The sequence below is a fragment of the Pelophylax lessonae genome (genome assembly GCF_965119305.1).
Source record: "Pelophylax lessonae genome assembly, chromosome: 1".
Classification (NCBI taxonomy): Eukaryota; Metazoa; Chordata; class Amphibia; order Anura; family Ranidae; genus Pelophylax; species Pelophylax lessonae.
This window is the reverse complement of record NC_138768.1, coordinates 636,425,997-636,570,175: the sequence shown is the minus strand read 5'-3', so window position 1 is coordinate 636,570,175 and position 144,179 is coordinate 636,425,997. Positions and strand designations below refer to the sequence as shown.

Sequence of the window (144,179 nt, the reverse complement as noted above, 5' to 3'; positions counted from 1 at the left end):
CTGTAAGTTTTGCTGGGAGCTAGCCATGGCCTGTGGGTCCTGCTGGCCGCTGGCCTGTAAGTTCTGCTGGGAGCTAGCCATGGCCTGTGGGTCCTGCTGGCTGCTGGCCTGTAGGTTCTGCTGGAAACTGGCCATGGCCTATGGGTCCTGCTGGCCATGGCCAGCCCCCAGCTTGGGGTGCAACACCAAAACAATGGCCAGCTCCCAGCAGTACCTACAGGCCAGCAGGACTCAGTGGCCAGCAGGACCCATAGGCAATGGCCAGCTCCCAGCAGGAACCCATAGGCAATGGCCAGCTCCCAGCAGGATCCACAGGCCATGGCCAGCTCCCAGCAGGATCCACAGGCCATGGCCAGCTCCCAGCAGGATCCACAGGCCATGGCCAGCTCCCAGCAGGATCCACAGGCCATAGCCAGCACAGGACCTGACAGCAAGACAGTGTTGGGGGCTATTTCCTGTTTTGAGGTTACTGGGTGGGCAGGGCACTGGGGCAGGGTAAATGGTATGTGGGGGGGTGAGATGGGATGTGGGGGTCAGCTGGGGGTGTCAGGGTTAGGGTTGCCACCTCATCCCTTTAAAACAGAACACATTAATCACACAGGTTCTGAGGCTGATATAATATAGATAAGGCACCAAGTGAGTTTAATTACCACATTAATCAGCCACAGAACCTGTGTAATTAATATGTGTTCTGTTTTAAAGGGATGAGGTGGCAACCCTAGTCAGGGTGCCTCACCTCAGCGATGCCGATGACAGCTCAGCAGGTCCTTGCTCGGCCTCCTGGGGGTGATGACCACTTCAAGCTGCAGCCAGTGCCCAGCCCGAGCCAGTAACATGCGTCCCCTGGCAGGCTCCAGTCCACAGACTCTCGGTCCAAAGAAGGCTGCTCTCACTCTTCTAAAAACATCATGCTGCACTGTTGCAGCCATCCAGCGGAGAGCCTGAGCGGGTCATGTGATCTGCGTAACATGTTCCCTATTGGGCCGTGTGCCCCGCCTGCCTTCAAAGTCTCTGGGAGTTGTAGTTTCCTGCTGCGCGCCCCTGCTCAGTTCTCCACACCCACCGCCTCAAGGAACTTGAATGCGGTCAGGACTACAACTCCCAGAATGCAGCGCGGCAGTAACACAGCCAATTGGTGGCCGCCGCAGACGGTTTCCTGCATACAGAGCAAAAAAAGTAATGTCAGCAGACAGCGGTTCTGCAATTGCTGGTGGGCCGGGTTCAGGACCCTGGCGGGCCGGATGCGGCCCGCGGGCCGTAGTTTGAGGACCCCTGGCTTAGGGTGTCTACTTTCTGAAAAGGGGGGGGGGGTTTGTGCTGTCTTGGCATTTCATGGCCTCCGTAAACTGTGATAGGTAGTCAGGAGTGAAAGCCTGAAAGTGGGGATTGGTTTTCGGGGTCCTATACTCGGCTAGACTGCAAAAAAGTCTCACACATGGGGTATCCCTGTACTCAAGAAGCAGCAGAACGTATTTTGGGGTGTCATTTCACATATACCCATGGCATGTGTGAGCAATATATCATTTATTGACAACTTTGTGTAAAAGAAAAAAAAAAAAAAAATATATATATATATATATATATACACATATTTCCCGGAACTTGTGGCAAAATATAAAATATTCCATGGACTCACCATGCCACTCAGCAAATAGCTTGGGGTGTCTACTTTCCAAAATGGGGTCATTTGGGGGGGTTTTGTGCTATCTTGGAATTTTAGGGCCTCCGAAACTGTGACAGGTAGTGCAGAGGTGAAATGCACAATTTACGCCATTAGAAAACCTGAGAGTGTTGATTGGTTTTCGTGGTCCTGTACACAGCTAGGCTCCCAAAAAAGTCTCACACATGTGGTATCCCTGTACTCAGAAGAAGCAGTAGAATGTATTTTGGTGTGTCATTCCACATATACCCATGGCATGTGTGAGCAATTTATCATTTAAGGCCCGTACACACGTACCGATCGTCGGCATACAAACGTCGGTGGACGAAGGATCTGCCGATTGTACGCGTGTTAGTATGGTGCCTCCGACAGATGTCTGCGCACAATCCGCGGACAAAAGTCTTTCTTGCAAACATGAAAATTTTTGTATGCCGACACCAGAACGGACGATTGTTCGCCTGTCAGTACACAATTCGGCCGACACACAGCTACAAATCCCAACACGCATGATCAAACCAAATGAGTTCCCGGAAGAATTTTCTCTAGTAAACTCAACATTTTATTCAGAAAGAACTTTCGGCTCGCGGAAGTCCAAGAAATATGTGAAATGCGGAGCACATGCTCATCTTGATAAATGTGAGAAGAAGGAAGATGCTGCTCATAATGCCATACTTTTCTAATAAAAAGGCATGTGTTCTGTTATGATGAAGATAATGTTTGTCTATTCTATCTGTTCTATCAAATTTTAGAATTAAATAATTTGAACTCTTCACCATTATTTTTGTATTTTCACACCAAAGATCTAACTATTGATATGACCCTTTATTCTTGTATGAATTAATGTCTAAAACATATTTTTCAGGTTATGCACAATATTAAACATGTTAACAAATTCAGATAGGCCATTTTTTATTTTCATTTTCTTTATTTTTTGGATCTCAGCAAAAAAAAAACAAAGCAAACATCAATACTTTCCGTATAATAAACTAAACATAAAAAAGGTCCATTTGGACAAAATTAAACTAGAAACTGGCAAACAGGGGTAAAATAAATAATAGGGGGTTGCAAAAATTAAAGTTGCTGGTAACTGAAATCAGGTTGCCATGAGGGCAGGTTTGGATCCTGCTGGCCATATTGCCACTGGCCATGTGGCATTTGGCGAGGTGGTGGGTGTTGTGGAGGTGGAGGTGGAGGTGGAGGTGGAGGGCACGGGTGCTCCTGGCATGCATGGCTGTGCTCAGTAAGTATGCCGTTTTCAGCCTTTTGCAGCACATCGAGGATGATTTTTCTGGCATACTGACACTGCCTGAGGTCCACCTTATCCAAAATTTTTGCCGTCATGTTGCCGAAGGACTCATTGGCCTCCGGTTTCCGACGTAGGGCTATGGTGGCCTCCTGGATAAACTCGTCGGTGATGTCATCCACGTGCTTCCTCTTTTGCCTCCGTTTGGCAGGAGGAGGTGGTGGTGGAAAGAGTTCCACAGGCTCCTCAGGCTCCGCAGGCTCCCCAGGCTCCTGGCTGCAACCTGGCTCCTCCTCAGTGACACTTCCCTGTTGATGAAATGAACAATTGATTAGAATGTTATAGTGTATATCAAAATGCATGTTTGTTATATTATTGTGAACAAATAGCAGACTTTACATACAGTGGCGTATCTAGGGTCTCCAGTGCCCTTGTTGAGGAGCTGTATTTGGCAACAACCCCCCCCCCCCCCCAAGATCAATGTAAAACTGTAACCCACCCCCCCCAAAAAAAATTTAAGGGCATTAAAAGTTTCTAATTTGCCCCTTGTTTGCCCAGTGTAGAGCTCTCTAGTGGGCAATCATTGTCTCAGGTGTGAAAAAGAAAGAGAGGGTTGAGAGATAGAGAGAGGGAGAGAAAGAGGGGGTGTGAGAGAGAGAGGAGGGGGTTGCAGAGAGAGAGGGGCCTGAACTTGCAGAGGGCTTGATGTAGGGCATTGAGGGTGAAGCAGTGCAGGGAAACAGGAATAAGGAAGCCACCTGCCTTGCTGACCCAGAGTGAGAGACCAGAGACATGGAAGCAAGGATGGATGTATCATTTGCAGGAGCTGTTAGTTTTGTATTAAAAAAGGTTGAGCCAGAGGAATGCTGAGGCTACAGCAGTGTTTGTTAGGACCAGAGGTGTGCTGGGGATGCAGCAGTGTTTGTAAGACCGGAGGGGTGCTGGGGATGCAGTGAGAGGCAGTCTCAGTCTCCTGGTCTTTTGGCTCAGCTGCTCTCAATGTTTTACACCTGCATGAAGCAGCTCTCAATGTTTTACACCTGCATGAAGCAGCTCTCAATGTTTTACACCTGCATGAATCCGCCTGCAAACTGGGGGTTCTGGGGTGTGCAGGCTGAGTGGATTGTTAAAATAAACAATAAAACAATGCCAATGTTTTTGTGACCCACCCCCCTTGGCCTGCGCCCCTGGTGGTTGCCTGTCATGCCAACCCCTTGCTATGCCCGTTTACATAAAGGGTCAATTATGGTTTAGCTTATAATTTTGTTACATGATTACATTTTAGCAGACAATATATTGTGAAATGCCATACCCGAGTAAAACTCTCCTCCAGGAAATCCTCATCCTGGCTTGGATCAACCGACACTGAGCCCTCTGCCGATGTAGAAGGCAGTGTTGAAATTGACGGCCTGGATTCCATGGTGTCTGCCAGGAATCGCATGTTATCATAGTACCACAGCCGTGGTACATATACATTCCGTGCCCCTGCTCCAGACTGGGTGGAATCTTCAATTTTTTTTAACTCCCGCCTGTAGGCAGTGCGAATACTGTTTATTTTTTTGCGTATATACTCAAAATTTGCCCCAGGACAGACGGGCTTGTAGAAGGCCACCAAATGTTCCATGGCCTGTTTTCTGAGTTTTCTATTTTTATAATCTGCGGACTTGACTTGCCACAAACACGGCAGTTGCCTGAATTCATCAATGAAACTGATGAGAAAGTTGTGGGTGGTGAAATTGTCCACCATATTGCAGGACAGTATATGCCTGCAAGACACAAAACAACACAAAACATATTAAAATAGCATGTATTTTGGCACATAATAAAGATATTCCTAATAAAAGCTGTATAGGGCCCAAAACACACACTTTCTATTAAAAGAGTCGTACCTTTGTTTGTGGGGAAAAGTCGTGATTCGCCGCTCGATCGTGCTCCAACTCTCGATATGTCCGCTAGCGAATCGTCGGCCGAACGATCTGGCGTCCTTTAAATACAGCGCAGGCGTCAACTCCTCCTCCAGTGGCGGGCTTGTGCAGGGGTGTGTACGTGCCGCACTCACACCTGAGGCAGTGGAATAATCATTGTTTAATTACGAACCATGTCTCAACAATCTGGGAGCTCAATTAGTGGGGGCCGAAGTGATTGGGCCACCCGAAAATCAAGGGCTACACCCATGTCAAAGCCAGAAATGGTGGAGATGGTCTCCATTTTAGAAAAAATGGATTACGATGGAAAGTTGGCAAATTACGATCGGCCCAATGCCAGGAAAGATGGCATCATGGACAAGGTGGTGGCCTGTTTGGTCAAAAAATTCGGTGTCGAGCGATCGAAAGATCAGATTCGGAAACGGTGGTCTGACCTCAAACACCGTGAGCAGGATCAGCTTTCCCAAATCCATCGGATTTTGAAAAAAAGTAAGTTTTTTTTTTTTTTTTTAATCATGCAATATGTTTTTTATAATTTTGTGTATGTTGTATTAACATGTCTAGATTATAATGTCTATGTAAAAAGTTAGATTACTCATTTTAGTTGTCATGTCGTGATTTGATCGATCTATTGTTGATGTTTTAGTATATGACATTAAAAGTCAGGAAGCCATAGTTAAAAATATATGTATTGTGTTGCAACGAACGTTCTTTCCTGCACGAATCTTCTCAGCAAACATTCCTATTAATCACAGATTATTATTCAAACCTTTAAATAGGAGAAAAACGTAAACTCCGTGCCAAACTATGGGAAAGGAGGAGGAGAGGTTTGGCAGCTCCATCGGCAGTTGTGGAAGAAGAGGAGGACATGGGCCCAGATGGTGGCACAGATTCCACTAAAGGTAATTGGTTCCTATGCACTGTCAAACATTAATGTACCATATTTTTCGTAGATAACCATGTACATGTCTTCATATTTGTTACTAAAAGAGCTATCAAGCAGGGCACCATGTCCTAACAAATGTACCTCTTGTGACTTTTATGATATGGCCAATGTTTTGTATTATGTAGATGAAGACATTATGCCTGAGGTGATTCTGGTGGAGCCTACAAGTGACCAGACACCAGAGCAACAAGAAGGTTGGTAGTCACAGATTTTTGTGTAGTGGGATCATAGAAATATGTGTATTTGCAATGATTGTTTAACCTTATATTCTTGTATTCCCTTACAAATTTACATTGCAGATGTTGCGTCATGCCAGGATGTGGCATCCCCAGCCAGGTCTGAACCAATATCTCCTGGCAACTTGCCAAGCAGCATGGAAGCCACTTCCGAAACTGTGGAGGAACCAGGACCAAGTGTCCAAGAGCCAATTGTGTGCCCACGTAGGTTTTTTCAGAATGATTTTTATCAGTGTTATTTTTAGCCTCCAATTTACAACACTAGTTCCCTATGGGAGCCTCTTTATTTGAATGGAAGTCGCACCGTAAGTCGGATCAGGATGCTCTGACTTGCGGGGCCACTTGCGTTGTGAAGATTTTTGAGGGGGAACTACACCAAAAAATTGAAGAACCCACCGTGGGTGTCCCCCCAAGTTCACAACCAGGCCTTTTGTGTGTGGTATTGAGTTTGAGGGTATGCCCACAACAAAAAGACAGCGTGGGTTACCCCCAAAACCCCTACCAGACCCTTATACAAGCATGCAGCTTGTCAGGCCAGGAAAGAGAACGAGCAAGCGGACCAAACACCCCCTGGACCACAGCAGGACACATGCCCTCAACATGGGGGGGGTTTGTTGCTTTGGGCCAGGGGGCCTCTGCACCGCACACCCAAAAGCACCTTACTCCCATGTAGAGGAGGACAAGAGCCTCATCCCCACAACCCTGTCTGGTGGTTTTGGGGGGTCATGCGGCCAGGGGGTTCCTAGGACTTTGGAAGCAACCTTTAACAAAGGGTGGCCCCCAGATCCCAGACCCCAATCACTATGTGAATGGGTATGGGGTACATAGTACCCCTACACATTAACCACATAAATGGAAGTGTATGTGAATAACGACAGGAGACGTTTATGAAATGTTCTTAAAGATCTTCGTCCGGTCTTCTCCACTCTGCTCTTTGGATCTTCTCCTCTCCAGTCTTCTGCTGTCCAATCTTCTGCTCTTATGTTGTCTGCTCTTTTGCCCTAGGCTCTTCTTCTTCCTCCTGTCCTCCTCCAATGCTGTTGCCGTGCATTCTGCCCGTCTCTGGTCTCTGCATCTTAATATATATACATTACAACCATGCCCTCACAATGACGTCATCATGCGTTCACACCCCTAATGAATATATAGTAAGCTCAGGAGACCGGCAGAATCATCAGCAACAGCATTGGAGGAGGTCAGGAGGAAGATGAAGAGCCTAGGGCAAAAGAGCATAAGAACAGGGTAGGTATTAACTCGAGAGGAATTTAAAGATTACCTGCACACCAAATGTTTCTATATTATGACCTCATGTAGGTGATTCACATTGACTCCGTTGTATTTTATTTTCCAGATCATGTATTACATAGTTGCACATTGGCCAAATTGACCCGTGAGGCTCTTCAATGCTGCTCAGACCTCGAGCAAATAAAAGAGACTGCAACGGCATTGCAAGGAAAGATGCGTGATTTTGTGGACATGCTTGCCAAATTTTAAAAAAAATTAATTTAAAATTTTTTACTGTTTGTTTTGGGATGTTCCTATTTTTATATAATATTTTATGCCAGTTTTATGACACTCAGATGTTAAAGAGTGTACCCAAGTTTGGGAAAAGCACTTTCCAACACCCTAACCCTAACCCTAACCCTAACCCTAACCCTGTGAATGTTTGATACTAAAACATTTTTACATTCAACAATGTGTGTTCAATTCTTTATTAGACTTTCGTTGGGGGGTCGAGGTCTAAAGCTGTGTAAAGAAGCACTAAATGTATGATGGCTGTCCTATTCACATATTTACATGTTAATGAAAGCATTTGGGACACTGCCATATGCAAGTTGCTAGAGGTGTCAATGAAATGTTAAAGATACCCCCAGTTTTAACGCATATCACAGTGCGATCTGACATTTCACACAGGATCGGATCACACAAGTTTGAACGACTGTGCGATCCTATCCTGATGCGGCTGAATAAATGCATCATGTGCGACTTTTGTGCGAGTGCAGTGCAAATTGAGCCATACAAACTGTATAGCTGATTTTCGCATGAACATCTGATCGCATGTAATAAAGGAGCAGTGCGCTACGATATTACATGCCATCAGATGTGCAGTGTGAATTGAGACATACACTTTGTATGGCTACATTCGCACTGAACACGCATACAAGTCGCACATGACCCTTTATTTCTGATGTATCTGGATTGGATCGCACAGTGCTTAACACTTGTGGAATACAATCCTGTGGAAAAAGTAAGTGGCGGGTCACCCTTATGCAATGCTGGAAGGCTGCAAAGTCGCAGACTTCCCGCATCGCATAAGTGTGACTCAACACTCAAGGTACTAGCAGTCCTAGGATTCAATATGGCATTGATATTGCCAGTAGCAATCAGTGTAGGGAGATCAGTGTAATCTATAGTGTATTGCTTGTTCGTTGCTCTAGTTCACTTTCCATTACCTATATATATATAACACTTTGAGATGAACAATGATCAAGTTTCACATAACACTGACATATCCTAACATTGGTGGGCAGTGAGAAGGATGTCATAAATGAACACAACATAACAGGTGTAGGTACTTTGTTAATACCCTAATGTATTATCTGAAATATATAGTATGGGCAACTTCTGGACAATGAACACCAATATAAGGTGACATTAGATGAACCTTGGGTGTGACCTAGTTCTCAATGTGACAGGGTTTGTGTACATTTTGTGGGGTGCAGAAGGCCCTTGTATTTACACCACTGGCTAAAAAATAACACATGGCCATCATCACTTTGGATCAGCTGGTGAGAGACTACAGTCAAGAAACACACTGATGAATGTATTAACCCTTCCAAAGTCACACATATATAACACATGATTAACCCAAATAATTGTGTTTGGCATATGTGCCCAAATGATTATAATCCACAATACAGAATCATTGCAATTTTTGTTTAATGTGTTGAAAAATAATATATCTCTGACATTTATCTTGTGTGTCCAATCTTTAACAAGATTAATGTGTTTGTGACAGTGATTGCTGCCAGGACACAGCTCCTCTCCCCACGAAATAGTCCAGATATTCCTGGCGGATCTGACGGGCCCTGTGTGATGCCAATGCTGACCGTCCAACTTCCATTGACGGCATGGACTCCACTTGGTTAGAAGGTTGGGCCTCTCCACTTGTACCTGGCATAGCAGGGTCAGTATCCAGTTGCTGCAATACATAATTTTGTGCATTCCTGCGTAGGAAGTTGTGCAAAATGCAGCAACACAAGACCACATTATCCACTTTGTACAGTGCCAGGTTTATGGACGTCAGGAATATCCGGAACCGGTTGGCCATTATCCCGAAGGCATTCTCCACAACTCTGCGAGCTCTGGACAACCGGTAGTTGTAAATCCTTTGGTCTGGGGTGAGGTTCCTCTGAGGGTAGGGCTTCATGAGATGCTCCCCAAGCGCAAAAGCCTCATCTGCGATAAACACAAAGCTCATACCCTCAACAGTTTGCTCCCTGGATGGCAGGTTCAGAGTGCCGTTCTTTAGACGACGAGCGAACTCCGTCTGATCAATAACTCCCCCATCCGAATTGCGGCCATTTTTGCCAATATCCAAAAAAATAAACTCATAGTTTGCATTAACTATGGCTAGCATGACTATACTAAAAAAACCTTTATAATTATAATAAAATGTGCCGGAATTCGGAGGGGGGACAATGCGGACGTGCTTCCCATCAATAGCACCCCCACAATTGGGAAAATTCCACTTCTCCAGAAATTGATCAGAAATCTCCAGCCATTGCTCTGCGTTTGAAGGAAACTGTGGGGAAAAAATAAAAAAAAATAAAAAAAATAAAATTAGTGCTTGAGCACATCACATTATTAATTACACACACAGTTGTCTGTTAAATGCTTATGCAACTTGCTAAAAAAATATACAACAGGAAGGCAAAGGTTTGGATATGGGGATGTAACATCTACATACATTTATTTTCAACCTCCTATTGTTCTTATATTGTAAAGGGCCATACACACTAGAAGATTCTCTGAAGACTTTTTCGTGCAGATTTACCTTTTCTATGTAGTGCAAGGGCCTACCAGATTGCATAGGATTTGAAAGTGTTTGTTGGACCTCATATTATTTGGTTTTGGTAAATCGGAAGGATAAATTGTTCTGACAATCTTCTAGTGTGTATGGCCCACTATACTCACCAGCTAGAGCTGAGATTTACAAACTACGGCCCTCCAGCTGTTGCAGAACTACACATCCCATGAGGCCTTGTAATTCTCTGACATTCACAGACATGACTAGGCATGATGGAAATTGAAGTTCGTGAACAACTGGTGGGCCATAGTTTGAAGACCTCTGAACTTGAGCTTTGGTATATGCTGACTTTGAGATTTAGCATGTGGGTGGGGGATGGGTAAGTAAAACTGGGCATTTATACATCAATAAGGGCTTGTGGTCAGTGAAGGTTTTAACATCATTACATAAACATACAGAATCATAGGTGGGAATGGATGGACTGATGTATTTTAGATAAATCATTAACTAGGTACTAAAACATTGGCCAAGGAATAATTGTTTGAGGGAAAGCAATAAAATGACCCAAATTCAAAATACTGTTAACAGGCAATGCGTTTAGGGACACATAGGAGAGAATGGTGGGGTGGTTAGTGGGTAATTTTACAAATGGTTAAAGATAATCTACATCTTTACTACTATGTGCATGCGGACAGAGAGTAGTTTACAAATAATGGCCTGTATCAATTGCTGTACATCCAAAAACATCATAATTCGGGTGAAACTAGTAATACATGTAATGTAATGTAAAAAATCAAACATACCTTGATATAGTCCTTCTGCAAGACCTTGATGATGGCAGAGCAGGTCTCAGGGATGATGATACCAAGTGCTTGGGGGGAGATGCCTGTGGTGAACTTCAGATCCTGCAGGCTTCTCCCTGTTGCAAGATACCTCAACGTCGCAATTAACCTTTGCTCAGGAGTAATTGCAAGCCGCATACAAGTATCCTGCTTCAGAATATAGGGGGACACCAGGGCAAGAAGACGGTAAAAGATGGGATCCGTCATCCTCAAATAATTCCTGAAGTCATCAGGATTATTTTCCTGGAGCTCCCTCAGCAAGGACATATGAGAAAATTGATCACGGTTAAGCAACCAATTTTTCGTCCAGGAGGTCCGCTTCTTCTTCCTATTGCTCGTACGTCGTCTCAGAGCCAAAACTCCAACACTAACGTCAGCAACGGACGAATTCACGGTCGCCATAATAAATTCTCGAACAATGTCTCGGAAAATAGCGAAATGTCGTCAACCAAACAAGTGCTACCGAAATCAGCGCGAGATGCCCAGAAGGGTCACGGCCAAACACTCACTTCCTCTTTTGTAGCGGCGAACGTGCGTGGAACGTAGTGACGTCATTTTCTGTCGGAAGACAAATGTCCTGGGCAAGTTTAGAGCACTTTTCAACAGACAAACAACAAACACACCAGCCGCGAACATTTGTAGGACGTTCTGTCGGCCGACGATCGGTACGTGTGTACGGGGCTTTAGTGACAACTTTGTGTTAAAAATTTTTTTTTTTAAAAAATGTAATTTTCCCGAAACTTGTGGCAAAATATAAAATATTCCATGGACTCACCATGCCTCTCAGCAAATAGCTTGGGGTTTCTATTTTCCAAAATGGGGTCATTTGGGGGGGGGGGGGTTGTGCTATCTTGAAATTTCAGGGCCTCCGAAACTGTGATGGGTAGTGAGGAGTAAAATCAAAAATTACGCCATTAGAAAACCTGAAGCTGGGGATTGATTTTCGGGTCCCGTACACAGCTAGGCTCCCAAAAAGTCTCACACATGGGGTATCCCCATACTCAGGAGAAGCGGCAGAATGTATTTTGGGGTATCATTCCACATATACCCATGTCATGTGTGAGAAATATATCTTTTAGTGACAACTTTGTGTTAAAAAAATAAATAAAAATAAAAAATTTTAATTTTCCCACAACTTGTGGCAAAATATATAATATTCAATGGACTCACCATGCCTCTCAGCAAACAGTTTGGGGTGTCTACTTTACAAAATGGAGTCATTTGGGGGGGGTTTGTGGTATCTTGTCATTTCAGGGCCTCCTAAACCGTTATAGGAAGTGAGAAAATGCATTGAAAAATGTACGCCCTTTGAAATTCTGATGGTGGGGATTGGTTTTCGGGCTCCGGTACACAGCTAGGCTCCCAAAAAGTCTCACATATGTGGTATCCCTGTACTCAGGAGAAGCAGCAGAATATATTTTGGGGTGTAATTACACATATACCCATGGCATGTGTGAGCAATATATCATTTCAATGACAACTTTGTGTAAAAAAAAAAATTGTTTTTTTTTGGTCATTTTTCAAACACCTGTGACAAAAAAATGAAATATTCAATGAGGTCAACATGCCTCTCAGGACATTCCTTAGGGTGTCTACTTTCCAAAAAGTGGTTGTTTGCGGGGGTTTTGTATTGCCCAGCCATTTTAGCACTTCATGAAATGAGATAGGCAGTCAGAAATTAAAGCTGTGTAAATTTCAGTATTTACACCATAGTTTGTAGACGCTATAACTTTTGCGCAAACCAATAAAAATATGCTCGTTTAAATTTTTTTTGTCAAAGACATGTCGCTAAATACATTTTGGGCAAAAAATATTACATAAATTGAGTATATTGGATATTTTTTAAAAGACAAAAGTTGAAAATGTCATTTTTTCTCAAAATTTTCGCTCTTTTTTTATTAATATCGCAAAAAAAAAAAAATCAAATACCACCAAAAGAAAGCTCTATTTGTGGGGAAAAAAAGGACGTAAATTTTGTTTGGGTACAGCATTGTATGGCCGCGCAATTGTCAGTTAAATTCACGAAGTGCCAAGTTGAAAAAAGGGGTCTGGTCAGGAAGGGGGTAAAATATTCTGGGGCTTAAGTGGTTAAATCCAAACAAACAGTTCAGAAAGCAACCATGGATCCCAGAATACAGCACAGACTTCCATGTGAATGAAAAGAGATCCAGTAACACTTCAGGTGGTAGGGCCCTTCCCCACCATACAGATTGCTTGCTCAACTTAACAAATGGACCCCTGTGTTTAACAGAAGGTCAAAAGCACTTGTCCCACCATGGGCTAAATGTAGAAATCAGTGGGGGGTCTTAAAAGCTTGAATGGATGCCTCACATATGCGGATAAACAAAATAAGCTAAGTGCTCTCTGCTGGCTTTAAAAGGTTGCTTTAATAGGTATAACATTCACAAATGATCCTCTTGATCACAAACTCATAATACACAAGGAGCCGACCTCGGGTCAGCAGAGTGTAGGATGGCAATAGCAGTGGGTGACATTATCTGTGGTTGCTCCTCCCTTCATATGCATTACGTCCAGTGAAACTTTGTCAGCAGGGGAAAGGGGGGCGGCGGGAGCTACCTAGTCACCTGATGTTTAATATTGAATATAGGCTGCCATGGAAACCTCAGACGCCGGAAACAGTGCGGGCAGCAGACCCTCTAAGCTAAATATACAAGGTACAATAAGCTATCTGGCAGACCGCACCTAGATAGAAACTCACAAAAAAAAAAGATAAAAATTACAGGTCGGGCCAGTAAGAACTTTTCAAGCAGCAGACCACCAGAAAAAAAAAAAAACAGGACTAAACTAATAAATCAAAGCCCTAGTGATATTATGTAGCACTGTCCCTGTAGGACTTGCTGTGTGTTCACTTCGTAGGCCTTCCTCTGATTACCGGCAGACAGTTGCTAGGGGTTTCTTCACATATCCCTCCTTACTCTCGTTTGCTGGTTACTCAATAAACAGTCCAGGGTCTTAGTTTTTTTTGTATTTATTGTGGAACTTGGATGGGAGCAGGGAAAAGTGGAATACTCCAACTGAACTATTCACTGTAGATAAGGATAACACTCACCTGGCCTCACCTGATTACTTGTGGGAGCAGACATACTGCCACTTGTATGGAAGTATTAAGTCTTCTTGCTCTCTCTAGCAGCAGACTTGATGCAACTACTTTATCTTCAGGACACTCTCTAGTATCCCCTTGACTGACACCCATCCACTGACTCTTCTACTTAAAAGGCATGGCCCTCACAGGACAGGCCCCATGAAACTGATCTGTACTCACAGTAGGCAGAATCAGATCCTTCATGGTGTCCTAGCAATCTTGCTGGTAAGCAGAAAGACCCTAAAACTATAGGAGGAGGGTGCTACATCCACCCCCCCCGCCAAACCGAGCCATATCCTCATTGGCACTGAGCATACGCCCCTACAAAATGACCTGTACAAAAATCTACAAGGAGTATCCCACAAACAAGAAGGCCATGGGGTGAAAAAAATATAGGCATCTAGTGTACATGAGGTATACAAGTTTTCAAAACACTATCTACCAAGTGCACTATATTAGTGCACCCCAACCCCCCCGCCAAACAAAGACTGCTTGATAGGGAAAATGGTTAAACACCCTAACTATACTACAAAAAATATTTTTACACATATACAGAAATGGGCCATGGACAACCTCTACAGAGGCATGAAGACTCCTTGCAGGCCTGCAAAGAAAACACAATCATATAGCAAATATACATTCCGTATACTTACAGTGAAACTGTCCTTTCCGCAGAGGCGACCTTCTAACCTGAACATGGGAGTAAGTCACACATGTGCAAGTCACAAGCAAGTCTCAAGTCTTAACCTTCAAGTAACAAGCAAGTCCCAAGTTACTGTGGCGAAAAGCAAGCAAGTCAAGTCGAGTCCCTGCTAGAAGTCAAGCAAGTCAAGTCAAGTCATTTATTTTGGTCAAGTCACAAATCAAGTCAAAATACTGATCTACCCCAATTTTCACCTTTAAATCATCCGGTCATGTTTCAACACCATATTCACTAAAAACATGTTAAGTATTTCCATTGTTAAACAGCCAGTGTCCTAAAAATCAGAACACACTGAAGTGTTTTAAGTGACTGTGGTGTCAGAAACATAACAGGCACATTATTTTGCTTTAACACATCTTGAGAAAATGCAAATATTTAATAACCTTAAAAAAGTAAAGTCATTTCGAGTCATATGTCTCAAGTCAAAGTCAAGTCGAGTCTTTTATTAATTATAGTCAAGCAAGTCTCAAGTCCTCAAACTGGTGACTTAAGCCAAGTCATGTGACTCAAGTCCCCCACCTCTGCTGAACAATCCCTATCACTAGCATTCATGTATAGATAGCTGATGCATCCAGCCCCCTAAGGGCAACTCTTGACTCATCGTCCTGTAATAGACAAACAGAACAACCTACCATTCTGACAGACTAAACATACTCTGCACTTGTTCTTATTCTGGAATTACATGACTAGCAATAGGCAAAGTCCCTCTCAATTACCAGGGTACTTACTCTTTCCTATTTTAGCCAGACCCACAAGTTAGGATGAAGAGGTGCGGAGTCCTTTCGACTGATGCTCGCAGTGTCCTTTCCTCTGCAGCACTGAGGCAACACATCTTCTCCTGGCAGCATGCTGTCATTGCTGGAGCCTAAGCAATAGTTGGCCTACTTGTGAGTGTTTGTAAGAACTCTTCAAGAGAGCCCTCTCTCTCTGGCACCGCCTTCTCTGAAGAGACAATGAGTCACTACGGTTTTTTTTTTGCTCACAAGGTAGAAACTCGCACAAATTTCCCTTCCACATAACACTGGCCCAAAGGAATCTTCGCAAAGTGTCCTTAAATTAAGTATCTTTGCAAAGTGTCCTTAATTATGTATCTTCGCAGTGTCCTTAACCACTTAAGCCCCGGAGGATTTGGCTGCTAAACGACCAGGGGGTATTTTGCGATTCGGCACTGCGTGACTTTAACGGACAATTGCGCGGTCGTGCGATGCTGTACCTAAACGAATTTGGCGTCCTTTTTTTCCCACAAACAGAGCTTTCTTTTGGTGGTATTTGATCACCTGTGTGATTTTTTGATCATGCGCTATAAACAAAAAAAGAGCGTCAATTTTGCAAAAATAGCAATATTTTTCACATTTTTTTATAAGAAATTCCCCCCAAAAAAAATTTAAAAATCAAAATTTTTTAACATTTTCGGCCAATTTGTTTTATGCTACCTATGTTTGGTAAAAAAAATCGCAAAAAGCGTATTTTGATTGGTTTGCGCAAAAGTTATCGCGTTTACTAACAAAGGGAAAGATTTTTGTCATTTTTGTTGTTTTTTTTTTAACGCGTAATGGCGGCGATCTGCGATTTTTTTTGCGGTACTGCGACATTGGGGCGGACAGATTGGACCCTTGACTGACATTTTTGACACTTTTGGGGTTACCAGTGACATTTCTACAGTAATCAGTGCTATACATATGCACTGTTACTGTAAAAATACACTGGTAGTGAAGGGGTTAACTTTATTTGGGAGGGAGGGGCTGTGTGTGTCCCTAGGGGCGTGCTTTCTACTGTGATTGGCTGTGGCTTGAGCTGTAAGGACACTGCTCAACGGATCTACATAGTAGATCCGTGTGATCAGTGTCTTTACACCGAGGAGAATGACAGGCAGCTTGTTTACACAAGCTGCCTGACTTTCTCCCTCTCCCCCGCCGATCGCAGAGTGGCCGGCGGACATCGGGTCCGCCGGTCACACGCGCGGGGGGGGGGTCCGTGACCGCGTGGGAGCGGTAGCGCGCCGCCGGCGGCGCGCGCTCGCTCCCCAGACCCTCCCAGGCTAGTGCCGTACCGATAAGTCACTCTGCCTGTGAGGGGCTGACCGCCGCAGTATATAGTCATGCGGCGGTCGGCAATCGGTTAAATGAAGTATCTTCACAAAGTGTCCTTAAAATGAAGTATTGCTTTAGTGAACTAGGGATTTGTGAACTAGGGATTTACGATTTACCCCCTCCAGGTAGCAGCCCCTGGCTGTAACAGGAGAAGTCCTCTGTGGCAGAAGTTCTTTTCTCCCAGGTGATGAAACAATGGTAGTTTCAGTGATACCCTCCTTCATTTGCAAGGATAGAACCGAAGGGGCTTTAGAAAAAGGGCCTTTAGATGCAATAGCAACATTTCAACCGTGGTAATGCGTTGTGCTCAACAGCCCCTTTGTAAAATGCAGCCCTTTAACCAGGCCAAGAACTCTATGTACCTCAGTAGTAATGGTCAGGATGAGGTACATGAACCATCTTGCCTTCAGATCTCAAGATACTGATGGCCCAAGCTTGGCCATTCTTGTCTGGACAGTTGACTTCCACTCGATCAATATATAATCAACAGCCCAAGATTCCAATTATCTTTGATGGAGAGGAAGGTTTCCCACAGCTGAGGCCTGGACGGATTCCGGTGCAGCTTGGGGACATAGAGACTAAGTCCCAGACAGCTTCTTCACACCAAGCCTCCCTCTTGCTTTCAATTTCCTCCATTGTCTCCCGCAGAGCATATGGATAGTTGTATCCATAATTCCATGGCCACCTTCCTCTGAACGAGCCTTTGGAAACTAAAGAACCTGGGAAGTTTCTGCCTATCTCCTCGCCAAGGTGGGGCATATGGGGTCTCCATTTTAGAGATGAGTTTAGAATAAGAGTCATTCTGTGCTCAGGCCAGAGCATAGGTGTAGGGTGGGGATAAGTCTGGGACCATTGTGGCAAAGGCCTCACAGAACCCAAGATTCTTTGTACACCTCATGCGAATGACCACTGCTGCCTCTGTCTCTTCGCTGAGTGAACTGGAACTTGGAGGACTTCTTCCCTTAGTTCCCCAGTCCCCCTCAGTCTCCACATCTGATCCCCATTCACCGATTACCTTTTCCAGGGTTCCAAATCAGCACTCAAAACTGGGTGACCCCACATCAATGATCCCTGCCTCCTCCTCAGTGGACGACTTTAGCTTCTGGATCCATTGAAGCCCCTCTGCCTCTTTAAGAGCTGGACCTCCTGTTGCTGCGACCGCAACCAATGCACCACTGGTCCTGGCCCTAGCAGTGTTCTCGACACTCCCCGTCCTCTTCCAAAGAGAATCACCACTACTGGTTTTAGCACTTCAGTTCATATAGCCTTCTGGGCTGGCAATCACTCTGCTCCAACTTCAGCAACATGTCACTAAAGTGCCCACACTGGCCCCGCGCTCGCAGTCGCACGGTTACATTCAGGCATCTGCCACATACCAGTCCAAGATGCTCTGTGCCCCCTCTGCTGCACAACACCAGACTTCCTTTGGACATCAGACTCCTGTGTCCAACAGGGTCAGATTCTGTCTCAGTCCACTTTGACGGGTCTCCGTCAACATGTGTGATAGCCTCCACGCTCGGCATCCGCTATCTTGCTACTCCACACATGTTTCTCCTGAACTACACCCGATGGAGGAAGTGTTGTCTCAGCTCCCTTCCTCCATTCTAATTGGCGAACTGCGGACGTGGGACTCTGCCCATGTCCCCAGACTAGCTGACACTGTGGCGGTGGCACCTCCTGCTAGCCAGATCTCTTTGGTGCACTCTCTCCCGTGCAGTACAGTAACCTGTTCACCACTGCCATAATACTGCTCCGCCTGCACGAATGGTACTGTATTTCAGATTGTGTTCCCTGCCACAGACACACACACATCTGCCTCTTCTGTCTTTACTTGAGCTCTGGTTACACCTTTTCGTTCACATGTCAACAGAACTCCCTCACTGCTGCTGGAAACTGTCCTGCTGTTACCAACTGCACAGCAGACATTTTCTTCTACAGCACATGTACTGCCACAACACCTAAAGCGCCGACCCCTGCATCCCAAAAGAAGTGTGGGGGCTTCAGCTACATGCACTGGGGCCAACCCCCCAAAACTCGGCCACATGGCAACTACGACCAGTCCCCCTTAAGAGCATGTGGCAACAGCCAGCTTATAACCTCAGCCGGGGGGGACAAGACACCGCTCTATCAGTGTGGGTGCTGTCATGCAGAAGGGAACGCTGGGACACAGGCCAAAGCCAGTTCATATGCGTCCTCTCGAGACGTTTAACTCGCAGGCCAGCCCCCGTTCAGTGGGGCTATGTTGCGGCCGACCTAGCACGGAGCTGAGGCCTGCACACGCTCGCGGGCCGGACTGGGGGGGGACCCTAAGGATCTATATTATCCAGTTCATCGCCCAGTTCGGCAGTTGATTGTAGTAGGGATCGACCGATTATCGGCAAGGCTGATATTGACTTTTGCCAGTATATCTGTATCAGCCCCGGAATTGGCCGATATTCCAAATATTTCTCATTAAAGGGTAAAATGATGTCACATAGCATAATTCCATTTACAAATGTTATTGAATATGCTACTCGCATATGTACAAATTAAAGATATAAGCAATGAAGTGTCATGACATCACTTCCGGGGACTGGTGCCAGATAAAAGAAAATGACAGCATTCAAAACAGCCAAACTTGGCGTTTTGACTGCTTTTAAGTGCAGAGGAGGGGTTTAGGGTCTTTTAGACTCCCAGATCCCTCCACAAGAGTACCTGTCAAGTAAAAAAAAAAAAAAAATTTTTAAAAATTTATGCCAATATCGGCCGAAACCGATATCGGTCAATCACTAGATTGTAGTTCTCACAGGAACAAAATAAAAAAAGAGGAAAAAAAATTCCATTCAAAATGAAAAAATTGCTAAGTACCTATAGAAGGAAGTGGGAGTATGCCCCCTGGGGCTGCCTCATAGGTGTAAGTTTTTTTCCTGCCTAGTGTCCTATTCCTGTAGGGGGCAGCATAACCCACTGGTTACAAAGAACCAGGAGCTGTGTCCGTCAATGAACAAAAGAGAAATCCCTAGCTGAATTGGGGACATGAACAGAAAGTGGATATACTGTAGAGGGCAGCAAGATCAACCAGGTGTGTTTTTTTTTTTTTTTACAGTAAACTAATCTCATAGGGACTGAGTATGAACAGCATGTAATACAGCTTTTATTGATATTTTTTTTTTTTTTTTATGATGTGGGTTTAGTGACAATTCATGTTGATTACTGGGTATGTTACTAAAAGGGTCTTCATGGATTGGGATGAATGCATATTTCTGCACAATGTAAGGCACTTGCTATTTTATGCAGTCAGGCGTGATATTATGTACTTTACTGAATGGAATGTGTTTTTAGTGGACAAAAATGAAGAAAAATATTTTATGTACATTGCATTGTGATATACTCTCTATTGCCTGTAAAGTCCCATAGGGGGTTCTGGTTTTCTTGTTCATTATCTAGTTAGGGATGTCATCATGGATCATTTGATCTCTACCACTAGTTACTATACATTATTGCGAATTGCATGGAATACATCAAAGCAATATTAGATCTGCAATTTTCTAGAAAGGCAGAAGCAATGAAGACTATCCCACAGCATTGGATAAATATGGGAGGAATTGTGTGTTTATCTTATTTGTGAATGATTTAGTTATTAATAGGAAGATTGTCTTAATGGCCTTAGTCACTGGGGCTGAAAATTAGGGAGAAACACAATTTTTTTTAGCTGATCCTGAAACCGAAAAGAGAAAATCATCGGGGGGGGGGGGGGGGCGCACTTGTTTTGGCAACAACAGCCTAAGGGGGCATTTCACTCACTTTGGAGAGATTTTTCTCTCACTTCCTGTGTACACAGAACAGGAAGTGAAGAGAAATCTCCCCAAAGGGACCAAGATAAAAAGAAGAAAGAAAAAAAAAACTGATGGCCTTTTAACCATCCCCTACACACCATACAAAATGAGAAGGGTTTGGCTTTAATTACACTTTGAGCTTGGTAAATTTGAGAATCCAGGAAGCCCAAGTTCTGAATCAACTGGATTTTTGACTTAACGTAAAATCCTTTTCTCTTAAGTTCATTGATGGACGTAGTTCTCTGATCCATATCAGTAGGTTTATATTGCCCCCTACAGGAGTAGGACACTAGGCAGAAAAAAGTTCTGGCTATGCCTATGGGCAGTCCCGGAGGGTACACCCTCTCTCTTCCTGCATAGGATGTCAGTTTTGTATCAAAGCAGTGTCAGAAAGTAACACCAACTCAACTGGTACTGCATCCGTCAATAAACTTTTTTTATGATGTGGGTTTAGTGACAATTCATGTTGAGTACTGGGTATGTTACTAAAAGGGTCTTCATGGATTGGGATGAATGCATATTTCTGCACAATGTAAGGCACTTGCTATTTTATGCAGTCAGGCGTGATATTATGTACTTTACTGAATGGAATGTGTTTTTAGTGGACAAAAATGAAGAAAAATATTTTATGTACATTGCATTGTGATATACTCTCTATTGCCTGTAAAGTCCCATAGGGGGTTCTGTTTTTCTTGTTCATTATCTAGTTAGGGATGTCATCATGGATCATTTGATCTCTACCACTAGTTACTATACATTATTGCGAATTGCATGGAATACATCAAAGCAATATTAGATCTGCAATTTTCTAGAAAGGCAGAAGCAATGAAGACTATCCCACAGCATTGGATAAATATGGGAGGAATTGTTGGTTTATCTTATATGTGAATGATCTAGTTATTAATAGGAAGATTGTCTTAAAGGCCTTAGTCACTGGGGCTGAAAATTAGGGAGAAACACAATTTTTTTTAGCTGATCCTGAAACCGAAAAGAGAAAATCATCGGGGGGGCACTTGTTTTGGCAACAACAGCCTAAGGGGGCATTTCACTCACTTTGGAGAGATTTTTCTCTCACTTCCTGTGTACACAGAACAGGAAGTGAAGAGAAATCTCCCCAAAGGGACCAAGATAAAAAGAAGAAAGAAAAAAAAAAAAGAAAAAAAAACTGATGGCCTTTTAACCATCCCCTACACCAGTGATGGCAAACCTTGGCACCCCAGATGTTTTGGAACTACATTTCCCATGATGCTTAACTACACTGCAGAGTGCATGAGCATCATGGAAAATGTAGTTTCAAAACATCTGGGGTGCCAAGGTTCGCCATCACTGCCCTACACTATACAAAATGAGAAGGGTTTGGCTTTAATTACACTTTGAGCTTGGTAAATTTGAGAATCCAGGAAGCCCAAGTTCTGAATCAACTGGATTTTTGACTTAACGTAAAATCCTTTTCTCTTAAGTTCATTGATGAACGTAGTTCTCTGATCCATATCAGTAGGTTTATATTGCCCACTACAGGAGTAGGACACTAGGCAGAAAAAAGTTCTGGCTACGCCTATGGGCAGTCCCGGAGGGTACACCCTCTCTCTTCCTGCATAGGATGTCAGTTTTGTATCAAAGCAGTGTCAGAAAGTAACACCAACTCAACTGGTACTGCATCCGTCAATAAACTTGAGAAAAGGATTTTACGGTAAGTCAAAAATCCAGTTTTCTCTATCGTTCATTGACAGACACAGTTCTCTGATCCATATCAGTAGGGCCGTCCCAAAGCAGTGCTGTAAAATGAGGGGTGGGAGCAGCAGAAAAGAATAAGTCCCCAAGGCTAAACATAGCCAACCAGGAAACATAGGACTCAGCAGAACAAAAGATGAGGCCCACCTGAAACAAACAGTAAACACCCTCAAGGAAGGCCAAAAGCTCTCCAGACAGCAGCCATCAAAACTTTGCGGCCAAAAGAGGCATCTGCAGATGCCAGCACATCCACCTTATAAAATTTGGTAAAGGTGTGAACAGACTACCAGGTAGCCGTCTTGCACCCTGGAGCACAGATGGCTGCCAGGTGAAAAGCCCAGGAAGCACTAGGCACCCGAGTAGAATGCGCTGAAAGAGGGAAAGGTAGGACCTGACCCTTAATTGAACAAGCCTGCACCACCGTCTGTCTGATCCATCTGGAAAAAGTAGCAGTAAACGCAGGCAGTCCTGGTCATGGGCCCTCCGTAAGTACAGAGAGCGAGCCTGACTTACAAAAAAGACTCAGTAGTCGCCAAGTACACCTTGAGTGCCCGAACTCTATCCAGAGTATGCAATGCACATTCCTTAGGATTGGAGGGCTTAGGACACAAGATGGTACTACAATGTCCTTGTTCAAGTGAATGCTAGAAACCACCTTCGGAGGAAAGGACGGATTCGGACGAAGTACCACTTGTCTCCATGAACCATCACATAGGGAGAACGACAGGACAATGTCACCAGTGCTGACACCCTGCGTGCAGAGTGACAGCAACCAAGAAGGCCACCTTCTGTAATAAGGTAGGCAGGGGATACCCTCGAAAACTAGCAAAAGGAGGTTCTTGAAGAACCGACTGCACCAAATCAAGGTCCCAAGTTAGTGACGGAGGTTGCACCGGAAGTACCAAGTGTTGCACCCCCTGAAAGAAGTCACGCACCAGGGAACGGGCGGCCAACGGCCTTTGGAAGAAAATTGCCAAAGCCGAAACCTAACCCTTGACAGTACTCAAGGCCAACTTTTGATCAACTCCCCGTTGAAGGAAGCCAAGATCCGGGTCACCTAGTAAGAGCGAGGGGGAGCCCAAAGAGACTCACACCACGCAATATACGACTTTCTCGTATGATAAAAAAATCATCCTAGAAGTCGCTTCCCACACTTCAAGCAGGGTGGGAATCACTGAAGCAGACAATCCCCTGTCCTTCAGCACCTGGCTTTCAACAGTCAAGCCGGCAAAGTCAACGACCGTAAAGCCGGATGGAAGATTGGCCCTAGAGTCAATAAATCCTGCGGGAAAGGAAGTCTCCAAGGAGCGTCTGTGGCTAGCCTTGCCAGGTCGGCGTACCAAGCTCAGCAAGGCTAGTCCGGAGCCACGAGAATGACCGGAATCCCTTCTGTCTCGATCCTGCGAAGAATTCTCGGCAGCAACTTCAGAGGAGGAAAGGCAGACAGCAGCCGATATGTGCACTGGCCAGCTGTAGGTGCCCGATCCAGTGAACTAGGCAGAGCCGGATCGCTCTCAGCTCCAGGACATTGATCGGTAAACCTGGATCCTCAAGGGACCATACTCCCAAAGCAGAGAACCTGCAGAGGACTCCTCCCCACCCGGACAGGCTTGCATCCTTGGTGACAATTGACCAGCAAAAAGGGGAGGAAGGATTCTCAGATCAAGACTCCCTGGTCACCCGGCTCAGCCGGATCCGAAAGTCCAGAGAGTTAGTATTCTAGTCCCACTCACAGGCAGGTCCGAAGGGTTGAACATGTGCTGGACAGTAACAGTTGAACCACAGGCTGAGGTTCCAAGAGTGTTTTCCCGGAGGGGGGAAAACACCCTGACTGAGGACGAGTCCAAAGTCATGCCCAGATAGTCCAGTCTCATGGAAGGGACCAGGGATGACTTCTGAAGGTTCAGAATCCACCTGAACTCCTCCAGAGTTCTTATTGTGACTTCCAAATTCATTGTCAGCACCGTAGGGGACTGCACACGGAGAAGCAGATCGGCCAGGAAACCAGGACCGATACACCCTGCTGCCGCAACAGTGCCAGGACCGGAGCCAACACCTTTGTGAAGACCCGAGTAGCAGAAGCGAGACCAAGGGGTAACGCCACAAACCGATAGAGATCCTACCCTACAGCAAAAATGGAGAACCGTTGGTGTCCTGAACATAACGGGATGTGAAGGTAGGCATCTTGATGTCTATGGAGGCCAGGAATCCCCCTGATGTAGGGAAGCCACCATCGTGCAAACAGATTCCATCTTGAATTTTTGATCCGCACGGAACCATCAAAGGGCCAGTAGGTCCAGCTTGTTTAACTAGAGCCTGAACTGCCCCAAGAGCACCTGTAAGCGATCCGGGGATAGCTGTACATTGGAAGGGAAAACCCTACCGGAAAAAAAACAGATCAAAACTCGATCTTGCAACTGGACCGCATGACCTCCTGAACCCAGCTGCCTGGGATCTGGGCCAGCCTCAGGTCTGAAAACAGGCAAGGACTTCCCCCCCACCCCATAGATGGGTGAGGACGCACCTTCAGGCCGAGCAGGCCTTGTTCACAGGTCTGGAAAAAAAATCTCTTTTTTGCCAGACCAGGGTCGTTTGGAACCACCTGAAGAAGTTTTGAAGGACTTTGCCACATCGACTGTCCCTGAGGGACGAAGAAACTGTTTGTGAGCCGACAAGGAGGGACCACATCTGCGACGAAGGCCCTTACCCTTGTCAGCTTGTGGAAGAAAGGCACTCTACCTCCCCCCCCCGTGAGACCCTTATATAATGTCATTCAGGGCAGCGCCAAACAGGCGATACCCCTTGAAAGGGAGATCCATTAAGGCCTTCTTAGAAGTTTGATCCGAAGACCAACACTCCGGTCAAGTATATGCCGGACAACCACCACCTAAACCGACAGGTGACCCATATAAAGGAGCCGTGTCCATCGCAGCATCGCAAACAAATTGCAGCCCCTGCGCCAGCTGGTCCAACAGCTCCCCCAGGGCAGGAGGGACTTGCACCTCATCAAGACACAGCAATGGAACTCCGCCCATCAGGCAGAGTCTGCGTGGCAAGGGCAATCATGAACACTGTTCCCACCACCTGCCCACGCCATCCTATCCTCCAAGTCCTTAAAAGACAGGGATTCCTCCACCCGAACAACGATAGTCCTATCCAGCCTAGAGACCATATGTCCACCATAGGCGGAACAGTCCACTTTACCAGAGACACCTTAAAAGGGTAACGTCTAGCAACCGCTTAGACCCCCAGGGGAACGTCTCAGCCGCTGCTGTGTCCTCCAAATTGCAGGGTGTCACGCACCGAAACAAACAGTGCATCCACCAGCGCCTGTCTAATGCGTGGCAGGCGAGGTAGAAATGTCATCCACATTATCCGATGAGACAGGGCGCGACCTAACAGACCCGGTAGGGAGGCCAATGTTTTCAGCTGAGTCAGACTCAGAATCCTAGACATCAGATGAGGCAGGGGTAGGTGGAGAAAACATTTCAGCGCACCGCCCAACTCCACCCGGGCCCAAATGCTTCCCGAACCGCCGAAAAAGCATTGATGGACAGTGGAGATCCGGAAGGCCCTGCAGCCTCCGTGAGGGGGTCAGGTGGGTACAGATGGCCTGCAGGGTCCATACTGAACCTAAGGAACCCGCCAGTGGAGGGGCGTGGCCAGCAGCCGTTATGTGAGCAGCACAGAGACGGAGCTCCGGCAGCACTTACAGATCCTTCACAGATTGCAGCGCAGATCCTCGGTCTTTTCACCTCTCCTAGGTCCTGGCTCTCCTTCTAGCCTCCGGTGTCACCGCCAGTATGGTGAAAATCGGCTCCCAGGGACCTGAAATTCTCGGGATCCTCCAAGACCGGATCGTGCCGCGAGGCCTCCCAAGATGGCGCTGGCGCTTCCTCCCAGCATGTACTCCCGCCCAGGGATAGGAATGGGCGCGCACAGCAGATGAATTCCCGGATCCCAGTGCCGTCTACCAGGTCAGGTGTCGCCTCTCCCAAGCCCAGACCCCCCACCACTTAAGGAACACTTTGCAGACCCCACAGCGTCCTCTCGTGGATCCCCTGCGGCTCCGCTGGGCCCAGGGGCAGACCCGGATTCCTGGGAGGCTGAGGGGACGTGGGATGAGGGTGTACCCCCTATTCTTGATGCTTTTGCGGGGGAGCCGTGTGATGAAGGGTCCACAGGGGGTGAACTTGCACTCCAGCACATTATGGAGGCTATCCGCACTTGCCAGGCTACTCTAACATCTCAAATAGAGACTGTACGCCTTGATCTTTCTATTGTAAAGCATGACATGCAAAAGATCCGTGCTAGGATCTCTACTGCTGAGCAACAGATTAGCGATGTGGAGGACACTGTTACTCCCATGGCAGCTGACATGCGATCCCACCAGAGAGACTTAATTGATCATTCTGTTAAACCTAATGATCTTGAGGACCGCATGCGGCGGAATAATCTGCGTTTCATTGGTTTCCCGGAAAAGTCTGAGGGCAGGGATGTGGAGGACTTCTTGGAATCCTGGCTAAAAAACACCATAGGGCCTGACCACCTGTCCCCCCTGTTTGCCATTGAGAGGGCACATCGGGTCCCTATGCGGCCTCTACCTCCTGGGGCACCCCCGAGACCCCTGCTGGCGAAATTCCTACATTTCCGTGATAAGGAACGTATTTTGAGAGCGGCCCGGAATATCACCCTGACCTAAAATTTAATGGCAACAAGATTTCCATCTTTCCGGATTACTCGGCCTCTACCCAGAAGCAGAGGATGGCCTTCAACGCTGTCAAGCGCCGGCTTCGTGACAAACACCTTGAATATAGTATGCTGTATCCGGCTAAACTGCGGATCCTTAATGATGGCAAGGCCCACTTTTTCTTCACTCCCCAGGAGGCCTCGGACTGGCTTGATCGCCACGGCTGAAGCCTGCCCCAAGCTACTTTTTCCTCCGGCCTGTTCTCCTTCTTCCTTTGGTATAGTTATCCGTGGGGGGGCCCACTTTGCCTATTCTCTGCACCCAGGAACTTACATCTGATTATGTGACGTTCACTATCCTGACCTGCATTGTTCTATTGCTGCCGTACTGACTCCGGCCGATCTCTGTTCCTCTACAGTTTGGTCTCACTCATCTTCCCTTTTTCTGGACCCCTTTTTTTGGACTTCCAACCTCCCAGACTTTTTCTTTTGCATTTTTGCAAGTTTTTCTTTTTTTCCACTTCCCCCTTTGTTTTTCAAGTGACGCTCTGGCATAGTTATGCCTTTTGGGGACACGGTTTTTGGGCTAAAGCTCTCCGCAGGTTTTTTTGGGCAGAGAGCCGGGTGGGGGGGGGGATGGCGGCTGGGTTTTTTGTTTCATGTTTCCCTTTTTCCCTTCCTTGTCCCCTATGGTATTTGTATAAGCATTGATGGTCTCTTATTTTCATTCAGGTCATGGTGGTTATGCAGCCCAGGTGGGTTCTCCTGGGATATTCCTTGCTCACGCGCTCCTCCTATGTTGGTATGTATGCATTTGTTGGGGGTGGTGGGGTTCTGTTGGGGGCTGCCAGTAGACGCTGATATCCTGTTTTCTTCTTATGTACCCTCTAAGCTCATGTCTCTAAAATTACTGACATGGAACGTTAGGGGCCTGAACTCCAAAATCAAACGTTCCCTAGTTTTTGACTATGTTAAACGTGCGAAGGCCCACATCCTCCTTCTGCAGGAAACCCATCGGATGGATCCCAGAACGAGGGCGTTGAAACGGCCCCGCATTGCTCATGCTTTTCACGCCACGTATTCTTCCTACTCTAGGGGGGTTTCTAGCTTGATCACTAGAGACTGCCCCGTACAGATTGTGGAGGTTAAGACCGATCGCTCTGGCTGTTACGTCATAGTAGTCCACTCCTATTTGAACCAATTGTTTACGGTTGTGAATGTATATCTCCCTCCGCCTGTTGAAGCTCAGCGCCTGGACGCTTGTATGAGGGATGTCCTTTCAATCGCCCAGGGACATGTGGTTGTGGGGGGGATTTTAATGCTGTGTTGAACCCCTCCCTTGATCGGCTGCATGGTTCTGTGCGCCCCTCGCTGTCCCTTGTGGACTGGGCATCTGCATAGAGCCTCCTTGACGCATGGCGTTGGAAATATCCCATGCGGAGGGAGTACTCTTGTTATTCTAGTTCGCATGGTACCTTTTCTAGGCTCGACATGTTCTTTGTTGCTCCAGATCTGTTACCCAAGGTGACTGCTGTGCGTTACTTGCCTAGAGCGATCTCTGATCACTCCCCCCTGGAGCTGGAACTTGAGGTGGCCAGGCAGCCGCAGCGGGCTGTCTGGCGCATGAGTGCCTATTGGTTAGTGGAACCGGCAGTGTCGGCCGAGTGCACGTCTGCTATGTCCCACTTCTGGGGGGAGAATGTCGGAGAAACTTCAGATTTGGTCCGATGGGATGCCTTCAAGGCTGTACTGAGGGGGGCCTATATGAAAGGTGTCACGACTTTTAAGAAAGCCGTGGCGGCGAATGTTGAGGAAGCGGCGGATGCTCTTAGTGGTTCTGAACGGCCTATGTGTTGGACCCTACCCCCTGCGAATTACCGCCTGTGGAATTCTACACGGAGAACTTATGAACTTGCCCTTACGGAAAAGACTCAAAAGAGGCTTCTGTACCAGTCCCAGTGCATCTTTGAATCAGGCGACAGGAATGGCCGTCTTCTTGCCTTTTTGGCAAGTCCCATTCCGGACCCTGTTACTATACCCATGGTATATGATGGTTTCAGTCGAGCGTGCTCCTCTACGGAGGAGATACTTCGAGCATTTCTATCATATTACACTGACCTTTATACGTCTAGGGCCCACTATACTCCCCCGGAACTGTATGAGTATGTGGATTCGATATCCTTTCGCAATTTGACACGGGCCCAAAGCGCCACTTTAGATGTGCCAATTACGGTGGAGGAGATAGAGCTAGCGATTAAATCCTTTCCCAAGCACAAAACTCTGGGTCCTGACGGTTTCCCAGTGGAGTGGATTAACTCTGTAAGTACTCATATTTTATACATTATGTACTCTGTGAACTGCAAAAGTCTTGTATACGCAGATTTTACTATTCATGGCACTTATGCTTATATTTTTGTATTATTAGAGTACCGCTATGAATTACCCCTGAAGAAGGAGAAAGTATATATCTTCGAAACATGTCGGGTTGTTAGGTTCTAGCGTTTGAGTTTTTCTGTCCTATGCTTGTATATTGCTTTTAATTCCATTGTTTTCTATTTTTGTATCCAATAAAGTCATTGTTTACTACATATTAGTTTTTTATCAATATGTGCCTATAAAGTCCCAATTAGGGGAACCCCCTATTTCTGTGATGTGCTTCCTTGCTGCAGGATTCTGAGGAACGGTTCTCGCCTAATCAGCCGCTCTGGTGTAATCCGAGTCTCCCGCACTTCAGGGACTTACAGGATGCTGCTGCTTGGGCGGGAAAGGGGCTCAAATATGCTCACCAGTTGTTTTCCAATGGAGTCTTTAAGACTTTCCGGCAGTTTCAGCTGGACTTTCAGGCACCTGGCTCTTGGCACTACCGCTATCTGCAACTATGGCACGCGGCTGCGGCCCAGTTTGGTGCAGCCCCAGTGTCTCTGGCTAATTCCCCATTGGAAAAAGAGTTATTGGGAGATGTTCACACTAAATTGACTAGCTCCTATTATAGTGCTCTGATTCGTAGTGTGCCGTCTAGGCTGGATGCCATTAGAGCCGGGTGGATGAGAGATATTCCGGACCTGTCGGATGAGGACTGGGAAGAGCTCCTCCATACCTACTTTACAACCGCTATCTCCACCAGAGACAGGCTGATACAGCTGAGGATCTTTCATCGGACATACTACACCCCTCATAGGCTGTTCCTTATGAAACACAGACCTACGGCAGAGTGCCATAAGTGCAGCAAGATGACGGGTGATTTACTTCACATGCTATGGGGATGTGATAAAATTAGGCCTTTCTGGTCTCGGGTTACTAGTTTCTTGTCTGCTCATTTTGATCTTCCTAATGTGTGTAACCGCAAGTGGTGCATTTTGGGTATCTTGGAGGAGGTGGGTTTGCGCTCTAGCCAAAAACAATTCCTACGATTATTACAGTTTTATGCCAGAAAGACGGTTGTGATGCAGTGGACCAGTACGTCTGGCATTTCCTTGAATCTTTGGAAAAATTTGGTGAATCAGGTTCTTCCCTTGTACAAGTTAACATATGAGGCCAAGGGTTGTCCTGGTAAGTTTACCAAAATTTGGGGAGCCTGGGTTGATATGGTTGAGACCTGTGTCGCAGAAGAGGTTTAATCCCCCACAGTGTGCAAGACGGAGGAGCGTGTGAGCATGGGGGGCCTGTTCCTGGAGCTGTGTACCGCCTGCAAGACCTGATAGGTACAGTACCTGTTTCTTTACGGCCTACACTTTTCTAATGTATGCTGTTGAATGCTGATGATATCTCTGCATAATTTGCCCTGATTACTTGACTACTCTTCCCCCCCCCCTTTTTTTTTCCCCTTTTGTATTCCCTGTTAATGTGTATTGCAAAGATCTTTTGTTACACTCACTTGGCTTATACCTGTTTTGGGTGTAGTGCTTGGGTTTGCAACCCTCTTTTCTGTGAGTGATGTGTCCTATTTTTTGTATACCTGATGCTTTAATAAAGTTAAAGTTTAAAAAAAAAAAAAAAAAAGGAACCGCCAGCAAAATTTGCAAAAAAAATCACATTTTTTTTGTTGTTAATAAAAGAAGCGGCACCACAGCGCTACATCGCCCCCCCCCCCCCCCCCGGAGGTCAGGCACGCGCTAATGAACCACCACAGAGAGACCACCCTCAGTAACCACTGTCCCCATATACAATCGAATTAGGAAGGTCTCAGCGGTGGCTCAATGAAAGGGAGTGAGCCAGGAAGCTGCCCGGGGTGAAGGGAGGGGCTCCTTCCATCAAAAACACCTCCAGGCACACCCACCAGCCTTTACAGCAAAAAAAAAAAAAAAAATCCACCGCAAAATGGCTGAAAACAGGTGTACCAAGATGGCTGCCGCCATAAAAGCAGACGAGGCTACAGGAAAATGGCAGCCACGCGGCGGAACGCGATAACCAAGACCCACAGGGGGACACCCCACCAGCCCATCTAACACCAGCCAACTGCAAGAAGCTCACCGAGGCCCCCCCCCGATCAGTCGAGCGCCGCGGACGGCGCACTCCCCGGCCCCCCATGCGGCCAGCAAACGAGGTCCCAGCCCCAGGTAGGCCCAAAGAGTCCCCCACGTGGAGGGAGGGGGGGGGGAAAGGGGGGTTCACAACAGGACACAGGGAAACCCAGGAGTGTGAGGGTCCGACCAGCCCAGGGAGGGGGCCTGCAGCCACCCAAAAATCTGCCAGGAAAGGGGGGGCTGAACGTTTACTCACCATACCAGGAACATAGGCGGGCCCAATCTCCTAACAGGACCCCACCCCCCCGAAGTGGGAGGGCTGCTGGCCAAATAGGTACGCTGCGAAATAAGCCTAGACCCTGTCGTGTGCGTCCTGGCGAGACATTTAACTCGCAGGGCCAGTCCCTGTCCAGTGGGACTATGTCACGGCCGACCCAGCGCAGAGCTAAGGCCTGCACGTGCTTGATGGCCAGACCTTGGTGACCACTGGATCTAGATTATCCATCCCGTCGCTCAGCCCGGTATAGTTGCTTGAAGATCTCACAGGAAAAAATTCCAGAGAAAAAGGCTAGCTGAAAAAAAAAATATACATTAAAAAAAATACTTTTATGCCAGGTCCAAAGATCCCAGCAAGGAACTAGGTCCTTACTCCTGACTAGGCAGATTAAAATGGACATCCTATGCAGGAAGAGAGAGGGTGTACCCTCCGGGATTTCCCATAGGCGTAGCCAGAACTTTTTTTCTGCCTAGTGTCCTACTCCTGTAGAGGGCAGTATAACCCTACTGATATGGATCAGAGAACTGTGTCCATCAATGAACGATAGAGGAATATACACTTTGCACATCTTATTTTGTGGCCATGGGGATTAAAATAGCCTGCTGACTAATACGAGACTAAAAATGACTACCCGTTCAGATTTTGATCTGATAACTAAGCAGCATTTATGAACACCTATATAAATAATCATTTCACCAGGTATACCCTTAAACTACACTACAAAGCAAGAAGAGAGAGTAATAGAATCAGCCCTATATAATTAGAATGTTTGTCATGTTTTATGGTGACCGCCTGTATCCATTTGGAAAACTTCCCCAACAGGCACCGGGGGGGGGGGGGGGGCAAAAGAGAGGGTGTAGCTACCACGGGAAAAAAAAGAGACTCAGAGCAATAAAAAAAAAACCTGACAGATAACACCCGATTACCTAGCTCCCTTTCCCAGTTTAAAAAAAAAAAAGGTTAGCTGATTGTGCTTTAAAAGCAGACGAAGTGAATGTCTTTACTGTACAGAACAGTAATTGGGCACAAGGAGGGGGCATGTGTACAGTTTAATACATGGGTGTAGGTCATCACTCAAGCAGCAGACTTGATGGTTACTGTTCATCATTTACTTCAGCAGAGACGTCAGTGACACTTGTGGGAGTGTAAATCTCCCGTGTTCTCCATGACATTAAGTGACTCCTCCTACCAGGGGCAGACTGGCAACTTTCAGGCCAGAAGGCAAGTACTAACCAGAGGCTAATGGTGCAGTGACTTGGCCCCCCCAACCCCCCTCCACCCCACTCTCCCTCTTCCCGGCCTCCTCCTGACCCCCATTCCAGGCTGAAGCCCTGCTCCAGGTACTCTCTATTCACCGCGGCTGAATCCTGGTTCCCAACCTGGCCAGCAGGGGGCGGTTGGGGGGAGCTGGGACAGCTCAGTTGGGGAGGAGAGTCTCAAGAGGGGCATGGAACCGACCTCTGCTCAGACACAGTTTACACCATCCATGCTGGGGAGGGAAGTCTGCGCTTTATCCTTGTCTCCACCTTGCACTCAGTAGGTCAGTGGCAGGGACATTTTACTTCTCTTCACGAGGAATCCTTTAGGCAGAAGCGGTGCAGGGATCTGTGGCAGAAGCGGTGCAGCCTTTTTACAGGACATCAGAGCGGCCCAGGGGGCAAGTGCCTCCCTGCCCCCTGGCCCAGTCCTCCCCTGCCTCCTACCAACCCCCACATCACTATAGTGTCTTGTAGTGATGTGTGAGTGAACAGGAAGAACCACTGAATGCAGGAGAGGGCACAGGAGTGTTTGAAAATTTAAATCTTCTGAAATCTGATGAGTAACAAAGAGGCAAATGGAGAGGTATATAAAAACAAAAAATGGCAACCATGCAAAAAAAAAAAAAAAGAAACCATAGAAAGTAAAAAATACAAATACTATTAGAAACTGACATTTTAGTTTCAAAACATTTGGAAATATGTGGAAGCCACACTGTCTTGTCAAGTCTTCTCTGTAAAGTCCAAGCCTAACTCTATGCTCCAGCATGGAGACTCTGAAAGATTAGTTAGGACAGCACTGTAATCATATTTTACTGTCTTTTTTGGGGGCAGTTGCCATTTTCGTTTACTTTGCTGGAATTGGCATTGGAACAAATTGAATGCCTTCATTGTGCTTTGCTTGATGCCTGGTGTGTCCCTGCTTCTTTGAGAATCTCCATGTTGGACCATAAACAGTAATGGTTAAATTAAGAGCAAATATTGCTATAGGGAGCCCATTCTTAAAGAAGCAGGAACACAGACACCCAGCAAAGCACAATTTGTTCCCACACCTATTCTGGAAAAGCAAAAATGGCAACCACCCCAACTTGCTTTTGAACTAGCTTTTGAAGTCAATTGGACATGGAAGGTCTTTGCATGCATAAACAGAACAAAATATTTTGCTAGCAAATCTTACCTGCTAACTAGCAAAAGAAAAATTTTTTTTACACGGTCGAAACAAAAAAAGCAAATTGTTAAATCAGCGTTTGTCTTTGTTCGGTCTCAACATATTTATTTACGGTCAGGGCCATTTTAAATTATGTATTGGGTCACAGGTTGTAAGTCAGTCAGCAGAGGCAGTGAATCAACAGTAAGTGAATTTAATCATGCTTGAGGTAAATATTGGTCTATCCTTAGTGGAGGTTCCCACGTGCTCAAATATTTAATTCAGAAATACACCTTAGCACCATCTTCCAAATCCTCAAAGTTAAAGGCTATGTTCCCCTTTTACATAAAAAGTAATAAAAGCACATATTTTTGCAGAAAAACAAAATGAGCAATTTTTTTCCTGCAAGAGCCTGAAAAGATTACAAAATGATGCAATGTGGACTCCTGCAGACATGAGGGCATGTCTGTGCACTCATCAGTGCCCAAACAGCCCATTGAAACTACTAGTCTGTCTGCTGAGGTGGAGGATGGTACTTGTATTTTATTAATTCACAGGAATGACGTGAATGTGTGGGCAGGTGAAGTGACAGCAGGTTCAGGGAAAGGATCAGGGGAGAGGGACTGGAACATGTTACATGTTCAACCCTAAAGCCTGGTACACACGAGCCGAATATCAGCTGGTTCAACAGAAATCAGCCCACATTCGGCCAATGTATACATCGACCCGGCCGGCTTCTGTTAAACCGGCGTGCTGGAAAACCAGCATCCGATCAGCGTGTTCTGGCAGCAGGGTAGTCCCCCTGTCAGAATACAATAGCCCACGGGGAGATTGCTGTACTAAAGCCTAGTACACATGGACCGAATGTCGAGCGACATCAGCCGATTCAATAAAAAAAAAAAAAAAATGGCCCGAGTGTACGGTAGCCGGTCTGACAGAAGCCGGCCATTTGACAAGCATGTTGAAAAATCAGCAGCAGACCGGCTTCAGATCAGTGCTCCCAACCAATGGCTGAGAGCACAGACCAGAGTGTTCTGATAGGGGTAGGATCTGTCCCCCTGTCAGAACACAACAGCTCTGGAGGGGAGATCGCTGTACGAACGTCAGATGGTTAGTACAGTGGCTTTGAGCAGAGTGGTCAGGTCTTTTGCGTTCAGCTCGCTATTTGAATGAAAAAAAAACCTGATAGTGTGTACTAGGCTTAACCCTTGCCTAGTTAACTCCTCCTGGGCTCAGTTTTTTTTTGTCCTTTCAGCCCGTTGGTTTAAACAAAGAAAAACTGATAGTGTGTACCAGGCATTAAATACGGGTGGAATATGTAACATGTTCCAAAGGTAAATGTATGTTTTAAAAACTTTAGGTGGCCATTTGTGGGTTTGATTTACACAACTGGCCACCTCCTTGCTGCTCCAAGAAGAAAAAAAAAAAGTCCAAAAATGTTGCATACATTCCCACTAAGGTTGGAAGAGGGTGGCAGCACCTGTCAGGCTGGTAGTAGGGTTGGAAAAGTGGAATTGTGGCTGAAAGAGCTCACAGAGTCACCACATTCAAGGACTCCAAGGGCTGCTTCAGGAAACCGGTGGCATGGGTGTAGAGTCAGTATCCACTCACTGAAGCATGGCTGCAGGGAGGAAAAAGTTGCGACAAGGTTACAAGGGGGCGAGCAAATGTGACAATAGGTACGTGGAGGGTTAATGTGGCCACATGGGTTATAAAGTGTTAATGCAACGCAGGGAGTATTTTGAACTAAATACTGGAGAGTATGGAGTATTTAAAAAAAAAAAAGAAAAGCTTTGACATCAGATATAACAAACTTGTAGTATTTTACTATGCAATGTCTAAATAGGACCCACGACAAGCCGTATTCCTTTTGTCTGTTTTTTTTTCTTTCCACAAAAAGGTGAGAAAAGGAAAAGGGTGTAGAGAGCTAGGAACTACACAGTGTACACATCTGCATTCACCATTGGCACTGTGTCAACTCAAACATCGCATGCAATACTCATTGATCTCAATGGGTTCTGGCCAAGGTCGGCATGCAATTGTCTCTAATATCACTGAAGAGTTTGTCTTGTGAAAAAGAAACCACACAAAGCGTCTTACATAAAAATATATATATTTTTTTATTATTTTTGTAAAATACAAAAAAGCCACAATTTCACATGTCTACATGTATTGTTGCAAAGCAAAAAAACACCCCAGTTTTGTAAGATACTTTACATACAGGTAAATAGAAATAAATTACACTTGCATCATTTTTGTGAGAAGGCAAGACCCCACATGCTAATGAAACCTTTTATCAAAATAATTGTAAAAGTGTTAATTTACCCCCCCCCCCCCCATAAATGAATACAGACCTAATTATTCACCAACAATTGCGGAGATTACCAAAAATCAAGACATTCAACTTGCTGTAAAAAAGGAAGTCTGCAGATTGTTTTAGCCAACAAAAATGATTATTCCCAGTGAACAAAAGTTATTTAATAAAATAGTAGTGCAAAATGTAGACGCCCAAGGCAACCAATCAGATCTCAGTTTATTGTGGGCAGATGTGTAATATTTAGTTACTATGTACTACTGCAGTTTGAATTCCCTAAACAAATAAGCCTAAAGTTTTACTAATATAAGAAGACTGCTCTGATAAAGACAAGATTACTAGATTTGGGCTACAAAAGCTAGATGTTTTCTAGACCTAAACAGCCCCCTACACTAGTAACTGTGCACGCTCTCTGTGGTTGTCCCTGGATCATAGGTTGGTACAAGTCTTTACGCAACTAAATTGCATATCTAGGTTTCTATTTTCTGCCAGCCTACAAAATGTGACCTGTCAACGCTGAGCTGTGCCACTGAGTATTAAAATATATACTATATGCTCTCTTCGTGCAGTCATTGCTGTCAAATAATTTTACATTGCTTTTAAACAATTCGAATCAACACTTAACAGTAAACATCTGTCAAATGTTGATGCACAAATAAGATCTGTTTAAATGTCAGAGGGGCCTAAAAATGTCAACTGAAAAACATTTAAAGCAGCAATAAACCCAAAAACAAAAATGCAATATTATCGCAGCCTATCAATCTTTACATTTGATGGCATTTTTAAGCTTTTTTGCTTTTATTTTTGCCTGGTGATCTGGTAAGTAGCACACATCCTGACTTAAGCTTGGTACACACTTTTTTTATTAAATGAAAAAAACCTACAAAAATGGTCAGCTACAGGTGGAGCCGCTGTACTCACTATGCAAAGTAAGTACAGCGATCTCCCTCACTGAGCTGTTGTGTTCTGACAGGGCGGTGGTCTCCCCCTGCCAGAACACTCCAATCAGCACTCTGTTCCATTGGCTGAGAGCACTAATCGGGAGTTGGTCAGCTGCTGGTTTTCCAGTATGCACAAGCTTCGGGCAGAAAGGCCGACATACACACAGGCTGAATGTTGGCCTTCTTTTCTCCCAATATTCGGCCCATGTGTACCCGGCTTTAGGGCGGCTCCACTCTGCATGGAGGAGCAACAAAGACACCCTTGGATAGCAGCACTGTCAGTCAAGCCCATCTAACAATACCCTCTCCCGAGATTAACAGGGAATGTGAACAGCTCAAGCTGAATTCCAGCTAACACTTTAAGCAGTTACAGCAACAGTTTTCCTCTTGGGATAAAGGTTTTACATAAATGAACAAAATCTGATCATTGCAAATACCTATGTTAGTGGTAAATGGTTTGTTCCAACCCTCTAACTGCCACTTTTGGGTAGTTTGGTCTTTTTGGGTAGCTTAGTCTGTAAAAGAAGTTGAAAAATAACAGACTTGCAGGCCAGATCAACAGGTGACAGGAAAAAGCCACATAGTTAAGTCAAACTGGTGTATACAGTATTTACACAAGATTAAACATACCCCTAGCTTTTCATATTTTGCCATTCCAGGTCTTGCTTTCACCTGGTCACCTAAATCCTAATCGTTTGGGTTTTAGATAAACATATGAAATGCCCCTGCCTTCCCACAAAGCAGTTCTGAGGGCCTGAGAGCTACAGCATCAAAGAAACACAAATGGAAAAAACTAGGTTTTGTCTGTAAATGCAGGGATTGGAGAGATGCTTAAAATTAGGTACACAGTGGTCCTAAAACTTAAACGGGTGAATTTTGTTTTAAATTTTTTACTGGTCTGCTATAAAGAACACCTGTACTTTCCAGTGTTAACCAAAGGAACCACTAGATAAACACCCCAGGTAGCTGTTTATATGGATGCCACCACCTTACTTACCGAGAAAGCATAGTAGAGAAATTACTGGAACCTCAATGTCATTTTCCCTGCCTGTACCATGTGACCCCCATGCCTTCTAAAAAAAAGGAAGCAGTTGAACCAGGGAATATCAGATTGCCTCTCGGGGGATCATGGATCATGCTTCGCTGCGTTTTTTTGTCTTCCTCTGAATTATTGGTATAGAATTGTGTATATGGAACTAGACGGACGTGTGTCTTTTTTCAAATCAGACTAGCTATGCAAGTTAAAAGTGAAGAGAGAGTGGCAAGTATCTCTCTATTTTTACCCAAGTCCCGCTGAGGCTCCTGCAAACAGTGTACTCAAGATAGGTCAAGATAAATGGATATATGCATGTAAACCTCAAATTTATTGCTAAAATAAACAATCCATCATTTTGATGGTTTGGGAAAAGTACAGAAACAAATTTAAAAATTAAAAAAAACCTGTATCCGTAATCAAAATCTAAAAAAAGAAAATTAGGCAACATAAAATGCGTGATTAATCCTGCTTTATAGAGCTGCATGATTCTGGCCAAAATGAGAATCACGATTTTTTAGCTTGGAATAAAGATCACGATTCTCTCACGATTCTCTGTGTAACAAAAAAAAATTGGGATAACTTTACTGTTACGTTTTTTTTTTTTATTCATTAAAGTCTATTAATTGCGTTTGAAAGACTGCTGCGCAAATACAGTGTGACATCTGTAGGGTCTCTGCTAAAAAAATATATAAAATGGTTGGGGGTTCTAAGTACTTTTCTAGCAAAAAAAAACTGATTTAACTTGCAAGCAACAAGTGTCAGAAAAAGGTCTAGTCTTTAAGAGGTTAAACTTCCTTTCTCCCTGGCAGAGGGAAGGAAAAGATACAATGTAATCATTTTGTTTATAGTTACTGGGAGACTTGGGCTCCGTTCACATGTTAGCGTATGGATCGCGGGCAGAACCGCCGCGATTCTGCCCGCGATCCGGAGATTATTGCAAATCGCGGGACGACTGTGCGTTGCCCGTTGAATCACGGCGGTTCTGCCCGCGATCCATAAGCTAACATGTGAACGGAGCCTAAATGCTGATAGGCGTTTGCTTGCGGGAGGCTTTTTTTTTTTTTCCCACAGCTGTTCTCTCTGCTTCCTCACTCGCTATGCAAAGAATCGAGCATTTGTCAGGTTTAGATCGTCAGGGGGGGTGAATCGAGATCGCGATTTTCATACGATTAATCGTGCAGCTCTACTGCTTTATAAAAAAATTCCCCAGCTGAAACCCTTGTATTCCAGGGTAGGTGGAAAACAGACGTGTACCTACCCACTATGTAACAATCAGAGCCTTAGTAACCTATAACCAGCCCCTGCGCTGTCATTTGAGCTACTTTCTTAAAATTGCACGTGAAATTCTGTGGGCTCCAGTAGTACCAAAGCCTTGTTTAGGAGCAACGTGTACAGCTATTACAAGGAACTTGCACAGCTTTTGGCAAGTTTTGTTGAAGTCTTTAACCACTTGTAGACTGGAAGGTTTTGCCCCCTTAATGACCAGGCCATTTTTTGCTATACGGCACTGAGTTACTTTAACCGGTTGCCGACCGCCGCACGACTATATACTGCGGCGGTCAGCCCCGGCCAGGCAGAGTGACGTATCGGTACGTCACTCGCCTGTCACTGACTTGCGAGCCTATCGCGGGCGGGCGCGCGCCCGCCGAGGCGCGCGCCCGCCGCGGCTCGTTCACAGGCAAGTCAGTGCGTGTGACCGGCGGACTCGATGTCCGCCAGTCACACTGCGATCGCTCCTGTGAAGGGAGAAAGACAGAGCAGCTTGTGTAAACAAGCTGCCTGTCAGTTCTCCCTGAGTAAAAGTAAAGATCTGACCGTTCTACTATGTAGAACGGTTGATCTTTGCTTTTACACCAATAGGAATGTCCCTACACAGTAGAAAGCACGCCCCTAGGACACACTTAACCCCTCCCTGTCCAATAAAGTTAACCCCTTCCCTGCCAGTGTCATTTTTGCAGTAACAGTGCATATGTATAGCACTGATTACTGCAGTAATGTCACTGGTAACCCCAAAAGTGTCAAAAATGTCAGTCAAGGGTCAGATCTGTCCGCCGCAATGTCGCAGTACCGAAAAAAAAATCGCAGATCGCCGCCATTACGCGTTAAAAAAAAAAACACCAAAAATGACAAAAATCTTTCTCTTTGTTAGTAAACGCGATAACTTTTGCGCAAACCAATCAAAATACGCTTTTTGCGATTTTTTTTACCAAACATAGGTAGCATAAAACAAATTGGCCGAAAAATGTTAAAAAATTTTGATTTTTACTTTTTTTTTTTTGGGGAATTTCATATAAAAAAATGTGAAAAATATTGTTATTTTTGCAAAATTTACGCTCTTTTTTTGTTTATAGCGCGTGATCAAAAAATCGCACAGGTGATCAAATACCACCAAAAGAAAGCTCTGTTTGTGGGAAAAAAAGGACGTCAAATTCGTTTAGGTACAGCGTCGCACGACCGCGCAATTGTCCGTTAAAGTCACGCAGTAAAAAATCGCAAAAAAACCCCTGGTCCTTTAGCAGCCAAATCCTCCGGGGCTTAAGTGGTTAACTGACAATTGCGATGCTGTATTTTTTGCGCTATAAACAAAGAGCGACAATTCTAAAAAAAAAAAAAGAAGTTCTTTCTGCTATACAACATTCCCACTAGGGGTTCCACGGAGCGAGTTACAAATATGTCGTTTCGTGAACAGAGCGGACCTGCCAGTAAAACTATGCTGGCTGGTCGGCAAGCGGATAAAGAACTCTTCAGCTTTAGTTTGGGAATGGTAAAAACACATCCTAGAAGTGTTGACTATCACTTTAAACAAGGTGCTAGCAGGCTTCATTAATCTTCAGCTTTTTTTGACACTGCATTTCTCCTACCTGGAGAAAGTAATTCAGGAGAGCTGGGCAAAGGCTCAGTGTGCATGAGGCCTTAAAGTGACAGTCAACACCTCTATAAAGAGCTTTCATTTCCCAAACTGGAACTGAAAAGTTTTTCTTAGCCCCGGTTCACACTTGTGCGTGTGCGGGGTACGCATGTAATGTCGGAGCGCACTGCTCCGACATTACATGCGATCGGCTGTGCGGTGCGAGTTTAGCCATACAGTTTGTATGGCTAAATTCGCACCGCACCCGCAGCAAACACGCACAGGGACCCTTTTGGCAGCCGCATCAGGACTTGTGCGATCCGATCCTGTGCAAACTGCACGATCGCACTGCGATATGCGATCAAACTGGGGGTGTCGTTAACATTACATTGACACCCCCAGCGTATCGCATATGGCAGTGTGAACTGCCGGGGGTGCGTGTGCGATGCGGGAACAGGCTGCGGATTCGCAGCCTTCCCGCATCGCATAAATGTGAACCGAGGCTAAAGGTTCAACAAAACTGCTTGAAGATGGATGAGATTTATTTGCAAAAGCCTGCAGAAAGGATCACACGTTGCTCATATACAAGCTGAAGCACAAGGCCTTACAGGGGTTTTTTCTTTTTTTTTCTCGGGCACTTGAGGATATATCTGAAAACCAGTGGTAGATCTGTAAAGGTGTTGCAGGTTGAAAAAGCTGCAGCACCTGCTTATGAAAAAATGTAAATTCTGTAACTACACACTTTCCAACACTGCAATTCCAAAAGGGCCCTTTCACACAGGCAGACCGACTGAGTCCGCCTGTCAGTTTTTTTTAAGCGGACCCTCCGGTCTCCTCTATGGAGCGGCGGGTGTCAAAAGGACATGTCTCCATTGATACCTGCCGATCTGACTCAATCCCATTGGCTAAAAACAGGCAGATGGGGATTCTTTCCTCATCTGTCTGGTGGCTCAGATGGCAGTCTGTTATAAGCAGACAGGCGGTTCGTTTACATCTGACTGACTATAGAGGAGAGTGGGTTCTGTCTGTGTCCGCTCTGTATAAGCGGAGCGGTCACAAAACAGCTATCCGTCTGCTCAGCAGGGATCAGCAGACAGATTCTCCTCTGAGCAGGTGGACACCTAGCGGAATCCACTCCATGTCAAAGGGGCCTAACTACAAAAGAGTAGCAGGCACCACAGACCCCTGTAAGTAGCAAAGCTCTAAAAGCACTGCAAACATCTTTTGTGATGGTCACTGCCTACAAGACACAGGTGCTACAGTGCAGGGTTCAAGCAATTTTTATATACACAGGGAATTCTTTAGCAGCTTTAGCTCAGCAGACACTATGTCACTTAAATCTAAATGGCCTGTAAATTTGCCACCAATTAAGCATTGGCCCCAAGTACTAATGGAAAAGCAGCATAGCACAGTGCTGCAACCACAAGTATCAACTATGCTCAGCAGTTAGCCACTTAAGCTGCCATTACTGAACTCCTAGCAGTAAATCAATCAAAAGGGGATTCACTGTAGCCAACCCCTCCGGCAAGAGCTAATACTTAAGCGTAAATTAAGGATTTCCTATTGGACATACCAAAACAGTTTAATAGCACCAAGAACTGTACCAAAAAAACATGCTTATAAAATGCTTTGATGGGTTAAAACAAACGTCCTAGCTCTATGCCCTATGTTGAAATGTTCTAGCATATAAGACATGGTTTTCCAAATGGAAAGAAATTATATATACAGTATATTTTCCTGAAATTTTCTGGCAAGAACGAACACTTAAAATCTGCTATGTGTTATTCTTAAACAATATTAACTCTTGTAGGAACATTACGTTCTGTAAAAATGTGATCGCAAGAACTAGCAAAGTTTAGAAAATATATAACAAGGTAGAGCTAGTAGGTACCAATGTATACTTAAAAAAAAAAAAAAATAGATTTTTGTACTTATTGTAAAATCCATTTCTTCGGACAGACACAGCACTCCATAAAGCTTAACTACTGGGTTAAATTGCCTCCTCCAGGAGTAGGACTAGGCAGAACAAAAAACACCTGGCTACGCCCATGGGCTGTCCTCAGCTTGGTATATAACCCCCCTTTCTGCTCTAGGTAATCAGTTTAGTAACAAGCAGTATTAGAAGTAGCAAAACTCCATAGAGGGGTGGGTGCTGTGTCCGTCGAACTCAGAAAGTACAAAATACCCATTTTCGCTTTTGTTCATTAACGGACACAGCGCACCATAAATCATAAATACTGGGACGTCCAAAAGCAATGCCAAAAGGAAAATGAGGGGTGGGGAAAATAACCCAGGGCTAAACATAAGTGCCCTTAGCAAGGAAATAGGAGCTTTAACCAGGTCACAGGAGCCCAGTCTGAAAAAATAAAAAAGTTTAAAGAAAAAAACACCCCTCAAGAGGGAACAGCCATCTGCAAACCTTTGCAACCAAAAGAAGCATCCACAGATGCCAAAGTATCGACCAAGCGGCTGCCTTGCAAACTTGCGATATTGATACTTGATGGCCCAAGAAGCACTCAGCACCCGAGCAGAATGCAGTGTGACAGGGAAAGGTGGAACCTGACCTTTAATGGAATAGGCCCGAGTCACCGTCTGTCTGATCCATCTGGAGATGGTAGCCAAAGAAGCAGCCAGCCCTTTTCTTGGTTCATCCGTAACCACAAAAAGCGAGTTTGACCTCCAAAAGGACTCAGTAGCTGCCAGATAGATACACCTGAATCGCACAAACCACATCCAAGGTATGCAAAGTAAATTCCTTGGGATGAGCCGACTTGGGACGGCAACACAATGTCCTCATGCAAATGGAAGTCAGAGACAACTTTGGGCAGGAATGATGGACAGGGACGAAAGAACCACTTTATCCCTATGGACCACCAAATAGGGACTGCAACAGGATAATGCTGCCAATTTTGATACCCTGCGGGCCGAGGAAATAGCTACCAAAAATGTCACCTTCTGGGATAACGTAGACAAGAGAATCTCCCGAATATTTTCAAATGGAGGTTTCTGGAGAAAGGAAAGCACTAAATTTAAATCCCATGACGGTAATAGAGACTGTACAGATGGAGCCACATGTCGACCCCCTGAATGAAGGTACGAACTAAAGAGTGCATAGCTAGGGGTTGCTGAAAGAGGATTTCCAAGGCAGGCACCTGGTCCTTGATGGTACTCAAGGCCAACTTCTGATCAACGCCCTGTTGAAGAAAGGTTAAGATCCGAGCCACAGAAAAGGATCGAGGATGAGCGCCAATCGACTCACACCAAGAAATGTACGCTTTTCACGTACAATGGTATATCTTGCTGGAAGAAGACTTCTTTGCCTTCACCATAGTGGGGATCATTGATCCAGACAAACCTCCCCCCCCCCCCCATGATGTCATCCAGGGTAGCCCCAAACAGGTGATTGCCTTGAAAGGGCAGATCAATGAGAGTTTTCTTAGAGGTTTGGTCTGCGGAACAATTTTTAAGCCACAGCAAGCGCCTAATCACCACCGCTGAAACACAGTTTGGACAGCACAGTAGCTGTATCCAAAGCTTCATCACAAACAAAACTGCAGCCCATGGACCAACTGGTTCGCTAAAGCAACATAAGCAGCAGGGACCTGCTCACTCCCCAGGCCCTGGCGCAAAAGCTTGGCCCATTCAGTTAGGGTCTGAGACACCAGGGCTGAGGCAAAGACTGGCCGCAATGCCGAACCAGCCATAGTAAACACGCTGCGTGCCACAGCCTCCGCTTTCCTGTCAGCCGGGTCGTTTAAGGACGGGGATTCCTCTACTGGGATTATGGCTGCTTTATTCAACCTGAAAACAGGAGGATCCAACACTAGTCTATTTTTTAAAAGGTACTCCCAAAAAGGGTAACGTACAGCAAAACGTTTAGGGATCACAAACGCTAATTTTGGTTGTTCCCATTCCTTACAGGAAAACCTGTCAAAATAAGTCACGTAAGGAAACACCTTAGGAGCGCAAGGTGACTTATGCGTACCAAACGACACAACCACGTCTGTGGCTACATCAGCCGCATCCTCCATTTCTAAAGTCTCACGCATTGCAGTGATAAGAGCGTCTACCATCACTTTTCATTCGCTGCTGCAACCATTGAGGAATCATTCTCACTATCGGATGGATCTGGAGGTGTGATATTAAGCCCCACATCAGGCAGCATTAGGCTCAGAATCAGATGAGACAGACTGAGCAGGGAAAGGCGGGGGGGTGCTTCCTCCTGGGCTTTTGCCCACACACCACTTCCAGTCTGGACACTAAGGGCTGCAGGACTGTCGTCAGTGCAACCATGGGAAGCTGGGGTTCCGAGGGACCCGTCACCTCCATGACATAAAGGATCCTCTCAAGGCTCAAGGTACCTATCAGCAGAGAGAGAGAGAGAGAGAGAGATAAAAACGGGGACCCTCAAGGACTCACCCTACGGACCAGAGGAGCGCTGAGAACCCAGCATCATCATGGACACTAACCCTGTTCATATGTCCCCGGGCACAGGAAGAGGAAACTGAGGAGGAAGAGGAGGAAGAAGAGGAGGAGCTTCGGCATCCCCACGAGGCTTCGGTCACCTCCAGCGTCTCCCGAACTAAGGGGAAACGGCCCCTGAGACATCACGCCATCAGCTACCGCATGCTGCCAGGATCTTCCCTGCACCCTCTGCAAGCCCCCCCCCCCGAAGGTAGGACACATGTTTTATGTTGATAGCAGAGGAGACCCCAGGGGTCCCAGCCCTGGGACTCCCGTTCCCCCCTGGACTCCAGGTCCAGATAGGGGGGAAAGGGAGTGGGGGAAACCCATCTCACTGATGATTTAAGGATGGGAGGAGGGTCCTACCGTCCCTGGAGCTTACCCGTTTCCACCACAAAAAAGGGGAGGGGGGATACTGTACTTACCCTTCCATGGTGCTGGTAAGGCTCCAGACAGAATCCTCGCCACCAAAGTAGGGAAGCTGTCGGCCAAGGGACCGCTGCGACTCAGACCCAAGCCCAGTTGTATGCGACTCTGCGAGACATTTAACTCGCGGGCCAGTCTCTGTCCGTGAGGCTATGTCATGGCAGGAGCCTAGGTCCTTACTCCTGACTAGGCAGATTAAAACTGATTATATAGAGCAGAGAGGGGGTTATATACCAAGCTGAGGATGGCCCATGGGAGTAGCCAGGTGTTTTTTGTTCTGCCTAGACCTACTCCTGGAGGAGGTAATATAACCCAGTATTTATGATTTATGTAGCGCTCCGTCGATGAACGAAAGGGAAACAATATTTTTTTTTCAATGAAATCATGTCATACTAAACACAAAAAAAAATAAAAAATTTGTTTTGCGACCAAGGTTCCTAGAAGACGTGAAACATTTGTACAGAGCAAACTTCTGCATCCCCTACAATTACTGCGTAAAATAAATCTATCATTGTTATGCATAAAATATGTTATTCGTGTGCTTTTTTTTTTTTTTTTTTTTCCTTTTTACAATTCTACACATAGGTTTGTACCTAGCTCAGTTGACCAAAGCACTATTATGGCTTGTTTAAAAATGGTATCTGAGCACTAATTAAAAATAAGGCATTCCAATAATTGCATATTAACTAGGAATGCACATTGTGAACACTACCAAGTACCTTTCTCTTCTCCCAGCCAACGATACATCAACTCCCTTTTAAACTTCACAGCGTCCACATTAAGGATCAAAGTTCCACCTACTGTCCCTGTAATACTGCCGACCAATCTGATGGTTTGGCCATAAAACCCGAGTCCATTTCTCAACTATCCATGATTACGGAAGATGACATTACTGTCCTGGATGGTAAGACCTTCCTGGGAGCAAAGGTTTAAGAGGAGCCCTGAGAATGACTGCCAGCTGAATGTTTAGTGATATGACTGGCCTTGGAGGAGCCCGAACGGTGTCTTCGACGACCAGAGTCCTCATGTCCTGAATTAGATCGATGTCTGCGGCGTCCCGATTCTTCTGCTATTGGAGGCTGAGGGTATAAGAATATACAGTCAACAGAAATAACAAAATGTAACTGCAGGTTATAAAATAGCCTTACCCCATGCAGTTTGAAAGGATATCCACAATCAGGGTGGGGTTGGAACTGGGGTTACAACTGTGACTGAGGGCCTGCTCCCCAAGTACCGGTCTTTGCTACTCAAGTGTTGTCAGTGGTATACAGTTAAGATTACCACTATGTGTGGTCAATAAGGAGGCGTGGGTGGGTGGGTGGTGTTTATGCAACAACAAAAAGCAGCAATACTAGTTAGAAAAGACTCCCAGAGTCAGACCTACTTTTTAGCACAGAGCCCACTGTTTAGTTTAAGGAAATAGCAACAGGCTTTCCCTGCTGTCTGTGTAATATGATGTTTGTGACCACATGATTTAAACCACAGAAAAGCCCAGTGACACTTTGCTGGAGAAAATTGTAAATGTTGTGGTAACAAGTAGTTTTAAAAGATTTATTTAATTCCAGAAGCAGTATCTTAATTTTGCAGAACCATGATAATTGGAAAGCCCATTGAAACAACCCACTAACAACTATTCTTCTTTCTGGACAGCTGAAAGATAAAGAGGAACCAAAAAGTCCTCTGTTGTAAATCACAGCATTTGCATTTATAAAAAAAAGGTATATAAAAAAGTTTAACTCCAGGGACATATCAAAGACGCAAATGTATGCCACTCTGTAATCATGGATATATCATTACAGTGATTGAAAAGCTTACTGATTTCTTTTTTATTAAAATAATAAATAGGTCATACCTGCTCTGTGCAATGGTTTTGCACAGAGCAGCCCTGATGTTCCTCTTCTGGGGTCCCCCCCCCGCCAGTGCTTCAGGTTTTCTCCCTCCTGGCACCCGTTTTGAGCTCGATCCTGTTTACATCTATTCAGACACATGGCTCGGCCCCGTCCCTTGCTCTCTGCTCCCAGGTTTTGACTGACAGCAGCAGGAGCAAAGGACTCCTGCTGCTCTCAGCCAAGCCTGTAAAATCGAGGAGAGGGGAGAAGAGCTGCTGCAGACGTAATTGGTGCTGGATGGAAATTGGGCTCGGTTGAGTTTTTGGGAGAAGCGGGGAAGAGCCACTATTAACATTTTTACTTTATTGCACAGAGTGCATTAAAGCGGAGTTCCACTCGTTTTTGTGTTGATTAAAAGTCAGCAGCTAAGTGAACCAGACATAGAGGGCTTATACAGCCCAGGACCATATTGTCCATATAGCTGAAATTGTATGCATGTCTCCCTTTCCTGCCTGGTGTCTACCTTAGACTGAGGAAAGGTCAGTTGTGTTGCCATCAAGGACCCTGTAACTGGGGAAATATACACTATATCTCTGAACTACAGAAAGAAAGGTGCTGCCTATCCTATTCAAGCCATGTAACACAATACTAGATCTATTATATCTAGGAGTGAATATATATATAAGGGCGAATATATCAAGGAGAGGACCTTCACCTTGTGAGTTGGGACTCACTCCAAAAAGTTCATAAGGGGGATAGCCAAAAAAGCCTTGCCCCTGGCAACACAATCTGGGACGTAATACATTGGATCCTATGCAAGAAATACATTTTTGATGTCTGTTATGATAAATACCGAAGCAATATAGCTCCAAGCAGCATTAGTATCGCTACAGCTTTGTCGCCTAGCACAAGTCACTATCAAGAAGGAAAACATCGGTCTGTTATGGTCTCTCAGGCCCTGAGGAAGCCTTGAGCGAAACGCGTCGGCTTGCTGGGGACCTACCGTGACCGAATCCAGCTTGAGACCCAATTTCCACCTTATACAGATTTTGGTTACAACCCCTACTGGGGATATGTTTCTCTATAAATAGTGACGTTAATTGTTTGATTTTATCATTGTATGTTATGTCAGTCCTTTGTTATCATACATGCATGGTAGTCCATGCTTAGTTTTATTGGTCTTTATACAAATAAAATGCAATTTTGGTTTTATAAACGGTTCTCTGTCTGATCCTTCTACTCCCACTGGCCCGCAAAGCCCCATCTTTTTCTATCATTTTGTTTTTGTAAATCCCTCACAGGGGTAAGGGCCTATGTTACACGGTAATTTTATATAGTCTACAAAAAAAAGTGTAGCTGCTGACTTTAATAAACACACACTCACCAGCTGCCCGAAGCCTCGATCCTCTCGGTGGCGCGGGCATCTCTAGTGTGGGCACCCAGCTGTGACAGCTTCCAGCTTTACAGCCGGGTGCGCACTGCGCATTGTGAAGGGCTGGGCAATCTTCTGGGACCTCTGACGTGTCCCAGAAGATTAGAGGGAGGGAGGGGGAGAGAACTTCCACTCCAGCTGCCTAGGCTGCCTGAGCAGAAGTGAGAGCGAGTACCTGTCAAATCTAGGTACCCGCTCCCTGCCCAAAAAGATAACACGCAAAATGTGGCATGGGGGTCAGGAGTATTTAAAGCGGAAGTTCCACTTTTGGGTGGAACTTCGCTTTTAAGGTAAAGAAAAAAAACGTAACTTTACAACCACTTTAAAATGCATATTTTTGATTAAATCGCATTTTTATTACAAAAAAGTTTTTAAAAAAGGTACAATATCCTGAAGCAACCATTGTGCTGTGTTACAATATAGTCAACTGGTAGGCAACCTCAACAAAGAAAGGTGAAACAATAGTAACAATGGTTAATGAACATAGCCATAGATAGACAATGCAAAAGTTGTAGTAGTATGCCAATGGTGCAGAGTCCAACAGTCTCTATGGCGCATCAGTTAAAGTTAAAGGCCTAAGAGTACACTCTAGCGTGCTCAAAATACTGAAGGTTGTTGGCAAAGTTTGGTATTTAAATGAAAAACATTACACCATCTGAGATGTAATAACCCACAGTAAAAGTAAGAAAGATAGTTATACTCAGGGTGAGGCAAGGAAAGGCATTACACCCTTGTGAAATGGAAGGGGGTTAAAAAACAAAAAGAAATAAAGAAAGGAAAGAAAAGAAAGAAAAAGAGGGGGTGAAGGAGAGAACAGGGTGACAACCAAGTAGCCATGGAGTGTGCAAATAAGTTCCGGTATCAAAGTAGACCCAGGGGCCTAACGCTCGCTGGAGTAATTATTCATTCTAGCTGTAAGGGCTTCCATAAGCTTTACTTCTGAAATGAGAGCGTGTACAAACACAGTTTGAACGAATGTTTGCAATCAATCAAAAATGGTAAAAAGGGAAGCGTTCTGGAAGCAATGGCATCTATGGCGGTCTCAACTGGAATGTACAGAAAGCATCTGATCTCAGTTTCTCATACATGACTGCACTTTTAGTTCCTACACTCTTTCAGTATCTCGAGGTTTGCAGACTATCTACCTGTCTTTCCTTGTACCTTAAGTATTGACAAATTTGGCACTTTTGTACCCATAGGCTAAACTGAGCAATATGCTCTTCCTCTTTACACCTTTTTCATAAACTTCACGTTGTGTTAGCTTATCTTGCTTTTTGTTGTCATTTTAGGTCATGCCCAGACTGCGCATACGCCCTGTACTACTTTTGTACTCTCTTAATAAAATTTTTATGTAAAAAAAAAAAAGTGTAGAGAAAGCAAATCTGGTTCATCTCTCAGCTGTCGTTGAAAATCATTGTGACATTGTGCGGCTGTCAATACATAAAAAAGAGTAGCTTTTTAGCATCTTTAGATACGTTTGGTGGTGGAAGGCCCCATAGATATGTGGATGGGCCAAGAGGGTCAAATTTAAAGGAGGGTGCAAATGAAATGCATTGCTTTCATTTAAAAATACATTTAGGAGTAGAGTAAGTACCTAAATGTAGCATGACAACAATCTCTTGCAATCCCTATACAGAAATGTTCAGATAAGGGAGCTTTCCAATATTAAGAAAAGAGAATGAAGGGCACAGAAATGAGCTATTTAGTGTGCTGCTTCTCCTTTCATTTGCCAGTCACAGGCTGGGGGCAGGGAGGAGATCAGTAAGTGAAAGTAAAACTGCAGCAGAGATCTTCAGCCTGCCAGACAGGGCTGTGACGTGTACATTTTTAGGGTTAGATGGACAAAAATGTATATCCTTAGATATGTGAACTGATTTACCTGCCAATTTCCTCTGCATATTTAGCCATTTGCCTGGCATTCAGTTTTAATTGTACATCAAAAACAGACACTGAGAACAGATGCAGAGCAAAATACCAAGCATTTTATCCGGCTTGCAAATGGCTATTTCAAGCTTTTGTGCTCAGAAGGCTTTGCTACAGATTCCTCTTTCAGATTTTCTGGAAATAATTTCTATTTCTCAATGCCCTCATCTACAATGCAGATCAATTCATAGCGTAGGAATGTGCACAATCATAAAAATCAGGCTGCAGTGTGTAGCAGGTGAAGCTACACAAGGTTCTTTTAGCTCATAGAGCAGAGAAAGCTCTGTGAATGGAGATCATCATGCGACTCTTGACAGGTCACAAGACCAGACTCTCCATCTGGCTCTTTCAACAGTCCCAAAACTATCAGAGTCCACTTTACTGTGCCTGATAACTTTTTTTTTTTGTTTTAGCAGCAGTATGGCTGCGGATCAAAAAATGTAGTTTGCCATTACAGAGATGCTAGTTGCCTCACTGTCATGCTAATGCGTTTGCTTTTTTGCATGCTTTTCAGGTTAATCAAATAAATCCTAAAATCAGACAGCCGGGCAACCAGCATTTCCAGAAGTAGCTCAGCAGTGGCAGGTCTATGTTTTTGCTTATGACAGATTTACTTTTAAGCAGAGATGACGTAGAGTATCTAAAAATCTGGCACCCCGAGTACATACTAAGAGGAGTTTCAGATCTCTCTAAAATGATAACATTACCCTTAACTAAGGGCTCTTTCACACAGAGGTGCTCCACTCCGTTCAGCAGAGGGATCTGTGATCCCCTGCTAAAATCGGAGCTTAATGGGACAGATGTCAGTTTTTTACATCCATGCCCCACACACATGGGCAAAACCATGGAAGCGCTAGGGGCAGCCGGTGTCTGTTTACATCAGGCTACCTCTGATCCATAACATTTAAATCTGAACCTAGGTGGACTCTGAGGTAGGCAGGTGTAAATGGACACAAGTCTGTTTACATCAGCCTACCCATAGAGCTACATGGAGCTTCCAATAAGGTACGTCTGAAAAACTGACAGGCGGACCTAATTGAATAGCCCATGTGAAAGGGCCCTTAGAAGTAACGCAGCCGTGTTTTGAAATCTTTAATATGCTCTTGATAAAAACTTTAACTCAAAGTGCAAAAGATCTCAGAAGTTTATGACTTCATCCTGGACTCATCAAACCTATGATGCACGTCTGCAACCTCAATTCCCAAAAAGTTGGGACTCTACATAAAAACAGAATGCAATGATTTGCAAATCTCAAACCCATATTTTATTCACAATAGAAAATAGAAAACAGGTCAAAATGTTTAAAATGAGAAAATGTGCCATTTTGAGAAAAAAAAAGTAATTTAATTAAAAGGCAACAACGGGTGCCTTTAATTATGGTCAAAAAGTTGGGACAAAGCCATGTTTACCAGGGTAGCATCCCCTCTTCTTTTAACACTGTAGATGTCTGGAAACTGCGCAACAGTTCTGTTTTTTTTTTTTTTTTGTCATTTTTTTGTTTTAAGATGTGCCAAATATTTTCAATTGGTGAAAAGGTTAGGAATGCAGCCAGGCCAGTTAATCACATGGATTCTTCTACTACGAAGCCATGCTATTTTCATTAGATGCAGTTTGCAGTTTAGCATTGCCCTACTGAAATATGAAAGCCCTTTCCTGAAAAATGGGTGGGAGCATATGCTGCTCTTAAACCTGGATATACAGTATCCTTCAGAATTCATGGTGCCTTTCCAGATGTGCACGTTGCTCATTCCATACCCATTAATGCAACAGACCATTTTAAATGAGCTTTGGCCAAGAAAAGATTGCAGCGTTTCTAAGTCATACTAAGATACAGCTTCTTTGCAAGATAGAGTTTTAACCTATATTCTTGGATGGCATGTGTTCAAAGACCGTATTTTTTGGAAGTATTCCTGAGCCTATGCAGTGATGTCCATCACAGAATCATGCCTGTTTTTTTAACGCAGTGCTGTCTGAAGGCCAGAAGATCACGGGCATCTAATATTGCGTTTCAGCCTTGTACCTTGCACACAGAGATTTCTCCAGATTCTCTGGATGATATGTACTGTAGATGATGATATATTGTTAAACAACATTTAGATGCAGCTTTTCACAATTTGGGGAACCTCTACCTATCTTTACTCTCTAAGATGCCCTTTTTAAAGCCAAAAACATTACTGCCCTGGTTCCAATAAACCAACTTGGTTGTCAAATGCTCCTTCTTGTTGGTACCACTTAGTTTGGCAGTTTTTGTTGCCCTATCACAACTTTGAGACGTGTTGCGAACATCAATTTCACAATTACCTATTAAATTTATTTTTTTCTTAACATGGTAAAATTTCTGGGTTTAAACATTTGATAAGTTTTCTATTGTAAATAAAATATGCGTTTAGGAGATTTGCAAATCACTGCATTCTGTTTTTATGTGGATTTACACAGTCTCAACTTTTTTGGAATTGAGGTTGTAGACCATGGTTTGAAGCAAATTTTCCAAATGTACAATACATTGCTAGGTTATAGTTGTTACCCATTCCATCTACTTGGTAGGACTGGGTCAGCTTTTAATTAATGACTTACATCAACTCTGAAGTCTTCCAGTCTCTTGAACTTGCTCAGGTGGTTCTGCAGTGTAGGATCTACAGACAAGTTTTTGGATTGGGTATATTTAAGAAAGGCCCAAAACTTCTCCAGTCCATACAATTGACCTGATGGTGACAAAAAAAAGTTAAAAAAATATCAGGACGAAAAAAAAAAAAAACACAACACTTTACTAATGGTACAAATAGAAATTTTTACCAGTTTCATAATCTCTTAGAGTTTCTTCCTGAAAATCCTTAAATAGGTCTGGCCTAAATTTCTTTTCCAGTCCATAACTGTAGAACCTGAAAAGGCACTCCAGGCCATACCTGGATGACAAAAAAAAAAGTGTTACGTTTTTAGTTTTCCATCAATTAAACTAGAAAGAAAATGAAAAGAAAAATCCAAATCCAATCATTATTTGGTGTGGCCTTCAAAACAGCATCAATTTTTCTAAGTACACTTGTACAGTTTTGAAGGAACTTGGCAGGTAGACTGTTTCAGACATCTTGGAGAACTAACCACTGATCTTCTGTGGGTGTAGGCTGCCTTAAAGCAGAGCTCCAGTCTTCTGTGGTAAAAGTCAGCAGCTACAAAAATTGTAAAAAACAAAAAACTGGATTTTTGTAAGAACTTACCATAAAATCCATTTCTCTGAAGTTCATTGACAGACGCAGCTCTGCTTAATCATAGACTATAGGGGTTATGCTCCTTCCCACTAGGGATAGGCACTAGGCGGAAAAAAAAAATAAAAAAAAAACTTGTCTACGCCTATAGGGGCTGTCCCAGCAGGCATAACCCCTCAGGCTCTGCTATACAGTTTTGAGTTTTGTTGCAAGCAGTGACAGAAAAAGACCTCATAACTCAAAGTAGAGGGGCAGGTGCTGCGTCTATCGATTAACTTCAGAGAAAAAGGATTTTACAGTAAGTTCTTACAAAAATCCAGTTTTCTCTATCGTTAATCGACAGACGCAGCTCTGCTGTCCCAAAGCAGTAAATGTCCCAAAGCAGTAAAAACATGAGGGGTGGGAACAAGACGAAACAAAAAATCTGAATGCCCCAATGGCCAACATAACCAACCAGGTAAAACAGAGCTCATCCAGAAACAACTGGAGCTCCCCCGAAACAACAAACCTTTAAAGAGAAACAAAAAACAGGGGGCTATCTCAAACTGCAGCCTGCAAAAACATTCGGCCAAATGAAGCATCTGCTGATGCCAACACGTCTACCTTGTAGAATTTGGTCGTCTGTGCATACATTCACAAAGTTACCACCTTGCAAACTTGTAGCACCGACGCCTGGTGACAAAAAGCACAGGAGGCACTCAGCGCTCTAGTAGAATGCGCTTTCACTGGATAAGGACAAAAAGAGCATCCGATTTTCTGAAGGACGCAGTGGTCTCTAAGTAAACCCTGATAGCCCAGACCACATCCAAAGAATGCAAGGCATACTCCTTAGGATGCTGAGGTTTAGGACAAAGGGAAGGCAGTACAATGTCTTCATTTAAATGAAAATCAAAAACCACGTTAGAAAGGAACGACTGATTAGGTCGAAGTACCACCTTATCTCTGAACCACCAGATAAGGTGAGCGGCAAGACAACGCCGCCAATTCAGATACTCTGTGGGCAAAAGTGTCCAAGAAGGCAACCTTCTGAGACAAAGCAAACAGCAAAAGACAAGCAGCAAAATATCCCGAATTTTCTCAAAAGGAGAAAAAGCTTTTGAAGAACAGACAGCACCAAATTGAGATCCCATGGCGGTAACTGGGATCGCCGCGGAGCTCTGCATACCAAGACCGACAAGGCCAGCCTGGAGTCACCAGAATGTTTTTCACCTCTATCCTGCGCAGAAGTTTCTACGGGGGAAATGCATAAATCAGCCGATACTGATCCCAAGGAGCCACCAGGGCATCTGTGGCATCGGCCAGAGGATTTTGAGACCTGGCTACGAAACTCTGCACCTTCTTGTTGAGACAAGAGGCAAACAGATCGACCTCGGGCCGCCGCCCCCCCCCCCCCCCCTTAACACACAGTAGGTGAAAAAACGCTGGGTGTAGGGACCACTCCCCTTGATCCAACACCGACGACTCAGGTAATCCGCCTGCCAGTTTTCCACACCTGGGATGTGTACAGCAGAGAGGGCTGAAACAAACCTTTCTGCCCCAGTCAGAATCTCAGCCACCTCCTGGGCCACCAAGACACTCCTGGTGCCTCCCTGGTGATTGATGTAAGCCACAGCCGTGGTGTTGTCTGATTGAACCCAAACTGGACAATCGCATAGGCGAGTCATCCAATGACTCAAGTTTGATCACGGAGTTCCAAAACATTGATTGTAAGTTTTGACTCTTCCACCGACCAGGTACCCTGGGGCACAGAGCTTCTACAGCACCCCGCCCCAGCCAGTCAGGCTGGCATCTGGGGTTACAACCGTCCAGAACAACGGAAGGAAGGACTTGCCGTGGCATAGTGCTGGAGACTGCATCCACCACAACAGAGCAGACTGGTGTTGTGGCTCAACCGAATCAAGGGCCATCCATCAGGGCACAGTCGTGGCAAGGCCTAGTTCTGGACTATAACCTGCTCGAGCTCGCAGGCCAGGCTGGGAGACCTTAAGGATCTAGATTATCCAGTGCAAATACCAGCCGGCTGTTGCTTGTAGTTCCTCTGGATCTTGGTCCTCAGGAACTAACTAGAAAAAAAAAAAAAAAAAAATCACAAAACTTTCCCTGTTACAGCTAAGACTGAATGAAGTCCAAGCAGGGAATTAGGTCCTATCTGTCACTATGCAGAACAAAACTGTTTGAGTATAGCAGAGCCTGAGGGGTTATGCCTGCTGGGACAGCCTCTATAGACGTGGACAAGTTTTTTTTTTTCCTGCCTAGTGCCTATCCCTAGTGGGAGGAGAATAACCCCTATAGCCTATGATTAAGCAGAGCTGCCTCGGTTGATGAACAATAGAGACCACAGTGCTCGGAACGGAAGTGTGAAGTGGGTGGAGTTCCACTTTAAATCTATTGCTCTCTTCATGTAATCTCAGACAGACTTAATGTTGAGATCAGGGCTCTGTGGGGGCCAAACCATCACTTCCAGGACTCCTTGTTCTTCTTTACTCTGAAGATAGTTCTTAATGACATTGGCTGTATGTTTGGGGTCGTTGTCTTGCTGCAGAATACATTTGGGGCCAACCACATGCCTCCCTGATGGTATGGTATGGCCTGATGGGTAAGTATATGTCTGTATTTCGCAGCTTTGAGGACATCAGTGATCCTGACCAAATATCAAACTCCATTTGCAGAAGCACAGAACCTCCACCATGCTTTACTATTGCCTGCAGACACTCATTATTGTACCACTCTCCAGCCTTTCTGTTAACAAATTGCCTCGAGCTACAGCCAAAATTTTCACGTTTTGACTCATCAGTCCAGAGCACCTGCTACCATTTTTTTCTGCACCCCAGTTTCTATGTTTTCATGCATAGTGGAGTCGCATAGCCTTTTTTCACATTGGAGGTATGGATTTTTAGCGGCAATTCTTTTATGAAGACCACTTCTGGCCAGACTTCTCCGGACAGTAGAGGAGTGTAACTGGGTCCCAATGGTTTCTGCCAGTTCTGTGCTGATGGCACAGCTGGACATCTGATTTAGAAGGAAAGTAAGCATGTGTCTCATCTGCTGCATTAGGTTTGCTTGGCTGACCACTGTGTCTACAATGTTTCCAGTTTCTTCGTGCTTCGGCAAAAGACCTTGAACAGTACATCTTAAAACCCAAGTCTGCTTTGAAATCTTTGCCTGAGAGAGACCTTGCTGACGCAGTATAACTACCTTGTGTTTTGTAGCTGTGCTCAGTCTTGCCATGGTGTATGGCCTGTGACATGAAACAGTCTTCCACAAGCACATCTTACCAGAGTTTGGCTGTTCCTCACCCCATTTTAAGCCTCCCACACAGCTGTTTCAGTTTCATATAAAAGTGATTGTAAAGTCTTTTTTTTTTTTTGTTAAAAATGACAAACATGTCCTACTTACCTGCTCTGTGCAGTGGGTTTGCACAGAGAAGCCCAGATCCTCCTCTTTTCGGGTCCCTCTATAGTGTTCCTGTCCCCTCCCTCCTGTTGAGTACCCCCACAGCAAGCACCGGAGATGAGCCGCAGCTACCTGTGTCCATTCAGGCACAGCCCCATCCCCTCTATTTGGCTCACTGAATTTGATTGACAGCAGCGAGAGCCAATGGTGTTACGCTGCCATTCCAGCCAACAAGGAGAGAGAGTCTCGGGCAGCCGAGACACTCCTGCAACATCGCTGGATCAAGATGGGCTCAGGTAAGTATTAGGGGGGCTGCTGCACACAATGCATTCTATGCATTAGGATAAAAAGCCTTTTAAGATAAAAAAAAACCTTCTGACTTTACAACCACTTTAATTACCCTGTTTCAACCTACATATGAAATTCACGATTAGCACCTGCTAGGTATAATTGGTTAATCATACACCTGATTCCAATGCTACAAAATGCCTGATTTTGTGCAAAGTGTACAAGTGTAAGAATTAAAGCTGGTTTGAAGCCAAAGTGTCGTCACACCAAAATTTGATTTGATTTAGCTTTTTCTTCTGTTCGCTCACTTTGCACTTTGTAAATGAATAAAAATAAACAAAAAAATGAATATATATTTTTAAAGCATTCTTAATTTACAACATTTCCTCACTCCTGCCTAAAACTTTTGCACAGTACTATATATGTAAAGTGGATAGTACAATCAGATTGTACCAAGTGCAGTGAGCATTAGACTGCAAAGCAAGAAAGCCGAAAAAAAGGAAAAAAAAAAAAAAATCTATAGTGCAGGCTGGGTCTTGTAAATAGGGTAGGGTGTTTAACTGTGACACAGACTTGTAGATTTAAACAAAAAAAAAAAAAAAAAAAACCCCAAGCACAACATTTGAAGACTTTTAGCCACAACGATGGAGATTACATTTTACATTTACTAACTTGGCATTTAGACCCTAAGGTCTGGAAATATATATTTATGTTGCGCGATACATTTTGCAGCTATTTTGTATCACTGGCTGGCAAAGTATAGTATATTTAAAAAGAAGAACTTTGGTTTTCAAAAAGAAAAAAAAAAACAAACATTCTCAAATCTATACTGCTGCATTGGTGTGATGCTGCAGCTGTGCGCCACCAGCTCTAATCCTGAGAAATAAGCAATCACATGACTGCGAATTGCTCAGTTCAAGGTTTTCTCTAGCCTGCTGTTGGCCGAATCTGGGTCCCATGAATAAAAAAAAGTGCGCTCATGTGAAAAAAAATGGATTTTTGTAAAATCTTACCGTAAAATCCTTTTCTCTTAGCTCATTGACAGACGTAGTCCTCGGTGATTCAACACCCTCGGGTTATGCTGCCCTCTACAGGAGTAGGACTAGACAGGAAATAAAACGTTCTGGCCACACCCTAGGGGCAGTCCCAGAGGGTATATCCTCTCACTTCCTGCTCTAGCAAATCAGTTATGTCACAAAGCAGTGTTTAGAGAATTTAACCCAACCCAACTCAAAAACAGAGGGGCGGGTACTACGTCTGTCAATGAGCTAAGAGAAAAGGATTTTACGGTAAGATTTTACAAAAATCCATTTTTCTCTATCGCTCATTGACAGACGTAGTCCTCGGTGATTCAACACCCTCGGGACGTCCCAAAGCAGTACCACAAATGAGGGGTGGGAAAATGGAAATCAAATCCAATCTAGAAGGCCCAACCGGTGCCAACTAGAAGTTTACAATGCTCATCCTCAATGATGAGACTCAACAGAAATGTTTCAACAGAAAAAAACCCCCGAGGTAGACCACCGGTCTCCTCAAATTGCGGCCTGCAAAACCTTGCGGCCAAATGAGGCATCCGCCGATGCCATCACATCAATCTTATAAAATTTTGTAAAGGTATGTACCGACGACCAGGTGGCCGCCTTACATACCTGGACCACTGACGCCTGATGGCGATAGGCCCAGGAAGTACTGAGCGCTCGAGTGAAGTGCGCCCTAACAGGGAACGGAGGATTCCGACCCTTAATAGAATAAGCCTGTACCACCGTCTGACTGATCCATGTAGATATGGTCGCGGCAGACACAGGCAACCCCCTTCAAGGGCTATTCGTGATCACAAAAAGTGAGTCCGTCTTACGAAAACAAGTTCGTAGTAGTCAAGTGTATCCTTCTGAACCCCATCCAAGGAGTGTAATGCAAACTCCTAAGGATGGCTAGTCTTAGGACACGGGGAAGGTAACACAATACTTTTATTCAGATGAAAAACTCTGAAAACCACTTTAGGAAGGAAGGATTCGGAAGAACCACCTTATCCCTATGAACCACCAGATATGGGGAACGACAAGATAATGCGGCCAGTTCTGACACCCTGCGTGCAGAAGTAATGGCCACCAAGAAGGCCACCTTCTGGGATAATGTAAGCAAGGGAATCTCCCTAATATCTTCAAAGAGAAGTTTCTGAAGAACCGACCACACTAAATTAAGATCCCAGGCGGTAAGGGTGCGCGCACTGGCAGAGCCAGATGTCGCACCCCCTGGATGAAATTCCGCACCAAGGAATGATTAGCCAAAGGTTTCTTGAAAGAAGATTGCTAACGCCGAAAACCTGACCCTTGATCGTGCTCAAGGATAGTTTCTGCTCAACCCCTTGTTGCAGACAGACCAAAATTCGGGTCACCGAATAGGTATGTGGGGGAAATCCAATAGATTCACACCATGCAATATAAGACTTCCATGTGCTGGAAGTCGCTTTCCTTGCTTTAACTGGAGGTAGGAATAACTGAAGCTGACACTCCCTTGTCCTTCAGTACCTGGGTCTCAATGTCCAGGCCATTAAGCCAGCGACTGTAAAGCAAGATGGAAGATCGGTCCCTGAGACCGCAAATCCTCCCTGAGAGGAAGTCTCCAAGGAGCGTCCGCGACTAGCCTCACCAAGTCGGCGTACCAGGCTCGACGAGGTCAGTCCGCAATTTCCAGAATAACTGGAATTCCCTCCACCTCTATCCTGCGAAGAAGTTCCCGCAGCAACTTGAGAGGATGGAAGGCATGCCGTAGCTGATACTGCCCCCAAGGGGCGATCAGCGTTTCTGCTGCGTCCGCTAGAGGATCGCGGCGCGAGCTACAAACCTCTGCACCTTCCTGTTAAGCCAAGGTGCCAACAGATCCACATCCGGGATGTTCCAATGAAGGGACAGCTAGTGAAAAACCTCTGGATGAAGAGGCCATATGCGATTGGATCCGAATCGGGCTGCTCTAGAGCTGCTCGATCCAGTAAATCAGACAAAATCTGATCGCTCTCAGTTCCGATACCCTTATTGGTAATCTGGATACTATCGGAAGAAATGACTTCCCCTGGTTGAGCCTTGGAGACTTCCTGGTCCGCTCTCTCAACCGGATCCGATTGTCCAGGGAATCGGAATTCTGATTCCATTAAAAAAGAATCTCCTTCAGGAGAATTCGGGTATGAGACTGGGTATACGGTACTGCCTCGAAGAAGGCCACCATCAGTCCCAGCCAATTGACGGACAGCAACATCCGAATCGTTGACTGAACCTTCTGGAGTTTCTCCGCAAGGAGAAACTCTCTTGCCCAGGATGTATCCAACCTTAGGCCCAGATAGTTCAGTCTCCTGGTGGGAACCAGGGATGATCTTTGGGAAAGCGAAAAAACGCTGATGTCCTGCGATGATGGGGATATAAAGATAGGCCTCCTAAATGTCTATGGACGCCAGGAAATCCCCCTGATGCAGGGAGACCACCACTGTACGGATGGACTCTATTTCTTCCCAAGTCCAGATTTAGACGCACCTTGCCCTCTTTCCTGGGCATTGTGAATAGGTTCGAATAGAACCCCTGAAACCGTTCAATGTTAGAAGGGAAGAATCGCACCGGTGGAAGTGATCGAAACTCGATCCTGTGTCCTCCAGAAACCGGTGAAGACATCCCCCCCACCCCAGAGATGGGTATGGGCGCATCAGGCTGTATCTTCAGGCTTGGCTGAGCCGGACTTTTTGTTTAGCCGACCAGCGCCCTTTGAAACCTCTCTAAAGGGGCTTTGGAGGGTTTCGCCTTATCGCCCGCCCTCGCGGAACGAACAACTCTTCATGAGCAGAAAAGGAAGGTCCTCGTTAGTTACGAGGTCCTTTTATCCTAACAGTCTGTGGCAAGACAGCAGGTGGTACCGTCTATCCTATAAAGAGGAATTCCTTAAACGGATAGCACCTAGCCATGCGTTTGGAAATAACAGGGGTTCGTTTCAAAACGACCCCATTTGGGTAAAGGAAAATCCTTCGCCCTTTTGGTAGGCTAACAAGTACCAAAAAGGAAACTCAGTCTCAGCTACCTCTGCCGGTGTAACCTCAAGACTAAAGGTTTCCCGGACGGACACAACTAGTGCATCCACCACTCTTGTGCTATGGCGGAGGCAGAAACGTGCTCCTCACTGCTGAGGAGATATTACCTGAGACAACAGCCCCTGAAGTATCTGATAAACAATAGGGGTAGGCGGGGGTCGCTTCTTGACCCCCGTCCCTGACAGGCCACCTCCACCCGGGATACCAAAGACTCCAAAACTGCCGATAATGCATTAAAAACAAGTGGGGTACTGGAGGGTCCTGCAGCCACCTTGAGGGGATAAGGTGGGGATACCTATGCGACAGGGTCAATGATTATACAAGACACTTGCCAGCGACAAAAAATGACAAAGTAAAAAACTTTTTTTTTTTTTTTTTTTTTTTTGTGTCCCCCAGTCGCAACAGCGCCCCTCAGTGTTACCTGCCTTTTTGGACCCGAGAGAGAGAGACCCCAAGGCTCATCCCTGATGCACAGAAGTTTTCATCAGCTTGCTCAGTGCTTGTCTTGTTACAGACAGGAAGTTTTTGGCCCTATTTCCTGGGTAAAGGAGGCGGCTCCGCCCCTTAACACGCCTGCCGGCGCCTCCCCCTGGCTCCATGAGGTGTTTGAGTCACCTCAAACATGGCCGCCCCCATGCTGGAGACACGAGGCTACACCAAAATGGCGGCCTCGTGCGATCTACCAGACAATGGCGGCGGCCTGCACAGATAGCGGCATGTCTGCAGAAGGATCTCGGCCTCACAACCCTTCACCCTCATGGTGGTCAGCGTGGTGGGCGGTACCGGACCCTGGCGGGCCGTATGTGGTCCGTGGCCGTCGGGAGGCATCTGCTTAGCCGGAGGAATGATCTGGAATGCAGTATACATGTATAGACATCGCCCTGTGGCTTCTGACAGATACCTTATACTATCACAGTAAAGTTCTAGTACTGCCACTGACTACAATCATTTTCACATTTTTACAATTAGATTGTCAGCTCCCAAACCAAGCCTCCTGGCTTCTTGTACACAAAAATCACACTCAATTAGGGGGATCTGTGACATGTTATAGGATAGAGGGGAACCCATCCTTACCATTACAGAGAGGGGCCCGCGTTCACCACAAGACCCGTCAGGGGGAAAGGGGGAACATACTACTCACCATACCGGAACCAGGCGGGCGCCAACTCCTGACAGTACCCCCTCTCCACCGAGGTAGGAGGGCTGTCGACCAATACGGACGCCGTGACTCATGGTCTTTGGCGTTTCAGCGAGACGTTTAACTCGCAGGGTCAGTCCCCGTCCAGTGGGACTATGTCGCGGCCGACCCAGCGCGGAGCTATGGCCTGCACGCGCTCGTAGGCTGAACTGGGGTGACCACTGGATCTCAACATCCAGCCCGTCGCCCAGTTCAGCTTTCTTGCTTGAAGATCTCACAGGAACACTGGAGAAAAAAAGCTGTCTAAAAAATCTTTTCTAAGAAAAAAATCCTGCCAGGACCGAAGATCCCAGCAAGGTATCTAGGTCCTCACTCCTAACTAGACAGAAAAAAACTGATTTGCTAGAGCAGGAAGTGAGAGGATATACCCTCTGGGACTGCCCCTAGGGTGTGGCCAGAACGTTTTATTTCCTGTCTAGTCCTACTCCTGTAGAGGGCAGCATAACCCGAGGGTGTTGAATCACCGAGGACTACATCTGTCAATGAGCGATAGAGAAAAAGCTTTGGCCACACTTCTCTTTATACATCTCCAGAGACTTAAAGTGATATTAAAGGCTTTTTTTTTTTAAATAACAAATATGTTGGTTTTGCACAGAGCAGCCCAGATACTCCTTTTCTCCGATCCCTTGCCAGCACACCCTGCCCCTCCCTACTGCCAAATGCCCCCAGAGCAAACAGCTTGCGGTGGGGACACCCGAGCCAAGCCGCTGCTGTGTGTGTGTGTGTGTGTGTCCATCCAGACACAGAGCTGTGGCTTAGCCCACCTCCCTCTCTTTCCTCATTGGCTCACTGACTAATTGACATGCAGTGGGAGCCAATGGCACCTGCTGCCATCTCAGCCAATGAGGAGGGAGAGTCCCAGACAGCCGAGATTCGCTTGCAATATCGCTGGATTGAGATGAGGCTCAGGTGAGTATTAGGGGGTGTTGCTGCACACAGAATATTTTTTATCTTAATGCATTGAATGCATCCTTCTGCCTTTAAAACCATATTTTTACACTGCAGATTTAAAAAAAAATATATATATATATTTTCTGAAGTTCTGCTTTAAATTATAAGCAGCTGGTAAGGAAAAGCACGTGAAGTAGACTGGTTTGTTTTATTGCTGTTCTAAAGAGTGAAGACTTAAGAGGAGTCATGTGTGTGCTTGGATACCTTTTTTTTCGATACGAAGAAAAGCACATCCTTCTCCTGGCACATGGCTCTGTAGGGAGGTTGTTGCATAAAAGCAGCACAATGCTCTGCCCACCTTTAGAAAACAACCAGGCTGGGGAAGTTCTGCAGGTCACTATTATACTTTCTAAAAATGTACCCATAGAAACCGACTGCCCCACCAGCACACACTACTGGGCAAAACAGGGCTGGTCAGTGTACTCCTGTCCAAGCCCATCTTTGACTTGTGTTTGAGAATCCTTAAAAAATAAAGGATATAAAATGACATTAATACACAAGTTAAGCCAGGTAACTGCATTTCTATACTGAAAACTACTTGTGTTTTTTCCATAGTAGCACTATATAAATACAGACAGTACGCAAGCCAATATGGCAGACAAAATATAACAAATCATAAGATTGCGGTAAAAAAAAAAAAAAAAAAATTCTGTTCTTAGAAGGGAGATTTAGTTAATCTAATATTTATTTCAGCTGATCATTTTGCAGTAGAACACACGTTAGAGGATTCCTTTACGTTACCTGTAGTTTTCTTTGGCATCGTCCACAGCGATCTGCCTAAACTCCTCATACATTTTCTTGTTAAAGTGATCTCTGAGGAAAAAGGACCAAAAGCGGAACAGAGTGTTCATCTCTGGGGACTGACCAACTCCCAGTTTCTTTCTCTCTGAAAACAAAGAAAAAAAAAAAAAGATTTTAAAAAGGTACATTTATAAATTCTGTCACGCAGGGTAGTGCTGAACAGACGCAGTGAGACAGATTTACTATAAGAGTTCATAAATTTTCCCCTCTGCTGCTCTGTAAAAGCACTGACAGAATAGGCCTCTTACACATAGATGTAATACATTTACATTAGGTTTATACTCCGGGTCTCAATGACAGTAAGATTCTGAGTAAAAGGTTAGGTAAAGACTTTGTAAATGTGCATATGCATGGGTCACAATCTTCATCCTCTTCCAGCTGCCATATATGCATACTGCATGTGCGTACTGCACTCAAATGTGAAACTTTCTATTTTTATTTTTCTTCTTATCCCAGTTTTACTGATTTTTTTTGCAGCTACGTGCATTGTTCCAAAAGACAACAATGTGTTCAGATCAGTAAAAAAAAAAAACAGTGGCTAAGTGGGTTAGCACTTCCACCTAGCAGCACTAGGGTCGCTGGTTCGAATCCTAACCACGGCCCTACCTGCGTGGGTTTTCTCCGGGTACTCCAGTATCCTCCCACACTCCAAAGACATGCTAGTAGGTTAGGTGTACAGGCAGTACCCGGGTTACAAACAAGGTAGGGTCTGTAGGCAAGTCGGAACAGGTACATTTTTTAAGTGTAACTCCTACCAAAAAAAATATTTTTAAGTTTTTTGGAAAGCATAGGATAGCATAGGGTTAACACCCCTGTAATGTTTGTTTTGCTGTCTGTGCCCCTGTTCAGAAGATTTCACCTCACTTTCTGTCCCTATGACAACTGGATTTTAAACATTTTGGGTTGTTGAGGAAGCAAGAATTGGTGACAAAACTTCAGTGGAGACATCTTTTTCCTATGATAACTCTTACAGGAGTGAATTTCCCTTCCTTGGTGTAGATTTCCTCTCACTTCCTGTTGTCTCCCTCTGTAAGTCAGATGTTTGTAACCCGGGGACAGCCTGTATGTATGAATGTTACATGAAACAAGGGGTGTGATCTCGATCTCCCATCTGAGTAGTGTGCCTCCATCCCAAAATTGCATGAAAACAAGAAAAAAGGTTGCCCAGGGGACTTTAGATGAGGCTACACACTCATGAAAAATCAATGTAGTATACCATATAAAAATATTTTATTGAATATAGAAATAATAAGCACATTCAAAAAGGGACATGATGGACTGCTCAGTGGCATCAAATACATCCAATACATATGAAGTAAAAAATGTATGAAATAACAGCATGGACATGCATAATGATATGGCCATGCTGTTATTTCATACATTTTTTTTACTTCATATGTATTGGATGTATTTGATGCCACTGAGCAGTCCATCATGTCCCTTTTTGAATGTGCTTATTATTTCTATATTTATTCAATAAAATATTTTTATATGGTATACTACATTGATTTTTCATGAGTGTGTAGCCTCATCTAAAGTCCCCTGGGCAACCTTTTTTCTTGTTTTTATGTATGAATGTTAGGAACCTTAGATTGTGAGCTTCTTGAGGGCAGGGATGGATGTGAATGTATGAATGTATGTATGTATAAAGTGCTGTGTACATTGACAATGCTATAAGTACCTGTAATAAATAAATAAAATATGCCTTTTTTACTCTAGTGTGCAAGAGGCCTACAACCTGCCCTGGACCACTTTTTTAATGGTGCATTTGTTTGGAGGGAAATCTTAATTGTCAAAATCTATTGCTCTTTAGTTATTATTATTCTGAATTATTTCTACTCTAGCCACACTTCGTTTTGCCAAGAGTAGAACAGACCAGACTGGTACACCACTATTTCCTCCCTGAAAGCCGACTTAGACAGTCTAGCCACTTCCTCTGAGGACACTAGTATGCAGACAGCACAGAACAGATACTCAAAACAGAAAAGAGCCTACTGGGTCTATGGGATTACCCTGTACAGCTAGCAGATTACATTGTATAATAGTTATTAGTTCCTGTATGCAGTAAACACCTGTAATGAAAATACAGGAAAGACTACTGCTGAATGTTAGTTCCTTATCTGCCATGCGGATACAACAATCTATGGGATTACCCTGTACAGCTAGCAGATTACATTATAAATGGATTTTTGTAAAATCTTAACGTAAAATCCTTTTCTCATTGACAGACGTAGTCCTCGTTGATTAATAACAACTCTGGTTATACTGCCCTCTACAGGAGTAGGACTAGACAGGAAAGAAAACGTTCTGGCCACACCCTAGGGGCAGTCCCAGAGGGTATATCCTCTCACTTCCTGCTACAGCAAATCAGTTATGTCACAAAGCAGTGTTTAGAGAATTTAACCCAACCCAACTCAAAAACAGAGGGGCGGGTACTACGTCTGTCAATGAGCTTAAGAAAAAAGGATTTTACGGTAAGATTTTACAAAAATCCATTTTTCTCTGTGTCTCATTGACAGACGTAGTCCTCGTTGATTAATAACAACTCGGGACGTCCCAAAGCAGTACCACAAATGAGGGGGTGGGATAACAGAAATCAAAATCCAGAAGGCCCAACCGGAGCCAACCAGAAGCATCAAGGACTCATCGAGCAAAAAGATGAGACCTAAGTGAAACACCCAACAAACCCTTGAGGTAGACCAACAGTCTCCTCAGATTGCGGCCTGCAGAACCTTGTGGCCAAAAGAGGCATCTGATGATGCCATCACATCAACTTTATAAAATGTTGTAAAGGTATGAACCGACGATCAAATCATCGCCTTGAAAACCTGGATCGCTGACGCCTGATGGCGGAAGACCCAGGAGACACTAGGCGCCCGAGTAGAGTGCGCCTTAACAGGGAACGGAGGATTCCGACCCTTAATAGAATAAGCCTGTACCACCGTCTGACTGGTCCATCTAGATATGGTCGTGGCAGACACAGGCAACCCCCTTCAAGGGCTATCCGTGATCACAAAAAGTGAGTCCGTCTTACGAAAACAAGTTCGTAGTAGTCAAGTGTATCCTTCTGAACCCCATCCAAGGAGTGTAATGCAAACTCCCAAGGATGGCTAGTCTTAGGACACGGGGAAGGTAACACAATATTTTTATTCAGATGAAAACTCTGAAAACCACTTAGGAAGGAAGGATGGATCTGGAAGAAGAACCACCTTATCCCTATGAACCACCAGATATGGGGAACGACAAGATAATGCGGCCAGTTCTGACACCCTGCGTGCAGAAGTAATGGCCACCAAGAAGGCCACCTTCTGGGATAATGTAAGCAAGGGAATCTCCCTAATATCTTCAAGAGAAATTTCTGAAGAACCGACCACACTAAATTAAGATCCCAGGCGGTAAGGGTGCGCGCACTGGTGGAGCCAGATGTCGCACCCCCTGGATGAAATTCCGCACCAAGGAATGATTAGCCAAAGGTTTCTGAAAGAAAATTGCTAACGCCGAAACCTGACCCTTGATAGTGCTCAAGGACAGTTTCTGCTCAACCCCTTGTTGCAGACAGACCAAGATTCGGGTCACCGAATAGGTATGTGGGGGAAATACAAAAGATTTACACCACGCCATATAAGACTTCCATGTGCTGGAAGTCGCTTTCCTTGCTTTAACTAGAGGTAGGAATAACTGAAGCTGACACTCCCTTGTCCTTCAGTACCTGGGTCTCAATGGCCAGGCCATTAAGCCAGCGATTGTAAAGCAAGATGGAAGATCGGTCCCTGAGACCGCAAATCCTCCCTGAGAGGAAGTCTCCAAGAAGCGTCCGCGACTAGCCTCACCAGGTCGGCGTACCAGGCTCGACGAGGTCAGTCCGGAATTTCCAGAATAACTGGAATTCCCTCCACCTCTATCCTGCGAAGAAGTTCCCGCAGTGACTTGAGAGGATGGAAGGCATGCCGTAGCTGATACTGCCCCCACGGGGCGATCAGCGTTTCTGCTGCGTCCGCTAGAGGATCGCGGGTGCGAGCTACAAACTTCCGCACCTTCCTGTTGAGCCAAGGTGCCAACAGATCCACATCCGGGGTGCCCCAATGAAGGGACAGCTAGTGAAAAACCTCTGGATGAAGAGTCTATACCCCTTGATCCAGAATCTGATGGCTGAAATAATCTGCCTGCCGATTTCCCACCCCCAGAGTGAACACTGCGGGGAGATCCGGAACAAACCGTTCCGTCCAATGAAAAGAGGCTAGTCGTTTAGATGGCCACCAGGACACTCTAAGTGCCCCTTTCTTGACATAAGTCACGACCGTGGCATAGTGTGATTGGATCCGAATCGGGCTGCTCTAGAGCTGCTCGGTCCAGTAAATCAGACAAAATCTGATCGCTCTCAGTTCCGATACCCTATTGGTAACCTGGATGCTATCGGAAGGAATGACTTCCCCTGGTTGAGCATCGGAGACTTCCTGGTCCGCTCGCTCAACCGGATCCGATTGTCCAGGAAATCGGAAATTCTGATTCCATTAGAAAAAAAATCTCCTTCAGGAGAATTCGGGTCTGAGACTGGGTATACGGTACTGCCTCTAAGAAGGTCACCATCAGTCCCAGCCAATTGACGGACAGCAACATCCGAAAGGAGAAACTTTCTTGCCCAGGATGTATCCAACATTAGGCCCAGATAGTTCAGTCTCCTGGTGGGAACCAGGGATGATCTTTGGGAAAGCGAAGAAAACGCTGATGTCCTGCGATGATGGGGATACAAGGATAGGCATCCTAAATGTCTATGGACGCCAGGAACTCCCCCTGATGCAGGGAGGCCACCACTGTTCGGATGGACTCCATCTTTCCCCAAGTCCAGAATTGGACGCACCTTGCCCTCTTTCCTGGGCATTGTGAACAGGTTCAAATAGAACCCCTGAAACCGTTCAATGTTAGAAGGGACGAATCGTACCGGTGGAAGTGATCGAAACTCGATCCTGTATCCTGACCGTATGACCTCGCGAACCCCTTAGTCCGGGGTTCTGGCAAGCCATGGATCCGGAAACCGGTGAAGCCATCCCCCCACCCCAGAGATGGGTAGGGGCGCATCAGGCTGTATACTTCAGGCTTGGCTGAGCCGGACTTTTTGTTTAGCCGACCAGCGCCCTTTGAAAAACTCTCTGAAGGGGCTTTGGAGGGTCTCGCCTTATCGCCCGCCCTCGCGGAACGAACAAACTCTTTATGAGCAGAAAGGGAAGGTCCTCGTTGGTTACGAGGTCCTCTTTATCCTAACAGTCTGTGGCAAGACAGCAGGTGGTACCGTCTATCCTTTAAAGAGGGATTCCTCAAACGGATAGCGCCTAGCCATGCGTTAGGAAATAACAGGGGTTCGTTTCAAAACGACCCCATTTGGGTAAAGGAAAATCCTTCGCCCTTTTGGTAGGCTAACAAGTACCAACAAAGAATTTCAGTCTCAGCTACCTCTGCCGGTGTAACCTCAAGACTAAAGGTTTCCCGAACGGACACAACTAGTGCATCCACCACTCTTGTGCTATGGCGGAGGCAGAAACGTTCTCCTCACTGCTGAGGAGACATTACCTGAGACAACAGCCCCATAAGAGGGACCTGCAGCTGCATTGACCAGCTCCGAATCCGTATCTGAAGTATCAGATAAAAAATAGGGGTAGGCGGGGGTCGCTTCTTGACCCCCGTCCCTGACAGGCCACCTCCACCCGGGATACCAAAGACTCCAAAACTGCCGATAATGCATTAAAAACAAGTGGGGTACTGGAGGGTCCTGCGGCCACCTTGAGGGGATCAGGTGGGGATCCCTATGCGGCAGGGTCAATGATTATACAAGACATTTGCCAGCGACAAAAAATGACAAAGTAAAAAACTTTTTTTTTTTTTTGTATCCCCCAGTCGCAACAGCGCCCCTCAGTGTTACCTGCCTTTTTGGACCCCACAGAGAGAGAGAGAGAGAGAGAGAGAGAGAGAGGGGGAGAGAGAGAGAGAGAGAGAGAGAGAGAGACCCCAAGGCTCATCCCTGATGCACAGAAGTTTTCATCAGCTTGCTCAGTGCTGTCCTGTTACAGACAGGAAGTCTTTGGCCCTTTTTCCTGGGTAAAGGAGGCGGCTCCGCCCCTTAACACGCCTTCCGGCGCCTCCCCCTGGCTCCACGAGGTGTTTGGTCACCTCAAACATGGCCGCCCCCATGCTGGAGACACGAGGCTACGCCAATATGGCGGCCTCGTGTGCTCTGCAAGACAATGGCGGCGGCCTGTTAGGATAGCGGCGGCTTAGCAGCGGCCTGCGGGATGCTGTATTCGGCCTAGCGGCCTGCGGGAGTGCATCGGCCCCCCAAACTTCACCCTGGATGGTGATCAGCCTGGCCGGCGGTACCGGACCCTGGCGGGCCGCATGCAGTCCGTGGGCCGTCGGAAGGCAGCCTGCCCTTGCTGGAGGAATGCGATCTGGACTGCAGTTATACATGCATAGACATCGCCCTGTGAACACCTCTGACAGGTAGGATACCTTATGCTACCACAGTAATATTCTAGTACTGCCACTGACTTCAGTCATCTTTACAGTTTTGAAATGACATTAGATTGTCAGCTCCCAAACCAAGCCTCCTGGTTTCTTGTTCACAAAAATCACACTCAAATAGGGGGATCTGTGACATGTTATAGGATAGAGGGGAGACCCATCCTTACCATTTCAGAGAGGGGCCCGCATTCACCACAAACCCGTCAGGCTTTCTAAGAAAAAAAATCTGCCAGGACCGAAGATCCTAGCAAGGCATCTAGGTCCTTACTCCTAACTAGACAGAAAAAAACTGATTTGCTGTAGCAGGAAGTGAGAGGATATACCCTCTGGGACTGCCCCTAGGGTGTGGCCACAACGTTTTCTTTCCTGTCTAGTCCTACTCCTGTAGAGGGCAGTATAACCCGAGTTGTTATTAATCAACGAGGACTACGTCTGTCAATGAGCGACAGAGAAATAATAGTTATTAGTTTCTGTATGCAAACACCTGTAATGAAAAATACAGGAAAGACTACTGCTGAATGTTAGTTCCTTATCTGTCATGCGGATCCAACAACCTTATGATTTTTTCAGTGACTGACCTGGGACAAGTTTGTAGATTAAGAGTGATCAACTTCATAAAAACTTCACTGGCTACATGCTTGTCACGGAAGACTTAGAACAAATTTTAAAGTGACTTTGCTTCAGATATAAAAAAGCAGGCCCCTGCACACACTTGCAGAATTCTTCAAAGCACTGTGCTCATAGGAAGATCGCTAGCTAACAAAGCTGGTGTGCAGGCACTTCCATGTGACAGTACTTTAAACCTGCAGCAGTTTTGTTTTGTTAAACATATTTAGTGGGGGAGAAGATGGAGACAGCCTAGTTACAAGCATTTATAGAAGGTTAGCATTTGTATCTCCCACATTGCTACAAGCAACCCTTTTTTACCCTTTATATGCCAAATAAACCCATATCCCATTGCTTCAATTGCTTCTTTAGTAAAGCTGGGTATACACGTATAAAAATTCCTGCAATCCTGGACAAATTTCAGCAAATGTGTACTCCTCTTTGTTCCACAGAAGCCAGTTTGCTGACCGGCTTGTGACAAACAGTCCTGTTGGAAAACCAGCATTCGATCAGAACATGTAGCCAATGCTATATAAGTATTGTTTATTCAGAATGGGAGGGGGGAGGTGTCAGAATACAATAGTGCAGCAGGGGAGTTCCCTGCCTCCATATTGCTTGTGTGGATGGGGTAATCCCCCCCCCCCCCTTCTTAAACCCACTGGTACGTTTAACCCAACTTAAAGTGGAACTTTAGTCAGAAAATGAAGTACTGCTAGATAACTTCAGACTGGCTCCTTTTGCAGGCATAGCTATGGAAAACATTAAAAATAAGTCGCTACACTGTTTCAAATCAAGTAATACACTGTTTTACCCTGCTCTGCACAGGCTCAGTTGCTCTCTATTTTTAGGCACTGCCGAGTTTGTAGAGACCGATCTGCTGATAGCTTTAAAAGCGGAACTAAACCCTCCTGTCCTTTACAGCCAAGGAAGCTGCTTCTGTTTGATCTGCAACTGCAATGGTGCTGCACATGTGATCAGTTAGGATACAAGCCATTTGATGGCTTGACAGTTTGGTTGAGGACATAAGCAAATGTGACAGTTAGCAATCCTGGCATTCCAAGAATGTAATGGTTTTTTGAAACTGTTAAACTGATATTAAAGTCCAAGTAGGCAGCGTTGAGTGATAAGTATAATCCAAATCAGTCCCAATCAGATAGGTAGATTCCTTCACCAAGAAAGTGAATACTGAAACCACACGTCACCCGAATCTGTGTGTAATGAGAGGCTGCTTACCAGACCTCCAAAGCTGGACATAACGCAGCAGGCTGGACATAACGCTGGTATGCTCTCAAGCCGCGGCGGCCAACAGATGATCTACTTGATTTTACTGCCTTATTTTATCACCTGTTATTGAGTATATTTTTATAATATAAGTATATCCTGCTTGCATACGGGGCTTCACTATGTCTGGATCTTTTATGTCTCACGGTACTCTACACCCTTGAATGCTGATTATCAATCATTGCTTGGGAGCTGTGTGTGAGGAATTACCTATCAGTTTGGGAGTCACCGTGAAGCAGCCGGTTGTCTTTGTGTCCTTCCATCTGGGTTCATTACATGCTCCAAAGCTTTGAAGTCTGGTAAGCAGCCTCACTTTCCGTCACCAAGCAGTATTCACTTTCTTGGTGACGGAATCTACCTATCAGATTGGGACTGATTCGGATTATACTCATCACTCAGCGCTGCCTACTTGGACTTTTATTCACTTTTTCTGCCATCAACAGAATTTAGCTAGCTGCTTGAGAGATTTTATGTCTATGCTACAGTGCGGGGGGGGGGGATCACTGCACTGCTCTAATCACTGCACTTACGGTGCAGACTATGGCAATGCTTTGTAGCAATCAAAAAACAAAAAATAGAATATTCCATTTTGAATATGCAATAGCACTGGAAAATCTCTATAGCAATTAAAATAAAAAAAACGTAAACCGAGCACTAAGTTATAGCTCTAGCATCAGCATCCCTGGAGGAAGGAAGTCTACACTACATGACACATACAGCTGACCTGTGAAAACCGGAACATAGAACTCAGGCAAAAATGTAAATGCTGCTCAATGTAACTGCAGCCAAACATTATTGGATTCTTTACACAGAAGTCACATTTTCTGGAACTTCCAAAGTTATCCCCCTTGGCTCTGGTTAAAGTTGCGTCATTATTTTTTGTTATCATATTTGGTAGAGGGTTGAGTGAGGACATACTTATTTATATCCCCTCTGTCCTACCTCGATGCCCAAAAAAATCTCTCTATTCCAAGTTAGAAAACACATATTTACCATTTAGGCACCGTCGCCGATATTTGTGGTACACTTGCTGCGTAAATCCATTCTCCTTCAACAGTTCATGAGAAGGATGTTGAAACTTGGGTAAAGAATGAGGGGTGCACCCAAAGCTTCCGACAAGTGGGGTGCCTTCTGAAGGAGAAGCATTAGAACTGCTGCAAACAAAAAGTCACACAACGTGAGTCAGCAGTACACATCACAATGGAAAGTAAGATACGAAAGTCATCAATTTGCACATTTTCACTGCATTGAAACCGTTTATGAACACACAGTAACTGATGTGGCCTGATCCTAAAGATAATCTGTACTGGAACAAACATGACTTGCCACTGACGACCACCTCCTGAAAATGCTAGTTTTCTGGCTGTTGGTCTCTGGTTTCATAACTTTTGGGTCACTGAACTGAAACAAACATGCAGCAAGTAAAGGCTAAAGTCAGAGCTCTCATCTCAATCTCCATACTTGTTTGAAATCAGTGATTTGCACTTCTTGCAAAAAAATGGGATTTTGGCTTACCGCAAAATCCATTTCTCTGATGTTTATCGAAGGACACAGCTCCTGGTATTCATAACCATTGGGTTATACTGCCCTCTACAGGAGTAGAACACAAACAGAATAAAAATTCTGGCTACACCCATGGGCAGTGCCAGGGAGTATACTCCCTCTCTGCTATAGACACTCAGTTTTGTAACAAGCAGTATCAGGAGAATAATAACTCCACAGAGGGGTGGGTGCTGTGTCCGTCAATGAAGATCAGAGAAATTAATTTTATGGTAAGTCAAAAATCCCATTTTCTCTTTCGTTCATTGATGGACACAGCTCCTGGTATTCATAACCACTGGGATGCCCCAAAGCAGTGTTAAACATGAGGGGTGGGAACAACCAAAAAATTCCCCAAGGCTAAACATTAGCCAACCATTCAACAGGGGCTCAACCAAACAACCGGAGCCCACCTGAAAAAAAGAAACAACACTCCCTCAAAGAGGATCAGGTCCTCTTAAACAGTAGCCTGCAAACCTTGCGACCAAAGGAAGCATCCGCAGATGCCAACACATCCACTTTATGAAACTTTGTAAAAGTGTGCAACCAGGTGGCCGCCTTGCAAACCTGCATTCACGGACGCCTGATGATGGAAGGCCCAGGAGGCACTAAGCGCCCTATTAGAGTGCGCCTTGACAGGGAAAGTAGGAACCTGACCCCTGATGGAATACGCCTGAACTACCGTCTATCTGATCCATCTGGAAATGGTCGCAGAGGAAGCGGACAACTCTTTGCAAGGTCCATCCGTGATCACAAAAAAAAAAAAAAAGTCATGTTTAGGCCTGGTACACAAGGAAGGCAACACAAGGTCTTCATTCAAATGAAAATCAGAGAGACAACCTTTGGAAGGAACGACAGACAGGGGCGAGGAACCACCAGGTAAGGTGGACAGGATAACGCCGCCAGTTCCGACACCCTGCACACAGAAGTGATAGCCACTAAAAAGGCCACCTTCTGGGACAAAGAAGCAGGGGAATCTCCAGAATGTTTTCAAAAGGAGGCTTCTGCAGAACTGAAAGCACCAAATTAAGATCCCAAGGCGTCAACAGAGCCCGCACTGGAGGAACCAAATGTTGGACACCCTGAAAAAAGGAACGCACCAGGGAGTGTGTGGCCAAAGGTCATTGGAAGACGACTGCCAAAGCCAACACCTGTCCCTTTATGGTACTCCAGGCCAATTTCTGTTCAATCCCCCATTGAAGGAAGGTTAAGATCCGAGCCACAGAGAAGGAGCGAGGAGGAACACCAAGAAACTCACACCATGCAATGTAAGTCTTTCACATACAATGTTAGATCTTCCTAGAAGATTCCCTAGCTTTCAACAGAGTGGAATTCACTGACTCAGATAAACCCCTACCCCTATAACTTCTGCACCTGGCGTTCAACAGCCAAGCTGTCAAAAATAGTGACTGTAAAGCAGGATGGAAGATCAGTCTTTGGGACAGAAGATCCTCTACCTCGGGTGTGCCCCATCAGAGAGACACCTGATGAAAACACCTCCGGATGAAAGGACCACTCCCTGTGGTCCAAAGCCTGCCAACTGAAAAAATCTGCCAGTTTTCCAACCCGAAAATGTGTACGGCAGAGAGGGCTGGAACGAACCGTTCTGCCCACCATAGAATACTGGCTACCTCCAGAGCCGCCAGGACACTGCTTGTGCCCCCTTGATGATTGACATAAGCCACGGCCGTGGCATTTTCACATTAAATGTGCACTGCACAACCCTGAAGACGATCCGTCCAATGATCCAGACACAGTCTGATCACTCAGAGTTCCAAGACATTGCTCCGTAGTATGGACTCTTCCAGCGTCCAGATCCCGTGCAGAATGCTTGCCAAGGACGCCTTCCTAGCCGGACAGGCTGGCATCAATGGTGACCACTGTCCAATACGAGGGGTTGAAATTATTTTATCAGCTGAAGCGCCGGAGAATGAAGCCACCATATCAAGGTGGGGGGTGTCATGGCGCTCTTCTAATATCCCAAGATGGTACAAGGAATGTGGGTGGATGGGAGGGGGGGGGGGGGGACAAAGTTTGGTACTGTAGGGAAAGCTATAGTACGCGGCAGCCGGCTGAAGCGTGGAGAAGCCCTGAGAGATGCAAGAAAGGAGAGAGCGGCGCCAGACGAAGGAGCACGGATACTCTGAACGCGTGCAACCCCTATTTTTCTCCTGCCAGGAAGTGATGTCATCAGGGATCAGAAGTCGGCAGCCGGAGCCCTGTTGTGCATGCTCCGCCGCGGCCAGTGACAACTAGCAGCCCCACAGCGGCTCGGCTATACCTCTGGAACCTCACCACCTTCTCCTATGACCACTATCCTGGAAGAGGAAGATGGATGACCCTAACAGTCTTTGTGTACCGGTCTCACCCAACCTCGGACAGTGAGTCACCAATTTTAACAGTGTTAAATAAACTTGTACTATACTAAGCTGGCGCCGCTCTCTCCTTTCTTGCATCTTCTACCATATCAAGGACTCCCTCGTTCCCCGACTCAGCCGGAACGGATTTTCCAGAGACTGGAGAGACTTGTACCATTTGGTCAGAATCTCGGTAGACGACCATCTGTTGGACAGTAGGAGACGAATTGCAGCCTGCAATTTCTGGAGTCTATCCAAAGGAAGGAGCACTCTGGCTAAGGCTGAGTCCAGAGTCTGGCCCAGATAGTCCAGCTTTGCGGACAGAACCAGAGCAGACTTCTAAAAGTTCAGAATCCAGCCGAGCTCCCGCAGAGTTCACATTGTGATTTCCAGGTTGTCCACCAGAGCAGAGGAAGACTCTGCTCGCAGAAGGAGATCGTCCAAATAGCCCAGTGCCGTGATCCCCCATTGGCATAGCAAGGCTAGTACTTTTGTAAAGACCTGAGGAGCAGAGGCGAGAACAAAGGGTAATGCCACAAACTGATAATGCTCCTCTCTCAGAGCAAAGCGGAGAAAACGCTGGTGACTGGCACATATTGGAATAAAAAGATAGGCACCCTTGATAGCGATAGAGGAAATCCCCCTGACGCAGGGATGCCACCAACATTCAAATTTACTTCATTCTAAACTTTAGTTCCCGCACAAAGCAGTTTAGCGCCTTAAGGTCCAGGATTGGACGCACTTCGCCTTCCTTCCTGGGGACTGTGAACAGGTTTGAGTTAAAACCCTGAAAACGTTGCGAAGTTGGAACCGGGACAATCACCCCTTGAAGGAACAGGCCCTGTAAGCAGTCTGGGGACAGGCACAAGTTGGAAGGAAAAAACCTTGCCGGGGGACGAGAGCAAAACCCGATCTTGTATCCGGACCAAATTACTTTGTGGACACACTTGTCTTGAACCAGGAAGTCCACGGATCCGGAAACCAGCAAAGACATCCCCCCCACCCCCGATACAGGTGAGGGCGCACCTTCATGCTGAAGGAACCTTGTCCACGGGTCTGGAGAAGCCCCATCTTTGCTTGCCAGACCAGGTTCTTTTGGATCCTCCTGAAGAGGCCCTGAAAGACTTTGAGCCCTTGGCAGTTGACCCTGAGGGATGGAAAAAAAAAACCTTATGAGCTGAGAAGGCGGCCCACATCTACAACGAGGTTCCTGGCCCTTAGTAGCCTGCAGAGGAAAAGTACTCTTCCCTCTTTGTGAGACCTTTAATGAGGTCTTCCAGGGTAGCACCAAACAGGGGATCTCCTTGGAAAGGAAGATCAGTCAAGGCTTTTTCTGAAGTCTGATCCACAGACCAGCACTTGTGCCAAAAGACACGCTGAAGGACCACTGCTAAAACAGAGTCGAGCCATCAGGGGAGCCGCATCCAAAGAGGCATCACAGATAAACTGCAGCCCCTAGACCAGCTTGTCGGCCAGCTCAGGAAAGGCAGGGGGAAGCTGTTCCCCCCCACCCCCCTCTCCAGGTCACGGCGTAAGAGCTTAGCCCACTCGGTCAGTTTGAGACACTAGGACAATGGTGAATACCGGCTTCATTGCCAAAGTGTACATATGGCAGGCCACAGCCTCCGCCTTCCAGTCAGCCGAATCCTTAAAGGCCGGGGACTCTTCAACGGGAGTCATGGTTGCCTTGTTTAAATCTGGAAACCGGTGGGTCCACCACCAGCGCAACAGTCCACTTCTCATAGGGTAACGCCTAGTAAAGCGCTTAGGGACCCCCACGGGGACGCTTTTGTCATCCCCACTCTTTAGCGACAATTCTGTCAAAATAGGCAGGGAAAGGAAACACCTTTGACGCTCTGGATAGCTTGCGAGTGCCAAAGGGTACCTGCGCCCTCGTTGCAGCTTCAGCTGGGTCCTCCATCTTCAGGGTCTTACGCTCAGATAAAATCAGTGCATCCACCAGCGCCTTTTAGTGCGCAATCGTAGACATGGAGGAATCATCCTCACTATCAGGAGGATGCCAAGCACCTGGTTTCAGACCCAGCAGGGTGACCCACGTTCGCGGCAGCCGAATCAGAGTCAGGATCTGAGGAGACAGATGAGTCAGGGAAAGGCAGGGGGTGTTTTTTGCTAGCCCGTCGCCCAAAAGCCACCTCCACCCGGGACACAAGGGACTCCAGAAATGCCATCAGTGCATGGGTGGATGGTTGGAACCTGGAGTGCCCCCCAGCCTCAGAGAGGGGATCAGGTAGGGAAATGTGCTCCAAAGACGCCATGAGTCACCAGGGGTACCCCACAAAAGTGTAACACATTGCTAAGGGACAACCCCCACCGCGCTGGCAGCACCACTTGGTCGCCAGGCACAAAGCACCAAGTGATCCTCAGCAGAGAAGGAGAAGACCCCACCAGACTCACCACACGTAGAGACAAGCGCCTGCAGATAATCTGCACTACACATGTGGCGATCAGAAAGTAAAATAATCCAGCAGTTAGCACTAAGAGATGGAGGGGCTCCCACCGCCGAAATTGCCACCCACAGGGCTCCACTGTCATGGCTGCTGCTATTTTCAATGGCAAACCACAGCAAAATGGCCGGACTACACAAACATGGCTGCCGTGTATGTTCTAACAAAATGGCAGCACCAGGAGGTATACAGGGACCCAGGATTGGGAAGCCAGGCCTCAAGGACAGATCCAGGCAGGAGGGGGGGGGGGGGGGGCTTGCAGGAGCCCCCATCAGGTACAACCCCCCCCCCACCACTGGCCCCCATCCCAGGAAAGTGGCCAGACCACCCAAACAGCCCCAGCGTATGTAAAATGGGGAGGGTGCTTGCGGGAAGGAGGAGAACTCGGGGGTCCGTCCTTCCCAAGTAGGGGCCCATGTTCACTCCAAACCCCCCCAGGGGGAGGGGGTGAAAGCTACTCACCATACCAGGAACAAGGCGAGCACCGCTCCAGACAGAACCCCTCTCCATCAAAATGGGGGGCTGTCGGGCCAGGAGGAACGCTGCGACTCGGGCCGTGACCTGGTCACAAGGGACCTCGTGAGACGTTTAACTTTCAGGCCAGCCTCAATCTAATTATCCAGCCCATCGCCCAGTCCGGCAGTTGATTTTAGATCTCACAGAAAAAATCCCAACTGTGGTCCTCTGTGTGGGTCTAAGCAGCAGTGGCCAGGAGGGTGTGACTGGCTGTATTTATTAAAATGCCCACCACAATTACCTAGGCTTGTTGGTCACAGCAATGTTTATGGTTTTGGTCTATTGAACCATGGATACATAAGGCCAAAGGCTGAGAAAAAAAAAATCAATGATAATGAGTGTAATAGTAGAAATGCGCTCTAACATTTTACCTCACTGATGAAGTCCGCGGTCTGTGTTCCCTGACGTCCATTACCCATCCAACATGACTTTCCACAGGTGGATTTGCACTGTGTCGGGTTTTTCTCTTTCTTGGGGTCTACAAACACAACAATCTGATTTAGGACAGATTTGGTACTCTACTGAATTCAGATGATTGTATGAAGTTAGTTTATGCAATGACAGTATTCTGTATGTGGATTCCTTTGCCCCCCCAGTACATTTACATGCATACCATGTCATCCAGGCAAACCAACAGTGGCAGGAGTTGGAACAAACTTTACAGTGATTCTAAAGACTCAAGTTTTTTTTACCTTCATGCATTTTATGCATAAAAGGTAAAAACCTTCTGGGTGCAGCTCCCCCCCCCCCCACACCCCAATCTCCCCTTATACTTACCTAACCCAATCTTGATCCAGCAAAGTGCATGGGAGCAGCAGCTCTCCTGAATCACTCTCCCCTCATTGGCTCACACAGCAGCTGCTGTCAATCACAGCCAGTGAGCCAATCAGGAGGGGGGAGAGAGAGAGCTTGGTCCGTCAGCGAGGGACTCACAGGATCGGGGCTGCTATGACTGTTGCACAGAGTAGGTAAGTAGAACATGTTTTTTATTTAGTTTAATTCTTTCCTTTAGACTCACTTTAAAGCGGAGTTCCAGCCTAAACACACTCACCTGTCCAACGGTCCAGCGATGCGGCCGCCTGAAGCCTCGCTCTTCTCCCTCTCTGCTCTGCGGCATCACTGGTGTGGGCACCCGGCTGTGACAGTTTGCGGATACACAGCCGGGTACGCACTGAGCATGCGCGAGTTGCGCTACGCGTCGTGATTGGCCGCCAATCTTCTGGGACCTCTGACATGTCCCAGAAGATTGCAGGGAGGGAGGGGGAGAGGAGAACTTCCGCTCAAGGCGCCGCGGCGCTCCGAGCGGAAGTGGGTACATGTCAAAACTAGGTACCCGCTACCCCCCCCCCCCCCCAAAAAATGACATGCCAAATGTGGCATGTCAGGGGGTTAGAATTACCTAAAGCGGAAGTTCCACTTTTGGGTGGAACTCCGCTTTAACACTGCCTGGGGAAAATTTAAACCTTAAAGCGGTAGTATCCCGCTTTTTGGCACTTTAACCTACAGGTAAGCCTATAATAAGGCTTACCTGCAGGTACAAATAATATCTCCTAAACCGGCACGGTTTAGGAGATATTTAAAGTGCATGCAGCCGCTCGCGCGAGCGGCGCATGCGCTCTGAAGGTCCGGGGGGACCTTCAATTAACTTGCCGGGAGCTTGCCGGAAAAATCACATGCGCGGGAGTGACGTCATCGCGGCTCCGGCCAATCATCGCGCCGGAGCCGTCTCTTCTGGACAATCACCGCGCCGGAGCCGCCGAACCCGGAAGAGACGGCGAGGGATCATGGCAGCGCCCGCAGTGATGTCCGGGGGTCCGTGTCGGGGCTTCGTTCTAAGGTAAGTTACACATAATGGGCTAGTATGCGTCGCATACTAGCTCATTATGCCTTTGTCTTGAAGGTTTTTTTTTTTATGTTTTAGGGTTTACAACCGCTTTAAGCTGGCCATACATGGATCACAATTCGTCCGGTTTAAAAGGAACTGTATGGGCAGGTTGAATTACCATCCATCAATCAACTTGGGCACAACCAGCCTGTCAGATTTTTTAAATGCAATTACGGCTAGCAGCTATAGCCTCAAGCAGTAATCATTGTATTCTTCCAGTGGGAAGGCTCCCCCGCCAGCAGAATACAATAGTGCTGCAGGAGGCATTCCTCCCATCAATGACGGTGTTGATGGGGGAAATTGAGCACTCTTCTCTCCTTCCTTCCATGGAAAGAAAATCGATTCATCTATGGCTTGCCATAGGAACAATATCTGCAATAAACACCCCAATAAAGAATTTTCAAAATACAAGATAGATCACTATAGTGGTACTTTAACGTGATCATAGAAAGAAAATTTCTCTGCATTTCAACAATGGCAATCGTTTTTACTTTGCTGTCAAACTTTTTCAGAATCATTATCATCCTTTGCTTCTGTAGTTGGTCTAAGTTCCTCTCCCAGAATTCTTCAGGGGGGTCAAAATACAGGCAGGCAGCCCGTGGCATGGAATATGGCATCCCATACATTTAAATTCATTTTTATATTTTGTGGCGTACTTGTATACCTCAAGTGATGCTGGGTGGTGGAGCACTTCATAACACAACATTGAGGTTGTTCCTTGGCTTTAAAAGGAAAATCAAAACCCCTCACTAAATAGTCATTAAAAAAAATAAATAAGAATCAACACAATGGAAAGTTCTAGGTCAATATCTACAAAAGAGAATTTGGCATGCGCAAGTTTTACAGTTTTTGAAAACCCTTGGCAATGTACATAGTTGAATGAGAGGATTGGATTTATCTTCCTGAAAAAAATAAAATAAACAAATACAAATATATATATATATATATATATATATATATATATATATATATATATAATCAACAAAATAGTATAGACCGTGGTTTAACTTGATATAAAAAAACCTACAACAATATGCTTTTCGATTTTGGGCACTAGTTTACAAAAAAGATGTATAACTGAAGGGAGTCCAGAAAACACCTGAATAAAGGATTTTCTCCCTGCTTGACTTTTTTTTTTTGTCAAACTTTATAGACACATCGGTTTTTCTATGTAACCTGCAAATATGTGCTATAATTATTATTTTGAGTTTCACCTGGTTATCCATGGATTTGGTTTCCTTTACCACGGGGTAAAAGCGCGGTGTCTTGGTGGGATCCTGCAGACGTGGAGTACGCGGAGTTTTAGGTGTTCTAACCGGTATGGATACAGGAGATTCTGGAACATCTGAGAGTAGATGAGGACAATCAGGATTTGGTGCTTGAGGTTTGCAAAACAAATCAAATCAGCCTTAAAGGTCTATAAGCATGTTACCTTGAGGAAAAGTGGGAATATTTGGTGGGGACTGTTCAGTATCTGGCTGAACTGGCAGCTCTGGTGCAAGACTGTCAAATTCTGCTTTACTGATGACATTTAATTTCCTGAAGTTTTCTATTTCTTGCTAAATTTTAGGAGGTAGAAGAAAAAAAAAAAAAAAAAACCATTACATTAACTACACAAAACCACGTCAACAACAATCTTTACGACTGAACTACTTCTAGCACTGCAGTCAAACTAATAGTGTAAACATGCAAAGGCTACAAAGAGGGATGCTTTAGTAGATGTGGATCTACAGTTGAACTTCATGCAGTCTTTTCTTGATTGTACCTCAATCATCACATGATGGGCTATTTTGGGGGTGAACACACAAAAACCACAGCTTCTGATTTTAACTTAGCTTTGGTAAAAAAAAAAACAAACACACACAGCAGCAGGAGTTAACACAGCATGTGACTCAAATCAGTACAGATGTTCGCTGGAGGATTGAGTCAGTTGGATACACTGATGCAGGATAGCTGAATTCATAGGAACTTCTGGGAAAGTCCTGACTGATAAGAACCAAAAGTGCCTAGCACTATGCTTAACAGTAGATCCACACAACAGGGACATGAGGTGAGTGATAAGTGCACGGATTACACCTTCCACTGCTATTCATCGAATGCAGATTCGATTTTAGGATAAGTTTACACATGCGGCAGTGCTTGCTGCCCTTCTGAAAAGCAGTTGGAGGTGGATCACTTTCCAGAGGCATTTGAAAGGCAATGAGGTGGTGATATGTCGCCTCCTCACTGCCTTGAGGAATGGGTTACATTTAGCAGCAGTAATTGGCCTTTGGGTGTACACTTACGTATGATCTGTGAATGAGGCCTAAAACAGGTCGTCAATTACATTCTCATGTGAAAATTACAAGAAATCAGTGTTACGAATGCATTTGATTTTACCGCACAGAAATAGATGACTTTGCATGGTTAAGGTTGTAAATTACTGCTAATAAACCAAGTGATAAATACCTTCAATGCTAGGTGATCCGTTTCATCATCTTCCTTCCATAGGTCCTGCTCATAATAATACAGCCCATCGTTAATAGCCTTGGCTAGTTCAGATGTAATTTTGGATCGTGAGGTGTGATTTCCTGTACGGTCCCCACCTGGATGCTTCCTAAGGTGAGGTGGGGTCTGTGTAACAATAAGGATTTTATTCAGGTCTTGATCGTCAATCTCATAATCTGAGTCCTCATCAGACCAGTCTGTGAAGTTATTTTTGCGTCCCTGTAGGTGTTCCATCTCCTCATCAAACATGAAGTCCAGCTCTTCTTGCTCCACTTCTTCAGTCACTTGTTGTTTTGGAGTCACTGGACAGCTCTCGGCTTCCTGTAAGCAGACATGTTTCATTGACTCTGCTACAGCAAATCATAATGCAGTTCAGTTCTAGGTGAAAAACACAGCAAATGAAGACACTAAACATTCATACAATCTCTATACCTTTGGCTTTGGGGGAGAGGCTCGGTGTCTTCTCTTTACTTCAATCCAAGGTTCAGAATCCAGATCTGGAAGACTTGCAGATAAACCTTTTGACATTGTCTGCAGGTTACTGGGTTCTGAACTTCTTTCTGGAAACAGAGAACTTCCTTTCCTAGGAGAATTAGGAGCAGATCCTAGGAAGACAGTGAGAAGGAATAGGTTTTTGTTTTTTAAAAAGAAAAAAGCAATGACTACAGTATTTCTGAATTGGTCATGCTTCTGTTTTCATACTCCTTTGGCCTTTTTTTCCTCTCCATGAAGAGGAAATATCCTATTAGCGAATACAGCAATTACAAAGAAGTTCAGTATAAACATTATACCAGAACTGAATTGCACTTTACAGAACACACTGTAGATATAATGTCAAAGAGACCTAGTATTACAGAATATATATGAACACTGCCACATAATGCATGTCAATGGCATTGCTGAGGTCAGCGGATGACCATCCGCTGACATCCGATTTTCATCCTTTCAGTTCTGTTCCGTTTTTTGAAACGGAACAGAACACTATTTTTTGTTCAGAATAAAAAACGTAACGGATGCAAAATCGGATGTCAGCGGTGTCATCCGCAATGCCCATAGACATACATTATGTCCGTATATCATCCGCAAACGGATGGGATGATATGCGGACATACGGAGTGGATGACACAAGTGTCATCCACTCCACGAAGAAAAAAAAAAAAGTGCCGGAGCGGATCACAATGCAGTCTGCTCCGTGTGAAAGAGCCCTAAAACATTTAATGAAAATTATTTGAGTAGTAACCTGCAGATTTTGTCAACATGTTGCTATACAGTAAGAGTTAATATAAAAAAAAAAAATATATATATATATGAGGAGGAACAACTTAAACAGGATTCGTTTTGGGAAAAAAAATATTCAAAGTTCTATGCTGGTATTATACAAAAATGGGGGTCTGGAAAAACTACCTTACATAATAATGTATGTAGTAGGTGTGTACTCATGAGAGGAATTATTTATTAGGATGCAAGTGGTGGAGGATGAGATCCATCAGTCTCATATGTTGTTGAATTTTGTAGGAAATCTTATGTTTGTAGATTACCTTCATAGCTTAAAGTGGAACTTCACTCTCTTAATCAACATGGACTATTTTTCATCCTTATGCTGCTAGCATTAGTAAATAGATAGGAAGGAAGGTATATCATATTTATTTGTTTTCATTTTTTTCTTTTCTTTTTTTTTTTTTTTAATTTCTTCAGTTACTTCCTGGTTTCCAGGCCTAGACAAATGAGGTCATACATCCCAGGAGTCTACAGAGGGGGAGGATGAGTTTTCTCAGCTAAGAACACCCTCCTGCCTGCACACCCGAGCAAAGGGCAGATGGATTCCAGGAAGTAAATGCTACATGAGTAATTTGCCATTACTTAGATTGCCATAGCTATAAATGCTAAGGGGTGTTTTTTCAAAGTGAATTTTCAGCAAAATAATACATTAAACTATGGATGGGTAGGTTTGTTTTGAGTATTAATAATTAATTAAATAAATAGTTTTCGGTTTGTGGTGCTCAAATGCAGTATATTTCCGCTTTAACAGCATTTATCCAATGTGTAAATATTGAAAGCAAAACCTGCATCTAGGTTTTGACCACTAGTATTGCATAGAAAAAGAACAGGAAGGTTCTGCAATATTGATCTAAAATACAATCAATATTTAAACACATAAACATTAAAGAGTAAACATATTTTTGAAACACATTGGGGTACCCATTTTATGATGTAGAATTTCTAATTTGTTGCCAGTAGCACTCAAATTTTCAGGTATGCCCATAACTGGTTAACAAAAACAAATGTACAGAGTGTCTGTTGACATTTAAGACAGGGCTGTGGTTGGATGCAAAGTTAGACAGGTGGATTGGAGCAAGGTAGGCCCTACAAATGATATACAATTAGGTTTGTCAGAGATTTTAAGTGAGACGTATCAGTGAGCAGAGTAAAGCCTGGGACACATGGCAATTTTTTTTTTTTTTCCCTTCAACCCAGAGGAGTTTGTTCATTAAGGTTGGATAAACACATTTTCACTAGCACAGAATCCCACACTTTCAAGGACTAAATTCATTTTGATTTGAGGTGGGTTTAGCACTGTTGCTTTTGAAACCACGGGATATAAGAGAAGAGGGTCAGAGGCACACACTAGGGTCAGGCAATTAAAGCAGGTGTAACGCTGGATTTTTCCTTCTGGATATTTGACATTGAGTTTGTTTATTCAATATTTACACTGGGAGCAAAATATGAAAATGCCTGGATAAAAGTGAGAGCAGAAGCGTACCTGTGTGATGGGTCTGCAGCTTTCCTGGAACAAACTCGGGGCAGTTGATGAAGCGGGTAAAGTCAGTACGTTTCACTTCTTGAGTTGGAGTAGAGGGAATGGGCCACTTTTCGGGATCCACTTTTTTCCTTATTTTCTGGTCCACCAGTACTACCTCTGTGCTGTCTTTCAAAGCCTAAACAAACATACACAAGCATTTTTTTCTATATCTACAGTATGTATACACACACACAAGCTTTGTAAACATGTCCCATTGCACACATAGCCGAATTCATCCCAAAAGTGACTCATCACCCCTTTCACAACTTTATACAGACTTTCAATTCTTTCCATTAACCACTTAAGCCCCGGAAGATTTTACCCCCTTCCTGACCAAGCCCTATTTTGCAATTTGGCACTGCGTGACTTTAACGGACAATTGCGCGGTCGTGCGACGCTGTACCTAAACGAATTTGACGTCCTTTTTTTCCCACAAATAGAGCTTTCTTTTGGTGGTATTTGATTACCTGTGCGATTTTTTGATCATGCGCTATAAACAAGAAAAGAGCGACAATTTTGCAAAAATAATATTTTTCACATTTTTTTATATGAAATTCCCCAAAAAAATATGAAAAAAAAATCAAAATTTAAAATTTTTGGTCAATTTGTTTTCTGCTACATATGTTTGGTAAAAAAAAAAAAAAATCACAATAAGCGTATTTAGATTGGTTTGCGCAAAAGTTATTGCGTTTACTAACTAAGGAAAAGATTTTTGTCATTTGTTTTTTTTAACGAGTAATGGCGGCGATCTCGATTTTTTTTGCGGGACTGCGACATTGTGGCAGACAGATCGGACACTTGACTGACATTTTTGACACTTTTGGGGGTAGCAGTGACATTACTACAGTAATCAGTGCTATACATATGCACTGTTACTGTAAAAATGACACTGGCAAGGAAGGGCTTAACTTTATTAGAGAAGGAGGGGTTAAGTGTGTCCCTAGGGGCGTGTTTCTAACTGTGCAGGGATGTGGCTTTACATGTTACAGCAGAGATCTACGGTCCTACATAGCAGGACCGTTAGATCTCTGCTATTACACAGGGAAGAATGACAGGCGGCTTTGTTTACATTAGCCGCTTGCCTTTCTCCCTTCACAGCGGACGATCGCGAGTGACCGTCAGACATCGGGTCCGCCGGTCACACGCGCGGACTTGTTAGGGAACGAGCGGGGGCGGGAGCGCACCTCCGGTTGCACGCGTTCGTCCCCTACTGGCTCACAGGCTAGTGACGTACCGGTACGTCACTTTGCCTGGCCGGGGCTGACCGCCGCAGTATATGTACTTGTGGCGGTCGACAAGCGGTTAAAGACTGATCCCTATTTATTTAGCCCATGCTTTTCTACTGGCATGCTTGCACCCAGTATTATATGTTAATTAAAAAAATAAATAAAATGGCAAAAATATGTAAAGATATGCAAAACAAAAAAGGTATACATTTCAATAAAAATCTCTAAAAACATTGTACTGTAGTTTCAATTTAAATGACCAATCGCCCCATCATGAAGCCACAGCTGCAATTTTGCTTACAGTTTATGGCTCTACCTACGGGCAGCCTACACCACTACAAATTCTACTACTGGTGTCATGAATGCAAATATATGAGGCATTTTGCCCCCATGTGCGCACAATTAATGTATTCTTTTATTTTGCATATGGCAGGCATTACCTCACAAATCTTACTGACATCGGTGGTCAGAGACTGCACCCGACGAAAGCCTGCTATCAGGGAGAGAGGTAAAAATCCTTGGGCATCCATTTTTCTTCTCAAATAAAAATCCCTTTCCAAGTTTTCTAAACTGAAATAATATTCACTGCAAGAGAACAGTGAGAACAATATGGTTATTATGCATAAGTTTTACAAACCATTGAATAGATTCAATACACAAAAACACACTTACATCTGACGTTTCAGGTACACCTTCAGCAGCTTTTCATCTAAAGGATAGATCTGGACGCCAGTTCCATAATTGTTGCAATACATCATACTTCGGTTATCAACCAAGTCAGACTGAAAGGGTTCATTTCCCTTACGGACACCGTACTGAACTGTGATACAGAGAATAAACGAAGAGTGTTCACAATTCTTTGATATTCTCCATATTTAGGTTTACTCTTACAGAGGAAATTCATTTCTATGTCCAATACACACAGGGTAATACTATACTGGACACACAATGTTAACTAAATGAAGATATAAAGATAAACCATGAAACCATTTGAATGGGTATTTGCAGCCAATCTGAACTGCTCAGGTTTGCAACGGTTTTAATCTACCACCTGTATGTTTTCCCCGACAGCCTTAGAGGTTCTAAAAAGATTTCCAGTATATTCTGTGGAAAACTGCATGCAGCTGCAATTTAATATACAGATGTACCCAGCAGCTGTCAAAGTTCTTGGAAAGCAGAAAGCATGGCTCTTAATGTATCCACTCCTCACTTGCAGCCCAAACAAAATTGATTCCCTAAAGGTCTTGTTGACACATGCTTCAGCGTGTATAAGCAGCATGTACAGCAAGCTTTTGACAGGCTTAAAAACTGCTTGAACAAAGACTTTAAAAAGCACCATTCAGCTCCAGAGGAGGTCCAGACTCCTTCAGAAAGCTACAAATACTTTAGCTGCTGACTTTTAATATTGGGACAATAGGTGCCAAAATGTGACAGCAGAAAAGGGGGGAGGCAAAACAAGCGGAGCTTCCTCTTTTCGGTAGAGCTCCGCTTTAAAGAACCAATCCTAATGTGAGTGCTGATTACTTTAACTTTCCTGGCAGTCTGATTATGTCCGTATTTTTGAATGTCAAAGCGGTACATTGTTTTCCATTGAAATCTGTTTTATTATATTTTAGGCTTATAATTCTTAGGAATAACTCACTTAAATCTGTCCAAGAGTCTAGTAGACATCCCAAGTATGATAAAGTTTGAAACACGAAATCATAAAATTATAATATAATAAAATTCAATAATGTAATCAAACCAAAAACACTGACATTTGTCCAAACAAGGGTGCAATATTGCTAGTCAATAGAATACTAGACAGTGCATATAGGTTTAGTAAACATCCCGGGTATGAAAAATGTTGAAACATGGGACTGCACAAAGTCCGACGTCACAATCGGGACAATGGAACCTGGTTTCCTTTCTAATTTTCTTTCCACTGTCATCCCGCTTCGAGCAACAAACCACACACATCCTTGTAGGTGCTGATTTTCTCGGTTGGTGGGATGATATAGTCCATGACGCGATGACCAGTCAGGCGTTCCGGGTTGACAACGCCAACAGCACAACGTCCAGCTCTATTCATAGCCATTGATGGTTCACAAAGATACATTCGGCAACTTTCGATATGAAGTCCAAATTAATCACAGCCTTGTCACTTTTTTTTAGCAGAATGTAGGCATTCCACAAGCATTTCTCAAGATGATGTCTGAAGATTTTGTAGCACTTCTTTTGCCATTTCCTCATTGCTGGGTAGAATATTGCTCGGTCAGCTCGGTCGTACATCCCATGGTGTTATTGCAGTCTATCACTACTTGTGGCTTCATGACTTCTTTCCCACCTTTCATCCGTACCAATAACAGTGGAGGCATTTATGAACTGTAATTATTAGGCACACATCTTTGTTGTCACGCCATCGCAGTGCCATTATTTTGCCTTTCTGCCAAGCAGCCATTTCTCCAGTCTTCAGCTTCTTATTGCCAAACATTGGCGGCATGTCGCACCGGTTAGCCCTAACAGTTCCATAGGCATCAGTTTTGTTTTGCAGAAGAAACTCAAAAGTTTAGGAGACATATAAAAGTTGTCGGTTATTACACAACAGCACTGATTTAGCAATGGCTCAATGAGTGAAAGAACAGGAGATGTTGCCATTCCATAGTTGCTATATTTTGGATTGAATTTTGTTCCTTTTCCAGTGTATATGACTGAATTCCAAATGTAGCCAGTTGACGATTTGCATAGCATATAGGATTTTACGCCAAATCGTGCCCTCTAGGATGCAATGTATTGTACCCAGCTAAGTCTTCCCTTGTAGGCCATTAGACTTTCATCTGTCTCTTTCTGGCACATAGCTCCCTTGGAAACTCTTTTGAATCATTTGAGATACTTCCCACAATTTTCTTAAGTTTTTGTGCAGGATGAGAAGTTTCATCAAATTTTTCGTTGTTTTCAAAGTGCAAATATTTAATGATCAGGAAAAATCTCTATTCTCACATTATAGTGCAAAGGAATGGAGTGGCAAGTATTGGCTTAGTTAACTGTCCAATACAACTTCTGCAAGGGTTTCCCCACCACTCCCTGAAGATTTATTAGGCCCAGAAATTCCCAAAGGTCATCTTTGGTTACTGGTTCCCACTTTCTACTTCTTTAAAACTTCCGATGCAAAGTAGCTAATTGTTACTCTTTGTACCATCTCAGTAAGGGTCCTTTCACACGGGTGGTCCGTATTTTTGTTCGGCTCAGTGACTTTTTTTTTTTTTTTTAAACAGACCCGGATGCACTTTTGGAGGGTCTGTTCCGTATGTCTGTTTTTCATCCATCCCTTTGCGGAATAAAAACAGACATAATGTATGTCTATGGGAATGCGGATGTCAGTGGATGACCATCTGCTGACATCCGTTTTTGCGTCCGTTCCGTTTTTTTTAAACAGAAGAAAAATAGGGTTCTCTTCCATCTCAAAAAACGGAACTGAACGGAATGGACGCAAAACGGATGTCAGCAGATGGTCATCCGCTGACATCCGCAATCCCATAGACATAGCAAACGGATGGGATGAAAAACGGACATACTGACCGCCCATGTGAAAGGACCCTTACTATTTTTTCAATAACATCATCGGTCAGAAATAATTGCAAGTATGTTCAATGCCTACTTTCATACCAGATGCTCCAGTAAAGGGGAATCTTGGGGGCGCTACCCGATTCGTACCGCAGTCAATAGAGCACCAAGTTCACACATCACTGCGCTCAGTCGCAGAATCGTCGCTGTTGTCACTTTCATTGTCTGATGACGAATTTCCCCATGAATCACTATCACTCAATTCTGCAAGCAATTCTAATTCACTACCGCTGTTTTCTAACTGATCCAAAACTGCTTTTGACCTAAAAGGATTATTACAATGTATCATATCATGTTTTGTTTACTTTTTTTAATTTCCCTCCTGGCTCCGCCCCCCTACGTCGCCGGCCCTCATAGGGAAGGGAACCCGGAAGACAGATGCTGGCATCGGCCGGAGGACACAGCGGGAGGACATCAGGGGATCGTAGGGACAAGGCAACTGTCACTACAGGGATACTACAATGTAACCCCAAGCCACACTCGGGATTACCGCCAGGGAGGTTAAGCAAGCTGCTAGCAAGATTCAGCACTTGAAGCGGTTTGAATGCCTTCTAGCAGCTTGTTTAAAGTGTCAATTACCACTCCGATTGAGATCTAGATTAACATCCCTATAGTAAAGTATTCTTTAAAAAGGCCTAAATATAGATGCTTAAAGTTCCACCGTTGCTTGCTGCGAGCAGGCAGGTATTTTCCTTTCACTGCAGAAAAAAGACATGCAATGTCTCTTCAGAAAAAAAATACACCTACCTGTGTGAATCGTTCCCCAGCATATAAACTAAGGTGGGTATACGCAGCTCAGCTTTCACCTGCTGGCCCAATCCCTGTGTGCCAGAATGAAGCCTACTGCGCATGCATGGGAGCATCATCATCCTGCGCCGGCCAATCAACATAGCTGAAAACCGGCACACAGAAGAATGTCCGAAGGACAGGGCCATTTGATGAACGGCGAGTATAAACTGCCTTTAGTTCCACTTGAAAGCTGGCCCAAAGCTTTACAAAAGCTTGCTGTACACACTGCTTCTGAAAACTGAAGCTCATGTGAACAGTACCATACAAGCTCATGGATCAGACCTTTGTGCAGATACAATAACAATTCTAAGATCATTTCATTTAAAAGTATAAGTTCACCTTTACAGAAAATCTGTAAGGCGACTTTACACTGGACCCTTCCTCACCCCACCTGGTCCCGCAGTACCAGATTTCCATGACCCCAACCCGCTGTCAGACATCGAAAAGCCACTTTAGTGGTTTTGAAATCCTGGCGGCTTTCTCTTCTCTCCTCGCAGTGCTGACAGTACAGGCTAGACAGCTTCTGACAGATCAGCACTGTCCATGCGACGGTGCTGACCAATTAGAATCCCTGTAATCCCCACTGGCTAAGCCAGTGTTTCTCAACTCCAGTCCTCAGGGCCCACTAACAGGCCTGGTTTGCAAGAAAACAAATACATCACAGGTGATATAATTTGCTGCTCAGGGATTGCAGTATTCTAGTCTGAATCTCCCCAAGGTAATACTTAAAATCTGGCCTGTTAGTGTGCCCTGAGGCTCGGAGTTGAGAAACACTGGGCTAAGCAATATGAACGCCAGATTAAGCTGCGGGGGTTTCAAATCCCTGAACCGCTGAAGTTGCTTTTCGGTATCTGACAGCAGGGGGGGGAATCATGGCAATCTTGTACAACGGCACTGGATGGGATGGGGAGGGGGGGTCCAGTGTAAGGCCACCTTACAGATGTTCTGTAAAAGGGGAACTTTCACTTTAACCTTAAAACTATGTATAAAGGCAGAGACTGAGTACGCAACTACAATTTCTTTTTACTTTTACTGCGGCCGCAGTAGGGATTAGGGAGTGCCACTGTGCATTTGACACAATGTAGCAGTCATGTCAGCAAATATGCAGATTAATAGAAATTTTATATGGATAATATACCATGTAAATAAAAACTTACTACAGTATGCTGTGGAACATTACCATTCATAACTGAGCTACACCATTCAGAACCGGAAATGCTGGTTCTGAAAAGACAGTTAAAATTCAGAAAAGGAAAACATTTGAAATAGAAGAATAGTATGATGATTATACCTTACCTTTCAAAGACAAATACATTTAGGACACTTAAAAAATTGCACATTACTTTATTTCCCGTCCTGATTAAATTAATACAAAATTATTTACACTGCCCTTTGAACTTGTATGCCATGTTAAAAAGTGATTAACTGCTTGCCGACCGCCCGTCGCAAATATACTGCGGGAGCGGTCCTGGGGGCAAGCGCGCACCCGCCCCCACTAGGCAGCGGGGATGCAGATCCACGAGAACGTTGCCACGATTGCCGCTGGGCACCCACGATCGCACCCCGCTGAGAGAGAATGGCGGTCAGCTGTTGTAAACACAGCAGACCGTTGTTCTCTCTGAAATGATCACAGAGCGCCTGTGATGTTCCTATATAGGATCACAGGTGTTCATTTCCCTCCCCCATACAGTTAGAGAACCCTCCCCTAGGCTCACACTTATCCCTATGATTAACCGCTTCCCTGCCAGTGTCATTATTACAGTGCATATTTTTAGCACCGATTACTGAAGTAATGTCACTGGTTCCCCCAGTGTCAAAAATGTCAGTTAGGGGTCTAATCTGTCCGCCGCAATGTCGCAGTCCCGCTAAAAATTGCAGATCGCCTCCATTGCTAGTAAAAAAACAAATAAAAAAAACACTACAAATCTTTCCCCTAGTTTGTAGACGCGATAACTTTTGCGCAAACCAAAATACGCTTATTGCGTTTTTTTTCACCAAAAATATGTAGCAGAATACAAATACGCCTACAAGGATGAAAAAAATTATTTTTTTTTTTTAAGAGCTTACCGTAAAATCCTTTTCTCTGAGTCTATTGACAGACGAAGCAGCTATGCTTCTTGACCACTGGGTTATGCTCCATTTACAGGAGTAGTACCAGGCAGTGAAAAAAAAAAAAAAACACTGACACGCCTACAGGGGCTGTCCTTTCCAGCATAACCCCACACACACTCTGCCACAAGCCAGTTTCGTAGCAAGCAGTAAAAAAGAAGACACAAACCATCCCCAAACAGAGGGACGGGTGCTACGTCTGTCAATGGACTCAGAGAAAAGGATTTTTACGGTAAGTTCTTACAAAAATCCAGTTTTCTCTATCATCCATTGACAGATGCAGCAGCTATGCTTCTTGACCAATGGGACATCCCAAAGCAGTGTAGGCATGAGGGGTGGGAAGAACGCACCCATAAACAGTGAACGTATTTTCAAAAAGGCTAATACGTAGCCAACAGGGTAACAAGCTCAACCAGGAACAACAGGAGCATACCCAAAGAGAAAAAAAAAATGACCTTGCGGCCAAAGGAGGAATCCGAAGATGCCAATAAATCTACCTTGTAGAATTACGTAAGCGTATGCATGGACAACAAGGTCGCCGCCTTACATACTTGAGTAACAGAGGCCTGATGGTGAAAGGCTCAAGAGGCAAACAGCGCCCTAGTAGAATGCGCTTTCACAGAGAAATGAGGAACCTGACTCTTCCAATGAATAGGATATAGTCGCAGCAGACGCAGCCAAACCCTTACGAGATCCCTCAGTAAGCACAAAAAGAGTCTGATTTCCGAAAGGACTCTGTGACCAACAGGTAAACCCTGATCACCCGAACCACATCCAAAGAATGCAATGCAATTTCCTTGGGATGCTTCAGCTTAGGACAGAATGAAGGCAAAACAATGTCATTCAGACACCACCTTAGGAAGAAAAGACGGATTAGGTCGGAGAACCACCTTATCTCTGTGGACGACCAAATAAGGCAGACAGGAAAGCGCCGCCAACTCACTCTGCGGGCAGAAGTAATAACCACCAAAAAGGCAACCTTCAGAGGTAATAAAAGCATAGGAATGTCTCTAATATTCACAAAAGAAGGCTTTTAAAGAACAGATCACTTGAACAAAATGTGCAGAGCAAAGGATTTGCAGCCAACGGACATTGGAAATATATCGCCAAGGCCGTGACACCTGGCCCTTTATAGTGCCCAAGGCTAACCGTTGCTCAACTCCTTTCTGCAAGAAAGCCAAGACCCTCGCAGCCGAAAACAAGTGAGGGTGCAAAGTTTGCGATTCACACCTTTGGAGCGTACGAAGATAAACCTTCCTGGAAGTCGCTTTTCTAGCCCTTAACAGGGTAGGGAATCACAGACTCAAAAAGACCTCAGTATCTCAGCACCTGGCCTTCAACAGCCATGCCGTTAAAGCCAGCGACCATAAAGCAGGGTGGAAGACCAGCCCCTGGGACAACAGGTCCTCCCTTAGAGGCAGCTGCCAGGGAGACTCGATGACCATCTTTACCAGGTCTGCATACCAAGACCAATGAGGCCAGTCTAGGACCACCAGAATCATTGGAACATTTCCACCACCAGCCTGCGGAGAAACCCCAACAACCGCTGTATCGTAGGGAAGGCATAAATCAGCCGATATTGGCTCCAAGGAGCTACCAATGCATCTGAGGCGTCAGCCAGAGGGCCCTGAGCCCTGGCCACGAACCTTTGCACCTTCCTGTTTAGACAAGACGCAAACAGGTCGACCTCCGGGGTGCCCCAACGGACACAGGAGACAAAATACCTCCGGATGAAGGAACCATTCCCCTTGATCCAGAACCGGATGACTCAGGTAATCCGCCTGACAATTTTCCACTCCAGGAACGTGAACTGCGTAGAGAGCCGGATCATGTTCCTCGGCCCATGTCAAAATCTCTGCCACCTCCTGGGCCGCCCGGGCACTCTTGGTGCCCCCTTGATGATTGATGTAGGCCACAGCCGTGGCATTGTCTGATTGGATCCGAACCGGGGAACCTCGTAACCGATCCGTCCAGTGGAGTTCCCAGAACATTGATCGGTAAGGTAGACTGCTCCGTCAACCAGAGTTCCTGGGCACAGAGATTGTCCAGCCCGACAGGCTGGCATCCATGGTGACCACCGTCCACAACAGCAGTAAAAAAGGACTTGCCCCGACTCAGGGCAGGCGACAGGTGTCACCAAGAGAGCGTTAACCTCGTGAGGTAGCTCAAACATATATTGTCTAAGGACCGTGGATCCTTGTTCCACTTGCCAAGAATCTCTTTCTACAGAGGCCTGGAATGAAACTGAGCGAATGGGAGCGCCTCGAAGGTCGACACCATCAGACCCAAGGCTCTCATGCATGTCCGTCGAGAGGAGAGATCGTTTTCCATCAGCAACCGGAGCATTCCCTGAAACTTCTGAAGTTTGTCCCAGGGAAGAAAGACCCTCGCCAAAGAGGAGTCAAGAGTCAGTCCCAGGTAATCCAGTCGCACGGACGGGGTCAGTACAGATTTTTTGAAGATGATGGTCCTCCTGATCTCTTGAAGGGTCTGAGCCATGATTTCCAGGTCGCCCAACAAGGCTGGGTGAGAGTGCGCTCTCAGCAGAAGATCATCCAGTTATCCTAGGATCGCAATCCCTTGTTTGTCCAGCAATGCCAACACCGGTTTAATATATATATATATATATATATATATATATATATATATATATATATATATATATATATATATATATATATATATACACACACACACACACACACACGATTTCGAGGTTTCTATCCAAACCTGTTCACAGTGCCCAGGAAAGAGGGCAAGGTATGTCCAATTTTGGACCTCAAGTCACTGACCCTCTTTGTGCGGGTGCAGAAGTTTTGGATGAAATCCATTTGGTCGGTAGTAGCGTCTTTAAATCCGGGGGATTTTCTAGCCTCCATCGACATCAAAGATGCCTACCTACACGTCCTTATATATATATATATGAGGGACATCAGAGGTATCTGTTTTGCAGTGGCGGAGGAGCATGTTCAATTTGTGGCGCTACCCTTTGATCTCACCTCCGCTCCCAGTGTCTTCACCAAGGTTGTGGCAGAGTTTGTGTGGGGTTATGCCGGAAAGGACAGCCCCTCTAGGCGTCAGTGAATTATTTCACTGCCTAGTACTACTTCTGCATAGCTGCTGCGTCTTGTCAATGGCTGATAGAAAAAGTTAGATTGAGAAAGTTAGATTTTTTAATTTTTTTGAGGATGTTATACAGAAAAAAAATTAAAAAAAAATTGCACAGGTGATCAAATACCACCAAAAGAAAGCTCTATTTGTGGGAAAAAAACAACAATTTTATTTTAGGTACAGCGTCGCACGACCGCGCAACTGTCCGTTAAAATAACGCAGTGCCGAATCGCAAAAAACGGCCTGGTCATTAAGTGGGCAAATCCTTCCGGCACAGAAGTGGTTAAACAATACAAATAGCCTGAGAAAAGTGCAACCATCCTGCAACAGAGCTTAAAAAAAGGAGTTCCTGGGTGGTAGCATTGTAGAAAGGGCGCACAGGATACTGAAAGTATTACCCTTCAATGACTAATTGCTTGGGCATATTTATCAAAAAGGCAACCACCCAAAAAAATGGGTGACTGATTAAAGCAGATTTTCAGACAAAAACAATAGCAGCCTTTGTTGAAATAGTCACTTTCAAGCGAGAGATTTTCCCCACAACTTTTCTTTTCCACTAGATGCTCTGGCCAGCACCATTCAACCTGCTTGTTCGCAGACTGTTCAGTACCAGCCTTTGCTGGTGAATGGCCAGTGAAAACAAACTGGAGACTGATGAGCTCATCTTTTTGTCACTCTGCATTCACTACCCAACAGCAAGCTTTCTGCAGCACCTTCTGCTACAAGGCTTTATTTTTATAACCTAAAAAACTGGGTCAGTTTTCACATACACTAAATGTATAGATCATAGACTTCAGCATTAAGGAACAATAAAATATTTAGGTGGATACATCTATGAGAAGAGGAGGAAGAGGAGAAGGGAGCATGAGCATAAGCGGGCAAAGAAAGCCGGAGAATGGTCTTCTATACAAACAAAATTGATATTCTAGTATAGCCATACTTACCTTACAAGCAATGACTGAATTCATGCCACCTGTCTATTTTTGAATAGTCAGGACAGCACAATAAATGCTGATTAGTTGCTTTTTCCAGAAAAATGGTTTAGGACTGGAATATCTAATGTGAAGGGAATGTATTGTGGATAGTGGTTTTGCACTTTTTTAAATAACTGAAGTTATTTATTTTTATCAAAGTACAGACGCATTAAAAAAAAAAAAAAAAAATGTAAATATGCACTAGTGATATCTCACATTATGCTGTACATTTTTTATTCAGAACAATCAGTAAAAATCTTTAAATTGTTAAGTCAGGTAAATATTAACTATAGCATTTTTTCTTTTTTTGCATATATGCTGCATTCTTCTTTTGAGCCAGCAGGTGGAGCTTTAGGACCTTTTAACATTTTCAGCCTCTTGCTGTGCTGTAAAGCCTATTTACAGAACTTAAAAAGTACAAAATGTAAATCGACAAAAATAAGATAACATTATAATATATATATATGCTGTAATTGTGACTTAATATTGTTAGTCTCATCTATAGCCCTCACTATTCTACACTGATACTCTACAGCCCATGTGTCAAAACACAAGGCCCGCGGACCGAATCATGTGGCCCTCGCACCTCCCTCATCTGGCCTCCTCTGGTTCTACTCCAGACCCTGCAGTTTCTGCTTACCAGCTGCACCCCCAGCTTCTTCCAAACAGCATAGTATGGGTAAGGGGTGCACTGTGATGTAGGGGACTCGACTGCTAATGGTAGGGGGCTACAGATAGAACTGGCCCTCGGAGGGTTACGATAAATGCGTACATGGCCCATGATGAAATTGAATTCGACACCCCTGCTCTACAGGATACCAGAAACTAGCCAGTCCTTTTGTTTCCCTGTTAAACTTCTAGGCCAGATGTTTAGTATAAGTTTTGTAAAATTCCTTGTCTCGATGCTTCCATCCAGCATCTTAACTTGTTGAAAGCTCCGTGCCTTCAACTGTAAGACTTGAGCAATATTTATTTTTTGGTTTTGTCTCCTCTGTATATTTATCCCTTATTAACTTCTTTAAACTTCAATACAATTGATTGGAATTCAAAATAATCAAAAAACGACACAACTAGAATAAAATGGTCTCTATATCATTTAGTTTCTCCCTTACAATGACCTTGCAGGGTACCCTATACGTTTATCCATTTAGATTGACATATTTGAAGCGTAACTCCACTTTTGTTGAGAAAAAAAAAAAAAAAAAACATTCCCCTCTGGGTGATCTATATACATTACAAGGATTTTAAATTTTGTTGCAGATTCCTACCTTTTGTTATTCAGAAGAAGTCATTGTTTGTTCCTCTGTGCTGAGTGAGTGAAATGGGAGTGGTTTCATAATTATCTGTCAGCTGTAGGGCTCTAATGAGGAAAGCTGCTGGGCTTGCATACCTTTAGATGTGCTCCTTTTGGGAGTATCCCACCAAAAATTAAATTTTTGTTCCAGGGGATGCCAGAAATCTGACTTGTATCTTATGCAGACTTCTGGGAAAATTGGTGAGCCAATCACACAAGCAGGAAATTATGTTTCTGGGGTGTGGTCATTACACGTTCTTTGTACAGAACAACTCCAGGTAGCCATATTGAATAGCATTTTCAGAAAATTACAAGAGCTGCAGATTGAAAAGGAAAGGTAATCTTTAATAACATTCAATTACAATACGATTTGTGTCGCAATTGTATTCGCTATATTTTTTTATTTTTTATTTGCCATCCCCGCCACAAAAGTGGAGTTACCCTTTAAATTATTTTGGAACTGGAATATTGTCAAAACGTGAAATTAATGCACTGTATTCTTTACTTACAATGAGAATGCCCTCTTCCTCTCCCTCTTCCACGGCCTCCTCTTCCTCGTCCTCTAGAGATTTCCCTGGTAACACTAGATTCACTTCTTGTGCTTGAGACTTCATCCAAGTCACTTTTTCTATCTCGTTGCCACGCTGTAAAGACACAAATCTTGTTAACTACTTGAGTACTAGCGTGTACTAGGCCATTTTCTAGTGCTGTGATAGTTTGAATTACAATTACTCCATCATGCAATACTGTACTCAAAATTATTTTATGTCTTTTTTGAGAGATACAGAGTGGTGGTTTCGGTGGTTTTTAGTGATCACTAAGGAGTATACATTTTTAAGAAAAATAAAACCAGTTTTCCTTGCATTCGGTTATATAACATACCAAATAAAAAAGATCAAGATGAAAACCCCCCAAAACAAACCATTTTTGGAATGCAGACACACTAAGATTCTTTTTTTTGCCACAATGATTTAAAGAAACGTCCGATAATTAGGGGATTAAAACTTTAAGCTTGGTACACTGTATACAATAAATGTACAGTTCAAATACAGGGGGAGGAGGAGTTTAAGGTGTTTGATGCACAGGTCCAAACAGTGGAAAGATAGAGAGGAAGGGGTTGATGTATAGATGTGCAGGAGATGGGTTAATATTTCAGGTCACTAGAGAGACAGGATGGAGCTTACGTATGCAGGAGAAAGGGAGGTTTGGGTCTATGGCTATGAACTATGACTTACTACAGGGCATCCGTTGTCGGGTGTCCCTCCTCGGTACTGAAGCCAGCGCTGAAAGCCCATCATATGACCAGACCAGAGCTTCAGAATAGGTAAGTGTAGACATCTTTCCTTTCATAGGGTAGTCAGGATTGGCTCAGAATGGGGGGTGGGAGTAGATTTAAGTATAGTTAGGATTTGAAAGGAATGCTACTTTAAATGAATGAATCATTCACTAGCTCCTCCCCTTCTATTGCAAGTGGATAAGGGGGGGGGGGGGTTACCAAAGTAAACACTATAACTATGTATATTTGTGATCAATGTGATTGGTCCACTTGGATTTACTCTGTACACAGTGGGGGAGATTTACTAAAACTGGAGCATGCAAAATCTGGTGCAGTTCTGCAAATCAGCTTCTAGGTTTGTGGTCAAAGCTTAACTGAACAAGCTGAAGTTAGAAGTCGATTGGCTACCATGCACAGCTGCAGCAGATTCTGAGTGCTCCGGCTTTAGGAAATCTCCTGTGTATCAACTCAGCCATCTGAAGACAGCTTGGTTCACAGTCATTCAAGTGCCATTTCTAAAAAGCCATTAAAAAAATAAAAGATGGCCACCAGGTCTGTCTTTTTATTTTTTTTTACAATATGGGGGTAGTAAAGTATTTAAGGCTAGGTTCACATTACTGTGGCTGCAATTTGAATTGGATTATGTAGCGAGACTTGGATGCAGTTTTTTTATGAGATTTTGATGCATTTTTGAGGTGATTTTTATGCCTCTGCATTTTTGGTTTTGGCCAATTTTAAGCATATCTGCTGTGACTAAATTAAAAGCGTTCTCTTTCTTTTTACTTCCACATTTGGCTGTGTTTTATGGTGGTTAAGAAGTTATGTCCTCTGTTGTTGGTCATGGCAGCTGTCGTTACAGCTACTGCAGCAGTGTTGATTGAAGAGAAGGAGCAGAGGAAGAGGAAGCGTAGATACTGGATCCATCCAGTCATTGCAAATAGGGACTAGAGAGGCCAGCTCTGTGTCATGAATAATGACCTCCATGCACATAAAGAAAAAGTTCTCCAATTACAAATGCATGTCAATAAATAGGTCAGTACATACGCCTATTCATTAGGTTTATTTGAGGGATGTACTTGGGAGGAAGTATATGGGGTTAAAGAAGAAACATGGCCAAAATGCCAGTAAGTGCAATCCTGTGACCCAAATTTAGCCGACAATGGGCTAAAGCCTGCTGTCGGCTGGCATCAAAGTCCCAGGCTCTGGAAGGATCCCAACTTTAAGGTCGGGATCCACCCAGATGCCTGAACATCAGCTGGCTTAACCTCTCAGTGCACCACTAAGAGCCTGACCCAGCCGCTCCCATCCCTTCTACATCCCGGCGCTCTAGTGAGCCCTGGAAGGGAAGAGCACCGATGACTGAACCGGTGACTCAGTCTCTGCTTAGTAGACCCAGATCTGATCTGAGATTATCACATGTTCGCCTGTGCTATGTGTAATTTCTCTTCTTTTTTCCCCTAAACTTCACCTTAAAACAGTTCCACCCAAAAGTGGAACTTCAGCTCATTTGCTTCCTCCCCCATTCCAGTGCCGATTTGGCACCTTTCGGGGTGGGGTGGGGGGGTACCCTTTCCCACTTCCGGTAGATGGCGCCGGGGTGCTGTGCCTCTGAAGTTTGGCTCCCTCCTCTTTCCCCTGCCGCCGAGCCAATCCAAAAGCACAGCGCGCTTCGCGCATGCGCAGTAGGGACCCACCCGTGAAGCCACAAGGCTTCACTGCCGGGTTCTCATAATGGCAATGGTGGCGGCAGCACCCGACAGCCGATGGAAACATCGGCTGCAGTGCCGACATCGCTGGACTCCAGGACAGGCAAGTGTCCTAATATTAAAAGTATGTGTAGCTGGTGACTTAATTTTTGGAGGGGAGGCTGGAACACCGCTTAAAAAACACTGAAATAGCATATGGATGAGTTTTGATGCTCATTGAAGTTTATGGGGCCAAAATTGCACCAAAGTGGTAAAGGGACCCTTTTCAAAATGTGTGCCATGCTGTGCTGCATTGATGTGAACAGGCACCATTGAAAACCATATGATGTGCGATTACCATTGTTACGCAATTCTGTGCCACTAAGTTGCAGAACATTGACATTACCGTTATTAGGTTCAGCTTCACTGCCCTGTATCTAGTGTGTAGAACAAGACGACCAAACAAATTCCTCACCCATAATTTGTAAACTGCAGCCACTGATTTATTTCACTGCCAATACCTTTTTGCGTTGGCAGTCTATCTTAAAGGGATATTAAATTCAAAACTAAAAATGTAATCTAATGCAGTTTACCAATCATTAGATGTGGTGGCTAAATTTGTTTTCTTTTTTAGGCTTTTTCACCTACCCAGTAACCCACCTCCTGTATTCGAATGCCCCACTCTGGATGAACAAGCACAGGGGGCACAGAAAAATTGTCAGTCACAGCCAACTCACTTTTCCAGTTGCTTATGTATAGTATATTTTGAGGGGAACATCTAATCGTCATAAGCAGCTATATTTGCACAATCAACCCAAGCAAATTTTAACACAATATCTGAAGCACTTTTGAGACCTAAGGGACAGAAATAGTTTACAATATGCTTATACATCACTTCTAAGTATGTACTTACCATGTGTATGGTGCCCTCGTCTGAAGTTTTTAGATGTATTTGGTATAGATGGAGAATCTGTCTGAGAAGCAGGCCTTTCCGGATTATTGGAATTCTTTTCCTCCAAGTGTAATGGAACCCATTTATGTTTAGCAACTATAAAACAAACAAAATCAGCTACAAAAAACCAAACATCTAACTTACCCATTTACTTGGTATAGTATAGATCTCCTAAAGTGATCCTGTCATGAATTTGTAAACCCCCCCCCCCCCCCCAAAAAAAAAAAAAAAAATATTGTGCAAGAGAAAAAAAAAAACTTTACATACTTTCATGTGCTTGCACTGCCAAACACTGCTCCATTTTAAAAATTTAAAAATGGGGAAAGCAACACTTCCAGGAGTGTCAATCTCCAGTGTCTCCTACAGTGCTCAGTGGTTACTTCTGCTGACCTCCATGCCACTAAAGAAACCCATGTAGTTAAATGGAGGTCATCAGCAGAAACCAATAAGGGGGACACTGAAGATTGACACTCCCGGAGGTATTCCTTCCTCAGCAGACTTTGGAAGACTATTTCTCTTGAACAGAGCAGTGTTTAGCAGCACAGATCGAGGTAATGGCGAGTATTTATGGTCTTCCTTTGAAAGGTACTTGTCTTACCAGTTTTAATTTTAATGACAGAGTTGTTTTAAAGAGTAAAGTGCACATTATTTGTATTAGTGTAATTTCAGGTAGTCAATGGGAGGTTCAGCTTTAAAGAGTAACTCTACTTTTGTAAAGATAAAAACATTGCCCTCTGGGTGATTTACAGTATCTCACAAGTGTTAAGTACACCCCTCACATTTTTGTAAATATTTTATTCTATCTTTTCATGTGACAACACTGAAGAAATGACACTTTGCTACAATGTAAAGTAGTGAGTGTACAGCTTGTATAACAGTGTAACTTTGCTGTCCCCTAACACACAGCCATTAATGTCTAACCCCAATCCCCTTGCCAATCTTTGCATCCCCAAACTCTTCTGCTCACCTCTGCACTGCAACCCCCTTCTCACCTCTGTATCCCAAAACCTCCTGTTGGCACACCTTTGTACCCCACTCCTGGAGCCAACCTCTGCAAGACAACCCCATCTTCCCTCCTGATCCCCTCTGCGCCCTGCTTTCCTCTCACCAGAGCCTCAGCGACTACAAACCAGACAGCTGTTGGCGGTGCTCCTGTAGGGGAAGCAGGATTCAGAAAGCCGCCCCCTCTGTTCTTTACTGCACTGTGCTGACCATGCTCCTGCTCTGCTGATGTTTTGCAGGAGTTCAGTTGGATCAGACAGCCTTTCAACCAGGATGCCGCGGCACCCAAGGATCTTCGGTGGGATCCTTGTTGAGAAAGGCTGACTTTTCGCCCGGTTTACGTTTTCCCTCTTTAACTTCACTAATGTGTCACACAATGACAATTCATTCAACCATTTGGTGCAGTGAGCTGCACTGTGTAAAAGGAAAGAGAAAAAAATAAATTTTCTGGCTGCTACTGCAGCAGGGGTTGTCTCATATCATTTCTATCATGTACAATAAATTAATACAGTAAGAAGAGGAAGACCTGCTTACCAGGGCGGTAGTAAGTGCACAAATTATATCAGTATTGGCTGTACAGTCCATTAAAATGGGATAATACATCAAGTTTCTAGGTAATACCTAAAATGTGACAACAATACATACTCTTTTTCTTTGCAGCCGCTGTAGGAGCTTCCTCGCTTTGGCCAGGAGTGACAACCTCGTAGTTCTCTTTGCTTTCAGGGTTACTGTCGCTTTTTTTCTCCTTTTTAGAATATGAGTTTTTGTTGGGGGGATTTATAAGGTTCGGCTGGTACTGTAACAGACCAAGCACAAAAAAAAAAAAAAAAAGCATTACAAACATGGTAACAACTCTGCCTGTATTAAGTTGATGCAGCAAGTAGTTACCCGAATACAAATGCAGGTAATCAGCACAAACAAGCCTACACATACAGATACACTATTACCAAATGTATTGGGACGCCTGCCTTTACACGCACATGAACTTTAATGAAATCCCAGTCTTGGTCCATAGGGTTCAATATTGAGTTGGCCCGCCTTTTGCAGCTATAACCGCTTCAAACTGTTCCCCCAAAGTTGGGAGCATGAAATTGTCCAAACGTCTTGGTATGCTGGCACCTTAAGAATTCCCATAACTGGAACTAAGGGGCCAAGCCCAACCCCCGAAAGACAACCCCACACCATAATCCCCCCTCCACCAATTGATTTAGACAAGTGCACAAAGCAAGGTCCATAAATACATGAAAGAGAGTTTGGGGTGGAGGAGTCATGCATGACGACATCACCATTGGCCATCTTTCAAGTCTGAGATGTGCAGTTGTAACAGGTGCAAATAACGAGCCCTCCAAGTGCTGGATTTGGGAGTTTTTATTCTTATTTAGAATTAAAGGATCTTTTATAGCAGAGAGCACCATTTGTGGTTCGGTTTGCTTATACCGCGGAGAAACAGTTATTTACCGGCCACCAGAGGACCCTTATTTCTCTATAAGAGAAAAGCATATATGGACCATTCAGTGATCAGGGGTCATATCTAGAAGGTGAGCTGCTGCGAATGTCTATGGTGGAGGTGCTGCACTGATCTTGACACCTGCATGTTTGATTGGAATGCACATCCTCACGGTGGTTAAAGGTCTGTGGTTTATTCACTTATGGATCCTATTTGTATGAACTTTTTAGATATGGACTTTTAATATATTTGGTGGTTGCGCTGCACTACGGTGTTAGATTGCAAGTAGTTACATGGCCACATATGACAAGACAAGCCAATTATGATACATAACACAGAATGCTGCTGTCAGCAATTTAAAGTAAAACTGCAAGGACAGAAAAAAGAGCTGCCAATGCTTATTTTAAAAAGGTGCAAACTTCAGGGCTGCCATCCTGATCCTGGCTTCATTTATTACATACTAATTTAGTGACCCAGAGCAAGCATGCAGACAGTAAAAGCTCCAGTCCAAGGTTTGTTCCAGGTAAGTGGCCCACTGGATAGTGAAGCCATAATAAGAATAATACAACAGGGTCCTCATCCTCTTAGGTGTTTATCCGCAAGTCGAAGGTTCTCATGGATTAGGGAGTACCAGGCAGGACATCATAATGGGGTGTGCACATCATGATGTCCTGCACTTATAGAGGTTGATTTATAAAAACTGGAGAGTGCAAAATCTGGTGCAGCTGTGCATGGTATCCAATTAGCTTCTAACTTCAGCTTGTTCAAATAAGCTTTGACAATAAAACCTGGAAACCGACTGGTTTCTAGCTGCAACAGATTTTGTACTCCCAGTTTAACCACTTAAGCCCCAGAAGATTTTATCCCCATTCCGACCAGGGGGTATTTTGCGATTCGACACTGTGTGACTTTAACGGACAATTGCGCGGTCGTGCGACGCTGTACCTAAACAAATTTGGCGTCCTTTTTTTCCCACAAACAGAGCTTTCTTTTGGTGGTATTTGATCACCTGTGCGATTTTTTGATCACGCGCTATAAACAAAAAAAGAGCGTCAATTTTGCAAAAATAGCAATATTTTTCACATTTTTTTTATATGAAATTCCCCCCAAAAAAAAATGTAAAAATCAAAATTTTTTAACATTTTCGTCCAATTTGTTTTATGCTACCTATGTTTGGTAAAAAAAAAAAAAAAAAAAAAAAAAAAAAAATCGCAAAAAGCGTATTTTGATTGGTTTGCGCAAAGGTTATCGCGTTTACTAACAAAGGGAAAGATTGTCATTTTTGTTGTTTTTTTTTTTAACGCGTAATGGCGGCGATCTGCGACTTTTTATTGCGGTACTGCGACATTGGGGCGGACAGATCGGACCCTTGACTGACATTTTTGACACTTTTGGGGTTACCAGTGACATTTCTACAGTAATCAGTGCTATACATATGCACTGTTACTGTAAAAATACACTGGTAGTGAAGGGGTTAACTTTATTTGGGAGGGAGGGGCTGTGTGTGTCCCTAGGGGCGTGCTTTCTACTGTGATTGGCTGTGGCTTGAGCTGTAAGGACACTGATCAACGGATCTACATAGTAGATCCGTGTGATCAGTGTTTTTACACCGAGGAGAATGACAGGTGGCTTGTTTACACAAGCCGCCTGACTTTCTCCCTCTCCCCCGACGATCGCCAAGTGACCGGCGGACATTGGGTCCGCCGGTCACACGCGCAGGGGGGGGGTCCGTGACCACGCAGGGGCGCGCGCGCGCTCCCTAGACCCTCACAAGCTAGTGACGTAGCCCTACGTGACTTTGCCTGTGAGGGGCTGACTGCCGACGTAGATCGGCGTTAGGCAGTCGGCAAGTGGTTAAGTAAATCAACCCCATAGTCTGTCCTCACTCTGCCAGCTTCAATGCACCAAGTAGGATTCGTCCTAAAGACTTAGGACATCTTGTGGTAAAAAGAGAATACTTTGGGGACAGCTCCTGATTAAAAAATGGTGAGTATTTTTTTTTTTTTTTTAACAGTAACTTTTATATAAATTTGGGTTGGAGTTAAGCTTTGAAGCGTACATAGCTGCCAGACTAAATTACTAGATTTTAAAATGATAACTTTCAGATAAAATGTACTGTTGCGGTAAAACGGTTTCTTTCCAAGGCACAGCATTGAAACTGCTTGTATCCTATTCCATGGAGAGAGACTCTTTTACAGCATAAATATTAGCCCTGGGGTTTGATTATATGGGTTGTAACCATTTTTGCATGTGAGTGTGGTTTTGTATCAAGAACGCACTAATATAGGGTTATATTTTCACATATTAAGAGCCCTTTTACACTGAGGCACTTTTCAAGTGCTTTGCCGCTAAATTAAAGCGCCTGAAAAGCTCACAAAAACCTATTCCCATTGAAATCAATGAATGCTTTCACACTGGGGCATTGTGCTGGTGGGGCGTTGAAAAAAATCCTGCAAGCAGCATCTTTGGACCGCTAGAAAAAAAAAAAAAGGCTCACCGCTTACGAATAAAAAGCGCTGCAAAAGTGGTCAGAGTTTTATAGGCAGTTTTCCAGTGCCTCAGTGTGAAAGGGCTCTTATAGTTCAAATTTTTTTTATGCCATGTTCAAAAAATGGGGGATGGTACAAGTTTACATTTGTGCCCATGTCTACACCTCTAAGACACACTGGTAAGTTAATTGGCTCCTGTCTACATGTGAGATAGAGACCTTAGATAGTAAACACTTTGAGGGCATGAACTGATATGAATGTAGAATATGTAAAGTGCTGTGTAAATTGCCAGCACTATATACAACAAATACATTAAATAAAAATGGTGTTAAAGTAAGGGATATTTTGGCTTGTGACCATTGTGGGATTCATTCAAATTCATTTTTGGATAACGAACACTTCTTGGCCGTGAGACAAAACGATTTTACCATCATGTAATGACCGAATTTTGATCATTAAAAAATTGTTAAATGGACATAAATAAGTTTTTCATTTGTTTTGTTACGTTTGCCTAGTGCTAGAAACACATTAGCCTTTCAGTTTATTGTTCGTTCGGCAGAAATTTCCAAAAAAAATTTCCTTGGATTTTTTGGCTCTGAAAAAAATAAAAACAATTTTCTATTGGCACTTTTCCACTGCAGCTACAGATGACGTTGTGTCTTACAGCGAAACGCGTCTAGCGATTGGTCGAGCGAACACCACGTGACCTCCGGCCGGGGGACTGTTTGCTGCGGGAGCAGCTAGCCGCCGAGCCGCTTTGTACATTTCTGCATGTGTTTTAATATGTTTGTGAGTATAAACCCCATTGATTTACTTGCTTTTAAAAAACGAGCTTCACCTTGATCAGCTTTTTCTTATGAGGAAATCGGGGATGGATCTTTACTCTACAGCAAGTGACCGCATCGTAAGTGGAGAAGTATAGCACAACAGCTCTTACATGCCTGAAAATAGCTACTTGGCGGTGAGTAGATAACCAAAGGGGGAGACCCCAAATAGAGCACAGATTCAACACTCAAGCACTTGTATGATTTTAAATGAAAGGATTCACCACATCGTAATGATGTATTAATGGACATTTCATTTATTCATTATTATTATTTTTATTGAGTCAACAGCACTTTATGAATTTCCTTTGAAGTTTGTGATTTTATATATTTACAGAATTTTTTGTCATCATTTCAATTTTTAAGCAGCGCTGCAATCACTGTTTTACAAGTACCGGCTAGTACCAGCTCGGCTCTACTCGGCCCTGCTTGGCCCGGTTTGCTTTTCCACTGCTGGTACCGCATGGTATAGTGTCGGAACGGTTCGGTACGGTATAGGTTTGCTTTTCCACTAAAGTAGTACTAAAGTTAAGTGGGTGGGATAACAACGGGGTGGGTGGGATTCTCTGACCAATCAGTGGCTAGTAGTGACTGCATGCAAAGGATTGTGGGATATGGTACCAGTTTGGTAACTGTTGGAACCACAATCGAGTAGGTACTGTTTTTTCAGAGCCGTACCGTACCGTTCGGTTCCATGCAGTGGAAAAGCAAACCTATACCGTACCGTACCGTTCTAACCCTATACCATGCGGTACCAGCAGTGGAAAAGCACAAAAGCGTGCCGAACCGGAACGGTTCCATGCAGTGGAAAAGCGCCATTCGTGTGCTCATTAACTAGATGAAAAAGGAATGAACGGTCTAAATTACAGATTTTCAACGATATTTCAGGCAGTGTATGGCCAGCATTTGGTGGTGATGCTAGGTGCACACATGGGTCTATGGTAACTATAAAATTGTGTTTTATTTCGGTGCAGTTGATGCCACTCGCCTATTGCCAACCACATTCTCCAATAGAATAAAACACTCATGCAGAAATGTATCCATGCTTTTAAATGGGCTAGAAATACACACCACATGGTTGGTAGTTTCACTCGGTGTTGGCCAGTTAGTGATGTCACTGAAGTCGCTAGCCTAGAGAAAAAAAAATAAAAAAAAGACACACATTTACTTTATTGAACCACTGTTCTGTGCTGTAATAACTTAATACATAGAAAGCAGTGTATATGCCACGAACACGCATACAAATTCCAACAAGTACATTTAGAGAATTCTTGCACTCAATCTTTACAGGTAGCAGAAAACTCCAACCAGTAGAGTACAGATTTTATTTCAAACCTGTTTCCTACTGCACCAAAAACATTTGGGTTGTTCAATTTTTAGGGTGACGTCCGATGAACTGTAGCTCACATTGCTATTGTCTATTAGCATCTTTGCATTAGGCATGCCAATGTTAGATTCCGATTCACCTAATTTCTTAGGACTTGAAGACACTCTCAAGCGTGTTTTTTTTTTTTTTTTTTTTTTTATTATTTAAATAAGCAGAAATTTGTACAGAACCAATTTTGGTGAGTTCTCAGAGGCCTGGTGCAATTACTCTCCATTGCTGATATGAACTTCTTTTTTGCAATAAAGTGAACAATCTTGGCAAAACTAGCTCAGAACCACATGGTTTTGTTTCCTAACTAAACCATGTGATCACCATTGTAAGCACTAACAAATCAAAGCAGCTGTACAGAAAGTTGTAAGCAGCGGCATCCAATCAGATGCAGCAGCTGTTTAGGTACTGGCGGTCAGAATATGATAGCTGCAGTAGAAGATGCTGACTAGGGAGGGGGAGCGGGGATTGAGGGGTTTAATTTGCGTTTATTTTTTTTGGTTTTTATATGCATTGGCTTGTGGCTGGGGAGGCATCAGAGGGTCTAAAAAGATCCTTGAAATTATATTATTGGTTTGCAATAAAAAACATTTCTTGTGCACACATTTACTGAAAATAGAGTTTAAAATATTATAAACCATATCTCACAAAAGTGAGTACACCCCTTCTCTTTTCATGTGACAACACTGAAGAAATTACACTTTTCTACAATGTGAAGTAGTGAGTGTACAGCTTGTATAACAGTATAAATTTGCGGTCACCTCAATATAACTCAACACAGCCATTAATGTCTAAACCGCTGGCAAAAAAAGTGAGTACGCCCCTAGCTGAAAAGGCCCCCCACCATTGGCCACCATTTTCCAGCACTGCCTTAACCCTCTTGGGCATGGAGTTCACCAGAGCTTCACAGGTTGCCACTGGAATCCTCTTCCAAACCTCCATGACAACATCATGGAGCTGGTGGATGTTAGAGACCTTGTGCACCCCCACCTTCCATTTGAGGATGCCCCACAGATGCTCAATAGGGTTTAGGTCTGGAGACATGCTTGGCCAGTCCATCACATTTACCCTCAGGTTCCAGTAATCCATGTCCTTAGTCTTCTTGTCTTTAGCAAACTGTTTGTGGGCTTTCTTGTGCATCATCTTTAGAAGAGGCTTCCTTCTGGGACAACAGCCATGCGGACCCATTTGATGCAGTGTATGGTCTGAGCACTGATAGGCTGACCCCTCACCCCTTCAACCTCTGCAATGCTGGCAGCACTCATACGTTTTTTTTCCCAAAAGACAACCTCTGGATAGGACGCTGAGCACGTGCACTAAACTGCTTTGGTCGACCATGGCGAGGCTTGTTCTGAGTGGAACCTGTCCTGTTAAACCGCTGTATGGTCTTGGCCACCGTGTTGCAGTTCAGTTTCAGGGTCTTGCCAATCTTCTTATAGCCTAGGCCATCTTTATGTGGAGCAACAATTCTTTTTTTCAGATCCTCAGAGTTCTTTGCCATGAGGTGCCATGTTGAACTTCCAGAGACCAGCATAAGAGAGTTAGACCAAACACCAAACATACCTGCTCCCCATTCACACCCGAGATCTTGTAACACTAACGAGTCACATGACACCAGGGAGGGAAAATGGCTAATTGGGCCCAATTTGGACCTTTTCACCTAGGGGTGTACTCACTTTTGTTGCCAGCGGTTTAGACATGAATGGCTATGTGTTGAGTTATTTTGAGGGGACAACAAATTTACACTGGTATACAAGCTGTACACTCACTACTTTACATTGTAGCAGAGTGTCATTTCTTCAGGGTTGTCACATGAAAAGGTATAATAAAATATTGACATAAAATGTAAGGAGTGTACTCACTTTTGTTAGATACGGTGTAATATATATATATATACACACACACACACACACACACACACACACACACACACAAATTAAAAGGAACACTTTTTAATCAGAGTATAGCATCAAGTCAATTAAACTCCTGGGATATTGATCTGGTCAGTTAAGTAGCAGAGGGGGTTGTTTATCAGGTTCAGCTGCATTGAGGTTAATGAAATTAAAAAATGGTCACTAGATGGGCAACAATGAGACCACCTCCAAAACAGGAATGGTTTTACAGGTAGAGGCCACTGTCATTTTTTCCCCTCCTCATCTTTTCTGACTGTTTATTCAGTAGTTTTGCATTTGGCTAGGGTCAGTGTCACTACTGGTAGCATGAAGCATGAAGCAATGAATGCACAGGCAGTCCCACTCCTCCAAAATGGCACATTGATAATCCATTCCATTGCCAGAAGATTTGCTTCATCTCCCAGCACAGTCTCAAGAGCAGGCAGGAGATTTCAGGAGACAGGCAGTAACTCTAGGAGAGCTGGACAGGGCTGGACAAGTATCTGCTCTTTTGTGCAAGAAGGAACAGGGTGAGCACTGCCAGAGCCCTAAAAAATGACCTCCAGCAGGCCACTGGTGTGAATGTCTCTGAACAATCAGAAACAGACTTTATGAGGGTGGGCCGAGGACCAGACGTCCTCTAGTGGGCCCTGCCCTCACTGCCCTGCACAGTGGAACTCTACTGGCATTTGGCACTGAACATCAGAATTGGGAGGTCCGCCACTGAGCACATGTGACAGACATGAATGGGTCTGGAGAAGCTGTGGAGAACGTTATGCTGCCTGTAACATCATTCAGCATGACCGGTTTGGTGGTGGGTCAGTGATGGTCTGGGGAGGCATATCCATGGAGGACACACAAACCCCTACAGGCTAGAAAATGGCACCCTGACTGCCATTAGTTAGGTATCGGGACGAAATCCTTGGACCCATTGTCAGACCCTACACTTCACTGGTGCAGTGGGATCCTGGGTTTCTCCTGGTACATGACAATACCCGGCCTCACGTGGTGAGAGTATGCAGCCAATTTCTGGAGGATGAAGAAATTGATACCATTGAATGGCCCCTCATGCTCGCCTGACCTAAATTCAACTGAAAACCTGAGACATTGGGTTTCAGTCCGACACCGCCAGGTTGCACCTCAGTCTGTTCAGGAGCTTAGTGGTCTGATGAGACCAAGATAAACTTATTTGGTTCAGATGGCGTCGAGCGTGTGTGGCAGCAAAAAGGCAAGGAGTACAAAGACATAGTGTCATAGTCTGGGGCTGCATGAGTGCTGCCAGCATTGGGGAGCTACAGTTCATTGAGGAAACCATGAATGCCAACATGTACTGTGACATACTGAAGCAGAGCATGATCCTCTCCCTTCAGGGCAGTATCCCAACATAACGACCCCAAACACACCTCCAAGACGACCAATGCCTTGCTAAAGATAGTGCAGGTAAAGGTGATGGACTGACCAAGCATGTCTCCAGACCTAAACCCTATTGAGTATCTGTGGGGCATCCTCAAATGGAAGGTGCAGGTGCACAAGGTCTCTAACATCCACCAGCTCTGTGATATCGTCAAGAGGACTCCAGTGGCAACCTGTGAAGCTCTGGTGAACTCCATGCCCAAGAGGGTTAAGACAGTGCTGAAAATAATTGTGGCCACACAAAATACTTCGGGCCCATAGTGGACATTTTAACTTAGGAGTGTACTCACTTTTGTTGCCAGCAGTTTAGACATTAATGGCTGTGTTGAGTTATTTTGAGGGGACAGCAAAATTTACACTGTTATACAAGCTGTACACTCACTACTTTACATTGTAGCAGAGTCGTTTCTTCAGTGTTGTCACATGAAAAGATATAAAATAATTACAAAAATGTGGGGGGTATACTCACTGTTGTGAGATACTGTATAATATATTTTACACACATACATACATACATACACACACACACACACACACACACACACACACACCTTGAGAAGCAAACAATTGAAATCTTTTTATTCTAGAGTTTCTCTGCTTTCAGGATACATTTCATTTGGTGGTCTTTAGTAAATTTCTAAGCCAACAAAGTACATCTACAATATTTGAGTAAAAAAAAAAAAAAAAAAAAAACACACCACACACACAACACCTGGTAACTCTTTTTCTAAGAAGTCTTGCAGGGCAGCATGTGAGAGATAGGCTCCTCCCACCTGAAACAGGAAACACAATAGTCCACCATTATAAAAAAGTCAGTCACACCTGTGTGCCTCAGTAAATCGTAAAGCCCTGAAAAGAACCCTCAGTAAGCTTATGAATCCGCAAAACCCTTTTATATTGTTTAGGGCAGGAATGAGTGCTACCCTGGAAGACTTCTTAGAAAAAGAAAGTTACCAGGTACCTGTTTTCTCTAATCGTCTTCCAGGGCAGCATCTGAGAGGATGTATCAAGCAATACTTACTAGGGAAGGGATAAAGTCTAGAGCACCTTGCGACCAAATGTCTGGTCCTGACTGGACAGCTGGTCGATGCGGTAATGCCTTGCAAAGGTATTGAAGCTCGGACCATGTCGCTGCCCTGCAGATCTGCTCCGGTGTTGCCCCGGCCATTTCTGCACTTGAGGATGCCCAAGCTCTTGTCGAGTGGACTGACTCCGCTCAGTGGGGCAAGGTTTTGTGCTTGGTAAAATAATATAAAATTGCAGCGCTAAACCAAAATATATATGTAAACATGTGACCATGTGTGAATAAAAACGCGCACACACACACACATTATATATATATATATATATAAATAAAACGTGATTAATATTGATCACTGAAAAAAGTTCATAAAGAAAGTCCAAACTATGAACTAAATGTGCATCCAAATTAAAAAGTGATACTGAACCGTGCCAAGGGACCCCAGACCAAAGGAATTGCGCTCACCGGAGGGTATGGACCCAAAGATACTTTATAGTATATGGGCCATACAGGCCGATATTGCTGTATACTTCCAAGATGAGGCTGGAACACCAGATGATCAGGAAGGTAGCCAAAGTGTCACAAATGGAGGCAGTGGATCTCTCATAGTCATACATGGAGGAACAAGCCAGACAAAACCAACATAGTGTAAAACTGCTAAAACTTTAATAGTATGTAAAAGCCAAAGAAACACTAAAAGCATCCAAATGGACAAAGGCATGCAATACAGAAACTGATGGCATGAATAACGTTCCTTTTTTGGACATATTTCTCCTGCATCCTGCTCTTCCACATCAGAAACCTTCTCTTCTTGACTTTTCTTTTCGGCAGGAACCTCCTGCACCTTCTGTTGAATATCTTCTGTCAGCCATTGTTTTGCCTTGGCCAATATATCATCAGAAGAGAAAGGATGGTTCTTGTATCGAGGATCCAAAAGACATGCAAGCACAACATTTTTATTCTCCTCATGCTTCTCAAAACGTTTGTCGAGGCTGTCCCTCGTGGCCTGCCTACATATTTTAATGCCACGTGTGTTGGATCCTTCATTCTGTTGAAGAAGCATATTCAGGACTCTCACACATGGGATGACAGTGGACACAGATGAGTCGCAATGACTCACCTCTAGAGTCACTTCCTCAATGGGTGGGAGGGTCTCAATGATGTTGTCTACTATGTCCCACTGATCAGCAGTAGGACAAGAATGTCCTCCAAGTCCATATTCACCAGAATATATGGTAAGAGTTTGCTTCTGCTCCAGCATCCTTTGCAGCATGTGTAGCGTTGATTTCCATCGTGTTGGAACAGCCTGTATGAAGTTGTTTTTGGGTGGGCCAAGGTCTTCCTTAATGCACCTCAGTCGCTGCTTGGCAAGGATAGAATGGTGGAAATGGCCTGCGCACTTCTTCAGCATGCTAATAATGTCAAGCAAAGCTTTCTGGTTTGACAGACCATCATTTGCCACAAGTTGGAGGGTGTGTGACATGCAACTGAGATCTGACACTTCAGCAAGTCTCATACCTTTAACCATGTTCGCTCCACTGTCTCGAAGCACAAGCATCACTCAGCCTTTGGTGATTCCCCATTCTTCTAGCATGCCTAGAAACATTTCTCCGATGTACTACCCAGTGTGGGATTCTTGCATCACTTTTGTATTCAACACCAAATGCCTTCTTATCCATCGGCTGGCAATGAAGTGGCATGTAAGACTCATTAGTGATTCTGTTTGTCCTGACCAGCAGTCAGACGTGACTGAGAGGGAGTTGCCAGCATCCTCTGGTTGCAGCATAGCCTTTACTTTCTCAACAACCATTTGGTGAATCTTTTCCAGGCATCTCAGTTTGATAAAATTTGTCAAACTTCAGTGTGTACTTTGGCTCAAGTATGGACATCAACCTCTTAAATCCAAAGTCAGGCACTATTGTAAATTGCTGGTTATTAGTGACCATCATCTCTATGATTACTCTGTTCAGCATTTGGGATGTTCCATCCGATTTTAGCCACCTGTTTTTTTCTGAAACATCTGTTATTGTTGCCCGGGATAGTGATGTTTCACCTTGTGATTCATTTTATTTTTTCTGTGCTGCATGATACAATTCAACATGATGAACTCTTAGATGGGCCCAAAGATTAGACGTATTTTTGGTTTTTACAGTTATTGATCCCATGCTTACATTGTTTTTGCAAGTGTTGCACAGTGCTGCTGCTTTTCCTGGAGATGGAGAAGAGAAATAGTCCCAGACCACACTTTTCTATCTCCATCCAACTCCATTGAAACTTGAAAGACACTAATAAATATAGGCTTAAAAATAAAATGGCTGGCTGGCACCCTGTGGTGGGTGGCTGACTGGCTGGCACCCTGTGGTGGCTGACTGGCACCCTGTGGTGGCTGACTGGCTGGCAGGCACCCTTTGACAGCTGGCTGGCACCCTGTGTGGTGGGAGGCTGGCTGATACAGGCCCAGGGCCTGTGGCTGGCTAGCTGGTACAGGCAGGGCCTGTGGGACTGGGTGGCTGGCAGGCACCGGGCAGCTGTGGATGGGTGGCCGCGGCGGCTGTGTTACACAACGTGCACTCTGACTGGTCACTGTACTGTATGATTAATTTGATTTGAGAAGAAATCACTTACTGTCCCGACTGTGCACTACATGCAGAGACTCCAGTGTGGCCGCGGCGGGTGTAAAACACACTGTGCGCACATGAGACTCCAAAATGAGGCTGAGGGAGGCAGCCTAAGAAGGACACAGAAGCTGTCCCAGACTCCCAGTGCGCGGAGGCGCTTGGTGCAACATACGCGATTACGTCACGGCAATATAGGACACCGCCAGGGCCAATTCCGATATATTGGGGAAAGTGCAAATCAGCCCCCGATACAAAGGTGTTGCCAATAATCGGTCGATCCCTAGTATGTAGCCCAAGTATAGGACTCTCTGGCTTGGAGTGAAGTGTGATTTTTCTTCATTCACAATCCATCCAAGGCTTTGTAGGAAAGATGCTTTTGTGCAGAATGGCTTCCAGGCTGTCTGCTGAGTTGGCAACAAAACAGTAGATCATCTAGGTATGACACCACACCTATGCCTTGCTGTCTGGGTGCCGAAATGTAGAGCTGTGTACTGCATACGTGGAGTGGTAGCCGGGCCTTGGACCGCAAATCTTATTTTTGATGGCTTTTTTTTCTTAAATCGGCACATGGAAATATGCCGAAAGGTAGAGCTGTGCGAATAAACTCCTGTTTTTTTCTTCTTCTTCCGGTGGTATGTGACAAATCACTTTTTGTTTTAGTAGGTTCTCTAGTGCAGATAAAAAAGCCTCTGTGTTGTCGGGAGTGTCGTCACCAGGTACTTGGTTGGGAGACAGGTGGAAAACTATCAAGTAACCTTCTGCTATTGTGTGAAGGACAAATCTGTTTCTTGTGATCTTCCTCCACTGATGAGCAAAGGTCACAAATCTGTCCCCCACCTGGAGACTGGCATTGCTTTTTGTTTCTTGGAATGGAAGGCTTGAGGATAAAGTCTCCCTTGCCTTTTTTGTTTTGTTGTTTCCAGCGCTTCCTTGGTCCCATTTCTTTATTCAATCTCCTGAACTGACGAAAGAAAGGGCGCTTTCCCCTGCTTCTTTTTGGTTTGAGGAATTTAATTTTTTGACTGCGGTTCTGTCTAGAACAGTTTCCAAGTCTGGTCCGAACAGTAAATCGCCTGAAGGGGATTCCACACAATCTATCTTTGGAAGTGAGGTCTCCTCCCCACGATTTCAGCCACAGGGCTCTCCTGACCAAATAATTAGGCCAGTAGTCCTAGCCGATAGCTTCACAGCTTCAGCCAAAGCATCTGCAAGGAATGCTGCTGCTCAAGTTAGTGTGGGTATGGTCCTTACTAACTCTGCTTTTGGGGTTTCTCCTTCTAGCAGCTCTTGTAGCTGAGTCAGCCAGACTAGCAAGGTCCTTAGCAATGTAAGTGGAGGCTATGGAGGGATTTAGAGTCGCTACCCAGCTTCCCAAGATCTCTTTAGCAGGGCCTCTATCTTCTTATCCATGGGAACACTGAGGGTCCCAGGGTCGTGGAAGGCTAAGTCGACTTGTTTGCGACCCTGGTGAGGGAGGTATCTACTTTAGGGCATTTTGCCCAGGATTCCGTATCCTCCTCTGTGAAAGGATATCTGCGCTTATTTGCAGCTGGTGTGAAGAGCTCTTTTTCTGGCTCTTCCCATTCTTTCTTGGCTACGTTTTTCAGAGTCTCATGTATCGGAAATGTTCTTGGTTTTTCAGTTGCAAGCCTTTGTACATCTTGTCGTGTAAGGAAAGCTCTTTGACTTATTCCTCTTTGATGCCCAGTGTATCTGCTATGGCTCTCAGCAAACTGTCCGTGTCTTCCGAAGTATAAAAGGGTGCCTTCTGATGATGGGTCTTCACCATCTGGGTCTGAGCATTGCCCGTCTTCAGATTCGGAGCTACCTGAATAGGTTTCCTGCTCCGCTAGGTCCATCTCTTCCCTGCTGCAAGAGGGGATGGATGGCTTACTGGAAGACGGGGTACTGGTGTGGCTGGAACCTCCAGATTTTCTATAGCCAAACGTAGTGGCCCACGTAAGTGCTTTTTATTTTCTTTTTAAAAGAGTTGAGCATGTCTTTAAAAGGGAACCCCTGTGATTCCTTGGCCACAATTTTGTTGATGCATTTTTGGCATAATGTTTTTTTCCCCATTTTCGAGGTAACCTGTGGTCGCAAGAGGCGCATGCTTTGCTACTGGTCTTTGCCCTTTTACCTTCTGGGGTCTTTGTCTGTAAATAATCACAAAGGAGTGAGACAGGCGATTGTCATACATAAACATAAGTAACAGTTTGTAGCGAGGTAAAGACGGAGCAAACTCCAGAGTGCTCTGGCTTACCTTGGAGCTGTCCTGACAAGCAGGATCTGCAGGGCAGGGTGGAGAAGCATCCGATATTGTCAGCCTCAAAATAAAAACCACGCATAGGGGCTTTTTAACTGCTTCCCTGCTGCAGCTCCAGCCCTGCCCTCAGCTGAGTCCATGTAGATTGGTGGACATACCTGCATTGCCATCTGCTTTACAGGTGTGTTGCTTTAGGGAAGAGAGTCCATCAGCCTTTTTCCGACCGTTTTTCTTTTCAACTTTCTTCAACTTTTAAATTGCGCCGCTGCCTGGAAATGATAAAAGTGGAAGTGCCTCACTCAATCGTCAAGCTTTAGGGCTTCCGCCTTCACCAAGATGGCTGCGGCCTGGAAGTGCATCACCGGAAGTGCTGCGGGGCTCTGTAAATGATGACGCCCACCGCCATTTTGCTCCTCCAGCAGCGTGGATCAGCTGTTCTGTGAGGAGGCGGTTGGCCAGAAGGGCAGCTCGTGGTCTGCTGGAGCCCTTAAGATGCGGTTGACTGAACAGCTGTCTTGACTCCAGGTGCACTGGTCTTTTGGTGGAATGCCATTGCAATTTAGGCAGCTGGGGGGGGGGGGGGGGTGGTTGCATACCCCTCAGTAGGGGGTGAAACCTAAGGCGGGGGCCAGCTTGCCCTGAGTTGCTGCCCCTGACCTGCACAACCCGAAGCCCCCTGAGCTGGATGGCAGGCTGGCCAGGGAGTCCCCTGCAATTAGCAAAGAGACTGGAGAAAAAAAATTAACGCCTGCAGTTCCTGTGGATCCGGAGGAAACAATCAAAATAAGGCACACAGGTGTGACTGACATTTTTATAATGGTGGACTATTGCGTTTCCTGTTTCAGGTGGGAGGAGCCTATCTTTCACATGCTGCCCTGGAAGACGATTAGAGAAAAAACTATGGAAGATTACTTTAGCAGCAAAACATTTAAATGGGTTATAACTGGCAATATAGCCCTCTAGGAACCTCTCAAACGCTACTAAACAAGTGGGCTTGTCCCTTTAAACGACTTTATAGGATGTGAGCAACTTGAGAACATGAGAGCGAAACATTTAGCATTATGTAAGCAATCAAACTTGTTCTACTTGGAGACTGGTAACCTACAAAACATTCACACTCAAGGTAAGTAGAAGGGATACGTATAAACAACAGAAATTTCTGTACCTTTTTAGACACAGGTTTTGCAGCTCTTACAATCTTTGCGGGACATGGCAGGTCTAAAATGAACAGACATTTGATTGTAACAAAACAGTATGCCAATTTTTTTTTTATAGTATGTTGTGTAATTAAAAAACAGGTACCAACAACGATATTCCAGACAAATTTTCTGTGTTACAATATAATAATTATGCAAGACCAGACAGTCCAAGCAAAAGTAATGGATTTCCCCAGACAGTCCAAGCAAAAGTAATGGATTTCCCCAGACAGTCCAAGCAAAAGTAATGGATTTCTAGGGCAAAGTCTAACAGAACACAACTGACAGACCAGGACCTGTACAGATCCAGTAGTAAATAGTAACGAGCAGAAATACCAACCCAGTACAAAGTATCACTACTGATGTACGTTGTTGCTGCCCTTTGATTTGACATAAATTACACTCATTAAAATGTACAAGAACAACAATTTGAACACCAGGAAAGCGGTTTAATTATTTATTAAATTAGATTATTAATTTTCACTAACCAAACGTTAATTCGACAATCACTTTACCATTTATGTAGGCAATATAAGGAATATTGTAAATGCCATTGATGACCTTCTTACTGAAAATGTAAGTTGTTATGTGGCTATGGAGCGGACCTTGTGACTTTAAAAATTTGAATTCCTGATCTAAGCACTTGTTCTGGGTCAGTGACTTGGACTTTCTCAAGCCACAGATTGGTTTCATATACTGTACCTAAAGTGAATCCAAAAAGATTTTTTTTTCTTTTTTTCTTTAAAATAACATACCGGTTATACTTTCCTGCTCTGTGCAATAGTTTTGCACAGAGCAGCCCTGATCCTCCCCTTCTCAGTTCCCCCATTGGCACTCCTCGCTTCTCCCCTGCTGAGTGCCCCCATAGAAAGCCGTTTGCTATGGGGGCACTCGTGCAAGCTCACTCCCCAGCCTCAAGGTCTGCATCTATAGACACAGACATTAGGAGTCAGACCCATCCCCAGCTGCCTTGTCACTGGCTGTAATTGACAGCAACAAGAGCCAACAGCTACATTCAGGAGGTTTTTTACCTTAATGCAGAGAATGCATTAAGGTAAAAAAACCTTCTGCCTTTAGAACCACTTTAAAGTTGAACTCCAGCTATGATTTTAATTGCATCGTTAGATTAGTCTAGCTTGGACTAATGCAAGTATACATATTCCATACCTATGGGACTGCTGTGGAATTGAAAAATCTCTGAAGAGGTCGCCACAGTCATCCGGATTCTTTTCTGAGAGGTTTCCCTTCTGCATGATAAATAAGGCAGGGGTAGGTGTCCCTCACTCGCCATGCACACAACCCCATTTTTTTTCCCCATGAATACAAAGCGCTCTGATTGGACAAGGTGAAGATTGTAAAGTCACAACCTAACCTCTCCATCTGCTCGCACAGGATTCAGAAGACCACAACACTCAGTTGTGATCAACAGTAGTAGCATTGACTACCACAGTGATACTCCCCTTCCACAGCAGTCCCACATCAGGTATAGAATACGTATACCTACATTGGTCCAAGCTGAACCAACGTATCTATGCAATAAAAACATTGCTGGAGTTTGGAGTGGAGGATGAAACCAGGTAATTCTACTACTGCAACCTAACCAAAGGCAATACACATAGGCTACTGTATGATTTTCATGTCTTAAATGTTCACATCTACTCAATACTTTTTGCAGGCTGTGTCAGAAACAGGAGTATGGTGCTGTATGGGTACAAGTGCTATAAAGATTCCCATTATTCACATGTTGTATCTACCCAGAAGTTAATTTCCTCAAGCATGCATGCAAAAAGATAAGATTATAGAATAATACAGTTCTGTAGTGTAATACCAACCAATATGGTCTACCTTGTCAAGGGTTTGGTGAAAGAGAAGCCCCCTACTGTGCATCTATAGTAATCATTATGGGGGGGGGGGGGGGGCAGAGTCAAGAAAGCCAAGAAGTAGATCACAGCACATGAGTCTTAGAAATTAGGTGGCCAACTCAGGTTATCATAGCGGAAATACTACTTTTGGAAGGGCTTTAAAATGAACCTTTCCGAACCCCCTGGTTATAAACCTGGCCAATTCAAGGAAAGTGAATGATAAAATCCATAAGCAGAGATCCCCTTCGGGAAGAACAGATTGTCACAAACAATAGATTTAGAAAAGTAGGCAACTTATGCTAGGTACTAATCTTCGCTTTTCCTGCAAAATGTGAAGTATGGCCTGCCCTACTGCTCTTCTGGTTGATGTCACATTAAAGGTTCAAACGAAAGGCAGTGAGGACACACTCAAGCTTGACTTTACCAGGAGATTCACATATTATTTGACTTCAGCTGCCTATATATCTCTAGATCGCTCTGAAGGTCAATGCTATTTTTACATTTCACAGGTTTGTCCGGGCAATTCCATTCCTCTGTGTTTTGTGCAATCATAAAAGATTCCCTTTTATTGGGGTTTGTTTTGGTCTAGGGGGGTAAAAAAAAAAAAAAAAGAAAAGAAAAAAACAGAAGATGTACTTACCCAATCCTCCCCACAGCTATTTATACCCCACACTCCAGCAGTCCAGGTTCCCGATGTCATTCAAGACCAATGTAGAGTCCATAGTCCTGCAGAGGACATGATGACATTGAGGGACAGTCCACCACCAGGAGCGCTGGGGAGTTCAGGAGAGCAGAGGATCAAGTAATTAACCCCTTAAGTGCAGACGCAGCCCCACTGCAAGGAATTATTTTATATTTTACTGGAAAAGCAGAAATATAAAGTGACCTTCAAGTGGATGTAAATGCATAAGGTTTTTTTACCCTAATGCATTCTCTTCATAAAGGTAAAAAAAGTTAAATGATCAGCTCTCTGGCCCCCTTCCCCCTCCCAAATACTTACCCCAGATTTATCTCCAATGCAGTGCACTCACGCTCTCTCTCCTCACAGGACTCCAAGGAAGCCATTGGCTTCTGCTGTTGTCAATCAAATCTGCAGTGCCAAGATATCCTGTGTGTGTCTCTAGACGCAAACAGCCCAGCTCGGGGTCGAGTTTGAAGGAGTGGCCCCATAGCTAGTGGCTTTCTATGGGGCATTCAGAAGGGAGGGAGAGCCAAGAGAACTGACGGGGGAGCCCGAAAGAGAAGGAAAAGAAAGTATAACATGTTTTCTATTTTTAGGAAAAAAACTTGAATCTTTACAATCACTTTAAACCAGCTATGTCCCAACTATGGCCCTCCAGCTGTTCAGGAACTATAATTCCTATCATACCTAGTTATGTCTGTGAATGTCAGAGATTTACAATGCCTCATGGGAATTGTAGTTTCTCTTTAGCAGAAAGATACAAAAAAAAAAAAAAAAAAAACTATCTCTAACCAAATAAATGAATACATGTATATAACACAAAAGGAGGAGGAATAAATACATGATGCGCATGATGAAAAAAGATCAATTCACTATTTAAACAAAAAAATATATATATAAAAAATATATAAAAAAAGTTTTCATGCGCACCATATACAGTGGGTACGGAAAGTATTCAGACCCCCTTAAATTTTTCACTCTTTGTTATATTGCAGCCATTTGCTAAAATCATTTAGGTTCATTCTTCTTCCTCATGAATGTACACATAGCACCCCATACTGACAGAAAAACACAGAATTGTTGACATTGTTGCAGATTTATTAAAAAAGAAAAACTGAAATATCACATGGTCCTAAGTATTCAGACCCTTTGCTCAGTATTTAGTAGAAGCCCCCTTTTGATCTAATACAGCCAGGAGTCTTTTTGGGAAAGATGCAACAAGTCTTTCACACCTGGATTTGGGGATCCTCTGCCATTCCTCCTTGCAGATCCTCTCCAGTTCTGTCAGGTTGGATGGTAAACGTTGGTGGACAGCCATTTTTAGGTCTCTCCAGAGATGCTCAATTGGGTTTAAGTCAGGGCTCTGGCTGGGCCATTCAAGAACAGTCACGGAGTTGTTGTGAAGCCACTCCTTCGTTATTTTAGCTGTGTGCTTAGGGTCATTGTCTTGTTGGAAGGTAAACCTTCGGCCCAGTCTGAGGTCCAGAGCACTCTGGAGAAGGTTTTTGTCCAGGATATCCCTGTACTTGGCCGCATTCATCTTTCCCTTGATTGCAACCAGTCGTCCTGTCCCTGCAGCTGAAAAACACCCCCACAGCATGATGCTGCCACCACCATGCTTCACTATTGGTACTGTATTGGACAGGTGATAAGCAGTGCCTGGTTTTCTCCACACATACCGCTTAGAATTAAGGCCAAAAAGTTCTATTTTGGTCTCATCAGACCAGAGAATCTTATTTCTCACCATCTTGGAGTCCTTCAGGTGTTTTTTAGCAAACTCCATGCGGGCTTCATGTGTCTTACACTGAGGAGAGGCTTCCGTCGGGCCACTCTGCCATAAAGCCCCGACTGGTGGAGGGCTGCAGTGATTGTTGACTTTCTACAACTTTCTCCCATCTCCTGACTGCATCCCTGGAGCTCAGCCACAGTGATCTTTGGGTTCTTCTTTACCTCTCTCACCAAGGCTCTTCTCCCCCGATAGCTCAGTTTGGCCGGACGGCCAGCTCTAGGAAGGGTTCTGGTCGTCCCAAACGTCTTCCATTTGAGGATTATGGAGGCCACTGTGCTCTTAGGAACCTTAAGTGCAGCAGAAATCTTTTTGTAACCATGGCCAGATCTGTGCCTTGCCACAATTCTGTCTCTGAGCTCTTCAGGCAGTTCCTTTGACCTCATGATTCTCATTTGCTCTTACATGCATTGTGATCTGGAAGGTCTTATATAGACAGGTGTGTGGCTTTCCTAATCAAGTCCAATCAGTATAATCAAACACAGCTGGACTCAAATGAAGGTGTAGAACCATCTCAAGGATGATCAGAAGAAATGGAAAGCACCTGAGTTAAATATACGAGTGTCACAGCAAAGGGTCTGAATACTTAGGACCATGTGATATTTCAGTTTTTCTTTTTTAATAAATCTGCAACAATGTCAACAATTCTGTGTTTTTCTGTCAGTGGGGTGCTATGTGTACATTCATGAGGAAGAAGAATGAACTTAAATGATTTTAGCAAATGGCTGCAATATAACAAAGAGTGAAAAATTTAAGGGGGTCTGAATACTTTCCGTACCCACTGTATATCTACTCCTATTCAAAACCAGCTATGAATAAGCACATGGTGTGAAACGCGTTTGCTGCTATCCTGTTTGTCTTGCACATGTCGATGTTGGACATTTTGATTTGAAGAAATAAAACTCAAGTTTCTACTTTCCTGAGACTGGAAGTGCCACTTTCTTTCTACATGCATATGGACTTCTTAAGTTGTGGACCTTGGTGAGCACCCAGTCTTGCAGGACTACTACAGTTTACTTAGGAATCCTACTGGCCCAGCTGTCAACACTTTGAGCAGCGATTTGTTTCTTTGATTCTTTATTTTCTGTGGCACACACGAGAAACTCCTCATGGATCCATTCAACATAGACTTAATGCCTCATGCACATTGGATGTTTTTAGCGTTGCTGTTTTTAGCTTCAGGCATTCTGCAGCCAGTAAATTCCCCAGCACGTTATCCTATGTGTCCATGCACACATAAGCTTTGATCAGCAATTTTGGCAGGGGCGTTTTCTGTCTGGAAACCCCAGAACTAGTGGGTTTGAAGTTTTTCAGCTGTAAAAATGTTCTGGAAAACTCTGGAAAACGCTAAAAACCGCTAAAAAGAAAAATGCGCATTTTTAATGTGGCATTCTACAGCTAAAGCCATTTTTTTTTTTTAGAATGCCCAGTGTGCACGAGACCTAACAGACCCAGCAAATGCTGTCTGAGACATTTAAATTTAAAAGTAAAGCTAAAGGCAAATGTATTTTAATTATTTTAGATACAGTAGCTTCATGTACACTTGGCCCTTTTTACAGCGGCAAAATGCTGCAAAATCACGCAGCGATTTTGCATTTTCCTGCGGCCGTTCCTATCCTGAACATGATTCTTCTGTGTTCAGCAGAGGGAGGGTAAACCTCACTTACCGCAGCAGCTCTTAGGCCCCTTTCACGCGGCTTCATTCTGTCGACTGAGCTGTTCTGCTCAGCGGGGGTCGATCCCCCGATCCCCACTGAGCAGGCAGATGACAGCTCTGTCTCCGTTCTGTGTGCAGTGACGGAGGTGTCAGATTCCCCTCTGATCATTTCAGAGGGAACAACAGTCAGCTGCCTAGTGGGGGCGCGCCGCAGGTGGTGCGCGCTTGCCCCCCCCCCAGCAACGCTCCCGTGAACTGAAGTACCCATACGTCGATTCGCGCAGCCGAGCCAGCCTGCCGCAGTATATGTACGGCAGGTGGGTAGCAAGCGGTTAAAGTGATTGTAAAGTTTTGTGTTGGTTTAAAAAAAAAAAAAAACACAAAAAAAACAAAAACAAACAAAACATGTTCTACTTACCTGTTCTGTGCAGTTGATTTTGTACAGGGCAGCTCCTCTTCTAGGGTCCCTCTTCGCTGCTCCTGGCCCCTCCCTTCTGTCGAGTGCCCCCACAGCAAGCAGCTTGCTATGGGGGCACCCGAGCCAAGCTGCAGCTTCGTGTGTCCATTCAAACACAGAGCTGCCAGTCCACCCCGCCCCCTCTCTCTTCTGATTGGCTAACTGACTTTGACAGCAGCGGGAAGATAAAAAAAAAACCTTCTGCCTTTACAACTTCTTTGATACTGGTGCTGGGCTCGTGTACCTTCCAAAACGTCAAAAGTTGCACTCTTTTTAGAGGAACTTCAGCCTTATCTTAAAATTTACAACAAAAGACACCTTTAACCACTTTAGCCCCGGAAGGATCGGCCCCTTTCTGACCAGGCCCTATTTTGCGATTCAGCACTGCGTTACTTTAACAGACAATTGCGCGGTCGTGCGACGCTGTACCAAAACAAAATTTATGTCCTTTTTTCCCCTCAAATAGAGCCTTATTTTGGGGTGGTTGATCACCTGTGCGATTTTTATTTTTTGAGCTATAAACAAAAAATAAATAAAAAAAAAAAAAAAAAAAGAGTGACAATTTTGAAAAAAAAAAAAAAAAAATTATATATATATATATATATATATATATATATTATATATATATATATATATATATATATATATATATATATATATATATATATATATATATATATATATATATATATATAGATAGATAGATATTTTTTTTTTTTTCACATTCTGCTTTATGACATTCTCAAAAAAAAAATATGTAAAAAACCGAAAATGTTTTGCATTTTAGGCCAATTTGTACTACATATTTTTAGTAAAAAAAATCGCAATAAGCGTATTTTGATTGGTTTGCGCAAAAGTTATTGCGTCTACTAACTATGGGAAAGATTTATGACATTTTTATTTTTTTTTTTACTAATAATGGCGGCGGACAGATCGGACCCCTGACTAACATTTTTGACACTTTGGGGGGGGGGACCAGTGAAATTACTACAGTAATCAGTGCTAAAACTATGCACTGTTACTGTAATAATGACACTGGCAGGGAAGGAGTTAATACTGGAGGTGATCAAGGGGTTAAATGTATGCCCAATTCTGTGGGATTCTGTGACAGGCACAGAGATCACAGTTTCAGCATAGCTGAAAACTACTGATCTGTCCCTGCCTGTCAGTGAGAAGATCCGCCTGCTTTGTTTACATAAGCAGGCAGGTCTTCTCTCCGTTTACCAGATGATCGTGGGAGGAAGGCGGCAATCGCCGCCTCCCCTCCCACGGTCCAAAACTGCTTCCCCTCCAGTCACGTAGTACTATGTGACTGGACCCAGGGAGCCAGACTGCCGCAGTAATATTACTTTTATTACTTTATTACTGTTTAGTAATGGCAAGCTACAGATACTTTAGGATAATTGTAGGCTTTTAATTCTTTGCATACCCTTTTCTTTTCCTAACCATTCTTCTCATGGTGACCATTTTACTAAAAACAAATGAATTACAGCCAGTTCACATATGTGCAGCTGCTGAGATCGCATGTAATTCGGAGCGCACTGCTCCTTCATTACATGCGATCTCCTGTGTGGGTGCAAATTCAGCCATGCACTTTGTATGGCTAAAATTCGCACTGCACCCGCACCAAAGACGGACAGGAGGCATCTTTTCAGCCACATCAGGATCGGATCGCACAGTGGTTCACACTTGTGCGATCCGATCCTGTGCGAACTGTCAGATCGCACTGCGATATGCGATCAAACTGGGGGTGTCTTTAAATTTTTTTTTGACACCCCCTGCGTATCGCATATGGCAGTGTGAACTGCCTCTTGTGCGGATGCGATGCGGGAACAGGCTGCGTATTCGCAGCTTTCCCGCATCGCACAAGTGTGAACCGGTGTTCCGTGAGAATTACCTACCCGTGAGAAAAACCTACCCCTCGTCACTTCCGGTACTCGGCACTGTATGTAATGCAGCGGGTACATTAAAACAGCTGTGCTGAAATACGAGTGATCTCCGCTCCTGTCCCGGTCACTTCCCTGCTCTCGGATAGTAAATATAAAAGCGGCGGCGGCTGTATGAAAACATAAATCACTGAGCCGAAAGCCGCTTTTATATTTACTTGCCGAGAGCAGGGAAGTGACCGGGACAGGTGCGGGGATGACTCGTATGTCAGCACAGCTGTTTTAGGTAAGTGCCGCGTCGGTAGGTTTTTTTCACGGTACACCGTGATCGTTTTATACTAGTGCGCATGCGCACTAGTAAGCTCCTCTGTTCTGCCATTAGGTATCCGGCGCTCTGAGCATGCGCACTGCTGCGCTGCTCAGATGCTTCTGGCCGGAAGTGACGAGGGGTAGGTAATTCTCACAGGGTAGGTAATTCTCACGGAACACCGGCCCTGAATCTCTCTGCAACATGTGACAGGAACTTCCCAGAATGCAGCTGGGAGGCCTGCGTTACATCACCAGTGCCTCAAAAAAACAGAAGTGGAAAACCAGTAGTTGTAAATAAAAGCAAAAAATGTTTTTTTAATTAAAGATAGGATTATTTCAAGCAGAGGTGCATGCTGATGTGATTTTTAGTAAAAGATCCACCCTAACACAAATTTAAATCTACAGATTTAACGGTTTCCCAAAACAGATACATTCAATGCAAGCTGTAGAATAAAATGGTCATTTGATAGCTGACAGTTCGGTTGACAGCAGTTGCTTATGCTCTCAACCGAACTGTCAAGCCATCAAATGACTGGTGTCATAACTGATCACATGTGCAGCACCATGGCAACGACAAGATGGCAGCCTCCTTGGCTGTAAAAGGCACAAATACTTACCAGAGTTACAATGGTCCAATGCCTGCAAGCTCCCTTGTCAGCGCTGGGGACTTCTCTCTATTTCCAGTCTGTGGCTGTTTTGATTAGCTGTTGTGGAATGGTTTCACTCCTGCGCACCGACAGTGTACATTCCGCAGAGGATTGCAAACAGGCAGGTAAGTATATATACATTTTTTTTTTTTTCAGAAGAGACATAGAATTTCTCTTCTACAATAAAAAACACTGCCTGTTCACAATTTTTAAATTTAGTTCCACTTGAAGTGTGATCAGATGTGGGCTGGATCATTCAGCACCCCCCAGCTGACATAAACAAAGGGGTGGGATGCTGGCATTGCCAGTGCCCTTATATGGACACATGCTCATATTTAGCCAATATCATTGGCTAAATATGAGCATGTCTATATGTGAAGGCACTGATGTCACCAGCATCCTACACCTTTGTTTACGTCTGCTGAGGGGTGCTGCTGAATGACCAGGCCCACAGCTGATTGGTCTAAAAAAGATCCTGTCTTTTAAAGCTGCACTCTGGCCAGAAAAATCCTCACTTAATGTGACATTAAATGTTTATTAAAAAACAAACACACAACATGTCATACTTACCTGCTCTGTGCAGTGGTTTGCACAGAGCAGCCCCGATCCTCCTCTTTTCAGGTCCCCCTCCAGCGCTCCTGGCTCCTCCTCAGCCAGTGCCCCTACTAGCAAGCTGCTTGCTCTGGGGGCACTGGGGTGTACTCGCTCCCGAGCCCTGCTCTATGCATCCATAAGAAACACATAGGCTAGGCAAGGCTCAGGACCCCCCCCTTCACTCTCTCCTCATTGGCTCCTGCCTCAGCCAATGAGGAATGAGAGACCTGGGAGAAGCTCAGCTCTTGTGCACATTGCTGGTTTGAGAAGGAGCTCAGATGAGTATTAGTGGTGGTTGGGGAGGGGATTCACTGCACACCAAAGATTTTTTACCTTGAGCCTTTAAAACCACTTTAAATATATGAAAGAAATACACAAAGCACACAAAAATTCAATGAAGAATACACATAACTGTTTGCTTATTCAGGGGTTCAGCTCTAAAGTGGCTGTAAACCCTTACATATACCCAGTGAAGTGCCTGGTCTTAGGGGATACAAAAAGATGAAACAAATCCTCCTGCATAAGTTGTACCCGTTTATCTGCGGGCTTCTGTTCTATACAGCTGTTCAAAATGCAGAATTTATAAAGCTTGTGAGAGCTTTCAGAAAATAGGAGATGGAAAGCTGAAATCACAGTGAGATCTGAGAGCAGATTGGAGGGAGGAGACACACCCCTTCACACAGCAACAGAGCTGCGGCTGTCAATCAGCTGGAGGTCCCTCCCGTCATCTTTTTGTTCTCCTGCTGTCAGGAAAACTTGTCAGAAGTGACTCATGCTGATAGCAGAGGAACAAATCAGTGGACAAAAATTATACTTGGTGCTTTGTACTAAGACAAGTACATATTATAGAGAGATATGCTTAGTTCATATTTCAGATCTGAGGTTTACAACCACTTTAAGAGTCGGTTCACACTGAGGCAACACGACTCCTTACTACTTCGGGGGCGACTTGTGCATTACCATGCACAACGACTTCAGAGCGACTTGCAGGGACTTCACATAATGGTAGTCTATGCAAGTCGCTCCGAGGTCGCCCCAAAATAGTACAGGACCCTTTTTCTAAGTCGGAGCGACTTGTGTCGCTCCTATTAGAACAGGTCCTGTAGCGGTCAATGGACCACAAGGGAGCGCGACTTGTCAGGCTGACAAGTCGCGCTAATGTGAACCAATGTTCCATGAGAATTACCTACCCCGTGAGAAAAACCTACCCTCGTCACTTCCTGCCAGGAACAGCTGAGCAGCACAACAGTGCGCATGCTCACAGCCCCAGATACGTAATGGAACAGCTGAGGACCTGACTAGTGCGCATGCGCACTAGTATGAAATGATCACGGTGTTCCGTGAAAAAAAACCTACCCACGCGGTGGTTAAATTAAAACAGCTGTGCTGCAACATGAGTCATCTCCGCTCCTTCCCCTGACACTTCCCTGATCTTGGCTAGTAAATATAAAAGCGGCCCTCGGCTTCGTGATTTATATTTTCATACACCCGCCGCTTTTATATTTACTAGCCGAGATCAGGGAAGTGACAGGGACAGGAGTGGAGATGACTCGTATTGCAGCACAGCTGTTTTAATGTAACCGCCGCGTTACACACACTGCCGTGCCCCGGAAGTGACGAGGGTAGGTTTTGCTCACGGGTAGGTAATTCTCATGGAACACCGGCTCTAAAGCATAGCTCCACCTAGAAGGGGAAGCTCTGCTAGTTCACACCCTCCCCCCCCCCCCCACTGCCAGCTTTGGCACTTTGGCAGGGAGACGTACCCGCTCTCACTTCCGGATAAGATCGCTGCTGCGATCGCCAAGCATTTCTGGGCCTTCCTCCACCTTCTGGAAGTCCCAGAAGACAGCGGGACCGTTCAGAAAGTGCGGCTCCACTCGTGCATGCACAGTATGAACCCAGCTGTGAAGGCTTCACTGCCAGTTTCCCTTACTTACAATGCTGGAGCCTGAACCCAAAGCGGTTTAGGGTGCCGACATGGCGGGATCCCAGGACAGGCAAGTTATATTAAAAGTCAGCATCTACAGTATTATTTTATCCAGACTGGAGCTCCTCCAAGTTCAGAGGACACCCGAGCTCATCTCTAACAAGTCCCATATGTATTTCCTCTGTAGATTTGTCTGGAATACCATGGTGATCACCAGCTGTGACAAGATATGAGCACATGGTAAGACACATGACGTACCTGCATGCACATTGCTCTTCTTCATCCAGGGATTGACCTTTGGCAGGGGGGCCTCCATAGCCTTGTGCTGGTCGTTCTCCTTGTTGTGGCCCTGAGCCTTGGGCTCTATGGAGTCCTGGCCTTCACCTCTCTCCACCTCCCTGACAGGGGCTGGCTGGTGCACCTCAGCTGCCATGTTTGGAGTTCAGGGCTGTACAGTGGGTGGGTGCTGAGCCTGGCCTCTACAACACACATACAGGGAAGAGAGAGGACACCAATGACACAAACAAGGACTGCACCACACAGGTCCTCCAAGGAGTCCGCCGCTGTGTGACACTCCACTACGGTACGGTGCGACTGGGTGTCCGAAGCGCGTTCACCGAGCACATAAACACGGGAGCGTTTATTTACTTACAAACACTGCACGTCCACGTGCCCCGCCCATTCCGGGGAACGCGCTTGGCTTGTTTGAGAAGGGTCCTAGGCGCGCATGCGCGCAGCTGTCAGTGTATGTATGTGTGCGCGCGCGGGGCGAGAGCGCGCTCCTCCTGATCACCCCTGACTCCGGTGACAGCTCTAAGTTATGAGCCACTGCTGGGAGCTCTATATTTGTCTGCCTCCTGCTCTTGCCTTGTGGCTACCAGCTGTAAAAGGAAACCATTTCTTTTCCCAAGACATTGCTACTGATTCATGCTAAACTGTAAAAAAAAATGCTGAATTATGTACAAGGGTGGCCATACAATTTTCCTTTAGATTTACCAAAACCATACCGGGTTCACATATGTTCAGCCGTAGGTTTGTGCCTGGGGTCCAGTGCGTGTCGGTTCATCGGTTTAGGTCTGAATTTGCACCTAAACCGGACCCAAACACGCACCGGATCCTTCTGCAATCTGATTCGCGGCCAGCCCAGACCTGTGTGAAAGGGGCTCCATTGAGAGCTGGTCACACTCGCATGTCGTGCGAATTTGATACGGGGAAACCCACATCAAATTTGCCTTGGGTCCAGTTCACACAGGATGCGATGTGGGAACCTGAATCACCCTGCATTCCTGTTTAAATCACATGTGTTTCTGCTTGAGCCATTCATTCTGTATGGCTTAAATCGCACTGTATCCATACCCTTTTTTCCTGCACCAGAATCGGATCCGATTCTGCAAATCGCACTGTGATTTGCAAACTGATATCGGGGTGCCATTACCTTAACATACACACCCGCAGTGGGTTGCGTGAATGGGGATGTGAATTTGCTGCAAATTCCGCTCTGCATCAGCGTGAACAGGGTCTAAAGGTTCCACTTTTAAAAAAAAGAACAAACATGTCATGCTTATCTGCTCTATGCAAAAGTTTTGCACAGAGCAGCCCCGATCCTCCTCCTCTCAGAACTCCTTCCCCTTGAACAGTGCCCCCAATAGCAAGCCGCTTGCTATGGGGGAACTGGTGTATCCTTGCTCTTGAGCTTTGCATCCATTAGACACATATAGCACTTTTCCACTGCAGGTACCGGCTCGGCTCTACTCGGGCCTGCTTGGCCTGGTTTGCTTTTCCACTGCTGGTACCGCATGGTACGGTGTTGGAACGGTACGGTACGGTATGGTTTGCTTTTCCACTAAAGTAGTACTAAAGTTAAGTGTGTGGGATAACAACGGGTGGGTGGGATTCTCTGACCAATCAGTGGCTAGTAGTGACTGCATGCAAAGGATTGTGGGATATGGTACCGGGTATGGTAACTGTTGGAACCACAATCGAGTAGGTACTGTTTTTGAGAGCCGTACCGTTCGGTTCCATGCAGTGGAAAAGCGCACCGTACCGTACCATAGCAAACCGTTCCTACACTATACCATGCGGTACCAGCAGTGGAAAAGCACAAAAGCGAGCCGAACCGTTCGGTTCCATGCAGTGGAAAGGCGCCTATAGAGCCACAGCTCAGCCCCCCTGCTCTCTCCTCATTGGCTCACTGGCTGTGATTAACAGCTGGGTGAGACAATGAGGAGAGGGAGTCCCGGGAAAGTAGCGCTGCACAATCCTGGATAAAATGGAACCACAATTTTCTTGCTTCAATGAAATGTCACAATTCTCTCCCGATTCAGGGCGTAACATCATCTTTCACATTATACAAAAAAATTGGATTTGATAGACCACTGGGCAAATACAGTGTGGTATAAAATATTACAACCACCGCAATTTTATTCTCTAGGGTCTCTGCTAAAAAAAAAAAAAAAATCATATATATGTGTATATATATATATATACATATAATGTGGGGTGATTACATATATCATACCCCTGGCTTTTTGCTAGAGGTTGGTTTGTGGCTGCTTACGCCTGTATTCACACACTTTTTTTCATTTGGGATAGTCCATAGCACTGGTCACCTCTATTTTTCTCACATACACATATAATGTTTGGGGTTCTAAGTCATTTTCTAGCAAAAAAAAAATATTGATTTTAACTTGTAAGAAAAAGGTCTGCAGCTTGTAAACGACCGACTTCAGGAGCAGTTGGGCATTTTTGTCAGAAGCCCCTGAACCCCCCACCTCTATGTTATCTAAGTTAAACTACCCTCATTTACAGACGGAAGTTCATTCAGAGCCGGTTCACACTGGGGCGACCTGGTCGCCTGACAGGTCGCCGTAGGTCGCCTTCCATAGAGAAGCTGTGGACCCGTTCTAATAGGAGCGACACAAGTCACTCCGACTTAGAAAAAGGGTCCGAAGCTTCTTTGGGGCGACCCGGAGCGACCTGCATAGACTTCAATGTTATGAAGTCCGCGCTGGCCGAAACGAGGTCGCGGTGCGAGCAGCGCACCGCGACTTGTGAGGTCGCCCCGGAAAGTCGGATCGCTGTAATGTGAACCGGCTCTTATAGAACCAGACATACCTTGTTAATAGTTATCTCTCAGCGCTGAGCAATGTTGATAAACATTTGCTGAGGCTCTTTTTTTTTTTTTTGACAGCTGTGAGCAGAACAGCTCTGCATTGTATGAATCGTGGAAATGCTGGATTAGGATCCTGAGGGTGGATGAATTGAAATCACGTTTTTTTTAATGATTAATAGTGCAGCTCTACGGGACAGCCACAGCCTAGGGCTTCAGTGAGCGAGGAGGGGACAGAGCAGAGAGCTGGTGAATGACAGTCAGCAGCTCTTTGCTCACGGAACACTGAGAACTGAGCGATCAGTGGTCTTTGATCGCTTGATTCTTATCCGATGGGGAACAGATGCAGCATCAGACCGATACTGCATCCACCTAGGAAAGTATAATTCTTAAAAAAAAAAATTCCAAACTTCATGAGCTCAGGCATCCTTCAAATTCATCTCTAGCTTAAAGCGGAACTAAACCCTCCTATTGTTTTCAGCCAAGGAAGCTGCCATCTTGGCCTTAAGTTTGATCTGCAACTGCCATGATGCTGCACATGTGATCAGTTATGACACCAGCCATTTGATAATTTGACAGTTTGGTTGAGAGCACAATCAATGTGACAGTTACATTCCCAGCACGTGTTGGGAATATAAATGTTTTTTGAAAGTGTTAAAGCGATGGGATTAGTTCTGCTTTAACTCTGTACTTGTGCACTTTTTTATTCCAATAAACTGCAGTCCCAGTTATTCCCAACCGACAATCCACCTCTTTATTTATGTGAGCTGCGGGGTGGGAATGACCCAGCTCACAGTTCACTGGAGTTAAAAAGAGAGCAAGTTCAGAGTTTGGCTAGAGATAAGTCCAGAAGTCACCCAAGCTTATCTCTATTTATTAGGCAGAGACAGGGCCGTCTTTTCCATTGGGCACGCCCGGCGGTTGCCCGGGGGCCCCACTTGCCAAGGGGCCCCACACACAGGGATGCAATTACACTGTCCCCCCCAGGCCAGTCTCCAGATTAGTTTACCTGGTGGTCTAGGGAACCCCCCCCCCGGTGGCTCTGAGTCTCCCTGCACACTGGTTGCTAGGAAGGCCAGCCGATTGGCATCTAGCAACCAGTGACGTTCTGAGAGGACCCGTCATGCACAGGGGAGGAGGATCCTCCTCGTCGGCTCGTCCTCCTCTCTCCGCGCCTAGAAGATGGGCTCCACCCACCTCCTCCCTTCATGTGCTGTGCAGCCGTTGTGGAAGGTAAGCAGACTGCTGCAGCTGCTTGATTTCTTTTTTTCTCACTCTCTCTCCATCGACTGTCTGTGCCATCCTTTTCCTGCCCTATATATCCTCTGTGTGTGCCATCCTACTCTCTCTCTCTCTCTATCTGGGCCCCAGTGCACTGCATTGCCCGGGGGCCTATAAGGCTCTTAAGATGGCACTGGGCAGAGACTGTATATATTTCCCTAATTATGAGTTTTCAGGGATCACCCAGAGTCAGACAGACTAGGAGATAGCAAAACAGGTTGGTGTAGGGAGTCCCAGAGGATGGGAGAGGCTCTGGAAAAGTCTGGGAGGCGAGCATATAAGAAGGTGGCAGTGTGGTATAGAGGCCCATCAACCCAATATGTTAACGTGAACTTAGCATCAAGTTTATTTTTCATGTTAAGTTAATGCATGCTAAGTAAAGGTATAAGGGCCAGTTCACACCAGTTGCCCGCTGGTGTGTGCTGGCAGGAACAATGCCAGTGTGCCACCCTAGAGCACCACACTTTTTACCTATTTTTTGTCAGAAGATTTTTAAACAAAGTGACATTTCATAGAGTTCTAGTTACACAGGGGCATCGCAGTGTGATACTTCACATATTAACTAAGGATCGACCGATTATCGGCAAAGCCAATATATCGAGGGCCGATATGCACTTTCCCCGATATACCGGAATCAGCCCCGGAGGTTACCGATATTTTGGGAAAATGCATGTCCCGGAGTGATGCCTGCAGCTAGAGGCATCACCCCGGTACCGGTGTCCATAGCCGACGGTTGGCTGTCTTGTAATGACAACCGATGCAGCTGAGATTACCGCTCAGCTGTCATTACAAGGAGCGGGAGGCGACGTCCCCCCACCTCCCACGGCTTGCCCGGGTCTCCCGTCCCACCGGGAGACCCCGGCAACCAGCCTGCACGGCCGCCGAAGACCCGATCAAAACAATATTTTTCACATTCTGCTATATGACATTCTCAAAAAAAAATTTAAAAATTACACTATTTTAACATTTTATGCCAATTTGTTTTCTGCTACATATTTTTGGTAAAAAAAAAAAAAAAATCTCAATAAGCGTATTTTGATTGGTTTGCGCAAAAGTTATCGCGTCTACTAACTACAGGAAAGATTTATGTCATTTTTTTTTTTTTTTTTTACAAGTAATGGCGGCAATCTGTGATTTTTTGCAGGACTGCGACATTGCGACAGACAGATCGGATCCCTAACTCACATTTTTTACACTTTTGGGGGTACCAGTGACATTACTACAGTAATCAGTGCTAAAAATATGCACTGTTACTGTAATAATGTCATTGGCAGGGAAGGGGTTAACCCCTGTGGGTGATCAAGGGGTTATATGTGAGCCTAGGGGAGTGATTCTAACTGTGGGGGGGAGCGTGGCTTCTGAAATGACCATAGAGACATGTGATCCTATATAGAAGCATCACGTGGGCTCTGTGATCATTTCAGGGAGAAGAATGGTCAGCTGTGTTTACAACAGCTGACCGTTCTCTCTTAGCGGGGAGCGATCGCGGGTGTCCGGCGGCAATCGGAGCCGCCTGACCCGTGCATCGGCTTCCCACTGCTGAGTGGGGGCGGGAGCGCACCGGCACGCGCTAGCCCCCTGACTTCCCACTCGCGACCGACGTAGGTCTACGTCGGTTTGTGCAGGAGAGCCACCCTGCCGCAGTAAAAAGGTGGTGGGTGGTCAGGAAGTGGTTAAATGAAGGGCGGAGAAACAAATGGTCCTCCTCCTTCATTCAAAGAGCACTTTTCACTGCTGGAAACTGGTATGAACAATACCTCAAAAGGTATGTGTATCTTTATTTCCAACTTTTCTGTAAGCTTTTGCCATTTTAAATTGGACCTTGTATCAAAATACAAGGTTTTGTCATTTCGTAACCTGCCGCCCCCATGTAAAAACACATTAGGAGAAAACTGTCAGCAGACCAAACACCCTCTTCAACTGCTGTCACCAAAAACAGATCCTTTAACAAATAGGAAGAGTAATAGTAAGAGACAGGGGGGGGGGAATCTCATCCCATAATGTAACAGGGCCCAAATTTACATTTACTAATAACACTCTATTCTACATTGTGTCAGTGCCAACTTAAGAGCATTAAAGGCCCCCGAGCAATGCAGTGCATTGGGGCCCTGCCTACACAATCACCCACGAGAATAAAAATGATAATTATCAATAAGGCTATATTTATTGGTACAGCAGTGCAAGCCTACTGACAGCTTCCAAGTTCGGCGGCTGGGTCCGGTGAACACACACACGGATGGGAGTCAGACTCGACTGTCCTGTGTGTGCCTCTTCCCGTGGAGGTAGACAGGCATTCCTGCAGTTGTGGGCTCCCGATCCATGGCCAAAGTGGCCTGACAGCAGCGCAGGGCCGACAGGCGCTTTCCACCTGCTAAGTTCAGCGGCGGGTTACACACAGGAATCTGGACTAATGCTTGACTAGGGCTGGGTCACTGGGTAGGTGGGGCCCCCAGGCAACTGCCCAGCATGCCCATTCGGTAAGATGGCCCTGCACTGTGTGCACAATTATTAGGCAAATGAGAATCTTGACCAAATCTTAGTTTTTATGCATCTTGTCCAACTTCAAGCTGTATACATGAATGCTTATTTAATTTAGGCATATCAGGTGATGTGTATTTATGTACAGTGCCTTGCGAAAATATTCGGCCCCCTTGAACTTTTCAACCTTTTGCCACATTTCAGGCTTCAAAACATAAAGATATAAAACTGTAATTTTTTGTGAAGAATCAACAACAAGTGGGACACAATCATGAAGTGGAATGAAATGTTATTGGATAAAAAACTGAAAAATTGGGCATGCTAAATTATTCAGCCCCCTTAGGTTAATACTTTGTAGCGCCACCTTTTGCTGCGATTACAGCTGTAAGTCGCTTGGGGTATGTCTCTATCAGTTTTGCACATCGAGAGACTGAAATTTTTGCCCATTCCTCCTTGCAAAACAGCTCGAGCTCAGTGAGGTTGGATGGAGAGTGTTTGTGAACAGCAGTTTTCAGTTCTTTCCACAGATTCTCGATTGGATTCAGGTCTGGACTTTGACTTGGCCATTCTAACACCTGGATATGTTTATTTGTGAACCATTCCATTGTAGATTTTGCATTATGTTTTGGATCATTGCCTTGTTGGAAGACAAATCTCCGTCCCAGTCTTAGGTCTTTTGCAGACTCCATCAGGTTTTCTTCCAGAATGGTCCTGTATTTGGCTCCATCCATCTTCCCATCAATTTTAACCATCTTCCCTGTCCCTGCTGAAGAAAAGCAGGCCCAAACCATGATGCTGCCACCACCATGTTTGACAGTGGGGGCGGTGTGTTCAGGGTGATGAGCTGTGTTGCTTTTACACCAAACATAACGTTTTGCATTGTTGCCAATCTGACCAGAGCACCTTCTTCCACATGTTTGGTGTGTCTCCCAGGTGGCTTGTGGCAAACTTTAAACAACACTTTTTATGGATATCTTTAAGAAATGGCTTTCTTCTTGCCACTCTTCCATAAAGGCCAGATTTGTGCAGTATATGACTGATTGTTGTCCTATGGACAGAGTCTCCCACCTCAGCTGTAGATCTCTGCAGTTCATCCAGAGTAATCATGGGCGTCTTGGCTGCATCTCTGATCAGTCTCCTCCTTGTATGAGCTGAAAGTTTAGAGGGACGGCCAGGTCTTCGTAGATTTGCAGTGGTCTGATACTCCTTCCATTTCAATATTATCGCTTGCACAGTGCTCCTTGGGATGTTTAAAGCTTGGGAAATCTTTTTGTATCCAAATCCGGCTTTAAACTTCTCCACAACAGTATCTTGGACCTTATAGAAAAAGGGGCTATCTCTACAAATTTTTAACAGATATAAAGCACCACGTCCCTAAAAAGTATTATAACGTGAAAGATTCATTGGGGGTGCCACAAGGGGGGACTTTTCAATTGGGGTGCTTAAGTATTCCTTAATATATAGAGTAAGACTAGAGAGAATTTATTTTTAGTAAAAAAAACATGAAAAAGATTTTATTCTGAAACAACAGTAAAAAGTATACTGTAATTATAAGGATTACAATATACTGTACAAAACTGAATTGTGTTAAAAACATATACAGTAAACAGCCATACAGTATCATACAAATATATATATATACTCTCCTAACACAAGGGTAGATGGTATATATACTTTATACCCAGTTGCATCCACAATGGATGGTCTTTGTGCAGGAGGCGTAGTGGCCCACAGCCATTAACCCAACATGTTTCGCGGCACTGCCGCCGCTTCTTCAGGGGTATCTTTGAGGGTGTCACATAGATATATTTGTCATGAAAATAACGACTTAAGTGGAAAAAAAAAAAAATGAAAATAAAAAAGAAAAAAGAGAAATCAATACAAAATCATTTATAGTGACTTATGCAGTTAATGATATAATATTACAACATATAGAGGTCATAACTATAGTAAACAGATATTGCATGGTGTCCATGATAGAGAGGCAGCAAAAATAATACACATCGTCATACCTGTTAAACATGCATTAGAGCACGCTGCAATGGGGAATACGACCACAAGGCTTAGGGGGAAACCCCCGGGGGGCGAACACGGGAGACCGACCACAAATAGGGCACAAAAAGTACTGCTGAAGAAAGATGAGGTCTGGAAATTCAAAGTAAAAAGGATATATTTTCAGTTCCATATACATCCATCTGGAGTCTCACCTGACAAGGGGAAAGGGAAATGGCATCTGATAATGTCAGATTGAGCCAAAGCCCTTGGAACTAAAATATTCAAAAAAGAAGAGAAGATTGAAGAGATAACTCTTACCTCAATATTGCCCAGCCATGAAAAAAGGGACGGGGACTGGGTGAGATGATGTTGCTATGTGTGGTAGATCAAAAATAAAGGATCCACAAGAGTGCTTCCTAAAAAAAGGGCAGAAATACAATAGTATATATATATAGTATATATCAACCAATGGGGTTAATGTGAGGTGTTCAATCAATATATGTATCGTATCACCAAAAGAGTAAAGCTGGTGAATTTGACCCTAGGGTCAGCACCTCTTAAGTCAATATATATAAATATGTGAGCGTTGCCCAATGGCACATACATCTAAGAATCCATAAGTACATTGAATAATAGACCATAGGGGAGATCGATAGTGAAGTAAGGTATGTGCGATAAATGTACATAGTCAATGAGGAAATAAGCCAATACAATAGGCTCACCCATCGTTGATAATACTGCAGATTAGGAGATACAATGATCGGAGCAAAAATCCCCAACGTTACCTGATAAGAAGACACGGGTCACATCCAGTCCCCGCAGATCGCGGTGGTGGGCGCCGAGTTGCCGCTATTTGTATAGACAGGTAACTCCACCCGGATGACGTATAGGACGTGCGTCCTGACGAACATCCGGGCTGACGTCAGGGATGCGCGCGCAACTCGCGCATGCGCATCAGCCGAGGGCCCGCCAACATCCCCGAACCGCTTGCCGAAGCCATAGAAACGGCTATGTGGGCAAGGGAAGGAGGGGCAAGCCAAATCGGCATATCGACTCCAACCCCCCAAAAGAGGGGGAGGGGCAACACCTGATGTCACGTGTCCGCCATCGGGGGAGCCCAAAGTGATCGCATCCCAATATGTGTGGATCAAGAATAAGCAGACTACATGCCGAAATTGAACCAAAATGAACAGGAGCAAAAAAGAGGAATGTGATATAATGCTGGACACTGT

The 144,179-nt window shown here is 44.7% G+C and overlaps 1 protein-coding gene across 1 annotated transcript; it reads right to left on the bottom strand.

Moving 5' to 3' along the window:
* Positions 1 to 46,687: 46,687 nt before the first annotated feature.
* On the bottom strand, positions 46,688 to 134,607 carry LARP1B (La ribonucleoprotein 1B). The gene is made up of 19 exons (XM_082266707.1): positions 134,343 to 134,607; positions 122,247 to 122,299; positions 111,571 to 111,630; positions 106,385 to 106,535; positions 104,699 to 104,833; positions 101,334 to 101,468; positions 89,617 to 89,764; positions 89,385 to 89,529; positions 87,680 to 87,854; positions 85,351 to 85,523; positions 84,880 to 85,239; positions 83,864 to 83,990; positions 83,646 to 83,776; positions 80,918 to 81,024; positions 74,663 to 74,823; positions 65,210 to 65,354; positions 54,163 to 54,272; positions 53,944 to 54,071; positions 46,688 to 47,264 (listed from the first exon to the last, which is right to left on the bottom strand). The coding sequence occupies exons 1-19, from the start codon at positions 134,515 to 134,517 to the stop codon at positions 47,115 to 47,117; spliced, it is 2,769 nt and encodes a 922-aa protein (XP_082122833.1). The 5' UTR covers positions 134,518 to 134,607; the 3' UTR covers positions 46,688 to 47,114.
* Between the last annotated feature and the right edge of the window lie 9,572 nt (positions 134,608 to 144,179).

What these genes read in the sequence shown, in the direction of transcription:
- LARP1B (XM_082266707.1), bottom strand. Translation starts at nt 134,517, where the DNA reads ATGGCAGCTGAGGTGCACCAGCCAGCCCCTGTCAGGGAGGTGGAGAGA. An exon ending in GTGAAACTACCAACCATGTG is followed by an intron (nt 106,536 to 111,570) that starts GTGTGTATTTCT and finishes GGTCTGTTACAG; the next exon opens with TACCAGCCGAACCTTATAAA. An exon ending in CCAAATCCATGGATAACCAG is followed by an intron (nt 81,025 to 83,645) that starts GTGAAACTCAAA and finishes TTGTGTTTGTAG; the next exon opens with ACCCCAAGAAAGAGAAAAAC.